Here is a 144179-nt window from a genome sequence, read left to right on the forward strand (position 1 = left end):
TTGGCAGCAATCTGGATAGGGTAAAGTTTTTTTTTTTTTTTATACACCAGTTGCTACTAATGCAGCAGCTGGGTACTAAGGAACAGGATCCTAGAGTAGTAGTCATGGTCTAGATCAGATTACGTTGCCTCTTAAGAAGCGTTTTAAAGCCACAGACTGCCGTTTGTAGTAGGACTCCCTTTGCTGTAGTAGACACCATTGCCCGGTGCCTTGTATTTTATAGGAACTGTGTATTATATGTAGAACCTTGAAGGCTCATACACATAGTTGGGGATGTTTTGTAGGACAGCCCCCTGCACAGGACTGCAGCAATATTTAATGTTTTTATTGTTTTATAAGTGTTTTGTATATAAACCATTTTTTATGGCATGTTGTGTCCTGTGTCTCTTGCTTTATTTTCTATAGGATCTATGGTACCAGTGACTCCCCAGATTATGTAGACAAATAAGGAACTATGTTTTTGCTATTTAAGGGTATGTGCACACTGAGCAATTCTCGAGGGATTGTAGCTGAAAGATTTCTGCTTGAAATTCCTCGCCTATTCTGCTGTGGCAGAATAGGAGCTGAATTTGAGCGGATTTCAAGTAGAATTTCAAGTCCCACTGACTTCTATAGGATTCTTTAGCGGAATCTACCCAAAGAATTGACATGTCAATTCTTTGGGCGGAAACGCGGATTCCGCATGGAATATCGGACGGAAATTTACTCTGTGTGCACAGGCAATCGGAAATCCCATTGTTCTCTATGGAAAGGAATGCATCTTTAACCTCTTAAGGACAGAGCCAATTTCGATTCTTGCGTTTTTGTTTTTTCCTCCTAGTGTTTAAAAGGCCATAGCACTTACATTTTTCCACCTAGAGACCCACATGAGCCCTTATTTTTTGCGTCACTAATTGTACTTTGCAATGACAGGCTGAATTTTTTCATAAAGTACACTGCGAAACCGGAAAAAAATTCAATGTGTGGTGAAATTTTTTGGGGGTATTTGTTTTTACGCCATTCGCCCTGGGGTAAAACTGACTTGTTATATACGTTCCTCAAGTCGTTACGATTACGATATGTAACATGTATAACTTTTCTTGTATCTGATGGCCTCTAAAAAATTCAAACTATTGTTTACAAATATATGTTCCTTAAAATCGCTCCATTCCCATGCTTATAACGCTTTTATCCTTTGGTCTATGGGGCTGTATGAGGTGTCATTTTTTGCGCCATGATGTTTAGTTTCTATCGGTACCTTGATTGCGCATATGCAACTTTTTGATCGCTTTTTATTACAATTTTTCTGGATTTGATGCGACCAAAAATGCGCAATTCTGCACTTTGGATTTTTTTTCGCTTACGCCATTTACAGTGATTAATTGTTTGGGCGATTACGCACGCGGCGATAGCAAACATGTTTATTTATTTTTATAACCTGGGAAAAGGGGGGTGATTCAGACTTTTATTAGGGGAGGGGGCTTTTTACTAACAACAACACTTAATTTTTTTACACATATACTAGAAGCCCCCCTGGGGGACTTCTAGTATATACACTTTGATCTCTCATTGAGATCTTTGCTGTATACTTATACAGCAAAGATCAATGAGATCGGCACTTGTTTGCTTTCGGCTGCTGCAGCCGAAAACAAACGATTGCCGAGCCGGGGTCAGCGCCATCTTGGAGCGGACCACGGCAGGTAATAGATACGGAGATCGCTCCTCCGGGACAACGTCCCGGGGGAGCGATCTCCGCCACTAGACACCAGGGAAGCGATGGATCCGGTAATCGGATGCAGCTGTCAACTTTGACAGCTGCATCTGATTACCTTATTAGCAGGGACGGCGATCGGACCCAGTTCTGAAGCCCCTTACCGTTTTCTATTAAAGTTTTATATAGATGTGTCTATATAATGTATTACCATATCTGTGTGGTTCTGCCACACTGGTAGTTGATTGACAGCCAGGAAGTGAAGAAAAATGGCCTCTGTGCCAATCCACGTTGTCTCCTTCTCCTTCTGCTATCCCTCCTTAAGAGGCAGAGATTCCATGCCTCTGTCTCAAATTGTGTGTGTTTGCTGAGCACAGGCTGATGTAGCAGACAGGGGGCAGGGCGTGATGTCACAGGAGGCTTGGCTGCATCCCCCAATCCCCTGAGTGATTCACCATCTCTAACCAGCCCCTCTAGCCTACACCTGAGTAGGCAAGGGGTGACAGAAGCAGCTGCTGTAACTTCACTGATTGTGCAAAAGTCTGCAGTGACATTAGGGCTGTGCTCACACATGTTGGAGTTTCATTGCAGTACTGCAGCATCTGAACAAAAATGAGCAGCGGCGGGGGTGGCGAACGGGGTGGCGATCAACCCGGCGCAGGGGGCTGCGGATGAGCGGGGGGCCGGACTTTCGCGCAACGACTGTTTACACGGAACGATTGACGAATTTTTTGCGAACTACGATTTAAGAACAAGATAAAAGATCAAAATGAACGATTTCTCGCTCGTCGTTCGATCGTTTGCTGCGTTTACACGTACGATTATCGTTCGAATTCCATCGTTATCGTGCAAATTTGAACGATAATCGTTCCGTGTAAACCCAGCATAACACAATTAAATGATGCTAAATGGCACAGAGGATCAGAGCCGGCACTACCAATCCCACCTGGACAAAAAAAAGGCATAAACAGTATATCCCATGTAAGATAATATCGGATTAAGCTCTTATTGTGGGGCTCAAGGTCAAAGACAAAAAAGATGCCTGGGTGATCGCTAGATCGTCTGGGTAGCCCATAGAGGATAGTGGAGGTCTGATGCCGCCGCTCCTATTCCACGGAGCGATGGCAGCAGATTGCTGCTATCACAGTAGTTTGTTTTTCAACATGCTTAAAAGACAAACGACTGCAACGATCAGCCGACATGAACGAAGTCGGCTGATTCTTGCCCTCTATTCCACGGGACGATTGTCGGCCGAATACGGCCGATAATTGTTCCGTGGAATAGGGCATTAAGCAACCCCAAAGATTTATAATGGAGACACCTAAACAGAGATCACTGTGAGCAAGGGAGGGAAAAACACTACTGTGTACCTCTCCCAGCTTATTTTCCTGATCAGTGGGCGTCTCAGCATTAACATGACAGTGCCCGTTTAAGCATCTACTAACGAAACCCACCCCCTAAAAAGACTAAGATTAGTTAAAAAAAAAAACACTAGTCTCATCCATGTCTGTGGCTGATATTAAAGCTTTAACCTGTGCAATTGGATAGGACTGAAGAACCAAACACAGTTTTTAGCGGGATTGGTTCCGTTTTCAGCACTACAAAAACTCGTTGTTTTTTTTTTGTTTGACATGGTAACTCCAAGATTAGAAGTTATGGTGCTTTTACACAGACAGATTAATCTGGCAGATCTTTAAAGCCAAAGCCAGGAACAGACTATAAACCGAGAACAGGTCATAAAGGAAAGGCTGAGATTTCTCCTCTTTTCAAATCCATTCCTGGCTTTGACTTCAAAAATCTGTCAGATAAATCTCTCTGTGTAAAAGCACCATTAGCCCCTAATAATACAGGATATAAAACCCATCAATCATGATGAATAATGAAGGGAGCCAGGCTTAGGGCAATAGGCAAGTTTAGTGCACACCTATCCTAGAAGATCTTATTAGAGAGTTGTGGCTAAGCACGCATACTACAGCTTCATTCAGGCAGGGGATGAGGGTAAAATAAATGTATGACTGTGAATAATTATTTGGTCCTAGCTGAGTCTAAAGGCCGTGTTACATACGGCCAGGTCAGAGCTCGCTTCCTCCTCGTTCCCCGCCTGCTGTCTGTGCTATTCAGGGCTCCAGACTAAAAAATTTACCTAGGAGCCATTGGCTCCTAACCTGAAAAATTTAGGCGCCAAATAGAATATTTGGTCGCCAACATTTTAAACCATGTAAAATTAATGTTATGTTACATGGGACTTACTGTGTGCAGAGGCCACGGCAGCATCCTCCTCCTTTAGATCCTTTCTTTTCTTAGTTTGAAAACGTTCAACATGGAAACTTGCAACTTGACAACCATATACAGTCTGACAACCATATACAGTCTGACTCAGTACTTCAGCTTCACTTGGCTAGCCTTTTAATGAGGCTTACTCTTCTGAACTTGAACTTAAAGGGAACCTGTCGACCCCCGTGCCGGGGTGACAGGCTCCCAACCCCCCGTTAGAGCCCCCTATATTCACCTCATCGCGCCGGGTCCCGCTTCTGAAGATGGTCGGGTCACGGAGATCTCAGCCGCTGCAACCCGGCGTGCGCTGAGAGATGAGTCCAACGCTCATAGAGAATGATGGGAGAGTCCAGCGCTCCGTCATTCTCTGAGCGTTGGACTCATCTCTCAGTGTGCGCGCCGGGCTGCAGCGGCTGAGATCTCCGTGACCCGACCATCTTCAGAAGCGGGACCCGGCGCGATGAGGTGAGTATAGGGGGTTCTAATGGGGGGTTGGGAGCCTGTCACCCCGTCACGGGGGGTGACAGGTTCCCTTTAAAAGCTTGCAACAGTCTATACATACTGAGCTAGACTTATGACTGCAGCCATAGTGACCCCCCCCACAAGATGAGTATATAGATAGATATATCTCTCACCTAGTGACTAATGCAAGTGACCCCCTACAATACAGACACCTGAGGGGCCCTGATAATAATAATTGTGCATATATCTATCTCCCAGTGTCTGCAGCCAGTCTGCCCTACACTTATAGATGGCCCCCTCCCCTTATAGATGACCCCCTCTACCCCCATTATAGATGCCCCCTCCTCCCCCCCATTATAGATGCCCCCTCCTCCCCCCCATTATAGATGCCCCCTCTTCTCCCCCCCATTATAGATACCCCCTCTTCTCCCCCCCATTATAGATACCCCCTCTTCTCCCCCCCATTATAGATACCCCCTCTTCTCCCCCCCATTATAGATACCCCCTCTTCTCCCCCCCTTATAGATACCCCCTCTTCTCCCCCCCTTATAGATGCCCCCTCTTCTCCCCCCATTATAGATACCCGCTCTCCCCCCCCCCATTATAGATACCCCCTCTTCTCCCCCCCATTATAGATACCCCCTCTTCTCCCCCCATTATAGATGCCCCCTCTTCTCCCCCCATTATAGATACCCCCTCTTCTCCCCCCCATTATAGATGCCCCCTCTTCTCCCCCCCTTATAGATACCCCCTCACCTTATAGATGCCCCCTCTCCCCCCCCCCCATTATAGATGCCCCCTCTTCTCCCCCCCATTATAGATGCCCCCTCTTCTCCCCCCCTTATAGATACCCCCTCACCTTATAGATGCCCCCTCTCCCCCCCCCATTATAGATGCCCCCTCTTCTCCCCCCCTTATAGATACCCCCTCACCTTATAGATGCCCCCTCTCCCCCCCCCCATTATAGATGCCCCCTCTTCTCCCCCCATTATAGATACCCCCTCTCCCCCCCCATTATAGATGCCCCCTCTTCTCCCCCCCTTATTATAGATGCCCCCTCTTCTCCCCCCCTTATAGATGGCCCCCTCTCCCCCCCTTGAAGATGGCCCCTCTTCTCCCCCCATTATAGATGCCCCCCCCCCCTTTCCTCTATGCTAAGCAATATTTAAAAAAAACAAACACACAAACTCACCTGACAACCCGCTCCCCCGGCGATCCTCTTCTTCTTCGGACGCTGTTCCCGGCTGATGCGCGGCTGCCGGGGGTGTCCCGTCCTATCCCCGGCAGCGCGGCGCATCAGTGAGCTCCTGTACGCCGGGGCTGTGACTTCTGACACAGGAAGCGTCTCTGACGTGCGCTTCCTGTGCCGGAAGTCAGGGCCCCAGGCAGCTCACTGATGCGCCGCGCTGCCGGGGATAGGACGGGACACCCCCGGCAGCCGCGCATCAGCCGCGCATCTTAAAGAGACAGCGCGCCGCCGCCGGGGCCAGTCGCAAATGGCGCCCAGATTAATAAATCTGGGCGCCATTTGCAAAAAGTCAGTCGCATTGGCGACCATTTTGGTCGCCATCTGGAGCCCTGCTATTACACGCACAGAGAGCAAGCAGGATGGGCTGCCCGAACAATCCTTAGATTGTTGGGCTGGCCTGTTGAAGAAAGCGGCAGTCTGCTGTCGCTGCTGTTACATGGAGCGACATGCATCAGACCATTGCTGTTGTGATTGTTTTGACTACACATGTTGAAGGACAACGATCAGCCAATATTGTGCATGTCGGGTGATGCTGCGTTTACACGGAGCGATAATTCGCCCAATAGATCGTAAAACGATTTTGAAGCAACGATTTGGTTTTTTATAACGATCAGCGTTTTGGCTAATAAATGGTTAGAAAATTTGTAAGAAAAATCGTTATTGCGATTGTTTTTAAGATCGCTTAAGCCCATTTTTTACATAGGGTAAATCGGTGAAAGACTGTTTACACGAAGCAAATTTTCAGCAAACAACGACTTAAGAACATGTTGAAAGATCAAAATTAACAATTTCTCGCTCGTCGTTTGATCGTTTGCTGTGTTTACATGGTACGATTATTGCTCAAATGCGATGGTTAATGCGAAAATTCGAACGATAATTGTTCCGTGTATACCTAGCATTAACATGACCTATTATACCAAACAATTATTGGCTGGTGATCGGGTGATAATCGCTTGGTGTTATGGGGCCTTTGATGCTAAATGGTTATGTACAAGTAACAGAAAATCTGTAAAATCCATAAATAGGAATGTAAACTGTTCATATTGTAATGAATCGACTACAATGCTCATTATGCCCTGACAGCCTGGGTTATAATGTATATAACTGAAGTGCCCCTTTAAGGAGACCAACAACACCCAAGTATTCCCACTGAGACTAGTGCAGCGTACAGTACTTTTTATGCTGAAATCAAAAACCTGCGAGACCTGATTAAGAGTAAATATAGGAAGCAAGATCCACCAACTGCACCAAAACCAGTTTGTTACGACCATCATCATGGATCCTGTAATAATAGCAGGTCCGACAGCCCAGTGTACAAAGTCTTATATACATATATAACTATAACATAATTTATGATTTTTAACGGTTAACGACTAACGATAAACGATCGCAAACAAGATTGTTTATCGTTAACCTGAAATCATTCACCATATTAGAACGATAATCGTTAGTTACGATCGTTACTATGATCGTTTATTCCTTCTGCTCCCAGAAAAACAATGAACAATGTGCCTTTACACTGAACGATTAGTGAAAAAACGTGGAACTTGAGCGAATGAATGTGGAATTACAGCAAACGATTAACGATAATTTTAGGTTCAGATCTAAATAAACAATCAACGACATACAGACGATTTTTCGATCGTTGCCTCCAATTACAAAAAACGATTATCGTTTCAATTCGAATGATTTAACGATTTTTCGCTAGATAATCTTCTCGTGTAATAGGGCCCTTTCTCTTTTTTTTTTTTTTTTTACTGTGCTGCAAAAAGAAATGGGAAACTTGGCCTTTAACCAAGAGGCAGAGGAGGCAGGTTCTGTGTTGTGTAATCTGAGACACCATCCCCTAGAATCCTGAGTTTCACTTTCTGTTATGGGACAGGCTGGCTCCGGTCTTAAAACGAGGGTCTCCCCAAGATGGTATATCAAGTGGGAGATGGATTATGACTCCACCTGGGAGGAAGAGGAAGATGAAAGATACAGGAATCAGAAAAAGAGAAAACATCAGGTGATTCTGGGGAGTCAATACTGATACTTGAAAAACTGTTGGGGCCGGGTATGAGTTGGGTACACTGTCCTCCAATACTGTCATGTAGCTCCACCATATACTCCATGGAGTTTTTAGATCTAACTTGTAGCTCTCTATCTGCCGCCAAACTACAACTCTCACCATGCTGTAGTTTTGCAATAGGTGTCAAAAACTGGGCTGAACTAATATGCAGTTTATACTATACCTATCCAGGAACAAAGGTCAGGGAGATAGGGCGTTCCCGTGTGTGTGCCGCGTAGTGGAATGAAACCTGTTGTTCCCCATTAGCAGCCGGTTCAGTGCAGAGAACGCCCATCTCCATAGTGATTGTGTTGCACTTCTCCAAACATTGGTGTATCAGATAACGGCCGCCTGCTGCACTATTATAAGAAGGGATATTCTGGATAAGGGACAGAAATCTGGAAAAGGGTGAGTAGTTAAAATATAATCTTCTAATAAAGAATTGGTTGCACCAGTTTGTGGCATAGTTTTATTTGCTGCATATTTTTTTTTCCCTCATTGCCGTATCTGGAAGGTGGGTGTGGCTAAAGATTTGGCTGCCCAGGCATGATGAGGGTTGTAGTTTTGCAACAGCTGGAGAGCTAGGTACTCTTTAACCTGCTTTGAAGCAATGAAAATCTGCACTGTGATTGGTTGCTATGGGCAACAAGCCATAAAACTTTAAAGGGGTTTTCCAACTAACAATCTTACCTCAAGTAATAAGTGTTTATTAGCTAGGGCTTTGCTCCAGCAGACCCATAGACAGTGAATGGAGGGGCAGTGCACTCATGTACTCCGCTATCTCCAGCAGTCTCATAGGCAGTGACTATAGAGGGGGGTGCACACATGTACTGCGCTATCTCTGGCAGTCTCATAGGCAGTGAATGGAGGAGCAGGGCACACATATACTGTACTCCACTTTCTCCAGCAGTCTCATAGACAGGGGCAGTAAACACATATGCTTTGCTATCTCCAGCAGTCCCATAGGTAGTGAAGGGTGCCACCATTTTTGCAGAATTTAAGACCCCATTGAATTCTATAGGATTCCTCCAGAATCCACCCAAGGAAGTGGCATGTCAATTCTTTGGGCGGAAAGCGGATCTGCGGCAGAAAATTCTGCTCAGAAATTCTGCAGTGTGAACAACAGAGCAAATGGGACATTGCTCTTCATATTTTACGGGAGGAATTTCAAGCAGAAATTAAGAGAAGATTCTTCTTCAATTCCTCGCCTAGTTATCAGTGTGAACATGCTCTTACATTGTGATTGTCTTCTGACACTTTTTGTTATGTCATTTTTGTAAATACACAGATGTGGAAAACCCCTTGCATTTTTTTTCCCTTTGTCTCCCATGTAGAATTATTTAAGAGATCCAAGATCCATCGCAGCAAGGGACCTCCAGATGTACAGACGTGGATACCCGCAATATGTAAGAACGCCACCTGCACACTGTCAGTGAAATACATAAAAAAGGGAATCCCACTACAAAGATGAACCCCCTAATGGTAGCCCTGTATACAAATCTAATAAAATGCTGACCCCCACAATGCTTACAATGTACTCTAAAACTCTTTAGACCATTTAAATTTTTTTTACATATTACTATATACCTCCTTGTGACAAAAATAAAAAATCAAGTTTCCCATCATTCTGCCTTCAGTGCCCCATAATGAGGATGTAAAAACAAAAGTTTATACATTTTTGCTACTTTATTAAAAAAGAAAAACTAAAGATTCATATATATATATATATATATATATATATGTATATATATAATTTATTATTATTATTATTATTTATTTATTTTTTTCAATTTACATATTCAGAGCCTTTTCTATTACACAACATTAATCTCTTGCCATTCCTCCTGATCATTCTAAACTTTAAATTCAGCTGATTGGATGGGATCTGAAAAGACTCCGCCCCCATCTATATAAGGTCTCACAACTGACAATGTATCAGAGCAAACACCCAGCCATGAGGAGGAAAGAACTGCCTGTAGAGCTCAGAGACAGGACTGTGTGGAGGAGGTACAGATCTGGAGAAGGGGACAAACACATCTCTGCTGCACTGAAAGATCGCAAGAGCACAATGGCCTTCATAATTCTTACATGGAAGGAGATGGGACAACCAGGACTCTTCCTAGAGCTGCCACTCTACCAAACTAAGCTGCCACTCCACCATCACCTGCCCAATACCATCCCTGCAGTAAAGCATGGTGGGGACAGCATCATACAGAAGAGGGACAGGAAGACTGGTCAGGGTGGAATGGAGAAAAGATATTCATAATGTAAACCTGATACTGAGCGCTCTGGACCTTAGACAAGATGAAGACTTACCTTCCAACAAGGCAATGATCCTAAGCACACAGCCAGTACAACACAGAAGCAGCTTAGCTGAGAGGATCTGCAGAGAACAATGGTCAAACAACCCCAAATCCGAGGGCAAACCTTATGGGATTGTAGCCAAGAAGACTGAAGGCCGGACTCACTGCCAAAGGGGCTTCATATAACTGCTCGAAATACTGATGAGGATGGGTGTTTGAAGACTTTCTGAATGCATTGTATATTTCTGATTATGTGAATGTAACGTGTTTCTTTTTTTCCATCTTAGGCAGGCAGAGCAAAAGACACTTTTCCCTTATCGTCAAAAACCCACTGTTTTGGTGGTGGCAGCCATGGTGAAAGAGATTCCTATTACAGGGTAGGTTATAAACCTTTATATCCATCTGTAAAAAGCTGAATTTCGTTAGGAGACGAAGCTGCTTCAGCACTGTCAGCCATAGGAGGTCTGATAAGACAAACTTCTCTGTCACCCGGTCACCCAGAGACTTCTCTCCTCCCGTATTACATCTTCCTAGCTATTGCCAGCAGGTATCTGTAAAACATGATCAATGAGGAATGATGGGAAATTGTATTCCTTGGTGACATATACTGTATAATTGAGGAAGTAGCTAACTTCTCCTCCTTGGATTTCAGTAGAAATGTATATAGTTCACGTATAAAGTTTTGTTTAGGTGGTACCGGGTTCCTTTGTGAATCCATAGGATTTTTACTGAAGTCTCGCCAATGTGCTGGAGGAATTGTGGGGAGGAGGGCACTCTTATTCACACGTTTTGGAGTTGCCCCAAACTGGTTCCCTTCTGGAAAGAGGTGTGGCGCTTAGCCTCTACCTTTACAGACTACCCGGTACTTTTCACTCCAGCGTTCGTCCTCTTGCATATTTCCGACATCCCCCTCAAGACCTCTGCCACCTTGGTCAACGCAGCAAGAGCTTGCATACCCGCCCTCTGGCCCTGTCCTGACCCTTCTCACATCTCAATGTGGCTGCTCATGGTGGAGGACATTAAGCGTATGGAGGATCTTATGACACAGACCACTTCTTCCGGACATGGTATTATCGGGATTAGTTTACTGACACTTATGAGTTTAAATGGAGTTCTCCTTCCTCTACTCCCCCTCTCTTTATTTTCCCCTCTCCCTGCTTGTCCCTCTTTTTTTTGTCTCTTTTTACACTCTTTTCTATGTTCTCCCCTTGTTTGGGCTTTGACCGTTTTTGGATTCGGCTTGTTTCTGTAATTACATTATATGACACTATTTGTTGTAACAATTTTGGGGCCCTTTTCTCTGTTGTCATGCCTACTCATGTAATGTGATAATTGTCTCTTTGTGCCCTCCTGGCACCTGATATTATTATATTTGGAAAATGTTAATAAAATTTTGAATTAAAAAGAAATTTTTGATTTTCTGCACCAAGATGTATTGCTGCATCATAACCTTGTTACCTTTGTGTTCTCTTTCCTAGGATAAGACTAAGAACCTTACTCCGAATTTAGATTTCTACCAAAACAAGGCAGCTTTCAAGCCAAATGGTCAGTGCGGGTCTCTGGGTCATGTGGGAAAGATTCAATCTTGTCATCTCTTTTAGTTATATATGTTTCCCAGAAAGCTACAGAACCCAGCAATATGGCTGCCGCAACCCGGCTTTTTCAGGACACTGAATGGCAAATCTTCTAAGTTATGCAGTTTATCATCCAAATGCTTTAGTGAGTTTCTCTGCTGCGGCCTCTTTTAGATGGATGTAGGTGTTACCTGATCTCTGTCTCGCAGGGGTAAAGATCGAAGAGCTACTTAAGTGGAAAAATGACAAACTGGAGAGGAATCATTCATATATCCAATGGTAAGTTCATTAAACATCTGCCTAGTGACAGGCACTTATGGTGTGTACACATTATTGAAGCCAAAGCCAGGAATGGATTTAAAAAGGGGAGAAATCTCAGTCTTTCTTTTATGACCTGTTCCCTGTTTATAGTCTGTTCCTGGCTTTGGCTTTAAAAATTTGTCAGATTAATCTCTCTGTGTAAACGCACTGTTAGAAGTCATCACTTAGCTTTTCACTTACCCTCATTAGCATTTAGTTATATTGTTAGGCAGTGTTATTATGCCACCTGATCTCCTAAGTAATTATTCCATATTTTTTCACTTTTAAAATCACAACCTTAAAGGCATTGTTCAGGGTTAAAAAAAAAACATGGCCCCTTTCCTCTGGGGACAGCACCACTCTTGCTTGGACATGGGATTTGCAGCTCAGTTCCACTGAAGCGAATAGAGCAATTAAAAATTAAAATAAAAAAAATAAAAAAAACCTGGTGAGGTGTGGGATGCATTTATATTCAGCCGCTGTATTGTGATACCACCAAATAAAATCCAGTGTGATCAATCACCTTCAGGGGACTCTTTATTAGTCATAGAGTCCCCTGTTATGTCCTCTCACTATAACTGTGAATGATCAATCCAAGGAACACACCAGACAGGTCAGGAACTCACTGTACAGGTGAGGGACACACTGGACAGGTCAGAAACACACTGTACAAGTCAGAGAAACAACAGACAGTTCAGAAACACAGGAACACAGGTATGGAACACACCAGACAGGTGCGAGACACACTGGACAGATTAAGGATCACAGGTCTGGAACACACCAAACAGGTCAGGGATACACCAGACAGGTTAAGGAACACAAATCCGAAACACACCAGAAGGGTCCGGGGTAAGGTTGGTGGAGCAGTGTAAAGCATGGCACAACTGCAAACCCACCAAGACATGGCCATCCACCATCCATCCCGGGCAAAGAGAACACTGATCAGAGGAGCGGAAAAGTGGCAAGAACAATGTCATTCCTTAATGCTAGTCATAAGAAGCTCCACAGGCCATATAGCGGACACAGCAAACATGCTGAAGAAGGTGTCTGGTCAGATGAGAACAAAGGTGAACTTTTTGGCACAAATACAGAGCACTACATGTGGCGGAAAACTAACACTGCACATCACCCCTGAAGACACCATCCCCACTGTGAAACATGGTGGAGGCAGCAACATGCTGTGAAGAGGTTTTTCAGCAGATTTATGGAAGATAGTCAGAACTAAGAGGATGGTGGATGGGGATAATTCCTAGTGGAAAACCTGTTACAGGCTGTAATAGACTTGGAAAGTGGGGCAGAGGTTCATCTTCCAGAAGGACAACCACCCTCAACATCCAGCCAGAGCTGCAATGGCCTGTTTTTTTTTTTTTATTTGTTTCTTTGTTTTTTTGTCATAAAGTAGCTAATAAACCCACCCCCCTCTAAGAAGTAAAAAAGGAGTAGCCGGAGCAAACTGCTTGAAAATAGGCAAAGGCCTTTATAAATCCTGCACAATTTAGCCAACATAGTGCAAACACAATCATGCATGTTCCCTTAAAGGGAACCTGTCCCCGGGACGCAGAGCCCGCCTGACCCCCCAGTGGACCCCAGATACTTACCCTTTCCTACAAGTCCCGCTCCTGGAACCGGTCCCGTCAGAAGCCGTGCGCGCTGCATAGATGAGTCCGATGCCCATAGAGAATGACGGCTCCAGTCATTCTCTATGGGCATTGGACTCATCTCTGCTTATTAGCATACAGCGCACGCTCAGCTTCGGGCGCCGATATCTCCGTCCCGGGTCCGGTTCCAGGAGCGGGACTTGCAGGAAAGGGTAAGTATCCGGGGCTGCAACGGGGAGTCGGGTGGGCTCTGCGCCCATGTCCTGGGTGACAGGTTCGCTTTAAAGTTACAGTAGTGCAGCCTCATATCGTCATATTTTTTCTTTTCTTATTTTAGGCTTTTTCCACTACGGGAACCAGGTAAAAATTCAAGTGCCAGACCACTGACCCAGGATGAGATCCAGGTACCTGACATGGATAGTGACCAATTCCTCACTCTAGCATAGCCTGGGGCCCTATAAACAATCAGGGGGCCACTCCGCTAACACTCATTTGATTTGTTTGTAGTAGGGGGGTCATTGGGACGATACAAAATGCCATCTCTGATCCCAGGGCTGTATCAACAGTTGCTGCTGCCTAGGCACTAAACCTGCAGACGCCCCATCTTCACTCACCAATTACCATCATGATTTTCTAGTTTCTGAACATGATATTGATATCTGATCAGTCTTAGGCCACGTTACCACATTTACTGTACGTCAGCACATGCATCCGAAACCAGACCCTCATGTGGTAACCAATAGCCATATGGCCAATAATCCTGGTAACAGCACATGACTACTGGAGAAGAAATGGGAGCCTGGTTTCGGCCACATGCATATAGAAACATTGTCTGAATCGCGTTTTTCATGGTAAGAAAATGCTTAAAACATAAACAAATTTCCACATTGAATCAATGATTAGAGCCGTCTGCATATTCTCTGACGGAATTCTCACCACAGGATTGGTAGATTGGTAAGTAATAGCTACAGGCGTCACACCACCGCCACACCAGACCTGAACAATACTGCCATAATGTGACTGGATAATACTGCCACAACAGACCTAACCAATACCACCATACTGTGACTGGATAACACTGCCACAACAGACCTAACCAATACCGCCATACTGTGACTGGATAACCCCACCATACCAGACCTGACCAATACCACCATGCCCCGCCTCAAAAAGACCCCAGATTTACCTGCAAGTCTAAGGGGGGTGGGAGAGTAAAAGAAAAATTAAAACAAAAAATATTTGTTTCCTTCCCTCTGCTCCTTGGGGCTGCCACCCTGCAAGATGCTGTCCTAGGCACCCGACCACAGATGCCCTGCCTGATCCCCTCATTACTGCTGCCTTACTTCTCTCAGATATTGCTAAGTTATAAAATGCTTTCTAGATGATGCGGGGAGACACAGACGCCATGAGGAGGCTTCTTGAAGCGTACAAGCTCATGCTGCAATTTTACGGCATTGAACTCCAGGATAGCATAACTGGGAAGGTGAAGAGGGCGAAGAACTGGGAGGAAAGATTTTATAACCTAAACAAGTAAGTGTACGTGCTGTGTATTATGTGATCAGGACAGGAGAGGCTGCAGGTTGTGCTCGATGCAGCAGAACGCATGGCCCAACCCGCTATAGGGAAGAGCTATATGTCCTTTCAGCCATCCTCACCCTCCTTTTCTGTCACCTCCCTATATATACAGACAGTATTTTTCTCTCTTTTTGCAGCCACAGCCACAATAACCTGCGGATCACCCGGATCCTGAAGTGTTTAGGGGAGATGGGCTATGAACGCTTCCAGGCCCCTCTTGTCAGGTTCTTCCTGGAGGAGACCTTGCATAATGACAACCTACCCAATGTAAAAATGAGTGCTCTGGACTATTTCATGTTCACTGTGAAGGACCAGCAGGAGCGCAAGGGGGTGGTGTACTTTGCCTTCTGTGCCTGGACAGAGCGCAATTCCCCAGAATCATTTGTCTGGGGGCCTGTGGAGACGCTTCTAAGTTACAGAAATGGGAACAGGGCTAGGAGTGAGCACAGGCCTACAAGTGGCAACAAAAAGTACAGCACACACCACCAATCCCATCCCAGACGTGAAGACTCTTTACAATTTTAGGTTGACTAGCGACCATTCACTTCCTGTCCGCGTGGCCAATATTAGAGGACGTGTTACTATGTTCCAAAGTAGTCACAGGATTTGTCTGCTGTACAGGTGACTGCCCCTCCACGCCCCCACTTAGGAAACAGGACATGTGAGAAGTTTGTAGAGGTTTGTACTTATTAGTTTGATACAAATAAAGGCGAATTTTAGCCAAATATACTTTGATTACTAAGGCTCCATGACTTGTGTGGCCAGATAGCTGGATAGTTCTTGCTATTATTTAAATGCATTGTTATTGGCCGCACGTCCTTTTATTTAGACAGAGAGCTGTGCGGCCGATAGGGCTGATCCCTGGTTCTCTTACATGGTTCCTAAGACTCTCATTACTGATATTAGTTTAATGTAAAAGGACCATTACATATTGGGAAACCAGGGTTCAAGGGGAACCACTGTTACTGAACTCATCTCTATCATCGGTGCAGAAGAGGTCGGTATGAAACATGCCTTCATCACCCTAGACCACCAGGGATCTTACCATGAATTACCTGCAGTACAGTTATGCTTCCCTAGCTTGTTTCGAAGCGATCTGAGGCAGGTCATTTACTTGGAAATCTTCGCCCAGCCCCGTAAACCACACAGAACCTTTTGGATCGAAAAATCAAGTTCAATTTGGCTGAAATAAGTACTTCGTACGGGACCGCGTGGAAATCCACGGCCGTGAGTTTCAACATTTCCGTCCTCAAACAATGGTCTTGTTCATTTTTCACGGCGCCGTATACGATCCTGCCGTAAGCTCATACGTAGTGTGCATTGTGCGGGTGTATATCGTATACTTTCAAGCGAACGCATCAACCTCAAAACTACGTGCGTATATTCGCGGTTCACACTACGGACTGATTCATACGCAGTGTGAACATAGCCTAAAAGGGTTTGCCTCTTTTGTATCTTCGTTGGATGTACAGGAGGCCAATCCATGCCCTCGCTAGTAGCCATATATAATATAAACAGAGTTATTTACAAGTGCTACTACTTCTTCCAGAGTATAGTACAAAGTTCACCACACCCTTCAAACTTTTATGTAAAATAGGAATTTCTGATAATGACTAATAACAGAGAACAACGGCGTACACACACATATATATATATATATATATATATATATATATATATATATATATATATATAATTTATTTTTTTTCCCCTCTTAATAAAATAATGGCTAATAACAGGGAATAACAGTGTATACACCCTCTAGATACAGTCCTGTAATAATGGCTGATAACAGAAAACAGTGAGCAGGAGCAGTATATAAAAACATAATAAAAACATTCCTTGACATCCAGTGTCCCACATGCCAAATTTTGGATCAAAGGTTGAGATGTTTGGACATAGACATAAAGGACAGACATTTACTTTTATTATATAGATTATAGGCGTTTTCCAGGACTTTCCTATGGCCTGTGCTCAGAATAGGCCACTAATATGTTATCAGTGGGGTCCAACACCCACCACCCTCCATGCTTCATGCTCCATAAAAGCCACATAGGTCCTTAAGGTGCCCCTCATAGTGCCCACCACAGATGTCCCACCATAGTGCCCACCACAGGTGCCCCATAAGTGCCTGAGATGTCCTATATCGTGTCAGCGCTGTAGGCATTTATAAGCAATAGAAAGTGATACCCATGGCTGACATTTGCCAGATTTAAAAATGAAAGGAAAAGTTTTTTTCTTAATATCTGCAGTGAGAAACTCACGAATGTCCCACCATCCAGCATCACAGGTAAGTACATAGCTCTGTGAAGATATAGCAGAGCTGAATTCTGGCATGGGCTGAGAGAAAATTTTACAAACCCACTTGCCGGATCTGCAGCGAGTCTCCTTGCTGCGTTTTTGCAGCGAGACTCGCTGTAGATCCTGGCCCTATACTTTCAATAGCAGAGAAATAGCGATCATGCGGCCGGGGGCTGCGGAGCTGCGGGCGATCGTGCGGCCGGGGGCTGGGGGGCTGCAGGCGATCGTGCGGCCGGGGGCTGCGGGGCTGGGGGCTGCGGGCGATCATGCGGCCGGGGGCTGCGGAGCTGCGGACGATCGTGCGGCCGGGGGCTGGGGGGCTGCAGGCGATCATGCGGCCGGGGGCTGCGGGGCTGGGGGCGATCGTGCGGCCGGGGGCGATTGGGGCTGCAGGGGGGCCGGGGGGTGCAGGGGGCGATCGTGCGGCCGGGGGCTGGGGGCGATCGGGGCTGCAGGGGGGCGGGCAGGATATACATTACCAGGTCCCCGCTCCTGCTTGCTTCGGCGGCTCCCGGCACGTTCCGCCCGGCCAATCAGTGCGCTGCCCCGCCGCAGCGCACTGATTGGCCGGGCGGGCCGTGAAGACACCGGGAGCCCCGAAGCAAGCAGGAACGGGGACCCGGTAATGTATAATGTCCGGCGGCCGGGGGGTTAATGGGGCGGGCTGCAGACAAAATCGCAGCAGGGATGTACATCCCTGCTGCGAGTTTCTCTGCTATTGAAAGTATAGGGCCAGGATCTGCAGCGAGTCTCGCTGCAAAAACGCAGCAAGGAGACTCGCTGCAGATCCGGCAAGTGGGTTTGTAACCTTAACCACATATAACATTGACAGCTATACAAGAAATAAGTACATGGGTGGGGATATCCATAAAACATATTCAAGGACCAGACAGAAAAATGTATACATATACAGTGGTACCTCGGTTCTCAAACTGCTTGGAACTCAAACTGTATTTTCAAAGAAACTTTGCTTTGGTTTGTAAACTTTTGCTCGGTTCTCAAACACTTTTCGGGCCCCCAGTCTTGAAGTAGTCGGTATCTGAACGTTTTTGCGATCGTGGATGGTGGGTTGTACGTGGTGAGTTTATCAGTGGAGAGGCTTCACTTACAGTACAGTGCTGTATAAGACTGCTGGAGTGCATATACAGTACAGTAGTAGTACAGTTAGTGCACCACCATCTCCCATCCTGTACTCTAAAAGACTGCTGGAGTGCATATACAGTACAGTAGTAGTACAGTCAGTGCACCGCCATCTCCCATCCTGTACTGTACTGTATAAGACTGCTGGAGTGCATATACAGTACAGTAATAGTACAGTCAGTGCACCACCATCTCCCATCCTGTACAGTACTGTATAAGACTGCTGGAGTGCATATACAGTACAGTAGTAGTACAGTCAGTGCACCACAATCTCCCATCCTGTACTGTATAAGACTGCTGGAGTGCATGTACTGTACAGTAGTAGTACAGTCAGTGCACCACCATCTCTCATCCGTTACAGTGCTGGGATGGGGGGGCACTATACAGTAAAGGATGAGTGAGAAGTTAGTGACTACTGTACTATAATTGCTGTTTTTTTCTGTTGCTGTTTCTGTTGCTGTTTCTTGTGTATAATGTCCTGTACAGTATATAGAGCTGCTCTGTAATGTACTGCAGGGATTACACTGGGCACTATACAATGTAATATGTGGGTACTGTAGGTAATTATTGGTGGGTGCTGGAACCAATTAAACACATTTACATTATTTACTATGGGAAGACACTGCTCGGTTCTCAAACTGCCTTTATGAACCAATTAAGTTCGAGAACCAAGGTACCACTCTACATTGCTGTATAAGCTATATCTCACTCAAGGAAAGATGTGTGACAGCCAACCCTATAAGTGCCTGAGATCAGGGCCGTATTTGCCACTAGGCACCCGTGGTCCGCAGAGAACAAATAATTTTTTTTATAAAAAAAAAAAAAATTTGACCCCCGCCGCCATAGACACCGGACCACGGGTGCCTTGTCCGGGGGGAGGGGGGGAATTCGGTTGTCGGGTCCGGGGTGCAGCTTCCGTCACAGGCCTCTATCACAGGCCGGAAGCTCACAGCTGCAGCCCCGCGATGCCCGAACAGCTCTCCTGCTCGGCGCAATGTCGTCACGTACGCCGAGCAGGAGAGAGGAGTTCGGGACCGCGGGCTGCAGCTGTGAGCTTCCGGCCTGTGATAGAGGACTGTGACGGAAGCTGCACCCCGGACCCGAACCTGGATTTGGGGGGGGGGCTGCCCCTGCCCCTGCCCCCAGCCTGCCCCTGCCCCCAGCCTGACTCTGCCCCCAGCCTGCCCAAGCACCCAGCCTGCCCCTGCCCCCAGCCTGCCTCTGTCCCCAGCCTGCCTCTGCCCCAGACCCCAGCTTGCCTCTGCCCCCAGCCTGCCTCTGCCCCCAGCCTGCTCCTGCCCCCAGCCTGCCTCTGCCCCCAGCCTGCCCCTGCCCCCAGCCTGCCTCTGCCCCCATCCTGCTCCTGCCCCCAGCCTGCCTCTGCCCCCAGCCTTCCCCAGCCCACAGCCTGCCTCAGCCCCCAGCCTGCCCCTTCCCCCAGCCTGCCTCTGCCCCCAGCCTGCCTCTGCCCCCAGCCTGCCTCTGCCCCCAGCCTGCCTGAGCCCCCAGCATGCCCCTAGCCTGCCTCTGCCCCCAGCCTGCCTCTGCCCCCAGCCTGCCCCTGCCCCCAGCCTGCCCCTGCCCCCTGCCTGCCCAAGCACCCAGCCTGCCTCTGCCCCTGCCCCCAGCCTGCCCCTGCCCCCAGCCTGCCCCTGCCCCCAGCCTGCCCCTGCCCCCAGCCTGCCTCTGCCCCCAGCCTGCCTTTGCCCCCAGCCTGCCTCTGCCCCATCCCCCAGCCTTTCCCAGCCCCCAGCCTGCCCCAGCCCCCAGCCTGCCCTTTCCCCCAGCCTGCCCCTTCCCCCAGCCTGCCTCTGCCCCATCCCCCAGCCAGCCCCAGCCCCCAGCCTGCCTCTTCCCCCAGCCTGCCTCAGCCCCCAGCCTGCCCCTGCCCCCAGCCTGCCTCTGCCCCCAGCCTGCCTCTGCCCCCAGCCTGCCTCTGCCCCCAGCCTGCCCCTAGCCTGCCTCTGCCCCCAGCCTGCCTCTGCCCCCAGCCTGCCTCTGCACCCAGCTTCCTCTGCCCCCAGCCTGCCCAAGCACCCAGCCTGCCTCTGCCCCTGCCCCATCTCCCAGCCTTCCCCAGCCCCCAGCCTTCTCCAGCCCCCAGCCTGCCTCAGCCCCCAGCCTGCCCCTGCCCCCAGCCTGCCCAAGCACCCAGCCTGCCTCTGCCCCTGCCCCCAGCCTGCCTCTGCCCCAGCCTGCCTCTGCCCCAGCCCCCAGCCTGCCCCTGCCCCCAGCCTGCCTCTGGCCCCAGCCTTCCTTTGCCCCCAGCCTGCCTCTGCCCCATCCCCCAGCCTGCCTCTGCCCCCAGCCTGCCTCTGCCCCCAGCCTGCCCCTGCCCCCAGCCTGTCTCTGCCCCCAGACTGCCTCTGCCCCATCCCCCAGCCTTTCCCAGCCCCCAGCCTGCCTCAGCCCCCAGCCTGCCCCTTCCCCCAGCCTGCCTCTGCCCCATCCCACAGCCTTCCCCAGCCCCCAGCCTGCCTCAGCCCCCAGCCTGCCCCTGCCCCCAGCCTGCCTCTGCCCCCAGCCTGCCTCAGCCCCCAGCCTGCCTCTGCCCCCAGCCTGCCTCTGCCCCCAGCCCCCAGCCTGCCTCTGCCCCCAGCCTGCCTCTGCACCCAGCTTCCTTTGCCCCCAGCCTGCCCAAGCACCCAGCCTGCCTCTGCCCCTGCCCCATCTCCCAGCCTTCCCCAGCCCCCAGCCTGCCCCAGCCCCCAGCCCTCCCCTTCCCCCAGCCTGCCTCTGCCCCCAGCCTGCCTCTGCCCCCAGCCCCCAGCCTGCCCCTGCCCCCAGCCTGCCTCTGCCCCCAGCCTGCCTCTGCCCCCAGCCTGCCTCTGCCCCCAGCCTGCCTCTGCCCCCAGTCTGCCTCAGCCCCAGCCTGCCTCAGCCCCCAGCCTGCCCCTGCCCCCAGCCTGCCTCTGCCCCCAGCCTGCCTCTGCCCCCAGTCTGCCTGTGCCTGCCCAAGCCTCCAGCCTGCCCCTGCCCCCAGCCTGCCTCTGCACCCAGCCTGCCTCTGCCCCCAGCCCGCCTCTGCCCCCAGCCTGCCTCTGCCCCCAGCCTTCCTCTGCCCCTGCCCCCAGCCTGCCTCTGCCCCCAGCTTCCTCTGCCCCCAGCCTGCCTCTGCCCCCAGCCTGCCTCTGCCCCTGCCCCCAGCCTGCCTCTGCCCCCAGCCTGCCCCTGCCCCCAGCCTGCCCCCAGCCTGCCTCTGCCCCCAGCCTGCCTCTGCCCCCAGCCTGCCTCTGCCCCCAGCCCCCCTCTGCCCCCAGCCTTCCTCTGCACCCAGCCTGCCCCTGCCCCCAGCCCGCCTCTGTCCCCAGACCCCATCTGCCCCTGCCCCCAGCCCCCCTCTGCCCCTGTCCCCAGCCTGCCTCTGCCCCCAGCTTTCTTAGCCCCCAGCCTACCTCTGCCCCCGGGTACTCCCCAGCTGCCCGCCTGCAGAATAGTTGTGGTCGGAGAAGTCTTCATGATGCTGCGACAGATGGAGAAGAAAGCAAAAAGTGATTGACGGCAATTGGAGAAGACGTCACATGTGAGTCATTAGTAACTGCACTGTAATCACTTCTATAGTGTGCAGAGACTGTGTACCATTGGTGTCTAAATGGGTCAGTGTATTGTTTGTGGTAGTGTACTGACACAGCCTAGCAGTCCCTACAGTACACTAGCGCAAACTTTTAAACTAGGACCCAACTACAACAGCTGCAGGCACTACAACTCCCAGCATATCCTAATGGGCTGCAGACTGTCAGTACATGCTGGGAGTTGTAGTGCCTGCAGCAGTTGTAGTTGGGTCTTAGGTGCATTATGCACTGGATGCTTTGTGGGTGATCAGAATAGATAGATCTGTGGGGGCTCAGTACAGGGAAGTGACCCCAGAACATCACTAATAGGGGATAGAACAAAAACATCTACCCCTATCCCCTATAAGTGCTGTTCTGGGGTCACTTCCCTACATTGAGTGCCCACAGATCTATGTATTCTTATATGCCACAAAGCATCCAGTGTATAATGCACCTAGGACCCAACTACAACAGCTGCAGGCACTACAACTCCCAGCATGTACTGACAGTCTAAAGCCCTCAGGACATGCTGGGAGTTGTAGTACAGTGTAGACAGATGTATTGCTGGACCTTCAGGGCTGATGTTTTCACCCACAGATTGCAGACACCAGGAGACTCTGCACACACTGATTTATTATAGGGTTGTCCTCTCAGAGACTACAACTCCTAGCATACCCTGAGAGCTGTATAAATGGAGGGATTTGTCACAGATACAGATGAATCCAGGAAAGGAGCAGTTCAGCATGTCGTGTCTCACTGGTTCTATATTGGTGGGCCCCAGGTACCCCAGTCCAACACCGGACAGAAGCGGTCCCCAAACTAAGATGTCCCTAGGTCCCTGACCTTCTTCCTTTCTCCATCACGTCTGTTTGATGAGAACAGCGGGCACAGAGCGGCACCCAAGTGCCAGGTTATATACCGTGCATGTAACCAGCCAGTGCCGGGGGGGGGGGGGGGGCGCCTCAGTATGCAAAGTGCCTAGGGCAGCATGAACTCTAAATACAGGCCTGCCCGAGATGACCACCATAGTGCCCACCATAGGAACCCCATAAGTGCCTGAGATGTCCTTCTTAGTACCCACCACAGGTACCCCATAAGGGCCTGAGATGTCCCTCATAGTGCCCACCACAGGTGCCCCATAAGTGCCTGAAATGTCCCTCATAGTGCCCACCACAGGTGCCCCATAAGTGCCTGAGATGTCTCTCATAGTGCCCACCACAGGTGCCGCATAAATGCCTGAGATGTCTCTCATAGTGCCCACCACAGGTGCCGCATAAATGCCTGAGATGTCCCTCATATTGCCCACCACAGGAACCCCATAAGTGCCTGAGATGTCCCTCATGGTGCCTATCACAGGTACTGCATAATTGCCTGAGATGTCACTAATAGTGCCCACCACAGGTACCCCATAATTGCCTGAGATGTCCCTCGTAGTGCCCACCACAGGAACCCCATAAGTGCCTGAGATGTCCATCATAGTGCCCACCACAGGTACTGCATAATTGCCTGAGATGTCCCTAATAGTGCCCACCACAGGTACCCCATAAATTCCTGAGATGTCCCTAATAGTGCCCACCACAGGAACCCCATAAGTGCCTGAAATGTCCATGATAGTGTCCACCACAGGTACCCCATAAGTGCCTGAGATGTCCCTCATAGTGCCCACCACATGTACCCCATAAGTGCCTGAGATGTCCTTCATAGTGCCCACCACAGGTGCCCCATAAGTGCCTGAGATGTCCCTCATAGTGCCCACCACAGGTACCCCATAAGTGCCTGAGATGTCCCTCATAGTGCCCACCACAGATACCCCATAAGTGCCTGAGATGTCCCTCATAGTGCCCACTACACATACCCCATAAGTGCCTGGGATGTCCCTCATAGTGCCCACCACAGATACCCCATAAGTGCCTGGGATGTCCATCATAGTGCCCACCACTGGTACCCCATAAGTGCCTGAGATGTCCATCATAGTGCCCACAACATGTACCCCATAAATGCGTGAGATGTCCATCATAGTACCCACCACAGGAACCCCATAAGTGCCTGAGATGTCCATCATAGTGTCCACCACAGATACCCCATAAGTGCCTGAGATGTCCATCATGGTGCCCACCACAGGTGCCCCATAAGTGCCTGAGATGTCCCTAATAGTGTCAACCACAGGTACTGCATAATTGCCTGAGATGTCTCTAATAGTGCCCACCACAGATGCCGCATAAGTTCCTGAGATGTCCCTAATAGTGTGAACCACACGTACCCCATAATTGCCTGAGATGTCTATTATAGTGCCCACCACAGGTACTGCATAATTGCCTGAGATGTCCCTAATAGTGCCCACCACAGGTACCCCATAAGTCCCTGAGATGTCCTTCATAGTGCCCACCACAGGTGCCCCATAAGTGCCTGAGATGTCCCTCATAGTGCCCACCACAGGAACCCCATAAGTGCCTGAGATGTCCCTCATAGTGCCCACCACAGGTACCCCATTAGTGCCTGAGATGTCCTTCATAGTGCCCACCACAGGTGCCCCATAAGTGCCTGAGATGTCCCTCATAGTGCCCACCACAGGAACCCCATAAGTGCCTGAGATGTCCCTCATAGTGCCCACCACAGGTACTGCATAATTGCCTGAGATGTCCCTAATAGTGCCCACCACAGGTGCCCCATAAGTGCCTGAGATGTCCCTCATAGTGCCCACCACAGATACCCCATAAGTGCCTGGGATGTCCATCATAGTGCCCACCACAGATACCCCATAAGTGTCTGAGATGTCCCTCATAGTGCCCACCACAGATACCCCATAAGTGCCTGGGATGTCCATCATAGTGCCCACCACAGGTGCCCCATAAGTGCCTGAGATGTCCATCATAGTGCCCACCACAGGAACCCCATAAGTGCCTGAGATGTCCCTCATAGTGCCCACCACAGGTGCCCCATAAGTGCCTGGGATGTCCATCATAGTGCCCACCACAGATACCCCATAAGTGCCTGAGATGTCCATCATGGTGCCCACCACAGGTGCCCCATAAGTGCCTGAGATGTCCCTAATAGTGTCAACCACAGGTACCCCATAATTGCCTGAGATGTCTATTATAGTGCCCACCACAGGTACTGCATAATTGCCTGAGATGTCTCTAATAGTGCCCACCACCGATGCCGCATAAGTTCCTGAGATGTCCCTAATAGTGTGAACCACACGTACCCCATAATTGCCTGAGATGTCTATTATAGTGCCCACCACAGGTACTGCATAATTGCCTGAGATGTCCCTAATAGTGCCCACCACAGGTACCCCATAAGTCCCTTAGATGTCCTTCATAGTGCCCACCACAGGTGCCCCATAAGTGCCTGAGATGTCCCTCATAGTGCCCACCACAGGAACCCCATAAGTGCCTGAGATGTCCCTCATAGTGCCCACCACAGGTACCCCATTAGTGCCTGAGATGTCCCTCATAGTGCCCACAACACGTGCCCCATAAGTGCCTGAGATGTCCCTCATAGTGCCCACCACAGGTACCCCATAAGTGCCTGAGATGTCCCTCATAGTGCCCACCACAGGTACCCCATAAGTGCCTGAGATGTCCATCATAGTGCCCACCACAGGTGCCCCATAAGTGCCTGAGATGTCCCTCATAGTGCCCACCACAGGAACCCCATAAGTGCCTGAGATGTCCCTCATAGTGCCCACCACAGGTACTGCATAATTGCCTGAGATGTCCCTAATAGTGCCCACCACAGGTACCCCATAAGTGCCTGAGATGTCCCTCATAGTGCCCACCACAGGTGCCCCATAAGTGCCTGAGATGTCCCTCATAGTGCCCACCACAGATACACCATAAGTGCCTGGGATGTCCATCATAGTGCCCACCACAGATACCCCATAAGTGCCTGAGATGTCCATCATAGTGCCCACCACAGATACCCCATAAGTGCCTGGGATGTCCATCATAGTGCCCACCACAGGTGCCCCATAAGTGCCTGAGATGTCCATCATAGTGCCCACCACAGGTGCCCCATAAGTGCCTGAGATGTCCATCATAGTGCCTGAGTTATTCCCCATCTACACTACAGGTCAATCTGTGTCTGACAGCGCTGTTCCTTTAAGAGGAGGGTGAAATGATTTCTAAGAAATAGAAAGTGAAACTCCAGCTTGAAGTTTGCCTCCCTCTAAGATCAGGTTTAAACAAGTTTTTCGCTGGGTTCGTTTCTATTTTGTACAGTGAGTAACGTGACTGAACCCCAATCCTCCATCATCCTACAACAGGGGTAAGTACATAAATCTGTACAGATGTAGCAGAGCTGAACTGTGACATAAGCTGAGGACTCTCAGGGCAGAGTCACCCGCAGGCCTGTGTAACCCCTCGGATATCACATATATCAAATGACATGAGTTGTGGCGTAATCAGCTCTGCTACATCCAACTTGCTGCTCTGCAGCATCTGACACACTCAGCTCTGCTTCATTTGCTAAAATAGTCAATGACGGTCACATAAAAAATGAGTACTTGAGCTGCTCTGCTTCCCCTGTATCAGCCAGTAGGGCCACCAGTAAAGATGTGTGTTAACCGCTATGGCTTCCATTTAAACACTGATAGGACTGTCATCCAGCTTTTCTTGGCTCCTGATAAATGTGTCCAGACATCAATGGCCATTCCACTTTTTTAATTTTGCGGTTTCAGACAAGAAGAAAGAGTTTTCACTGTCAGTAAAAGCTGAGTGACAACCTAAAATGATTGACAAAACTGTTATAATGTTGTCACCCAACTTTCCCAGACTCTTGAACGGCTATTAACCCCTTCCCTTATTCTGTTTCAAGGTCACCATGCATGTGCCAGGGTGAAGGTCATTTAGGTGGAGTCCACTATAAATGCCAGTCATAAGTGCCATTCCTCAGGATTACCGACCTGGAAGGGAAGACTACTAGTGCCAGCATGTCCTGCACACCCAGTGGCCTAGTGTGTATTCACTGATCACTCTACTACTCCATGATGAAGATTTTATTAAGGGGGCAGTATTATCAGGAAGTGTCAGTTTTAAATATTGCAGTTGTCATAATGACCACTAGATGTCAGCACAGCGGTGTACTCCTCACTGCCAATGTCATCTCATTTTACAGCCTGTTGTAAAACTGAATTACTGGAATTTACTAATATGTATCTGACCTATACGTTTCCCTCCAGGCTGCAGAGCTCTTGCCATCTTCTGACACCCTCATCATGTTTAATCAGGAAGCAGAATGGAATTCAGATTACGACTCCACCTGGGAAGATGAGGATGAGGAGAGCCCCAAGAGGAAAAAGCCAAAATCACAGTATCAGGTATGGACACCAGAAGTGTACAAGTAAAACTCGCTGCAGGTGTGTCACAATGTGGCTATGTAACATGAGAAATGGTTTCTTATTCAGTACCTCTGCTCTCAGTGAGCATGGACGATCTGGTTTACCCCTCCTGACCCATTCTAGGTTTGTTACAATGTATCAGTGTAGTCTGGTTACCTCATACAAACTAGATCACGCCATTGAGAGTGCGTACGTTCCACCTTGCGTTCCACATCCTGCGCGTGCGTACTTATATCGTCTTATTTAGAAATCCAATGATATTAGGGCCTAAGAAGAAGAAGAAGATGCCTATCAAACAAAACCAATCAATCTCCTCTACATTCTTATTATTATGATATAGTTTGGACGCCCAATTATGATTACATCACATGGTCGCAAGTACTGTATATCCAATCCACCGTGCATTCCATAATTGTGTGATGTAATCATGTGTGTGATTTAATGATGATATAAGCTTGATGCAGTGGTATGTGTGTGATGTATTGATGATATAAGTGTGATGTAATGATCTCTGTGTGATTTAATTATGATCTACAAAACACAGCAATCACTGAGCTCAGGGAGATCAGTGAAAAAAATCTAATGAAGTACTCACTCAAGAGTCTCCATTGATACATATTATGGTCTATGTGTGATGTAATGATGTAATGTGTGCGATGTAATGATTTGATATGTGTGATGTAATATGAGTGATGTAACGACAATCAATGTGTGATGTCATGATGATGTCTGATATAATGATGACGTGTTATGTGATGATGATCTATGTGAAATGTAATATGTATGATGTAATAATATATGTGATGTAATGATGACATGTGTGATGTAATGATGACTGCACACGTTTTTCAGCAATCCCGCATTGATGTGCATTATTTTTTTGTGATATGACAGCTTTGCTGCATGTGATGTCAATTCTATTTTTTTTTTTCAGCGCAACTATTGGAACAGAGCAGCCAAGGACATGCAGAACTACAGACATGGATATGGCGAAACTCACCTGTATACTGATACCTACCCGGTAATGCCCCCAGCAGAGGTCGCAGCCAGGACATGCAGCGCATTCCAATACTCCTAAAGAGGCATGCAGGGATGTGTATTATCCTGCATGCAGGGATGTGTAATATCCTGCGTGACTACTCATTTTAGCACCATTAATAATCCATTTGCATTTTTTCACCTAGAAACCCACATGAGCCCTTATTTTTTGCACCACTAATTGTACTTTGCAATGACAGGCTGAATTTATGCTTCCACTGCCTAGCTATAAGTGTTTTGGCTGCAGTTAAAGAGGTACCGCGGGCTAGGGGTATTTTGGAGGGGGTGGATATATACGTCGCTGTCCACTTACCTCCCCAGTTCCAGCGGCGGCTCCAAGATCGATCGGCCCCGTTCTCCCATCCCATTGCCACTTACTGGTCTGAGCTGCGGCTTGATACAGGACCCGATGCTGGAACCAGGGAGGTAAGTGGACGACGACATCTATATCCACCCCCTCCCCGGCCATATGGTAAAAATACCCCTAGCCCGGAGTACCCCTTTAACATTTGTAGCAGCAACCAATAGTGTTATATTGTTAACCCTGCCATGTCCATACCCCTTTAACATTTGTAGTAGCAACCAATAGTGTTATATTGTTAACCCTGCCATGTCCATATCTCTGACTCGTACATTGTCTTTGCAGGTACATCAGAAATACATGCCAAACCTGGAGTTCTATCAGAACAAGAGACCGTTTGAACCTTATGGTCAGTAGAGACAAGTAAAACATTAGCTTTATGTGTTTTACCCTACTTTCCTAGATACCTGAATGGCCACCTTTAATACAGTCACATATCTCCTGCTCCTCTGTACTGCTGTAAAGCTGGGCAAATTTGTTATTTGGGACTTTGAAAAAGCTGAGTGATTAGCCTTCACCTGTCATTTAACTTTTTTAGTAATATCTCAGTATAGGCTATATTCATTATACATTATCTCTGCATGACAAATCTGTATGCGGCAATATATGCCCTGCTGTGCTGCAAAGCAGGTCTGCTGTTCAGGCTTCTGAGAGGCTTAGGTGACTATACTGGTTGTTACCCAGCATTCCCATAAACACAGTTCATGCATGTATTCCAGCTTACATGCATTGCGTATTTGTATTAAAATCCTCTCCATCTCAATAGACTCTACCAGGGGTGTAGCTAGGATTCATGGGGTCCCATAATTAAAAAAAACTGTGCAGCACAAAAAGGGTTAAAAGCAGAAGACAAAAAGATCTCTGCTTCAGCTTGTGCACTGATAACCCCTGACCTCTGCAGGAGCTCAAGAGAACAGAGTGAATGAATAGCGGGTGCAGAAAACGGACATGTCAGTTGTTTGCAGCGCCGTGAGGGATCCCGGCCGGAGTGTATACTATGTATACGAAAATATACGTTGTATGAACATAGCCTTACACTGCATCTACCTTTTCACCATGCTCTACACTGCAGCTCTGTCTGATGATGATATTAATGGTTACCACCCTTCACCAAACACAGGTGTAACAATAGAGGAATTTCATGAGACGTGGAGGGAAGACTATGAAGAGCTTGAAAGTAATCACGGCTTCATCCAGTGGTAAGTGCCACTCGTGGAGGGTGTAGGGGTGGGGGACAGGCCAATGGAACTTTCCAATATACAGTGCATCTCTAATCTCCATCATTTATAAGGTTTCTGCTGAAATGGAGCCTTTACATACAGAAGCTGAATACCTGTACAATCTGTTGCTGAGAGCTGAGGGTTTGTTACAATGTGTCGGTGCAGTGAGAATGTATCAGTTACATAATACAGATTGTTATTACAGGCTGTTTCCGCTGCGAGAGCGTGGTGTGAACCCCAGAGCTACCCCACTGACCCTGGCAGAGCTCATGGTAAGGAAGGATATTAGAGCAAGTATGATGCCATAACATATATGGGCAGTGTTTATATGTGCATTACATGTGTGCATGTAATGTATGGGCCATGTTTTTAATGTATAGGTTGTGTGTATATAGAACTGGAAAGGCCATGTTTATATGGTAGGGACCATATATTGTCTACAAGAAATGTATAAAATATACCCACCTTATTTATTTATAATGTAGGGGCTGTGTATGGTGTACAAGCAATGTATATACTGTACAGGCCATGTATATAATGTATGTATATAATGTGCAGGTCATATAAATAATGTATTGGGCATGTTTATAATGTAGGGGCTGTGTATAGTGTAGGAGATATATATATTTAACTAGAAAATGTACCCGGCGCTGCCCGGGTATAAAGTGTCAGTGTGTTAATTAGATTTGTTCTAAGGTGCCCAGGAGGCCAAGCTAAAAGTATTGTTTCAGTGGAATTAGTGTATACCTGTAGTGCATAGTTGGAGGGGTTCTGTATACCCACAATGTATAGTTTTTAGGGGTCTCGCATATCTGTAGTCCATAGTTGGGGGGGGCTGTATACTTGTAGTGTATAGTTGAGGGAGGTCCTGTATACCTGCAGTGTACAGTTGGTGAAGGTCCTGTATACCTGTACTGTATAGTTTGGGGGTCCTGTATACCTGTAGTTTATAGTTGGTGCTGTATACCTGTAATGTATAGTTGGTGGAGGTCTTGTATACCTGTAGTTTATAGTTTAAGGGTCCTGGATACCTGTAGTGTATAATTGGTGGAGGTCTTGTATACCTGTAGTATATAGTTCGGGGGTCCTGTATACCTGTAGTGAATAGTTTGAGGGTCCTGTATAACTATAGTATAGAGTTGGTGGAGGTCCTGTATACCTGTAGTGTATAGTTTGTATAGTCCTATATACCTGTAGTATATAGCTGGTGGAGTTCCTGTATACCTGTAGTATATTTGGGTTCCTGTATACTTGTAGTATAGAGTTGGTGAAGGTGCTGTATACCCAGGGGCTGGCTGGCAAATTTTAGCCCGGGGGGCAAGCACACAGCACTGGCCCATAAGTAGCAGGCTGGCGGCCCATCCTTTAAGGACTACTCTGGCCCTTACCTATAACATCTTCGTCATTTGTGACCAAATATCCTACTGTGCCCTGTGAAGGGATCAGAAGTCACTTTCCTGAATAAGTCTATGGGGCGGCTCAGCGATGACACGGAACGTACCCATAGACAGATGATAGGAATGCTGGGTGACCTCTATCGTACTGAGTATATGATGCTGGAAAGCTGGTTGACCTTGATCAAACTGAGTATAAGATGCTGGGAAAGCTGGGTGATCTCCATCCTATTGACTATAAGATGCTGGGAAAGCTGGGTGACCTCCATCATACTGAGTATAGGATGGTGAGAAAGCTGGGTGACCTCCATCCTACTGAGTATAAGATGCTGGGAAAGCTGGGTGACCTCCATCATACGCAGTATAAGATGGTGGAAAAGCTGGGTGACCTCCATCATACTGAGTATAAGATGGTGCGAAAGCTGGGTGACCTCCATCCTACTGACTATAAGATGCTGGGAAAGCTGGGTGACCTCCATCATACTGAGTATAAGATGGTGGAAAAGCTGGGTGACCTCCATCATACTGAGTATAAGATGGTGGAAAAGCTGGGTGACCTCCATTATACTGACTACAAATACAAGATGCTGGGAAAGCTGGGGTTTCTGTATTTTTTTTTTACAATAGTTTATATCACTGCTGTGGTCCCTATAGGCATTCCTCTTTTTAGAACACCCCCCTCGTGTGTGCACCCCCCATTAGTAAAAATAATAATAAACAAAACAACAAACACACATACTTATATGTATCCTCTATGTACTCCTGTATATATGTATCCTCTATGTACTCCTGCATATGTCTCCTCCTGTATATATGTCCCCTCTATGTACTGCTGTGTATGTCTACTCCTGTATATATGTATCCTCTATGTACTGCTGTATATATGTATCCTCTATGTACTGCTGTGTAGGTCTCCTCCTGTGTGTGCGTATATACATATATATATATATATATATATATATATATATATATTCACGAGGGAATATGCAATGCAGGAAAATTTGGATCAGTGTAACATATATATACACACACACAAGAGGAGACCTACACAGCAGTACATAGAGGATGCATATATACAGGAGTACATAGAGGAGACATATATACAGCAGTACATAGAGGAGACATATATACAGCAGTACAGAGGAGACATATATACAGCAGTACATAGAGGATGCATATATACAGGAGTACATAGAGGATATATGATGTATCCTCTATGTACTCCTGTATATATGTATCATCTATATACTTCTGTATATATGTCTCCTATGTACTACTGTATATACTGTATGTATCATCTATATACTTCTGTATATATGTCTTCTCTATGTACTCCTGTATATATGCATACCCCCCAACTTTTGCTGGGGGGAAAGAGGGACATAGCCACGCCCATAACTGCGCTCTATGACCCCCAAAGCCACATCATCTATTATCATTATATAAGTAACAAATATTATCACCACTCCTTCACCACATAGTTACTTATACCACCATACCACTGGTGCCTCCATCTAGGTAGGGTGTAGTAGTGGAGGTATAGTGAATAAGGGGTGTAGTAGTACAGGTAAAGATGAGGGGTGAGGTAGTACAGGTATAAATGAGGGGTGTATTAGTAGTACAGATGAGGGGGATTAGTAGTACAGGTAAAGATGAGGGGTGTAGTAGTAATACGGGTATAGCTGAGGGGTCACTGGGGGAAACTGGGGCAGCTGGGGGTGACTGGGAGAGCTGGGGGTGTACGGGGCAAACTGGGGGAGCTGGGGGTGACTGGGGGTGTATGGGGCAAACGGGGGGAGCTGGGGGTGACTGGGAGAGCTGGGGGTGTACGGGGCAAACTGGGGGAGCTGAGGGTGACTGGGAGAGCTGGGGGTGTATGGGGCAAACTGGGGGAGCTGGGGGTGACTGGGAGAGCTGGGGGTGTACGGGGCAAACTGGGGGAGCTGGGGGTGACTGGGAGAGCTGGGGGTGTACGGGGCAAACTGGGGGAGCTGGGGGTGACTGGCAGAGCTGGGGGTGTATGGGGCAAACTGGGGGAGCTGGGGGTGTATGGGGCAAACTGGGGGAGCTGGGGGTGACTGGGAGAGCTGGGGGTGTACGGGGCAAACTGGGGGAGCTGGGGGTGACTGGGAGAGCTGGGGGTGTACGGGGCAAACTGGGGGTGACTGGGAGAGCTGGGGGTGTATGGGGCAAACTGGGGGAGCTGGGGGTGTATGGGGCAAACTGGGGGAGCTGGGGGTGACTGGGAGAGCTGGGGGTGTATGGGGCAAACTGGGGTTGACTGAAGGGGGACTGGGGACAGTTGGAGTTGACTGAAGGGGGACTGGGGGAGACTGGGGATGACGGAGGGGAAATGGGAAAGACTGGGGGTGACTGAGGGAGACTGGGGCAGACTGGGGGTGATTGGGGGGGACTGGGGCAGACTGGGGGTGATTGGGGGGGCTGGGGCAGACTGGGGGTGATTGAGGGGCACTGAGGCAGACTGGGGGTGACTCTAGGGGGACTGGGGCAGCTGGGGGTGATTGGGGCAGGAGTGCACATAGCCCTCCTCCTCTTCCTCTCACCCTGGCACACAAGTTCCCCTCCCGGCCACACATGCAGGTCCCCAGTCTTTGAAGGAGGCCGCAGGGACTGTAGTGGTGATATCACCACTACAGTCCCTGCGGCCTGCTCCAGAGACCGGGGACCTGCACGTGTGGCGGGGAGGGGAGCAGGACGTGATATTTATAGCTCAGGCAGGTCAGTTGCGGCTCTGTTAGGCGGACTGCCCGACCGCCCTGCACCTCACCTCCGGCCCGACACTCCACGCACCGCCATAAGCCCGCCATGCACCTCACCTCCGCGCCGCCCGCTTGACCTGCACCTCTTGCCCGGCCGCCAACCCGACAATCCATGCTGCTCCACCTGCAATGATTTTTTGTGAAAATTTAATTTAAGATTTTTACAAAAATCTAATCGATTCTAACCTTCTGGGCGAATTTATTTGTTTACTCACCCAGCCCTAATTCCTCTGTATGTCTCCTCTTGTATATATGTATCCTCTATGTACCCCTGTATATATGTCTCCTCCTGTATATATGTATCCTCTATATACTCCTCTGTATGTATCCTCCTGTATATATGTATCCTCTATATACTCCTCTGTATGTCTCCTCTTGTATATATGTATCCTCCATGTACCCCTGTATATATGTCTCCTCCTGTATATATGTATCCTCTATATACTCCTCTGTATGTCTCCTCCTGTATATATGTATCCTCCTGTGTAGGTCTCCTGTATATATGTATCCTCCTGTGTAGGTCTCCTGTATATATGTCTCCTCCTGTATATATGTATCCTCTATATACTCCTCTGTATGTCTCCTCCTGTATATATGTATTCTCCTGTGTAGGTCTCCTGTATATATGTATCCTCCTGTGTAGGTCTCCTGTATATATGTATCCTCCTGTGTAGGTCTCCTGTATATATGTATCCTCCTGTGTAGGTCTCCTGTGTATATGTAGCCTCTATGTCAGGGATAGGGAACCTTGGCTCTTCAGCTGTTGCAAAACTACAACTCCCATCATGCATGGACAGCCTATGGTCCCCTCCCCCTGCCCTATGGCCTGCTGTGTAGGTACCTGGCTTCCTGCAGACACCATCTTCTCTGTCTTCAGGCTCTTCTAGCCCAGACACAGGAGAACCAGCTGGGAGGAGAAAGCGGCCTCTGGTGGCCGGAGGAAGATACTGCGTACAGCAGTTTGCTTTTTACCATAAGCCTCATAGGCTTATAGAAAGCATAATGGCCATAAAGGGGGCGGGGCTTACCGTCATGGGGGCGGGGCTTCAGTGGCCGCTTCCAGCACAGACCGGATCCACAGCACAGCCACAGGTAAATATGACTGAAGAGGGCCGGGGCTGTAAGCAGGGGAGGCACTGAGGACTCCAGCCAGCTGTCAGCAGCCATGCGGCCCTGACAACTGGGGGAAGACCAGCCCAGGGGGCATATGCCCCCCTGCCCCCCGGCCCAGCCCGCCCCTGTGTATACCTGTATTATAGAGTTGGTGTAGGTCCTGTATACCTGTAGTGTATAGTTTTGAGGTCCTGTATACCTGTAGTGTATAGTTTGGGGTCCTATATACCTGTAGTATATAGTTGGTGGAGTTCCTGTATACCTGTAGTGTATAGTTTTGGGGTCCTGTATACCTGTAGTGTATAGTTTGGGGTCCTGTATACCTGTAGTATATAGTTGGTGGAGGTCCTGTATACCTGAAGTATATAGTTGGAGGAGGTCCTGTATACCTGTAGTGTATAGTTTTGGGGTCCTTTATACCTGTAGTGTAAAGTTTGGGGTCCTGTATATCTGTAGTATATAGTTTTGTGGAGGTCCCGTGCACCTGTAGTGTATAGTTTTGGGGTCCTGTATACCTGTAGTGTCCTGTATACCTGCAGGGTTGTATTTACCTGTATGGCAGTGTTATTCAGTCACAGTGTGTCGGTATTGGTCATGTCTGGTATGGCGGTGTTATCCAGTCACAGTATGGCGGTATTAGTCAGGTCTGGTGTGGCGGTGTTATCCAGTCACGGTATGGTGGTATTGGTCAGGTCTGGTATAGCGGTGTTATCCAGTCACAGTATGGCAGTATTGGTCAGGTTTGATATGATGGTGTTATCCAGTCACAGTATGGTGGTATTGGTCAGGTCTGGTGTGGCGGTGTTACCCAGTCACAGTTTGCCGATATTGGTCAGGTCTGGTATGGCAGTGTTATCCAGTCACAGTATGGCGGTATTGGTCAGGTCTGGTATGACAGTGTTATCCAGCACAGTATGGCGGTATTGGTCAGGTCTGGTATGGCGGTGTTATGCAGTCACAGTATGGCGGTATTGGTCAGGTCTGATATGACAGTGTTATCCAGTCACAGAATGGCGGTATTTATCAGGTCTGGTTTGACAGTGTTATCCAGCACAGTATAGCGGTATTGGTCAGGTCTGGAGTGGCGGTGTTATCCAGTCACAGTATGGCGGTATTGGTCAGGTCTGGTATGACAGTGTTATCCAGTCACAGTTTAGTATACCTGTAGTGCCCTGTATATACATGTAATGTATAGTTGGAGTAGGGGGCCCTGTATATACATGTACTGTATAGATGGAGTAGGGGGTACTCCAGCCCCCCCATAGTATAGACCCCCTGTGTAGCCCCCCCACACAGTAAAGACCCCCTGTGTAACCCCCCCCCATAGTATAGACCCCCTGTGCAGCCCCCTCCCATAGTATAGACCCCCTGTGTAGCCCCCACATTGCAGCATTTATGTAAAAAAATGAAGAAGAAAAAAACAAAATACACTCACCTCACCTGGATCCTGGATCTCCCTCTGGTCTGGCAGCTTTTCTTGTAAGTTCAGCGAGTTTCCGGGATGACGGCCCCGGCCGGAAGCTCACTGATGCAGTTCCGCGGCGTCCGGACTTCTCCTCTCTACTGCTCGGTGGCTGACATGTGACGTGATGACGTGACATGTCAGCTGCCGAGCAGGAGCTTCTGGCTGGGGTCTGCGTCCCGGAAGCTCACTGATCTTACAAGGGGTCTGGCGGCCGGAATTTGTTTTGATTTCGGGGAATTTTGCATTTACGCCGTTCGCCCTATGGTAAAACTGACTGGTTATGCATGTTCCTCAAGTCGTTATGATTACAACGATATGTAACATGTATAACTTTTATATTATCTGATGGCTTGTAAAAAATTCAAACCATTGTTAACAGATATATGTTCCTTAAAATCGCTCTATTCCCAGGCTTATAGCACTTTTATCCTTTGGTCTATGGGGCTGTGTGAGGTGTCATTTTTTGCGCCATGATGTGTTCTTTCTATCGGTACCTTGATTACGCATATACGACTTTTTGATCACTTTTTATTACATTTTTTCTGGATTTGATGCGACCAAAAATGCGCAATTTTGCACTTTGGAATTTTTTTGCGCTTTTTGGAATTTTTTTGCGCTTACGCCGTTTACCGTGCGAGATCAGGAATGTGATTAATTAATAGTTCGGGCGATTACGCGCACAGCGATACTAAATATGTTTATTTATTTGTTTGTTTATTTATTTATAAAATGGGAAAAGGGGGGTGATTTGGACTTTTAATAGGGGAGGGGATTTTTTATTAATAAAAAAACATTTTTACTTTTTTTTTACATGAACTAGAAGTCCCCCTGTGGGGCTTGTATATAGACAGCAATGATCTCTCATAGAGATCAATGCTGTGTATATACACAGCAAAGATCGATTAGATCGGTCACAGATTGCTATGGCCTGCTGCAGGCCATAGCAATCTATTGCCGAGCCGGGATCAGCGTCATTCCGACGCTGAGGCCCGGCACAGGCAGAAGAACGGATCTCCCCCCCTGCGATCGCATCGCGGGGGGGGGAGATCCGTCCCACTAGACACCAGGGATGTCAGGTTTGACAGCTGCACTTAGAGGCTTAATTAGCCGGCGCGGCAACGGGACCCGCGACGGCTAATAGAGGCACTGCCCGGCTACACATGTCAGCCGGGATCTGCGCCGTTCAGAGCGGGGTCCCGGCGGGACCCCTCTCTGAACACCCCGCGCGGCACAATGACGTATCAGATACGTCATGGGTCGCTAAGGGGTTAAAGGGGTAGTGCGGCGCTAAACAATTATTCACAAAATAACACACATTACAAAGTTATACAACTTTGTAATGTATGTTACTGTATGTATGTGAATGGCCCCCTTCCCCGTGTTTCCCCCTACCCACGCTAGACCCGGAAGTGTGGTGCATTATACTCACCACATCTTGTGTCGACCCCCGTCCGCCATCTTGGGACAATGACGTACTCTTCAGGAGGCCAGCCGAACCGCTCCAGCCATCCCTCATGCCGGCCCCCCTCTGCCGCGTCATCAGCAGCTTAGCCGCGATTGGCTGAGCATAACTGTGCTAAGCCAATCGCGGCTGAGCACAGTTATGACGCGGCAGAGGGGGGGCGGCATGAGGGACGGATGGAGCGGTTCATTCGGCCGGCCTACGGAAGACTACGTCATTGTCCCAAGATGGCGGACGGGGGTCGACACCAATGCGGTAAGTATAATGCACCACACTTCTGGGTCTAGCGTGGGTGGGGGGAAACACGGGTAAGGGGGCCATTCACATACATAGCACACATTACAAAGTTGTATAACTTTGTAATGTGTGTTATTTTGTGAATAATTGTTTAGCGCCGCACTATCTCTTTAACAGCACAGAGGGGATCGGGCCAGGGGGCACATGCCCCCCGGACCAGCCCGCCCCTGCCGCGGCCCCCCCCGGATTGGCAATCGGGCAGCCCAGCGGGCATTTGCCTGGTCTGCCAGATTACCAATCCGGGCCTGGCTATGTGTCATAGAAAGCAAATACTAGTCGCTCATCACTAATGTACAACCGTGTCTGGCAAGTCACACTTGTAGAAGGAAGTGTGAAATATCACCCCAGTGAGGCTAGATGAAGCAATTTTTAATGATTAATGACTAAAGATGAATGATCACAAATAAGATTATTTATCGTTAACCTGAAATCATTCACCATATTACACAGAACGATAGTCGTTAGTTACGATCGTGACAACGATCATTACTACGATCGTTTACTCCATCTGATCCCAGCAAAAGTAGGACCGTGCAATTACACTGAACGATTAGTGAACAAATGTGAAATCACAGCAAACTGTGCGCAAACTGTGATCAACTACACACAAACGATTTTTCGATCGTTGCCTGCAAATACACAGAACTATTATTGTTTAAATTAAAACGATATATCGATTTTCCGCACAATAATCGCCCTGTGTATTATGACCCCAAGCTCATAAGAGAGGATACTCTCTACACATTTCAATATTGATGCTAGACTATATACCCTGCAATGAGAAACTCAAAGAAAAGGGTACATTCTAGATCTTTCAATACTAAACATGCTAGACTGTATAACCTCTGAGAGGAGAGGATACACTCAGTGAAGAGGGTACATTCTAGACATTTCCATACTGAACATGTTAGAATGTGAGAATCTCAGAGAAAAGGAAACATTCTAGGCTCAACTGTAGCTTTAGTCTTCCTCCTCCATAAAGCAGACTGTACAGGACCTGTGGTGACATCATAGTCACATGGTAAGGTCCTTCCTGTGTTCTCTAACAGTTACTGAATTGTCTCCTGGCTGCAGTTTTTCCCTGATTCATGCAAAATTGTGGTAAAAAGCAGTTGTTGTGTTGTTGTTTTTTTTTGCAAACCATGGCATAACTGTAGCCAGGAGACAATACACCACTGAAAGTATAAGTCTGTTTGGACAGCCATGCCCCCCCCCCCCCCTAGGAGCTCAGGGCCCTGGGCTACCCCCTAAAAGAGTCCTATTCCACGGGCCCGATCAATCATGTAAAAGAGCGCCGATCTGCTAGATCGGTGCTCGTTTACTGGGCCTATTCCACAGTCCGATAATCGTTTAGCAAGTGCTGCAGGGACATTGTTACCGATATCCTTGCAGCCCTTGTTGTTAAACACCATACATTACCCCGCCAGGTTGCAGGGTTTCTCCTGCACTTCTTCTCCCCTGGTCCCGTGCTGCAGCTTCGGAGCGGCCTGTCTGAGCTGACAGACCGTTCAGCCAATCACTGGCCAGTGATTAGCTGAGCAGTCTGTCAGCTCAGGAAGGCCGCTCCAAAGCTGCTACTGCGTGCGGGACCCGGGGAGAAGAAGCGCAGGAGAAGCCCTGCAGTCTGGTGAGGTAATGTATGGTTTGTTAAATCGCGTCGCCCGCTGCGCACCGCTATTCCACATAGCGATGCGTGGTCGGTGACGGATGATTTTAGGTTTGCACCTAAAACAGACCAATAAAGATCCGCTACTGAATACATGGCTTGTGTTTATATTGTACAGATCATGTATATAACGTATGCTTTGTGTTTATATAATACAGATTATGTATATAATGTACGGGCTGTGTTTATATTGTACAGATCAGGTATATAATCTATGTGTTGTGTTTATAATGTACAACCTGTCTATATAACATCCGCCTCTATTCTAGGCAATGAAGGGCGATGAAGTTGTCAGACAGCGGCTCCTGGAGTCCTATGAGCTCATGTTGGGGTTTTATGGCATCAAACTCCTGGATAAGGAAACCGGACAAGTGTCTCGATCTGAGAATTGGGAGGAGAGATTTTACAATATGAACACGTGAGTGAGGCTCTCAGATATGGGGGCTGTCATCCAGCTTATCCAGAACCCTAAATGTCAGATCCACAGTTGTGGGATATGTCTATATATGCAGCAAGACAACCCCTATGTGCACTGTAACGGTGGCCATTTATGTTGCCTTAGTTGTACCTGTGTCTGGAAATGCTGGATAATGACAAAAACAGGTTGAATGGCTGTATGACTACATATCTAGGAAACATGTAAAGCTGGGTGGTCACCAATAAAGTAGCCACTATGGCTTGAGCAGGAGGTCAAGAAGCTTTCCCTGACACACATAGCTGTATGGCTAGTTTCCCAGGCATGCTTGCAACTATAGTATTTTCATAATTTTCCCTCATATCCTTCACAGTCACACCCACAACAACCTGCGGATCACCCGGATCCTGAAGTGTTTGGGGGAGATGGGCTATGAGCGCCTCCAGGCCCCTCTGGTGCAGTTCTTCCTGGAGGAGACCTTGTGTCACAACAACCTACCCAGAGTGAAGAGGAGCGTCCTGGACTACTTCATGTTTACGGTGAGAGACAAGCAGAAGCGCAGGGATCTGGTGCACTATGCCTGGGCGAACTACCCCTGGGAGGCATCCGGGGAACCGTTCATCTGGGGGCCGGTGGAAAAGCTCAGAAATCTCACAAATGAGCAGGAAAATGAGAAGGAAGGGACAAGGAATGGAGGAACCTCAGAAGGGAAAAGAAATGGAGGAACCTCAGAAGGGACAAGAAATAGAGGAACTTCAGAAGAACTGGAAGATGAGGAAAGCCTAGAGCAAGAAGCGGATGCGACTGCAGGAGGTGGAGATGTGGCCCCCAAAGACCATACCCCTAATGCTGTTGGAGGGCCCCATCATAATGTTCTGCAGCAACCAGAGACTGGAGAGGGCATGGGGGAGGTGGCTCAAGGAGAGGAGCCTAAGGTGGACCGACTGGGGGCCCAAAATGATGATGTATGTCTTGGAGATGCTTTAGAAGGTGAAGATGTAAAAACCAGCCACAAAAATGAGGCACAGACAATAGAGAACAACAACTCAGGGAATAAGGAGCAGATGGCGGAAAATGAAATCTCTGGGGATGAGGGGCAAATACCACAGAAAAAAAACTCAGAGGATGATTGGCATATGCCAGAGAACAAAAGCTTAGGGGATAAGGGGCAGATAACAGAAAACAAAAGCTCAGAGGACAATTGGCAGATAACACAGGACAAAAGCTCAAGAGATGAGGGGCATATACTAGAGAACAAAAGCTCAGGAGATGAGGGGCATATACTAGAGAACAAAAGCTCAGGGGATGAGGGGCAGATACTAGAGAACAAAAGCTCAGGGGATGAGGGGCAGATACTAGAGAACAAAAGCTCAGGGGATGAGGGGCAGAAACTAGAGAACAAAAGCTCAAGGGTTGAGGGGCAGATAGTAGAGAACAAAAGCTCAGAGGATGAGGGGTATATACTAGAGAACAAAAGCTCAGGGGATGAGAGGCATATACTAAAGAACAAAGGTTTAGAGGATGAGAGGCAGATACCAGAAAACAAAAGCTCAGGGGATGGGGAGGAAATAGAGGACACAGGTTTAGAGGATGAGAAGCTCATAACAGAAGATACAAGCTCAGGGAGTGACAGGCTGACAACGGAGGACAATGGTGTTAAAAATAAGCAGACAAAGGTGGAGAGTAGCTTGGGGAATGAGCAGGCTACAGAGAGCACTAGCTGCATCAACTATAACCACACACTAGCAAATGATAACTCAGGAAATGCAAAGCTGATAACAGAGAGCACTAGCATTGGCAATGAGAGGCTGACAACAGAAGGCAATAGCCTGGGCAATGATGACATGACAACAGGGGTCGCCAGTCCAGAACAGGAGACATTGCTGACACAGACAAGAGAACCTGAAAGCCTCAGAAGTGAGAAGAAGCAGGCACTGTTGTCAGGGTCTGGAAAGGAGGAGGACACCTGCTGTCTAGTAGACAGAATACTTTCATTTAATTTTTGCTGCTTTATCTGCCTCTGCACGCAGCGTAAGTGACTTACACCCATGAATCTACATCTACTTAAAGGGATTGTCTATGATGGACACACACCCACTACTTACCCTGGGATGTGCTAACGATAAAATAATCTTGGGATAGTTTCTGATAATATTGCCCCTAAATGCTCTTTATTTGATATTTTAAGAATGGAAGCTATCGTATGTTGCTAAGGGGGGATGAGGTGGACAACTGACACAAACACCTTGTCACCTCTTTAGCTCCTCCAGTGGTTGATAATTGTACTAACATGACCTAAAGCACAATACACAGCAGATTTGATGCCTATCCACATTGCACATTTTTTTCTGCCGGTGATTGGCGTGTCTGTTGTGGCTTATTAATAAAGTTTTTATATTTTCTTCAAAAGTCGTTTATGTGATTATTACAAGAAGGAAGGATGTGCACAGTCCCAAGAGGGGCCACAGCCTCAGATGCACATACCCCCTGTTTCTAGGAAAGTTGGGCAACGACCCATTTAGTCGGCAGTACAACTGTCACGTTAATGGGCGATAACTCAATAAAGTGATACTGTCACCCCGTTCTCAATGCGGGTGTTCGCAGTATTCACAAGCTTAGTTGCTGCACATTCAATATTTACCTGTATAACACTTGTCTGTGTCTTTTTTCCACTCTAAAATCGCCTAATTTTATTGTTGGACAGTGGCAACTAGGCGGGGCTTTACAGCCGTTGGGCACACAACCCACCCGAGAGATGGAGCCCAAAGGCTGTGAAGCCCCGCCTAGGTGACGCTGTCCACTCTCCAGTGGATTCCGTCCCGACTCCCACTTAAAGATCTGCCCCAGTATAGAGTGATAGATAATATCATTACTAGATATATAGGCCATTCATGACTGTAGGAATTGTGAGTAAAACCAACACTAAAGCTCTACATGGAACTGTTACCCAACTTTGCCACCAGAATCCTGAATGGCACGCATATCTGGCTAGAGATGGAGAGAGACCCCACCTTTCCAACTTTTTGGTCCATTTGAGGTTCGCGATCATAAGAAAGCTGGATGAAAACCAATGTAACCGACACTACAGCTTTTATGGTAACCCAACTTTTCCAGACAAGGAAAAGCAACTAAGAAACTCTCCCTGATTAAGTGGTCCTGCACTTTTTGTAGCAAGTCTATTTGCAATTTAAGACTCCAGGAGTGACCACTACTCAGCTATCCTAGACTCCTGAATGGTAGGTGAGACCAGTTATAGAGTGCGATCACACCCTCACCCACTCTAATATCACTCCATACCTAGGTAAAGGGTGAGAGCTGTAATGTTAACCATTAGTGGTCACCCATCTTTCCTGAAATCATGAACAGCAAAGAGGCTTGTTATAAAAGTTGGGTGACTACTGTGGGTTATAATCCCCCAGCTGTCGGGGAGATCTTACTCCATAAGTAGGGTCCGGATCCCGATCAGGACTCTGGGAAGGTTGGATGATATACATTATATTACAGCTCTCACAGTAGTAGCCATCACCCAATTTTTATATGTATATATATATATATATATATATATTATAATTATATATATATATATATATATATATATATATATATAATCACACATATAATATAATAATATAATCCCCCAGCTGTCGGGGAGATCTTACTCCATAACTAGGGTCCGGATCCCATTCAGGACTCTAGGAATTATGATTATGATATACATCAGTCATGTCAAACTCTGGCCGCGGGTCAAATCTGGCCCGCAGTTCCATTATTTTTAGCCCGCTGAGCTTTTCCATTGCTGCATTAAATCTGACCCGTCTGACGTTGCAGCAGATTATAATATGGGTGGTCTGGACAGCCGCTCAGACTGGCTACTATATAAGAGACTATTTTAGGGACTGACTTCTATATAAGACACTATGAGGTAGGACTGGCTTCTATATAAGACACTATGGGGTAGGACTGGCTTCTATATAAGACACTATTGGGAGGGCTGGCTACTATATAAGACACTATGGGGAGGACTGGCTTCTATATAAGACACTATTGGGAGGGCTGGATTCTATATAAGACACTACTGGGGAGGGCTGGATTCTATATAAGAGACTATTTGGAGGGCTGGCTACTATATAAGACACTACTGGGGAGGGCTGGATTCTATACAAGAGACTATTTGGAGGGCTGGCTACTATATAAGACACTATTTGGAGGGCTGGCTACTATATAAGACACTATTTGGAGGGCTGGCTACTATATAAGACACTACTGGGGAGGGCTGGATTCTATATAAGAGACTATTTGGAGGGCTGGCTACTATATAAGAGACTATTTGGAGGGCTGGCTACTATATAAGACACTACTGGGGAGGGCTGGCTACTGAATAAGAGACTATTTGGAGGGCTGGCTACTATAAAAGACACTATTGGGAGGGCAGGCTACTATATTGGGCACTATTGAAAGGACTGGCTACTATATAAGACACTATTGGAAGGGTTGGCTACAATGTGGGGCTCTAATAGTAGGCCTGGCTAGTATGTGGGGCACTATGGGGGGGGCTACTACATGGGGCACAATTATGGGATTACCCACTGCTTGAGGGATATAATGAGTAACTTTCATGTGGGGACAATTACTTCAGGATAGGCAGTGCCAGGAACACCGCATGCACTCTTCATTAAATGTTAAGGTTCGCCTGCGAATTTTTTTAATTTTGTCCCGCTGTGTATTTGAGTTTGACACCCCTGATATACATTACAGCTCTCACAGTATGAGCCATCACCCAATTTTTGCAGATTCCTGTAATTCACCCTAGCACTTCAATGATACATCCTGCACTTCTTATAACAAACCTATCTGCAGTTCCTGACTCTGGGAAAGCTGGGTGGCAACCAATATGGGTAACATTACAGCTCTCACACTCAGCTTTTCCAGACTTCTGAACAGCAGATGAGCTGGGGGCTCCAGGACAGATGGTTACTGACAACCAATATAACCAACATTAGTAACCCAACTTTTCCTGACTCCTGAAAGGCAATCTGCTTAGTTATTGTGTGATACCCAGATTCCTGAATAGTAAAAGGTGCCTTTATAGAGTAATACCTCATATCATTCCATAACAAAGCACATTTGCTGCTTAGGACTAGGAATGCTGGGTAATATAATTAGGATTATACGGAGCTGTCACCCAACTTTTCCACACTCCTAAAAAGAAACATTTACTGCAAGGACATATATTACATGGGCAGAAGCGTCAGTCAAGGCTTCCAGATGTGGAACTACGACTCCCAGCATCCCCCGCGCCCCACCTCGGTGACGTGCGTAGCCTGCGCCGCCGTTCTAGTGACGTCACAGGCCGGCGCCGGGTTTCAGTTTCGCTTCTCAGCTGTCAGGTAGCGGAGGCTCCAGACTTGTGGCCTCCAGAACGTCAGCCGGCACCGTGCTCCCCTGCCTGGTGCTGCCCGGGCCCTGGCTCCGCGGCCCCGCTACCAGCAGCATGTCCCGGGACGGTGGTGAGGACGGGTGGACGTCCGAGTATGACTCTACCTGGGAGGATGAGGAAGAGGACGGGAGGAAGGAGGAGAGAGCCCGGGAGCGGAGGACGCAGCGCCGGGTACTGAGCCTGGGGGCGCCCCCTGGGGGTATGGTTGGGAATGGAGGGCTGTGGGGGACAGGCTGTAGGGAAGACCCCTAGGCCTTAGTGACAAAGGAGCCATGATGGCTGGGCCAGGGGGGCAGGTGGCTGGGCCAGGGGGGGGGGGGGCTGGTGGCTGGGCCAGGGGGGGGGGGGGGGCTGGTGGCTGGGCCAGGGGGGGGGGGCTGGTGGCAGATGGCTGGGCCAGGGGGGAGGGGGGTGGTTGCAGATGGCTGGGCCAGGGGGGGGGGCGGGGTTGCAGATGGCTGGGCCGGGGGGGGGGCGGGGTTGCAGATGGCTGGGCCAGGGGGGGGGGGCGGGGTTGCAGATGGCTGGGCCAGGGGGGGGGGCGGGGTTGCAGATGGCTGGGCCAGGGGGGGGGGGGTGTTGCAGATGGCTGGGCCAGGGGGGGGGGCGGGGTTGCAGATGGCTGGGCCAGGGGGGGGGGGGGGGGGGGTGCAGATGGCTGGGCCAGGGGGCGGGGGTGGGGGGGGTTGCAGATGGCTGGGCCAGGGGGGGGGGGGGGGGGGGTTGCAGATGGCTGGGCCAGGGGGGGGGGGGGGGGGCGGTTGCAGATGGCTGGGCCAGGGAGGGGGGGGGGGTTGCAGATGGCTGGGCCAGGGAGGGGGGGGGGTTGCAGATGGCTGGGCCAGGGGGGGGGGGGGGGGGGGGTTGCAGATGGCTGGGCCAGGGGGGGGGGGGGGGGGGGGGGGGGTTTGCAGATGGCTGGGCCAGGGGGGGGGGGGGGGGGGTTGCAGATGGCTGGGCCAGGGGGGGGGGGGGGGGGGTTGCAGATGGCTGGGCCAGGGAGGGGGGGGGGGGTTGCAGATGGCTGGGCCAGGGAGGGGGGGGGGGTTGCAGATGGCTGGGCCAGGGGGGGGGGGGGGGGGGGGGGTTTGCAGATGGCTGGGCCAGGGGGGGGGGGGGGGGGTTGCAGATGGCTGGGCCAGGGGAGGGGGGGGGGGTTGCAGATGGCTGGGCCAGGGGGGGGGGGGGGGGGTTGCAGATGGCTGGGCCAGGGGGGGGGGGGGGGGGGTTGCAGATGGCTGGGCCAGGGGGGCAGTTCCCTGGGCTCTTCTATAAGGGGAAGAGTCCAAATGTTACACATACTAGGTCAGGTGTCTGGTTTTGTAGATGTTTCTTCTGGAATAGGTGACCATTAAGGGTTAAAAAAAATATATAATATAATAAAATAGCTGCACTTATTGTAACCCTACCATAGCCCCTGGATCTGGCAGCGCCTGAATGTGTGTGAACTGCAACTACACAGAGTCTCCATACACTTGCCTCCCCCCTGCAGCAATGCAGCTGTACAACACGTCCTGACGGCTGGAGGGATCCTCTTTCCCAGGGTTTCTAAACCTGTACCCTCCAGCTGTAAGGGCATGATGGGAGTTGTAGTTTTTGAGAACCACAGGATAGGAAACACAGCTGCAGATCCAGAGAAACCAAAGCCGTCACCCCCTATAGGTTCTGTAAGGTTTTACTGATGCATCACTGATGGGGTACTTCTGCCCAGGGGTAAGATGGCTGCTGTGCTAGGGATGGGGTGTATGGCAGATTTGTATCACAAGGATTTCTTATGACGCGGTTACCTGCCAGGATTCAATGAAGAGGCCCTTATCAATTTTACTGCTTATACAACTTTGTGTGTATTGCACTTATTCCCAATATCAGGGACCCAGAAGATCACAATGTAGGGGCTACAGCGCCCCATCTACTTTGTGTACACAGGAGCAGCATAAAATTAGTGACGGCACTGAACGCGTGTCCGCCCCACATCACTAGCTGCTGGACTGCACCATTACAGTCACTATAACAGATTGTCTTTTTATTTCTTGCAGTCTACTTACCCCCGACGGTGGAGGAACAGAGCGGCCAGAGACCTGCAGTGCTACAGACATGGCTACAGGGAGGAACACGCCAACGATCAGTCTTGCACGGTAATCCAGCTATTCAGTGGTTAAAGGGGGTATTTAAACTTGGCAAAAACATCCAGAAAACTAGCAGCTGTGTTTTTTTGTACAACGTTGTCACTGAGCTCGGCCCATAGCCAAAAGCTGCATACTGGGGATTGTTTGGACCACTTGTCAGTCCCACTATATTATCCAGATAAACCGAGGTATGGATATCCTGGTCCACGCTACTGCCAATCTATGCTATGTATATGCTTCTCTACTATCCCAGTGCTGTAGGGAAAATACGTGATAGCGCCATTAACCTGGAGTAAAGCAGAGATCATGTGATCCAAGCGGGAGATCCCACCGGGGGTTCCAAGGTTCTCCTACCGATGCTGTGTGTCTGTTATAAGCGTTATCCTTCGGGTCTGCGTTCCTATTAGAATGCGATGCGCTCTGGCCAGCAGCACACATGTAATCTTGCACTATAGTTCCCGTTTTAGCTGAGTTGTGATGTCACGAACTGCAGGAAGGAAGCCGTGATCTTCCAAAACATGTTGAGGCTGCATGTCCCTTCTACTAACCTGTAGTTTGTGACGTCACAGCTTATCCCAAACCTGGAACTATAGTGCAGGTGGATGCATGCTGCCGGCCGGAGCGTGTCCCTTGCAAGTGTGTCTGCAAAACAGCACTGCCCTAATTCTAACAGGAATACAGATCAGCAGGATAACTCCTATAACAGACACATAGCATCGGTAGGAAAACCTCGGAACCAGTGGTGTAATCTCCCGCTTGGATCACATCATCTCTGTATTTTTTTTTTCTAATCCTGGATAACCCCTTCAAAATAAATTACTACAGTCCGGGGAGAACAGCCTGTGACCTCTTCCTTGGAAACAGGAGCTGATCTGAAGAAGCAGAACTGCAGTGTTTGTATTACATTAAAGGGGTTATCCAGTGCTACAAAAACATGGCCACTTTTAGAGACAACACGACTCTTGTCTCCAGTTCAGGTGCGGTTTGCAATTAAGCTCCATACACTTCAATGGAACTGAGCAGCAAAACCCCGCCCAAGCTGGAGACAAGTGTGGGGCTGTCTCTAGAAGAAAGTGGCCGTGTTTTTGTAGCGCTAGATAACCACTTTAATGTTGCTTATCCTTTCCTTAACCCCCAGGGAGAAACCTCTAAAGCAATGCCTAACCTGGAATTCTACCAGAACAAGAAGTGTTTTGAGCCAAACGGTGAGTAGCGGCTTCCTGGCTGTATGACATTCACCTCTCTTATTGTTTGTGACTCTTTATGAATTATCTTGAGAGTTAAACTTACAGCATCTGATCAGGGGGGTCTTCCCACTAGGACATATCACAAGTAATGGAGGTGCATTGTCTCCTGAATAAATAAAGCTGTGACACACCTGCTTGACCACCTCTGCTCTATTTATTCTCTATAGTAATGCTGAATAGAGTGAGAACAGCGCTGTTTTTAAAGGAGTTCTCCATAAACTTCTATGTACTATCGGCTAAATATCCATAAAAGTCTCATCAGTGGTGGTCTGAGCACTAGAGAACCTGATCTTAAAATGAGGGGTGCCTAGTCACTGTTTTTGGTAGTGCAGTAAAGCACACTGTATCTTCCCTATATTTCAGTAGTAATGGAGGCCAGTTATCAGTCGTGATTAGAGGTATAGCACCCCTGTTGTTAGGATTGGCTTCAGTGGTCAGGTTAAAAACTGCTTTGCAGCTATTGCAAAACTACAACTCCCATCATGCCTAAACAGCCAAAGGGTTGGCAGCCCTGGCATGGGAATTGTAGTTCTGCAACAGCTGGAGGGTCCCCATCCCTGATCTTGAGGATCAGTATGCAACTGTTCCAAAACTACAATTCCCAGCATGCCCTCACAGCCTTGAGGATCATTGATTGCTGTGTTCTTTACACTGTGGCAAAACATTAACTCCCAACGTGCCCCGAGTTATGGGTGCAAATACCAGGCGACCACAGACGGTTCCATGTCTGCTGCAGGCAATACAGGGTAGAATCCAACATTATCTGTGACTTATACAATGTATGTAATGACTTGTGTGCATTTGCAAAGTGCAGTATGTTGGTTGCACTGCTGAAGACGCACCTCTTTGACCTCTCTGTAAAAACACTGATGTCACTAATCCATCAGAAATCTCCCAAGTATTTTGTACCGTGGAGGTTGATGAACGCATTCAGCAGTTCCCAGATAAGCAACAGACATAGACCCTGAAGCGTTTCAGATATTTACGCTGAACACGAGGGCTCCAGCCACCTGATCACAAGTGCAATCTTATTTATCAGTGCTAAACACTGGCCACGTGTATGTGTAATCTAGACAAAAAAAAAAGCAATGTGATGCTTGTACGTGATTTTAACCAGTGTGTGGTTGATAGTATTGGATTGTGCAATGAATGTGCAGACACCAGCTGCCTGGTGAGTGATGGGCTTTGAGTGGGATGCATCTTATCCCTCATTGGGCTGTGGACACAAGTCTTAAGCTGGCTTTTGACTAGTTGGCTTGGATACATGTTAATTGTAGTGAGCAGAGATGAGCAGCTGTCTGCTTGCTAAAGGTGGCCATACACCTTCAATGGCTGATGACTGAATGATCATTTTGCCTCAGTTATGTCTATTCTGCACAGCAAAGCATTGCTGTGTTCTCTATGGGGAAGGGAGGAGTAAGGTGCTCTTGCTGCGGCTTATCTGTCTCTAAACAAAGGGGGCAGTGATTTTTCAATTGCGACCAACCTCTACTGCCACCTACATTGTGTGTTGGTGGTTGTTCTACAACGCCCCATACACCTTACATTGACAGCTAATTTAGGCCTAAAGTGTATGGGGACCTTAAGGAAGAGAGAGTGAACCAGCAACTGACACCCTCATCAAGATCAGAGTGTCTCTTCAAGTTAAAGAAAAAGTCCCAGAAATTTTAAAGGCAGGCAGGGGGGTACTAGAAAATAAGTAAACCCACCCGTCCTTGTGCCTCTGTTGTGCCGACCCCATTGGCTGTCATCTTCGGCTACAATCCAGGGGCATCATCTACCCGGCTCCCCCAGCTGCACTGTCACATGCCTGCTCAGCCAGTCAGTGACTAAGGGGGTGGTCTTTTTTCAAATTCAAGTCTCATGGCAACAGAGCTTTGATTTGGTTTGGAAATATGTTGTATTGCACTGGTTACTGACTGCTTAAGTCCCTCGCCTACAGGAGTACTCATTGAAGAACTGCTCAAGGAATGGGAGAAGGATTACCCCACACTGGAGCGGAACCATTCTTACATCCAGTGGTGAGTGCTTCAACTATTGCAGCCTGTAATGTCTCCCTGTAAACCTTTCATGGCCAGGACACTGTTCACATTTTTCTTTACAAATGCAAATAATATCTAAATAACAAATCTATAAAAAAAAAAAAAAACAAATAGGCACCTCCATGTAACTTAAGGCCCTATTCCACGGAACGATTATCGTTCATAAACTCGCTCAAACGACCGCTCGTTAACGATAATCGTTCCGTTGAATTGATGAAAACGATCGAACGACTCGAGCAAAATGGTCGTTGAATCGTTCTCAAAAGTTTTTCAACATGTCGAAAAAAAATCGTTTGTCTTCCAACGATAATTCGCTAATCTTTTTGTTGAATTAGAAATCGTTAAATCGTTCGTAAAATGTGTCTAAAAAGTAGGTGTGTTGTATTCAAATTAACAATTAGCGAACGTTTTAACGATCATGTAACGACCGCAAAATAATCGTTATCGTTCACATTACCACTAGATTGAATGTGTAATCGTTCGCAAAAAATAGTCGTTTATTGATCGTTAACGAGCGGTCGTTTGAGCGAGTTTCTGAACGATAATCGTTCCGTGGAATAGGGCCATTAGTATTAAAGCAAAAGGTTGGCAAAAAGAGAAAGGATAAGAATTAATGTTTGTGCCTAAGTCGCTCATGTCTAAATGTACAGAACATGACAGAGGGGAGATAAAGTGTAGCTGTCATCTTAAAAATATTTTGATATGTCATAGAGACATGTCAAAAGTTTTGATTGGTCCGGGTCTGAGTGTTTAGACTCATACCGATCTTGAGAACGAGTCTGTAGAAGACCGCGATAAGGTCCTCTCCCGGCTCTGTGTCACATGATCAATTTGGCTCCTAATGTAAGTCTATGTAGCCCGACTTGTTTACTAACACAGAGCGGGGAGTGGACAGTCCTCTCCCTGCTCCTTCTTGCGATCGGAACAGGTCTGAACACTCAGACCTGGACCAGTCAAAACTTTTGACATGTCAAAAGTTTTTTACGATGACAGCTACACTTGAACATACGTGATAGCATGGAAGAAATGCTTAACCCCTTAGTGACCGCCGATACGGCTTTCTACGGCGGTCACTAATGGGCCTTATTCTGCTGCCATCAGCTTTTTACGGCGATGGCAGAGAATAAGGCTGCGGGGCCGGGACGGCCCCCACCCCATCCCCCCGGCTACCGGAGGTAGCTGAGGGGTTGGGGCCGTGTGTGAGGTCCGTCCCGGCCCCCCCCCCTGACCGACGATCGCCGCTATAACGTTAATAGCGGCGATCGTCGGTAAATGAGAGTACCGGTGCCGCCGCCACCTTTCATCTCCCCCCGCCGTGAATCTACGGCGGGGGGAGATGAAATAAGTATCCCCCAGACCTCAGATCAGCCCCCCCTAGTGCCCCGATAACTAACCCCCCTCCCCCGGCTGCCATCATTTCCAAGATGGCCGCCGCTATCGCTGTGAACCGACTAACGTCGGTTCACAGCGATTAAAAGGTTAAAATGAATGAAAGCCCCATGCTCTCCGCCACCGGAGGTAGCGGAGAGCATGGGGCAGTCATCGGGGACCCCCCTGTGGGGTCCCTGTACAAGCGATCAGCGGTATATACTATATACCGCTGATCGCTTGTGCCATGTGCTCCCGGCACTTTTTATCCCCTGTCACCATGAATGATTGGTGACAGGGGATAAAAAGTGATGTCCCCCCACCCCCCAAGTCGCCCCCCACCCCCCCTGTCACCCCCGTCCCCCAGTCACCCCCCCCTTCCCCATATACTCACCGGATCGACGGAGCTCCTTCCTCCTCGACGTCCTGGCTGGTTATGAAGTGCGCATGCGCTTCACAACCAGCCAACTCTGAAAATTTAAAGTGACAGAGACCAATTTGGTCTCTGTCACTGAACTATGATTACTGAGATAGAAAATATCACAGTAATCATAGTAATACAGTGAAAATGAATGTATAAAGTACAAAAAGTGACAAACATACAAAAAAATAAAACACACACTTTTTATTATAGTAATAATTGCAGTTTACTCCCAAATTACCCCTAACCCCTCCCCAGATTACCCGTAACCACCGCACGTTGCCCGTAACCACCGCACGTTGCCCGTAACCACCGCACGTTGCCCGTAACCACCGCACGTTGCCCGTAACCACCGCACGTTGCCCGTAACCACCGCACGTTGCCCGTAACCACCGCACGTTGCCCGTAACCACCCCAAATTGCCAGTGACCCCCTCCAGATTGCCCGTAACCACCCCAAATTACATGTACCCACCCCAGATTACCTATAAGCACTTCAGTTTATCAGTAACAATCCCAGATTGTCTGTAACCCTTCCAGGTTGCACATAACCCCCCCAGGTTCCCCGTAATCATGCCAGATTACATGTAACCCCCCCAGATTGCACGTAACCACTGCGCGTTGCCTCTGACCACGCCACAATGCCTCTGACCACGCCACGATGCCTCTGACCACGCCACGATGCCTCTGACCACGCCACAATGCCTCTGACCACGCCACAATGCCTCTGACCACCGCACGTCGCCTCTGACCACCGCACGTCGCCTCTGACCACCGCACCTTGCCTCTGACCACCCCAAATTGCCAATGACCCCCTCCAGATTGCGGTGCCCATGTCAGATTACAGGTACCCACCCCAGATTGCCTATAAGAACTTCAGTTTATCCGTAACCACCCCACATTGCCCGTAACCACCCCACGTTGCCCGTAACCACCCCAGATTGTCAGTAAGCACTGCAGGTTGCGCGTAACCACCCCACGTTGCCCGTATCCACCTCAGATTGTCTGTAAGCACTGCAGGTTGCCCGTAACCAGCCAACGTTGCCTGTAACCACCCCAGATTGTCTGTAAGCATTGCAGGTTGCCCGTAACCACCCCACGTTGCCCGTATCCACCCCAGATTGTCTGTAAGCACTGCAGGTTGCCCGTAACCACCCCACGTTTCCCGTAACCATCCCAGATTGTCTGTAAGCACAGCAGGTTGCCCGTAACCAGCCCACGTTGCCTGTAACCAGCCCACGTTGCCTGTAACCAGCCCACGTTGCCTGTAACCAGCCCACGTTGCCTGTAACCACCCCACGTTGCCTGTAACCACCCCACGTTGCCGTAACCACAGCAGGTTGCCCGTGACCACCACACGTTGCCCATAACCACCACACATTGCCCGTAACCACCCCGCGTTGCCTGTAACCACCCCACGTTGCCTGTAACCACCCCAGGTTGCCGTAATCACAGCAGGTGTCCCGTGACCACCCCATGTTGTCCGTAACCACCCCAGATTACCTGTAACCACCTCAGGTTGCCCATAACCACCCCTGGTTGCCCGTAACCACCCCACATTACCTGTAATCTAATTTTTTTTATCTTATTTTAGTAACTGCGCTATTCTAATAACCATTACTAGCTGCGGTTTTGCTCCTGTAAATCGGCGCTCCTTCCCTTCTGAGCCCTGCTGTGTGCCCATACAGTGGTTTATGCCCACATATGGGGTACCGTTGTACTCAGGAGAACCTGCGTTACAGATTTTGGGGTACGTTTTCTCTCCTGTTCCTCGTCAAATTGAGAAATTTCAAACTAAACCAACATATTATTGGAAAAATTCGAGTTTTTCATTTTTACTGGCCAATTTTGAATACTTTCCTCTAATACCTGTGGGGTAAAAAATGGTCACCACACCCCAAGATGAATTCTTTGAGGGGTGCTCTTTCCAAGATGTGGTGACTTTTGGGGGGAATCTATTCTGCTGACACTACAGGGGCTCAGCAAACGCACCTGGCGCTCAGAAACTTCTTCAGAAAAATCTGCACTGAAAATGCTAATTGGCGCTCCTTCCCTTCTGAGCCCGGCTGTGTGCCCATGCAGTGGTTTATGCCCACATATGGGGTACCGTTCTACTCAGGAGAACCTGTGTTACATATATTGGGGTGACATTTCTCTCCTGTTCCTCGTGAAATTGAGAAATTTCAAACTAAAGGAACATATTATTGGAAAAATTCGAGTTTTTCATTTTTACTGTCTACTTTTGAATACTTTCCTCAAATACCTGTGGGGTCAAAATGCTCACCACACCCCAAAATAAATTCTGTGAGGGGTGCACTTTCCAAAATGGAGTGACTTATGGCGAGATTTTACTCCGCTAGCACTACAGGGGCGCTGCAAACGCACCTGGCGCTCAGAAACTTCTTCAGCAAAATCTGCATTGAAAAAGCTAATTGGCGCTCCTTCCATTTTGAGCCCTCCTGTGTGCCCATGCAGTGGTTTACGCCCACATATGGGGTACCATTGTACTCAGGAGAACCTGCGTTACAAATTTTGTGGTACTTTTTTCCTCTTGTTCCTCGTGAAATTGAGAAATTTCAAACTAAAAGAACATAATATTGGAAAAATTTGAGTTTTTCATTTTTACTGTCTACTTTTGAATACTTTCCTCTAATACCTGTGGGGTCAAAATGGTCACCACACACCAAGATGAATACTTTGAGGGGTGCACTTTCCAAAATGGAGTGACTTTTGGGGGGGTTCTATTCTGCAGACATTACAGGGGCTCTGCAAACGCACCTGGCGCTCGGAAACTTCTGCAGCAAAATCTGCATTGAAAAAGCTAATTGGCGCTCCTTCCCTTCTGAGCCCTCCTGTGTGCCCATACAGTGGTTTATGCCCACATATGGGGTACCATTGTACTCAGGAGAACCTGCGTTACAAATTTTGGGGTACTTTTTTCCTCTTGTTCCTCGTGAAATTGAGAAATTTCAAACTAAACGAACATATTATTGGAAGAATTCAAGTTTTTCATTTTTACTGTCTTCTTTTGAATACTTTCCTGTAATACCTGTGGGGTCAAAATGGTCACCACACACCAAGATGAATTCTTTGAGGGGTTGTACTTTCCAAAATGGGGTGACTTATGGGGGGTTTTCTCTCTGCTGACACTACAGGGGCTCTGCAAACGCACCTGGCGCTCAGAAACTTCTTCAGCAAAATCTGCATTGGAAAAGCTAATTGGCGCTCCCTTCCTTCTGAGCCCTGCTGTGTGCCCATACAGTGGTTTACGCCCACATATGGGGTACCGTTGTACTCAAGAGAACCTGCATTACAAATTTTGGGGTGCTTTTTGTCTCATATTCCTTTTGAAAATGAGAAACTTTAATCTAAACGTATATATTATTGGAAAATTTAAATTTTCAATTTTTTTACTGCCTAATTGTGAATACTTTCCTCCAGCCCCTGTAGGGTTAAAATGCTCATTATACCCCTAGATTAATTCTTTAAGGTGTGTAGTTTCCAAAATGGGGTCACTTATGGGGGTTTTCAGGATACCAGACTTCTAAATCCATTTAAAAAAAGAACTGGTCCCTAAAAAAATCAGTTTCACGAAAATGTGATAATTTGCTGATAAATTTCTAAGCCCCATAACACCCTAAAAAAGTAAAATATGTTTACCAAATTATGCCAGAATAAAGAAGACATATTGGTAATGTGACTTAGTAACTAATTTATGTGCTACGACTTTCTTTTTTTAGAAGCAGAGAATTTCAAAGTTCATAAAATGCAAATTTTTTAAATTTTTCATGATATTTTGATGTTTTTCACAAAAAACACACAAAGTAGTGACCAAATTTTGCCACTAACATAAAGTGCCATATGTCACGAAAAAACAATCTCAGAATCGCTAGCATACGTTACAGCATCACTGAGCTATGAGAGCATAAAGTGAGACAGGTCAGATTTTGAAAAATTAGCCTGGTCATTAAGGCCCAAACTAGCTGCAGCACAAAGGGGTTAAGGGTGGGTTCAGACTACGCAATACACGCGGATAAATTCCGGTGGATTCTGTCGCTCGTACCCGTGACATGTCAATTCTTTTGGCGGAATGCGGATTTCTCCCTCCCATAAAATTGAGTCTATGGGGCGGGCCGACATGAGCACCGGAATCTGCCGGAACTTACCTGTGCGGATTCCGTAGTCTGAACACACCCATAGTATGTATTTCCTGCCCTGGTACGCTGCAATGATGACTAATCCCTCTGGTCTAAATGAATTCCATAAACTCTTAAAGAGTGCAAGTCATTAAAAATAACTTTTGACATGTCATCAGGCATGTATAACGTTATTAGCAGGAGATATAGCCAGAGAGAGCGTGCAGCAGCTTCATAATCCATTTCTCAGCTGGTTCTCCTGATTGGCTAATTCTGACAATGTAAGTCTATATAAGGCTTCATTATGGGACAGTGATTAGCTGAGTGGCCTGTCACTTCAGAGACAGATGTAGAAGCTTCAGTGGCGGTTCCGGTCAGAGGAGGACAGACGGGGAAGTCTGTGAGATTACATTGTTGGAATTAGTGAGCGACCAGGGAGTGGGTTGCGCTGCTGTTGCGCGCTCTCTTTCTCCAGTTATATCTCCTGGTTGCAGCGGGTCTGATGGCAGGTCCAAATCTATTTTTAACCCCTTAAAGACAGCCCTTTGATGTCCAGGTCCCCGCCTTCTAAGAGCCATAGCGCTTTTATTTTTCCACCTAAAGGGCTGGTTGGGGTGTCATTTTTTTTGCGCCATGATCTCTAGTTTTTATTTATAATATATTGGTGTAGCAGAAAAATGTTAATTGCTTTTTATAAATTTTTTTCTGATATATTATTTAATAAAATCATTAATCCTGGTGTGTGTTTTTTTTTTTCTTCTGTTTACACCGTTCACCGTGCGGGAACAATAATGTTATATTTTAATAGAACTGACAATTCCGCACGCTATAATATGTAATTTGTTTATTATAATTTTTATTTTTTTAATATCTTTATTTTTATAATGGGCAAGGGGGTGTTTTAAAGTTTTATTGGGAGGGGAAGGGGTTTTTAATACTTTTAAAAACTTTTATTTATGAAGCTTACCCCCGCTTGTCGGCACAAGTGATCGGGACATGCGGGGGTCCCGATCACTCAGTGACAGATGCTTGTTCTGTCACTGAGTACAAGGGGTTAAGGGGTTAATGAGACACAGCTGCCTTTCATTACCTCCGGCCCCAGACACACTGATGTGTGCGGTGCCACTCTCACTGCAGCAGTCCCGCACACGTCAGATGCCCCTGAAGTCAGGAACGTATATTTACATTCCTACTGCACGGGGTATGTGCATTAGGAACGTATATATACAGATTGCTGACGGGAAGGGGTTAATGACAGTGGCTCTTTGAAAGGCTTGGAGTAAGGTGCAGACAGTAAAAATATGGCACAGGTAGCAACACAACAAACATCCTATGGATGGGGGGTGTTGGCTCCTGACTGGTCAGGAGTGGCCAAACTTCCTTTGACCTGTCATTATTGAAACTGATTAAATCTTCTTTTCTAGGCTGTTTCCATTACGAGAATATGGGATGAACTCATATGCCAAACCCCTGACGCTGAATGAAATTGAGGTAACAGGAACTTCTTATATAATATACAAATATGCACACACGGTATATTTGTTAGCTGACTGCTAATCAGCCTCCTGTATTTTACCTCTGTTACTTCTTTGGCTCTCCTAGATGATGATGAAGGATAAGGTCGTCATGGACCGGTTCCTTAGAGCGTACAAACTCATGCTGCAGTTCTACGGCATTGAACTTATAAGTGATGAGACTGGAGCAGTGCAGCGGGCAGAGAAGTGGGAGGAGAGATTTAAAAACCTAAATTAGTAAGTAATTTATTTATCAATAAGAAATAATTGACATATCAGAAGTTTTTATTGTTTTGGGGTCTGAGTGGTTAGAACCCTTACCAATGAGTAGTACGAGCAAGGAGAGCAGCACTTCTGTCATGATACAGCCCCATAGAATTACATTATGAGATCACCTCAGTCATGTAACAAAAAGCTGGGAGAGAACAAGCAAAGTACAGATTTCTCCTGGTGTGTAATTGGTCAGTCTATGACATATTATTTTGACAGCATCCCTGGGAGTTGTATATGAAACTCCAGGCTTTCAGACGTGGCTGTCACAAAGCTTGTAGGCTAGATACATGCCTCTTCATAGGGCAGATCCACCATAGCCCATACTGTGGCTCATCTGATCATTTGTGAGTGCATTCTATTACCTCCCATTGCTTTAATAGGGGCTCTAGATAGGCATTGTCCACAGAGGAAGGCCCCATATTCGGATGGATCACTTTTTACAGGACAGATGTGTCATTCCAAAGTCCCTGGTGGCCGTATTTGTGACATTGACCTGTAATAATGGACCATTTAGAAAACCTTCCCCCTGGTCCCCACAGATGGTTTTTAATAATTCTTCTTATTTGTATAGCACCAACTGATTCCGCAGCACTTTACATAATTGGTCTACTTAGGTCCCTGTCCCCATTAGGGCTCACAATCTAAATTTACCTAATTTATCTGTATGTTTTTTAGGTGTGTGAGGAAACCCACACCAACAGGAAGAGCTCATACAAACTCTTTGCAAATGTTGCCCTCGGTCAAGGCCCATGGCAAAGTCCACATACAGACATATGGTTCTGGTTGCCAGGGTCAGACCTTAGCCCCTTTCTTAGGTGGAAATCATAAACCAGCCCCCTCTAATCTATGGTTCTGTCTTCCTTACAGTCACAGCCACAACAACCTGCGGATCACCCGGATCCTGAAGTGTTTGGGGGAGATGGGCTACATTCATTTCCAGGCCCCTCTGGTCAAGTTTTTCCTGGAGGAGACCTTAATTAGAGACAAATTACCCAATGTGAAAAGAAGCGTATTAGACTATTTCATGTTCGCCGTGAAGGACAAGCACGAGCGCAGGAAGCTGGTGCACTACGCCTGGAAGAACTACAAACCAAATAATCACCAAGACAGGTTTATCTGGGGACCGGTGGAGAAGATCAAACAATTCCAACACTGGGAGAATGATGTGAATGTGGGCTCTGAGGAGCCGCAATGTGACATCAAAAAGAATAGAGAATCCAAAGTTTATAAGAACGACAATAAGGGGCAACCGATTCTCAGCATCCATGGTGGCAGAGCCAGAGACGACACTGTCACAGTGAATCACCATGGCCCCAAGGTAGAAAAAGCCATCAGCAGGGTGTTGATCCCTATGGAAGAGAGAGGCGGCTTATCAGAAAACAGTCCAGACCAAAATCTGGAGGTCAAAAATGACCGAAGCACCCCACTTTTTACAGATGCCAACTCCTCGAATGCAAAAAAAGAGAAGTTTGATGGTGAGGATGCCAAAGAGGATTCCAGTAAGGAAGAAGTCATCAAGAAGAGCGAGTTTGACCAAGAGTCAGAGGTCAATGGTCTCCCCAGCCAAAATGCAGAGAAGAAGCAAATCCAAGGAGATCATCGGAAAAGAAAGATGCCAGACAGTAGTTCCATAAGCTCTGCGGCTGATGGCTGTACTGCTGGAGATGCCACCGGATCCTGTCACAGTGCCAGTCTGCGCCAGGAAGAAGGAGGTCAAGTGGATGGTGTAGAAGACAAGGTGAAGAAGCTAAAACTGGGGGAAAAACAAAACCCATATCATTCTAATGGGTTGGAAGAGGACAACCCCCCAGATGACACCACTCCCAAAGAAATGGACGAGAATCCGGCTTCACCGAACTTAGAATGTAACTCAACAGAACATTCCCAGGATCTCCATACTGATGAGTAGTGAGGTGGTATCTTGTAGGTTCTAAATTAGAATTGATCCAGTTCAGGGCTGGGCGGTGGCACAGAAGCGGATGAGCCTCTGCTAGGGGTGCAGCCGACATTACCAACCCCTCATATAGACCAGCAATTGTCCAGGGTCTTGGAAGATCTTCAGGTTCAACTGCAATGTTATCCATAGTTCCATCCTGTCACCTGACAGAGGAGTGCTAAGAGAGTCGGACTCCTGTCTGTCTTCTCTGCCGCCTTAATAGCACATCCCGGCAGGATGGCGCCAACAAATGTGATATTTTTTTTTCCAGTATGATCTATAATTCTTGGCTGAGGAGTGAGCTCCTTTTCTGACCTGCTCGCTCCTAGCTTTCCTGACAGCAGAGACAATGTGGAACCGTTTTATTTCTCTATCGGTGCTAGTAGGTATTTTGCAGTCTTTTTTCAGTGACTTGCTAAACATTGAAATGTTTCACTTATCGAGGGGGGGGGGGGGGGAAGAAAAATTTCTGTCTAGATATCTATATAATATTGTGACAGCGGATGGGCCTAAAGTGGGGCAGTCCCTGGCTCACTTGTCCGAGGGCGGCCATAGTACTTTTGTCTCAAAAACAGGTACAAGATGTCATTGTTAAATTCAATCCTGGCAAAGTTGGTAGACAACCAATATGGCCTCATTGGAGTTGTCACTACAGATGAGCGAACCTCGATCATGCTCGAGTCAATCCGAACCCGAACGTTCGGCATTTGATTAGCCGTGGCTCCTGAAGTTGGATAAAGCCCTAAGGCTATGTGGAAAACATGGATACAGCCAATGACTATATCCATGTTTTCCAGACAACCTTAGAGCTTTATCCAAGTTCAGCAGCCCCCGCTAATCAAATACTGAACGTTCGGGTTCGGGTGGACTCGAACCTGAACCCGGTTCTCTCATCTCTAGTTGTCACTCATCTTTATTGCCAGATTTGCTGTATAGAAATCTGGGAGGAGGTCTTAGGGGTCACCCAGCTGTCCCAGAAACGATGACTGTCGTATCTAGATCTGAAGTTCTGTTCTGATTTGATTTATAATGTGTATATATATTTATATTATGTTTTCCTGATACACAGCACCAAGTCCTCTGCAAAGCCAATTACATGATACATTCTGGCTGCCTACTGCCACTAGTGGTGGCTGCAGGTAACTGCATGTTATCTTTTACCTCTATGCCTATGCAGGGTATTTGGAGCAACATATCGGAGACACAGGGCTCCGACCACCTAGGAAAATTAGGAAACAAATCTGCACCGAAGGGTGGATCAGAATAGGTGGACGTTCCCTTTTTAGGAGGCATTTTCTGCTTTGCCATGGATCCCACCGATAGACTTAGTAGCCACAGGGGCTTGGACTTTCAGGTATTGCCTGGTATATAAGTGGGTGGGGGGAGGGGTGGCAGCTTTTTAATGATTTGTATGATATCTTTCTGTGGACGGGATTCTGTTCGGCTTTTGTTTATTGTTTGTAAATTGAAGAAGAAAAAAATCAAAAATGAGAATTTGGGGTCTGTGTCATTTGTTCCTGCGGAATGTATCAGGGGGCCGTGGAATTTTCACTGTATACTAAGGGAGGGAGGGTGGTAGTGCGACATCATCGGCACATGGTGGCCATATGTGTTAACCATAGAGCTGGGGCAGGTTATAGGGTCTTTGTGAGGTCAGCAAATGTGACCCTACAGATGAAGACTGCAGTGATGTGTCCCTCAAATCTGACATAGCTGTGCCAATGATGATGTCAAGACCTTAGAGATCAATGGGCCCATACCAGCCGGATCTTCTGTTATGGCTTTGTAGGCTCGGAAAAGCGTAGTGGCAACTAATATGACTGCCATTGCAGCGCCTGGAATCCTGGAAAGCACATTGGTCTAGGCATGCAGTGACATAGCAGCCATGGCCACATATTCCTACCTGGCATGACAACTCGTAATGGCAGCCATATTGGTTGGCGCTCACTAAACACTCTGCAAGGACCGTACTCTCCTAGGCTTGGATAGAGTGCATCCAGCAGGTCATAGCAGTGCCATAAAACATAATTGGCAGCTGAGTTGATCATCAGCAGTATCCCTTAAGCCTAATACTTCTCACAGCTGAGGCTTTGTTACAGTTGCATCCAATCTAGACCTCCTGATACATTGTAACAACCAGAGAACAGCTGTGTGATGCTGTGTTTAACTCTAATGCTGCGTTTACATGAAACGATAATTGGCCCGATCGTACGATTAACGTTGTCAGAGTAACGATTTTTTTTTCATACCGATCAGCGTTTAGACGGTAAGATATATCGTACGGAAAATTTGTTTTGCTATCATTTTGCGATCGCGCGCCCGCAGCCTGGTCCCCTGCTCATCCGCAGGCCCGGAGTGGCGGGCGGCCAGACTATCGCTCGACGACTGTTTACACGGAACGATCGGCGAATTTTTTGCGAACGACGATTTGATAACATGTTGAAAGATCAAAATTAACGATTTCTCGTTCGCCGTTTGATCGTTCGCTGCGTTAACAGGTACGATTATCGTTCGAATTTGATCATTATCGTGCAAATTTGCACAATAATCGTTACGTGTAAACGCAGCATAAGGGTATAAACCCACACACCGTATACGCAGCGTATTTACTGCTGCGATACGCAGCAAATACGCAGCAGATTAGATCTAAATAACTGAACACAGCATCAAATCTAAACCATCAAATCTGCTGCGTATTTGTTGCATATCTGCTGTGTATACGGTGTGTGGGTTTGTACCCTATTAGGCTGCGGTTACACAGAGAGATTTATCTGGCAGATCTTCAAAGCCAAATCCAGGAACAGACTATAAACAGAGAACAGGTCATAAAGGAAAGACAGGGATCTATCCTCTTTTCAAATCCTTTCCTGGCTTTGGCTTCAAAAATCTGTCAGATAAATCTCTCATGTAAACACACCATTATTGATTTGCCTGGAAAAGAAACAAACCCTCAGCTGTGAGATGGCTCAGTAGAGATCTTGTTGGATTTTAAAGAACATTGCCATTCACTGACAGCAAGCTGCGATCTCCGTGTACATTATTCCATAAGGAGTTTTTCTTTTTGTAAGAGACGAACATTGGGAAGCACTTTATTACTTCTTTGTACAGCAGTGGATTATAGCAGCTGAAGTAGTCTCTTCATTAGCAGCGTGCTGTCACATTCCTCACTGCTCAGCCACAAAGCAAATTGCTGCAAACCACAAGATCACCCTATATGCTCCATATCACTATATACAGGTTATATCAGCTGTATATAAATAATTATATACCAGCATGCTGATACATTGTAATGATGACAGGAGCACTGTTTTTTTACTGGTGTATTTTGCTCACAGAGGATTTTCTACACTTGATATAACTGTAATAAGACACATTACATCTGTACGGGTTTTCAGCCTCTAAAAATAAAGTTGTGTTTCCATTTACAGAGAAGAAGCTGAAATCTTGAAATGAGCTGGAAGTATATCAGGAAAGTTCATCATGACGTGATGAAAGCTTCTATCCATAGTGATGCGGAGACACAGCTACAGGGGTCGCAGTTATGAATGAGCACAAAGCTGTACACTAGCACTGACGCCACTCTAATGATATAGCCGGATGCTCTGAAACTGTTCTGCCTGATCACCTAGAGAACTGTGTGGCTGTACAATTACAACAGCACGGTCCTCCCTTTAGGAAAGAGTGAAAAGAGAACATTACCATCGGGATATTGCTGGAGCCTGGAGAGGTGAGTAATGCGGAGTATGCCGAAGTAATCTGCAGCCTTCAACCAGGAATCTTAAAGGGGATATCTGGAGAGCAGGAAAGCTTTCCCCCTCTGTCTGTTGTGGCCACTTTAGGCATTATTTGCCCGTTAAACTATGTCTGCACGTAATGTCCAATAGCTGAGGTATCAGCACAGACAGGCAGACGGAGGAAGTGGAGCACTGGAGAGCAGACAAGGTAGGACCAATAGCTCTCCAGAAAGAGAAACTAACAGCAGCTTCTGTATCTAACCTGCTGATATGTCCCTATAGCACACAACGTGCTAAGTATCAAGGTAAGTTTCTTAACTTGATGCCAGTTTATGGATTTTGTAGTTTAGTGCATATGTTAATTGGGTGGTTTAGTGGAAACGAGGGGTGGGATGGCCCATCCCTTCCAATGAATATTGGGGCAGTGGTCTGCATTGACGTCACTTCAGCATTTATCACTGCAGAATGAGCATTCATTAAAGGGGGGTGGTCTGGCTGGCATGGATCAGTGCCCTGAGGGTGGTAGTCCCGCCCCCAGTGTGCCAAACCACCTTATTTGCATATGGATTAAACTGCAAGGTACACAAAAACGGCAAAGAGGATCAAGGTAACAAAATCACTTTCATCCTCAGCTCCTTGTGTGCTATAGGGACATAACAGCAGGTTAGATGCTTCTAACCTACTGATTTTAAAATTTCAGTTTTAAAATGTCACGACGGCTCAATGCAGGGTCAGCAGGGAGCTCCTCTGTTGTCTGGAAATTTGACTCTCCATTGATACTGACATGCAATAAGGCCAGAAAGTGCGCAGTCCTCATTGGATCCAGTAGGGGTCACATGCATTATGGGCTCATAGTGTGTCTGCACTTCCAGAATAAGCGGAACTCACTGCTAATCTGTCAGTGGGACGTAGAGACAGGTAGACTTTGAGATTAACCATGTCATCGGAACTAACCCCTCGTTTCCCCAGACCACCAGAGATATTGGTGTTAACCTCTCATTGCCATAGATACCTAGGCATACCAACGATATTGGAATTAATCCTCCCATTGCCCTAGACCACCAGAGGTGTTGGAAGTAAACCCTCATCATCCTAAACCACCAGGGATATTGAAATTAACCACTCGTTACACTACACCTCCTGGTAAACTAATGTTACCCAATTCACTAACCTAGACCACCAAGAATGTTGGAAGTTACCCCTCATTGCTCTAGCCCACTATGGATGTTGGAAATTACCTCTCATTGTCCTAGACCACCAGGCATGTTGGTATTAAACCCTCATTGCTCTAGGCTACCAGGTATACTGAGGTTACCCCATTCATTACCCTAGACCACCAGGGATGTTGGTATTAAACCCTCATTGCTCTAGGCTACCAGGTATACTGATGTTACCCCATTCATTACCCTAGACCACCAGGGATGTTGGAACCATAACCTTTATCGCCCCAGACTATTTGTTTCTGGGTGTTTTTGGCTCTGTACATTTGGTTGCTTTATAGGTACACAAGGTTTAGAGGGAATATTGCCAGTAATGTTGGTGAAAGTTCTGGTTGGTATAAAGAGTAGCTGCCTGCCTGGAGAAGGGGAGAGCTGAAGATGAATGTCTGCACCTTAAAGGGGTACTCCAGCGAAAATCTTTTCTTTCAAATTAATATCAGAAAGTTATATAGGTTTGTAAATTACTTCTATTAAAAAATCAAGTCTTTCCATACTTATTAGCTGCTGTATGTCCTGCAGGAAATGTTTTATTTTCACTCTGGCGCACTGCTCTCTGCTGACATCTCTTGCCGAGACAGGAAAAATGTCTCTGTTTTCTATGAATCCCCATAGAAAACCGCTCCTGTTCTAGACAGTTCCTGTGTCAGCAGAGAGCACTGTGTCAGACTCAAAATAAAGCACCACTTCCTGCAGTACATACAGTAGCTGATAAGTATGGGAAGACTTGAGATTTTTTAATAAAAGTAAATTACAAATCTATGTAACTTTCTGACATCAGTTGATTTGAAAGAAAAATATTTTCGCTGGATAACGCCTTTAAGATACGCCTGGGCTATGAGGCATCACAACAATGGCAACAAGTAATGTAATCCTGGGTACCAACTCTTCAGAGCCCCCGAAGCATGGGAATGTGATTTGCATGTTCCTCCATATAGAATGTTTTCTATTTTAGGATTTTGGGTGGAGTTTTGGAATGAGGTTCTTGGGGTCCCATATGTGTGTGATCAGGGGGAGGTGGGCTCTGCATCCTTCCAGTTTCCCACCTCTCTCCCTTTCTCCGGTTATTCCAGGCATTCCAGGGAATGCAGCTGCCAATCATCCATGCCCCCATTCATAGGTGGGTTTCAGGTTTTCCTCCTCCCTTTGCCCGCACTCTCTCCACCTCCAGCACTCTGAAGCCCCCTGGCTCCGCACTTCTCTGGGACCAGCAGAACGAACTCTATCTGGAGTCAGACACCCCTCACTCAGGGGCTCCAAACCAGCGCAGAGGGGGACACGTGAGGACGCTGTAGAGCCTACGGTGGGGCGAAGGTTCTTGGGTGACCATGGCAAGGTTCCCAGCTATTGGGTTCCTTTTAATAATCCACCTAGTGGCATCACAAGGGCAGGTAAGCTGAACTCCATTTGCCGGAGCCCCACAAGTCACAAGGCTTATGGGATTGGGGGGGACTCCTATGAATACTGGGTGGTACTGTGCCATTGTGTCCGGTTACCCAGACATGGCAGCGACCTACAACGTGTCGGTTTTTACCTACTGTGTGATATATGTGGCAGAGGGATGTGATTTCTGCACCTTGGTGTCATTACCCCCTACATCAACTGGCTGCAAACAGACGCTCTCTAGCTGCTACGACACTACAACTCCCATCAGGTCAAAGCTTGTTGGGTGTTGTAGTATCAATGGAACTTGTAGACGTATACTAATTGCAAAGCTGCATGAAAACCACTGCAGAGTTGTGTGGCTCCTAAGTTGTGTAGCAGAGCTAAGTTAGTTATATAGTACGTTTGCCCTGATATCACAGTTATGCGCAGTTGAGTCACAAACATAGTAGCCATGAGTTTGTCGTTTAGTACAACGCGCCTAGACATCAGCATTTATAGGTGTAGATCTACTACATACAGATGAAGCAGAAGTGAATTTGTCATTTTAAAGTTTCAGTTTTGTGGACAGATTAAATTATATAAAAAACCAAGTGATATTACTGAATATTGTGCTACATAACAAGCTCAGCTGTGCTACATAACAAGCTCAGCTCTGCTACATCTACATCAATGCGGCCTCAAAAATGGAAAATTCATCTAGTAAATGGGCCTCTGTCTAAAGTGTAACTTTTCAATTAACTTTCCCCTACATATGGAGATGTTTCAATGCCTTGATGCATGATTTGTTATACCGATGTAGCAGAGCTGAGTGTGTCAATTGCATTTTTAAGGTTGTAATGTTTGTCCACTACAAAATGAAATAGCCCAGTAGGTTGAAATTACCATAGCAAATGCTATTAAATGACAAAGTCAACTCTGCTACATCTCTACCTTTGATCCATAGCTCATGTCAGTTCCTGGAATGTCAGAAGTGGGGGCCTAGTCCCAGATAACAAAGCCCCCCTTGTATTCCTGCCTATAGGCTGCTCCTCAGTAGCGGTGGCGGCAGCTCTGCTGTGTAAATATGTCCTACACATGGTGCCCTGCGCCTTCCTGTCTGTGCACACACTGCGCCATTTGTCTCCTCCACACTCTCCTTAGTGTATTCTGGAATTTCTAATTCCCCCCTGACATCGTCTAGAATACACAAGACGTGTGTATTTGTATGGAGCTTACTCACTCTGGAGTAGATTATCAGCTCTGAGGACAAGGATTGTGATTACATTTGATATATTATTGGAATGGATCTGGAGAGAAGAGAAGCCTTAGTGTTTCCTCCATATAGGATCTAGATATGGCTGTATTCAGTAATTACAATAAAAAAAAAACCTGAATGTGTGAACACAGCCTGATATTATTAGGTTATGTTATGCTGCGTTTACACGAAACGATTAACGATGTTGGAGTAACGATTTTTTTTCATAACGATCAGCGTTTAGCCGATACTATATATCGTACGGAAATTCGTTTTGCGATCGCTTTAGCCTATCTCACTCATTGGTTAAATCGGCGAAAGACTGTTTACACTGAACGATCTGCGAATTTTTTGCGACCGACGAATTTAGAACATATTGTAAGATCAAAATGAACGATTTCTCGTTCGTTGTTTGATCGTTCGCCGCATTTACACGTACGATTCGAATTCGATCGTTATCGTGCGAATTTGCATGATAATCGTTCCGTGTAAACGCAGCATTATTTCGTATTATTTGGCCCAGGACTCGGCTTTCCTGGGATCTGATCCACTATTATTACATTCATGAGATGCTCTTTTTGGTCTCATAGGGCTCAGAAATACACAATGGCCTCCATTATATGAGCATCTGCATAGGAGACTCACAGATGGGAGACAGCGGCTTACTGGATGATAAGTGTCTGGTGCTGCCTGTATACTAAGGGATGACTGTATACCTGGTGTCCTGACTGCATATTCAGTGCTCACTGTATATTAGATACTGAGTACATAGACATACATCACTGACTATATACCTGGTGCTGCCTGTATACTAAGGGATGACTGTATACCTGATGTTAGCCATACACCTTGTGCCATCTGTATTTACAGTCCTGACTGTATGTTTAGTGCTCACTGTATATTAGATACTGAGTACATAGACATACATCACTGACTATATACCTGGTGCTGACTGTACACCTGAGACATTTTTTTTTGTGCAGAGCACTGACTATACACTCAGTCTTATCTGTATGCACAGTGCTGATAGTCTACTCAGTGCTTGGTGTATACCTGGTGTCATCATTATGTACCATGCTGGCTGTATACCCCCATCCCATCTGTATACTCAGTGCTCAGTGCATACCCGGTGTCATCTTTATGTGCAGTGTTGGCTCTGTACCCTGTCCCATCTGTATACACAGTGCTGCATGTAAACTCAGTGCTGGGTATATACCCAGTGTCACCTGTATGTATAGTGCTGACAGTATACTTCATACCGGCAATATACCAGTTCCCATCTGTATGTACTGTGATGACAGTATACTTTGTCCAATCAATATGTACAGTGCTGACAGTATATTCGGTCCAATCAGTATGTACAGTGCTGACAGTATACTCGGTCCTATCTCTATGTACAGTGTGGACAGTATACTCAGTCTAGTAGATATATACAGTGCTGACAGTATACTTGCTACAGGTAGATGGGGGAGGGGGTTAATAAATGGGCAGTGGTCACATGTATGGGGAATGTCACACTGAGACCGCTTCATACATGTGGATGCCATATTGTACCCACGGCATCCCATAGATTTACATTCCTGTAACCCAAGAGCTTGCATTCTATTCTACATTAGTGTACTGCCCCCACCCATGTGTGACCCCAGCTGACCGTCCCCCTACCCCTCTCTATATTCCACTGACTGCTTGTCTATTTTCTTTACAGAGAGTTGGACTACCAGGACCCCCAGGTCCCCCAGGACCACCTGGAACACCGGGCAAGGATGGAATAGATGTAAGTAATAGGGCTGATGGGAAGCTGGACGACTGTGCACAGAGGCAATGGTGGGATTAACCCTATCCTGGCTGCAGGGAGTTAGCATATGGATGGCTTTCATTGTGAGCTGGTGGGCTGCGACAGAGAAGAGGTTAATGGCATTCCTGTGCTGAGAGAGCGGAGTGTTTATCCAGAGGAGTATAAAGAAGGCTCTGTGCACCCCCCACCTCCTGCCAGGAGGGTCCGGTCCTCACAGAGCCTCCAGTGTCCTGCCCCTACCTCTCCGCTCACTGCCCTCTGCTACACCACTCTTTCATTGTAGGAAGCTGGATCCAAGAATCGCACAACTGGTTGCTCCATAGCAAACCTGATGAAGACACCACTCAAAATGTGTTGTAATAAAGAACTACTGCAACTGATGTTCACACCGTGCTCCTGTAACCTGGTTACTTTCCTGTCTCTCTTCACTATTCCGTAGTGTTGTCCGATCTCTTTGAGGGCCCCAAAACATGTCACTTGCCGCCGGGCCCCCAGTAACACAACTAGGGCCCTGATTTAGCTATCCCTCCTACTACGTCACACTCCTACCCCCAAATTTCACCCATATTAATGGTGGGCACCCCAATTGAACATGGAACAAAAAAATTGTACAGCAACTCATTCCTCAGGAAGCATTGTAGTCACAGGTCCTCCAATAAATGGTGCAGCCAGGTCCCCTCCCCCATGAATGGCATGGCCACATCCAAAAAAATGGGCCTGTCCTACACTGTTTGTATCTGCGGATTGGTTGCCTGACTCTTCCTGGCAGCCATGTTGGAAAGCGCTTTTTTTTTTGTGGATCCACAAATACAGAGCATTGCAGATAGTTTTCTGTGGGCAGCGGATCGGTTGTTTTGTGGTCCGCAAACACAGTGCATCCCTGTGCACATAGAGCAGCTAACTTGCCCCCCCCCCCCCCAATGTAGGACCACCTCATGCCCCGCAACATATAGTGCAGTCACATGTCTTCCACCCAAATGTAGGACCACCTCGTGCCCCCCCAACATGTAGTGCAGTCACATATCGCCTTCTCCAGTTCTACTCCCCATCCAGCGCCTGTGTCCTACTGCTGAAGCCTGGCCTGAGCAGTAAGCAGCTATAGCCTGTGATACTGCCACCTGATGTTTGTTCGGTTATACCACCTATTAGGGTATATTCTAATGTAGCAGCCATGTTGCATTTGATATCTGATATATCTAATACCTATATACTCTATGATGTGGGCTTTACTACTATCTATAATTGCCAACCACTTCACACTAGACCATGGATGGGGAACCTGTGGCCCTTTACCTGTTGCAAAACTACGATTCCCATCTTGCCAGGACAGCCTCTGGCTGAAAACCTTGGGGGGGATTTATCAAGACCAGCATACTCCTACACCGTTCTTAAATTAGGCCCCACCCCCTTTTCTTAGGGAATATTTACTAAGCCTGTATTCACACGTTCCGTCCGGAACGCAGACGTGAAATGCCTGTAACGGAGGTTTGTGGGGCTGCTTCATTACAGTGCGGCGCATATTCATACAGTTCCCCTGCTCCCAGCATCACGTGAGAGATGCTGCCTGTGCAGGTGGTGGGGGGACTCCGTTTCAGGCATGCCATGTCTGTGTTCTGTGTAGAACATGGAACGTGTGAATGCGGCCTAATGCGCCTCTTAGTGAATCCGGCTGGCCAGGCACCACCTGAACCTGCGCCCGCCGTATCAGATCTACACCTGCTTCCAGCCTGCGGAAATCATGATAAATGAGGCGTCGGAGGCCACACCTCCTTCCTGTCTTGCCATGCCCTGCCCACCCATGAGGTGAGCGGGGGATATGGCAGGCATACATCGGGGAGAATCTGCACCTTCTCCCTGGCGTACGCCCCTACCGTAACTTTCATAAATATACCCCCCTGTGTCCTGGCATCATTTCTGTTACTGTGACAAGTACCACCTACCTAACCATTGTACTCACCAAGTCCCCTCCTTCATGGCAGCAGGAACCCCCAATGGCAGTATTAAAACTTTCTATGCGCAAACCTTTGAATGCACCAGATTTATCACCATGATGTGGGCTATATAAGTAGTTGTTGTCCCACGGTGGCACACTTTAGGCCACAAGCCCTAAAACCTCTGTCATTAGTAACTCTAGCCCCTACATTAGTAACTCTAGGCCAGTGACTCCACCCGCAGAACTGTGAATGTAGCTCTGGAGTATAACACTTGAAGAATTCAGCAGTTTACTATGAAGTCAATAAATTTAAAGGAAATGTATCACATAGATTTTTTACTTATCAGAGCCGGGTACTGAAACACTTTTTTATCTATTTCTAGTGTCTGATTGTAATTTTTTTATTTGATTTTTTTTATATTCATATGAGGGCAGGCATCTTGCCTGATCTGTATTTATAACATTTGGGGATATCACAGTTAGGCCCCTGGACCATAGGTGACAATGAACAGGACATGTCCCATTCAAATAAATGAGAAAGGCTTCTGGGCATGCTCAGTGACTTTTATAGAGGTGATTCTACAAGGAGGGGGTTGCTAAGTTGTAATTAGCAGCTATTGTGTGCACCTCTATTATCTATATACTGCTGTCACCTCTGTCCTCCTTTCTGTGTTATCTATATACTGCTCTTATTTGTCAATGTTCTCCGTTATGCATTATCTATATACTGGTTGTACCTGTCACTGTACTACTGTCTGTGTATATATACTGGTGTCACCTGTAACTGTACTACTGTCTGTGTTATCTATGTACTGGTGTCACCTGTCACTGCACTCGTTTCTGTATTATCTATACCCTCACCGGCCACTTTATTAGGTACACCATGCTAGTAACGGGTTGGACCCCCTTTTGCCTTCAGACTTGCCTCAATTCTTCGTGGCATAGATACAACAAGGTGCTGGAAGCATTCCTACCATCCGAATGCCGCAGCAGAAATTGAGACTCATCAGACCAGGCAACATTTTTCCAATCTTCTACTGTCCAATTTCGATGAGCTTGTGCAAATTGTAGCCTCAGTTTCCTGTTCTTAGCTGAAAGGAGTGGCACCCGGTGTGGTCTTCTGCTGCTGTAGCCCATCTGCCTCAAAGTTCGACGTACTGTGCGTTCAGAGATGCTCTTCTGCCTACCTTGGTTGTAACGGTTGGCTATTTGAGTCACTGTTGCCTTTCTATCAGCTCGAACCAGTCTGCCCATTCTCCTCTGACCTCTGGCATCAACAAGGCATTTCCGCCCACAGAACTGCCGCTCACTGGATGTTTTTTCTTTTTCGGACTATTCTCTGTAAACCCTAGAGATGGTTGTGCGTGAAAATCCTAGTAGATCAGCAGTTTCTGAAATACTCAGACCAGCCCTTCTGGCACCAACAACCATGCCACGTTCAAAGGCACTCAAATCACCTTTCTTCCCCATACTGATGCTCGGTTTGAACTGCAGGAGATTGTCTTAACCATGTCTACATGCCTAAATGCACTGAGTTGCCGCCATGTGATTGGCTGATTAGAAATTAAGTGGTAACGTGCAGTTGGACAGGTGTACCTAATAAAGTGGCCGGTGAGTGTATACTGGTGTCATTGTGCTCCTGTCTGTATTATCTATATACTGGTGTCACCTGTCACTGTACTCCTGTCTGTGTTATCTATATACTGGTGTCACCTGTCACTGTACTCCTGTCTGTGTTAGCTATATACTGCTGTCACTGTACTCCAGTATTTGTTATTTATATACTGACGTCATATATATATATATATATATATATATATATATATATATATATATATATATATATATATATATATATATATATACTGTTGTCTCCTGTCACTGGTTACTGTCCTATCTGGATTATCTAGATAATGTTATCACCTGTTACTGTGCTCCAGTCTGTGTTATCTATATACTGGTGTAACCTTTCACTGTTCTCCTGCCATTGTTATCTATATACTGGTGTCCAACAAAACACAACAATCACTGAACTCAGGGAGAACAGTGAAAAATTCCAATGGAGTACTCATTTACGAGTCTCCATTGATTGTCCCATACAAAATTTAAATATGCAAAAAAGGGGTCCGTGGAGCCTCAGTTACGAGTCTCAAAACACGGGAATAGCCAGATATCCCTCTCTCCAGAGAAGGAAGCCCATTGCCAAGGGGTGCCTCCTAGTGGGGAGAGCACCAAACCACCCTGATACGTAGTCCCTCAGGTCCTCACTCTGTTGCGAGCTTTAGGACCCAAATAGGGAAACACCAGGGTGGCCCCTGTGAGTCAATACTGGTATATACTGGTGTCACCGATCTTTGTAGTCCTGTCTCAGTTATCTATATACTGGTGTCTCTTGTGACTGCACTCCTTTCTCTGTTATCTGTATACTGGTATCACCTGTCACTGTACTCCTGTCTTTGTTATCTATATACTGCTTCGACCTGTCACTGAATTCCTGTATTATCTACTGTACATACCGGTGTCACCTGTCACTTTGCTCCTGTCTGTGTTATCTATATACTGCTGTCACTGTACTCCTGTCCGTGTCATCTACATACTGGTGTCACCTTTCACTGTACTACTGCCCGTGTATATATACTGGTGTTACCCATCACTGTACTCCTATCTGTGTTATCTATACACTGCTCTCACCTATGACTGTACTCCTTTCTGTGTTATCACCTGTTACTGTCCTCTTGTGTTATCTATATACAGATATCCCCTGTACTACTGTCTGTGTTGTCTATATACTGGTGTCACATGTCACTGTTCTGCTGTCTGTTATCTATATACTGGAGTCAGGGCCGATTCTAGCTTTTCTGCCGCCTGAGGCGAAAACTGACAAAGCGCCCCCCCCCCCTCAGAGCAATAGTCAGAGAGAGAAGATCCAGGACAGGCACAGTGCATTACCGCAGTGTGTATGGGACACCACGATAGATAACAGTGTGCTCTGTGCGGTGACCAGATTTTTTAACAGTTTGAGCCACTATGGGCCCCCTGGGAGCTTCAAAACAAACAACAATCTACAACTGCTGACCTCTGACCTCAGGAGCCAGAGAAGAGCCATAAAACGGGCTGCTCTGTTAACTCTTTCAGTACTGCAGAATGTAGAGTATTACTGTGCATCACTTACATTCTGCTATACAGAAAGAGTTAACAGCAGAGCAGAACATGACTTTTATGCCTCTTCTCCTGCTCTTGCACTATGCTGAGGTCAGCTCGGAGGTCGGCAGTGCAGAGAAGACATAATATAGCGTCCCCGCTGCTGGTAACTTTTTCTTTTCTACAGTGTGTAAGTGATGCAGAGTATAATAACTCTGCATTATTGAAAGGGTTAACAGCAGGAGACACTATATCTATGTCTTATGTGATGTGAATACCTGTGAATACGAGGCTTCCAGTGCCTCCTCAGCGCTTCTCATGAGGCAACTGACAGGAAACACGGCTGGGCACTGAGCCGTAACTAGTTGTAACGATAAGGACACAGGAGGCTGATGCCGCCCCCCTCAAGGGCTGTGTTATCTGCCGCCTGAGGCAAACACTTCACCTCGCCTCATGGCAGATACGGGCCTGACTGGAGTCAACAATCTTTATACTCTAAAATATGTGTTATCTATGTACTGGTGTCACCAGTCACTGTCCTCCTGTCTGGATTATCTATATACCTTTGTCCCCTGTTACTGTGCTCCTGTCTCCATTATCTGTATACTGTTGTCACCTGTGCCTGTACTCCTATCTCTGTTATCTATATATTAGTGTAACCTGTCACTGTTCTCCAAGCTGCGTTATCTATATACTGGTGTAACCTGTCACTGTACTTTGGTATGTGTTATCTTTATACTGGTGTCACTTGTCACTCTTCTCCTTCCCGTGTCATATATATACTGGTGTCACCTGTCACTGTGCTCCTGCTTGCGTTATCTATATACTGCTCTTACCTGTCACTGTACCCCTGTCTGTGTTATCCTTGTACTCCTGTCACCTATCTTTGTTATCTATATACTAGTGTAACCTGTCACTGTTCTCCAGGCTGCATTATCTATATACTGTCACCTCTCTGTATTCCTGTCTGTGTTACCAGCAAACTACTGTAACATGTCACTGTACTCCTTTCCATGTTATCTATATACCGGTCACTGTCCTTCTGTCTGGATTATCTATACACCGTTGCCCCCTGTTACTGTGCTCCTTTCTGTGTTATCTCTTTACTGGTGTAACCTGTCACTGTTCACCTGTCTGTGTTATCTATATACTGTTGTCACCTCTCTGTATTCCTGTCTGTGTTATCAGCATACTGCTGTAACCTGTCACTGTACTTAGGTGACAACGGTATATAGATAGCTAAGTACAGTGACAGGTTACAGCAGTATGCTGATAACACAGACAGGAATACAGAGAGGTGACAACAGTATACAGAGAACACAGACAGAAGTACAGAGGCAGATAACAGCAGTGTATAGATGGAACAGACAGTGACAACTGACCCTATTATATAGAGGCAGAAATAAAGTGACAGGTGACAACGGTATATAGATAGCTGTCACTTTATTTCTGCCTCTATATAATAGGGTCAGTTGTCACTGTCTGTTCCATCTATACACTGCTGTTATCTGCCTCTGTACTTCTGTCTGTGTTCTCTGTATACTGGTGTCACCTGTCACTGTACTCCTGTCAGGGTTATTTGTATACCGTGTACACCTGTTAGGGTGTGTATACACAGACAGATTTATCTGACAGATATCTTACGAATTGTAGCCAAAGCCAGGAAGACTATAAGCAGAGAACAGGTCATAAAGGAAAGACTGAGAATTTTCATCTTTTCAAATCCATTCCTGGCTTTGGCTTCAATAATCTGTCAGATAAATCTGTCTGTGTAAAGCCACCTTTACTGTACTCCTGTCTGTGTTATTTATATGCTGGTTTTACCTGTCACTGCACACCTATCTGTGTTATCTATATACTGGTGTCACTTGATCAATGTACTCCTGTCAGTGTTATCTGTATACTGGTGTCACATGTAGCTTTACTCCTGTGTGTGTTATCTATGTATTGGTGTCACCTGTCACTGTAATCCTGTCTGTGTTATCTATATACTGGTGTCATCTGTCACAGTACTCCTTTCTGAGTTATCCATACTACTGCTGTAACTTGTCACTGTATTCCTATCTGTGTTATGTATATACTGGTGTCATCTGTCACTGTACTCCTGTCTGTGTTATCTATATACTGGTGTCACCTGTGCCTTTCAGGTGTAACCTGTCACTGTTTTCCCATATGTGTTATCTAAATACTTTTGTTCCCTGTCATTTTACTCCTGTGTCTATATATTGGTGTCACCTATTACCATACTCCTGTCTGTGTTATCTATATACTGGTGTAACCTGTCACTGTAGTACTTTTCATGTTATCTATATAATGGTGTCATCTGTCATTGTATCCCTTTCTGTGTCATCTATGTACTGGTGTCACCTGTCATTGTAATCCTGTCTGTGTTATCTATATACTGGTGTCATCTGTCCCACTATAAACTTATGTCACCTCCCACTGGTCTTCTGTCTGGGTTATCTATATACTGGTGTAACCTGTCACTGTACTTTGGTATGTGTTATCTTTATACTGGTGTCACTCTTCTCCTTACCGTGTTATTTATATACTGGTGTCACCTATCACTGTGCTCCTGTCTGCGCTATCTATGTACTGCTCTTCACCTGTCACTGTACCCCTGTCTGTGTTATCTTTGTACTGTTTAGTATGCCAAACTAGAGAGTATAGTGGGCACCACCCTATAGCCTGAGTGCTAAACCAATGCATATAAGAAACACAGAAGGACTATGAAGAAAAAGCATATGCACAAAAAGGTAGCACATCAAGAAAAAAATCTTTATTTAAAAAGCCTTACAATACACAATATATATACAAAACAGGAGCAGTAAACCTAGGGAGACAAGCCCTAAATGCCACTCAACATTAAAAAACACTAAAATGTCATCCTTGGTCCAGCTGGCGTCCCAGCCCGGACTCAACACCCTACCTGACCCCGGACACAACACCCTACCTGACCCCGGACACAACACCCTACCTGACCCCGGACACAACACCCTACCTGACCCCGGACACAACACCCTACCTGACCCCGGACACAACACCCTACCTGACCCCGGACACAGCACATGAGTACAATGCAAGAAGAAAATCTCCAAAACTATTACAACAATAAAGGGTAATGCAGTGAGGAAGCCGGGTATGGCGGAACACGTGGGGTATTTTTGCTGCTTCCACCTGACCCATCCTTTTATCTACTGGCCCGCACATGGTAATATTGTTTTCAGTACACTTTTCATTTTCATTATTAGTCACTGCATTACCCATTATTTTTGTAATAGTTTGGGGGATTTTTTTTTCTTGCATTGTACTCATGTGCTGTGTCCGGGGTCAGGTAGCGTGTTGTGTCCAGAGTCAGGTAGGGTGTTGTGTCCAGAGTCAGGTAGGGTGTTGTGTCCAGAGTCAGGTAGGGTGTTGAGTCCGGGCTGGGACGCCAACTGGACCAAGGATGACGTTTTAGTGTTTTTTAATGTTGAGTGGCATTTAGGGCTTGTCTCCCTAGTGTCTACTGCTCCTGTTTTGTATATATATTGTGTATTGTAAGGCTATTTAAATAAAGATTTTTTTTCTGGATGTGCTACCTTTTTGTGCATATGCTTTTACTTCATAGTTCTTCTTTGTACTGCTGTCACCTGTCACTGTACTCTGGTTTGTGTTATCTATATACTGGTGTCATCGGTCATTGTAATTCTATCTGTGTTATCTATGTACTGGTGTCACCTGCGCCTTTCCTCCTATCTCTGTTATCTATATACTGGTGTCATCCATGCCTGTACTTTTTATCTATATGCTGTTTTCACCTGTCACTGTTCTTCTGTCTGCATTATCTCTATGCGGTATGTGTTATCTATATTCCTGGGTCACCTGTCACTGTACTCCTGTCTGTGTTATCTATATACTGGTGTCACTGTACTGCTGTCTGTGTTACCTATATACTGGTGTGACCTTTTAGGGTTCTTCTACTTGTGTTATCCATATACTGCTGTCTCCAAACTGCAAGTGTCAAGACAAATGCTATATACCCCCCCCCCCCCCCAACGTGTACACATGATAAAAACCTGTTGTCCCAAAAAAAATTTTTTATAATAAAATTGTGGTTCTTGGCAAGCAATGTGATTAAATATAAAGTATCAACAGGTTACCTTAATGTGGTGAGTTGGTTCATTCTATTTGATCAAATTGTTTGCTAGAAAATAAATAGGTTTTTATTGTGTGTGTACTCTGGGGGGAGTATATACTATGGATCCTGTCATTGTACTCCTGTCTGTGTTAACTATGTACTGGTGTCAGCTGGTGTCTTCTGTTTGTGTTATCTATATATTGCTGTCATCTGTTACTGTATTCCTGTCTGTGTTATCTATATACTGGTGCCATCTGTCACTGTACTCTTTTCTGTGTTATCTGTATAGTGGTGTCACCTGTTACTGTACTCCTGTGTGTTATCTATATACTGCTGTTACCTGTCACTGTACTCCTTTGTGTTATCCATATACTGCTGTCACTGTACTCTTGTCTGTGTTATCTATATACTGCTGTCACCTGTCACTGTATTCCTGTTTGTGTTATCTATATATTGGTGTCCTCTGTCACTGTGCTCCTATCTGTGTTATCTGTATAGTGGTGTCACCTGTTACTGTACTCCTGTGTGTTATCTATATACTGCTGGCACCTGTCATGTTCATAATTTGGGGGCGTGTTTTTTGGACCCTCAACGTCCCAATTTACTCCCAATTTGCTACAGCCGCAAATACGGCCAAAAAAGTAACTGAGCAAAAAGTGTTATGTAAACACAGCCTAAAGCCCGGACAAGCTGTTGTAATTAAATTACTGTAGATCCAGCAGATGAATTGTACGTGATGAGCTGGGGAGGCTGCACGTTTTTCCTGCAGTGGCCACTACAGGAGAAATGTGGTATTACACTGCACCCATTTCAGTGAATGGGTGACTATGTAATATATAGTGGTGCTGGGTCCTCAAGAGTAGACGTTCCAGCTAAATGAGATCGGACCCCTGGATATCCTGTACAAGACGTTGGATAGGGGTTATAACTACTGATGATGCATTTGTTGGAATCTTTATTAGACTTTTTTTTTCACTAACATCTTTTAATTTTCATCTTGCAGGGTGAACTCGGCCCCCCTGGTTTACCTGGACCCCTAGTAAGTACTAAGTCACAATCCATACAATAGTTAGGGGCTTGTGCTAGTAGACAGTAGCCAATCAGAAGTAATAGAGCTGCAATGTCAGGAGGGGACAGGAAGGGGAATTTAGACATTGCTGCTTAGCTGTAGTCACTGATCCCTGCTGCGGTAAATGTGGTGAACACCGGCACATGCCATGGTATGGCGCTACTCCATATGTGAGTTACCAGTGCACGGTATAAAACTCCCATAACCACAAGTCCCAGAATAGCTTCCTGGCCATAGGTAACCAGTTCTGGACGGCATACAGAACAACACATCAGAATTGTCTAATAGATCTTTGTCTTCTAATTTAAAAGGGTCCAAAAGGAGCCCCTGGAAAACCAGGAGAAGCTGGGAAAGCCGGACTGTCTGGACTGCCAGGTATAGATGTAAGTAATTCATTCTTCTCTTTAGGATATTACATGATGTAAATATGACAAAGCCAGGAGCTTAAAGTGGTTTTCCCGATTAAAACCTACTTGTCCCCTAGCAGAAGGTCCAATCACCGTGCCCTTGGCGATCTTCAGATCAACCCCCAGCCATGGCCGTATCAACAGCTGCTGCTGCCCTAGGCACTAAACCTAAAGACGCCCCATCTTGGGGAGCTTGGGGGAGCGTGGTTTCGGAATCACATTTTTAATGGTTTTTAACTACTTAAAACATAAACAAATTTCCACATTGAACCAGTGATTAGAGCCGTCTGCATATTGTCTGACGTAATTCTCCCACAGGATTGGTAAATTGGTAGATAATCGCTCCAGGTGTCACATTTACCACCGCCACACCACACCTGACCAATACCACCATACTGTGACTGAATAACACTGCCACACCATACCTAAACAATACTGACATACTGTGACTGGATACCACCCCCACACCAGACCTGACTAATACCAACATACTGTGACTGGATAACACCACCATACCACACCCGACCAATACTGTGACTGAATAACACCACCACACCAGACCTGACCAATACCGCCATTCTGTGACTGGATAACACCGCCATACCAGACCTAAACAAAACCGCCATACTGTGACTGGATAACACCGCCACACCAGACCTAAACAATACCAACATACTGTGACGGGATAACACCACCACACCAGACCTGACCAATACCGCCACAGCAAACCTAAACAAAACAGACATACTGTGACTGGATAAGACCGCCACACCAGACCTAAACAATACCGACATACTGTGACTGGATAACACCACCACACCAGACTTGACCAATACCGCCACACCAGACCTAAACAATACCGACATACTGTGACTGGATAACATCACCAAACCAGACTTGACCAATACCGCCACACCAGACCTAAACAAAACCGACATACTGTGACTGAATAAAACCGCCACACCAGACCTAAACAATAACGACATACCGTGACTGGATAACACCACCAGACCTGACCAATACCGCCATACTGTGACTGGATAACATCGCCACACCAGACCTAAACAAAACCGACATGCTGTGACTGGATAAGACCGCCACACCAGACCTAAACAAAACTGACATACTGTGACTGGATAAGACCGCCACACCAGACCTAAACAAAACCGACATACTGTGACTGGATAATACCGCCACACCAGACCTAAACAAAACCGACATGCTGTGACTGGATAAGACCGCCACACCAGACCTAAACAAAACTGACATACTGTGACTGGATAAGACCGCCACACCAGACCTAAACAATACCGACATACTGTGACCACACCAGACCTGACCATTAGCACCATATTGTGACTGGATAACACTGCCACACGAGACCTGACCAATACCACCTTACTGTGGCTGGATAATACCACCATACTGTGACTGGATAACACCGCCACACCAGACCTAAACAATACCACCTTACGGTGACTGGATAATACTACCATACTGTGACTGGATAAAATTGCCACACCAGAACTAAACAATACCGACATGACTGGTGGAAGATTGCTGCACGGATCCCCCAAAGTGCAGCCCCCCTGCCGCCCGGAAGCAGAGATGACAGGATTGTAGAAGACAACTACTCGCCTACTCCCTCTGTACCGGCAGGCTCACATGTTCACCGGCACGGGGGGAGTAGTTGTCTTCTGCCCTCCTGTCATCTCTGCTGCTGGGGCGGGCGGATCCATGTCCTATTTTTTTTGCAGTGCGAGTGCGGCACGGATCGTGTGAATGGCTGCATTCACTTGAATGGTTCCGTGACCACAGACAATTTTATGGGTCGTGTGAATGCAGCCTAAGAAGCCACTGGCTCCATAGAGAATGAATAGAGCTGCGGGTCACATAAGAAGTCACTGGCTCCATAGAGAATGAATAGAGCTGCGGGTCACATAAGAAGTCACTGGCTCCATAGAGAATGAATAGAGCTGCGGGTCACATAAGGAGCCGCTGGCTCCATAGAGAATGAATAGAGCTGCGGGTCACATAAGGAGCTGCTGGTTCCATAGAGAATGAATAGAGCTGCGGGTCACATAAGGAGCCGCTGGCTTCATAGAGAATGAATAGAGCTGCAGGTCACATAAGGAGCTGCTGGTTCCATAGAGAATGAATAGAGCTGCGGGTCACATGAGGAGCTGCTGGCTCCATAGAGAATGAATAGAGCTGTGGGTCACATAAGAAGCCGCTGGCTCCATAGAGAATGAATAGAGCTGCGGGTCACATGCTGACCTGCGGCTCTATTCAAACCAAAGGGGCTGATCTGGTAAACGCTGTTGAGGTATAGGGGTTAGACCCCCTGCAATCTTTTACCTGTTCCGTGTATAAGGGACAAGTAGGTTTTAATCAGGCAACCCCTTTTAACAGGTTGGTATCTCCCAGTGGGGCACTGCCTGGTACTAATAGTGCAGTAACATGCATCCCATCATAGGATTACCCAGTGTGTATCTGCTCCAATGCAATATGCTAGCTATTGTGCTTCTATGGGACCCCTCAGTCTGGGTACAGCCTCTGCTCTTATCCCCCCTCTAGCTGTGCCTCGGTTTATTACATTGATCTAATTTATTTTTTATTTTCAAGGGACTAACTGGACCTGATGGGAAACCCGGCCCTGATGGACCACCAGGAGAACGGGTAGGTGGATTGTGGAAGGTTGAATCTGGCATCAGGAATAAAGGGGACCTCTACCAAAAGAAGATCTAAATTATCTGGCATGTTACTGAAATACAGTGATTAATAAAAAAATGGCTGCTTTCTTCCTAAACGGCGCCACACCTGTCCCCAGGCTGTGTGTGGTATTACAACTCTGCTTCATTCACTTTAATAGAACTGAGCGGCAAACCCCCACCCAACCTGAGGACTAGAGTGGTGCAGTATATGGAAGCAGCCGTGTTTTTCTAATCCTTTTTCTATTCCCTTCAATGGGCTGAGGTTCAATATCAGACACAACCTGTGCACCAGTATGGCCCAGTTACTGAAAATATTTTCACCACACTGGTCTTATCCCAGACAACCCTCTTTTATCATCCATATCTTCTCACCTCTTTTCCTTTATCTTCTTTTTATCTTAATCCATTTCCATTCATTGCATTTTTTTAATCCTCATTCCTGTATTTTCTCCCATCATAACCATTTTCATCAACGTCCATCGTCCACGTCCTTACTCTTATGATCATCCATGCTCTGTCAGTACCAGGTCTATGACCACCATCAACAACATCACCCATATCATCATCATCATCATCACCACCACCACCACCACAATCATCATCATCATCCACTTCCATAAATCCAAATCCACTTATCCTTACCATCATACTCATCATACACCTGTCACCTACAATCCTCTATCATCATCCATTCTCCTTAGTTATCTATGTCACAGCCGTCCACTACTCCTATCATCTTGTTCTCCTTTCTGCCTCATCTCTTACCATCATGTTTCTTCTTTTGTTATGTGCATACAATTTTCCATTACTCTTCATCCATCATAAACCACTTTTCCCTAAAGAAAATACTCTGAACATTATCATCATCCAGACCGCCATTATCATCCAGTCTCCTCATTCTCTGTCATTTCTATTTTCATACATTGGGGGGGTTATCATCCTCATCGCCTTACGTTATTCCCTATACCATCTGCCATCATCACTTCATCATTATCTTCATCACACCACAATATCATCATGCATCATATTTAACATTATCATCACCATCATTAATGCATTTCCATTTACCATCATCCCAACTCAAAGTCATGATTCATCATAATATAGATTAGCATCGCCATCTTCACCTCATTTCCATTTATCACCATCCACCTCCCTCTATTATCCATCATAATCAACATCTACTATCTACAACCCTTTTCATCATTCATCATTATCAACCTCAAGATTATTATCAACAACTCATTCCCATCTATCATCATCCACATCCTGCTATTATCCATCATAATCAACATCATCATTATCATCAACAATTCATTTCAATCTATTATCTACGACCCTTTTCATCATTCATCATTATCAAGATTACCATCAACAAGCCATTCCCATCTAACATCATCCACATCCCCATCATCAACCATCATCAACATCTAGAATATTATAATAATAGTCATCCTATTTGCCCATCATCCACACACTCCTATGACACTCAGTCATCATCTATCATATTCAACAAAAAGATTTCCATCATCAATCAGTCCATTTCCATTTAACACAATTCACATTTCCCTTTCACCCGGCATCATAATCAAAATTATCATCATTCCCCCACTTTTAACTCCCATCCATGATCATCCTCTTCCTCTAACATCATCCAATTTTTTTTCTCTTACCACCTGTCTCCCATCTGATACTATAATTCCCCTATATCATCATGTTTTATCAACATCCTGTAGTTCCCTCTTTCATACGTCAATTCAGTAATCTCCTTTCTTTATTTGATGATGCATCACCCATCAATTTGTCATCATCCGATTTAATCAATTAACATCATTCAGCTCCACAATAGTAAAAGAACAAACATTGTGTATTTGGCAGGAGAACTGCATACAACAGGAAGTGACATCACCAGTATTAATGAATGTGTAGATGGATGACCACATGTACACCACAAGCCATATTGGCTTGTGTTGGACTGCCTGTTTGGTATATTGTATGATTATTAGAGATGAGCGAAGCGGGTTCGGGTTTGAGTCCATCCGAACCCGAACGATCATCATTTGATTAGCAGTGGCTGCTGAACTTGGATAAAGCTTTAAGGTTGTCTGGAAAACATGGATACAGCCAATGACTATATCCATGTTTTCCACATAGCCTTAGGGTATTATCCAACTTCAGCAGCCACCGCTAATCAAATGCTGAAAGTTCGGGTTCGGATGGACTCGAGCATGCTCCAGGTTCGCTCATCTCTAATGATTATCCATAGATAAGAAAGGTGCATATCTTCTAAGGACAACAGTCATGTTCCATTAGTTTACGGCATGTCTTATTTCAGGGAGACATTGGACCACCTGGACCTGATGGAGCTCCAGTGAGTATCAACCTACACCTGAGATGCTGACGTTCTAGACCTACTCCCAAGATACTAACATGCTAGACATATGCCCAAGATACTAACTTTCTAGACCAGGGGTGTCAAACTGGGTTTCTAGACCAGGGGTGCCCTCCAGCAGTTGCAATACCACAATTCCCATCATGCACAGACAGTCAAAGCTTTAGCTGGACAACAGCTGAAGGATCTGAGTTTGACACCAGTGTTCTATACCAACTACCATTTTAGCTCGTATTCTCCATATATATATGTGGTCAGGACTTGACCAGGACTTTAAAATACTGACGGCCAGGTTGGTTGATTAAGCATCTTTCTTGGTTCCAATACATATAGAGGCTTCTTAGGCTTGGTGATCCATTCCCCATCAATACTCGTCATGGATTCCAACTCAGAAAAGATTTACCAAGATCCACTAAGAAGTTGCTTATCCTGCCTTTCTCTATAGAAATTTACAGGAATATATGGCTTGGGGGGGGGGGGGCAATTTACATTGTCTTTTATAGTGCAGACACATAACAAGGCCCTCAGCCTTCTGAGCCAAGCACAAGAGGGCCCAGAGCTTGTTGCCCCCTCATTAACCTTTGGCCATCTCCTGAGCTGGCCCCCATTCTCTTGGCACCTCTATGGGCATATGCCTTGTCTATGAAAAACTGAAACACTTTTGTAAAACTGCTCATTGTTGGTACTTGTTAGTTATCTTATTTTTGCTTTTCTTTGTAGGGGAGAGGACCACCCGGACCTCCTGTAAGTGTGATACCTGACTCTATGCTGTTAAGTAGACTGAATATTACCTATATAGAATCATTATATAACTCACACAGTCTACTTGCTGGACCTACATGGTGTGCTTCATCTTTCATCTGAGCTTCTCTTCTGTCTGGACTCTTTGACCTCCTCAGCTTTTCCATTTTATGACCAGCCTGTGTCCTTTCTTGGTCACCTCCTTGAGCTAAACCCTGCTACTCTTACTGGTGTTTCTTATGCTCTTCCAGGGTCTTGCTGGACCAAGTGGTTTACCAGGTGGTAAAGGGCCCCAAGGTCCCGAGGTAAGTCCTTCAGCCATATCTATGATATTCAGGAAACAAGAACATTGGACACTGCTCAGATGCAAAGATGACCAAGATGGCGAATGCAGAATGTGAACATTTGGATAGTAGAAGTTGTTTATGTTGCTTAATATGTGCTGGGTATTAAGAATTCCTTTCTTGACTTTAATTGATATTTATTGCATTTTACAGGGACCCGCTGGCCAACCTGGACTTCCTGGGCCCGCAGGACCACCAGGCCCCCCAGTAAGTAATGCTAATAAAAAAAAATCTTGTATTCTGTACTATTAATAGAATGGATGGGACTAATGCTTACAGACACAGTAACTGCAACAGTAGCTGCATACGTGTGCACATTTAGTTCAGCTAAGTGCATATGTGTTGCCAATGGGAAGTAAGCCACTTCCAGAAACCTTGTGCACCATGTTATGTCCTTTAGGCAACAAAAGGTCAGACATGAGTGAAGACCAACACATACACATTAGATATCTGGGCAATCTCACCAAACTCTACAGGTTTGGCTGACATTAAATCCGTATGCTGCCTAACATGTAGGATTACATTACCTTTGGTTGGTGACGCTTCATCAGTTCATCATACAGTCTTTGTCCTTTACTACAGGGTCTTCCTGGAGTCGCTCCAGATCGCAATGGAGACCTGCAGGTAAGTAGTCCCCAGACCTTTTGGTTGTTTCTATAGTTTTCTTTATGCAATGGTCAATATCCATTTGGCAGTTCTAAAATGTTGCACCATGATTTTTCACACTGGATATGCTGCAAATACCAATTACTAATACTAATTACCAGACCCTATCAATGACTAGATACAAAGACTAAACTTTATCATTGACTTGAACTGATGACCAGACACTATCAAGAAGAAAAAAATTCACAATAACTAGTTCCTATCAATAACTATAACCAGTGTTAGAACCTATGAACGTCTAGATCCAATGACTAGTCCCAAAAATACTAGAACTAGTAACCAGAACCTATGAACGACTAGATGTAAAAGCCTAGACTCTATGAATTACTTTGACTGATGACCAGACCCCATCAAGGACTAGATACAATAACTATTCCCTATTAATAACTAGAATTAAAGAGAAGTCCAGCAACAATTTTTATTGTCACTTCCTGGATAAAATTGTGATGTCACGACCTGACTCCCAGAGCTGTGCGGGCTGTGGCTGCTGGAGAGGATGATGGCAGAGGGATGCTCAGTATCCCTCCAGTGCCCTGTGTCCCTAAGTGTCCCCCTGCCATCATCCTCTCCAGCAGCCACAGCCTGCACGGCTCTGGGAGTCGGGTCGTGACATCACCATTTTATCCAGGAAGTGACATCACCATGTTATCTAGGTAGTGAAGCCTTGATGCAGTAGTAAGTGCAAGGAAAAAAGCACTTAATAAGCATTTTAATAATAATAATAATAATAATAATAATAATAATAATTTATTATTATTTTTATTATTATTATTATTAAGTGTATATAGGTGATTTGTATAACTTTTGGAGGGCAATACAATACTTCAATAAAAAAAAAAATTCTGGACTTCTCCTTTAATGACCAGAACCTCTGAACTACTACATCCAATGACTAGACCCTATCAATGACTATGTTTAATAACCAGTTATTGTATCAAGTCAGCAGTATTGTTAAAAATATTTTGTTTGTGTCATCAGGCGGCAACCCAGTAAAGCTTAGATGTAAAGAAGGATGACAGCACTCACCAATTGCAGAAATCTTCGTTTATTTCAGTTAGGCATGTAACATTACATCACATATCACCTATGGGAAAGGCCGCTTAGAGGAGTCGAAATGTTTTAATACAAAGACACTTTGTGAGCTACATGCCTATCTGAAATGAAAAACTCCTGTAACTAGTGAGTACTGGTCATTCTTCTTACATCTGTCTCTACTATTCAGACTCTATTAATGACCAAACAATATCAATGACTTGATCCAATGACTAGACCCTATTGATGATATTGATGACTGGATCCAATGGCTAGACCATATAGATGACTGGATTCAAGGACTAGACCCTATTGATGACTAGAACCAATGACTAGACCGTATTGATGACTGGAACCAATGACTAGACCGTATAGATGACTGAATCCAATGACTAGACCCTATAGATGACTAGATCCAATGGCTAGACCCTATTAATGACTGGGTCCAATGGCTAGACCCTATCAATGATTGGAACCAATGACTAGACCCTTCAGATGACTGGATCCAATGACTAGACCCTTCAGATGACTGGATCTAATGGCTAGACCATATTGATGACTGGATCCAATTACTTTTTTCATTCATTTTTTTTTGCATAATTTTCCTGGATAGTGGAGTGCTCAGAATTTTTTGCATTATCCTAGACCCTATCAATGACTAAATGCAATGAATAGATCCTATCCTGTCAAAGACTTGGTCTAATTACCAGACCCTTTCTATGACTAAACTCATTGACTGAATAAACACAGGAGACAGCACTTTCAGTAGAAAAAAAAGTGTGGTGTGAAGTAAAGACACATTTTTCTACTGAATGTGCTGTCTCCTGCGTTTATTTGGATTGATGCCGGAGGGTGGCCCAGTCCAAGTAACTGATGTCTAGGTGCTGCCTTCCACGTGGCTCTAAATGCAATGACTGGACTCATTGACTAGTACTAATGACCAAACCATATTAATGATTAGATTCAATGACTAGACCCAATAAACGACTGGCTGCAATGACTAGACCCTATCAATGACTGGATCTAATGAGTAAAGACTAGATCTAATAACCAGACCCAATATATGCCTAGCTCCATTGACTAAACCCCATTGATGACTAGAACTAATGACCAGACTCTATTAATGACAAGAGCTAATGACAAGAGCTGATGACTAATACAAGAGTCCAACACATCCACAAAAACACCATATGAATGACTGTATCTAATTACTCTAGGTACCCTATTAATAAATAAGTCTTAGAACCAGATCATGTTAATAAGCAGATCTAATCAATTATTACTTTATCAATGAGCTGATCTCTGTCTACACCCTGTCAATGACCAAGTCATTTATTAACTAGATGTTATCGATTACTAAACTCCAAGTCTAGAGTTTATCAAAAACTGAATCCAATGACTGGTTTTAGTCATTGACTACATTCTGATAATGACCAGATCTGAACAGTAATTAGATTCTATGTCCAGATACTGTCAACAACTAGATTCAATGGCGGGACGATATTAATGACTGGGTCCAATGACTTGATCTTGTCAGTGACTGGACTCAGGATTCATTGGTTAGATCTCATCAATGTCAATGGTTAGATCAAGAGTAGCCCATGATTTTAACCAATTCTGTTTCTTTCCTAGTGTCCAGCTGTTTGCCCACCAGGACCCCCAGGCCCTCCTGGAATGCCAGGATTTAAGGTAATTTCCATAAGTGAGCGGAACCCCACAAAGTCCTATAGTTGAATTTCATCCCAGTATATGACCTCCCGAATTCAATCTTAAAGAGCCAGTCTGCCATACAGATCACTTTCTTGCAAGGCATTCTTAGCTTTTGGAGGTCCACTACTTGAGACTCCCTTCTATAAGGGCTGTATTAGACATCCTGATCCCCAAACAGGCACCAAGCTAGCCTATTACACGGCTCAATTATCACGCAGTAAGGGCTGCACGGAGATCGTTAGCGATGTTATTACATGGAACGATGATCTGCCAAATCAGCCTTATTCAGCAGATTATCGCTTCGTGTAATAGGGCCCAGCCAAGTCAACTAAAGCATGGCAGACCCCTGGTGCAAAGCATGTCATGCTCATTCATTTGTTTTTGAGATTCCTTGTCCTGATGATTCATGGTGTGATTCTAGATCCACTGAACACTTCACGGTTCAGATATTTGATATTCTGGATCCAATGGACTCCACCATGTTGCATTCCTTACTGATTGGTTACCAATATGGTTTGGATGAATTGATCATGCCCAGGTATCAACCATCTTATTCTGTTCTTTACAGGGACACACAGGACACAAGGGAGAACGAGGAGAAGTTGGAAAGGATGGTCAAAAGGTAATGCCTAGAGTTTCTCTTTCTGGAATAAGGAATACACATTGCAGGGTTTTTCCCTATTTTGAGTTTTATCAGATGTTAGCAATGGTTACTTGTTACACCTCATAGTATACATTGTGCGCATCAGTACGAGATGATACATGAAGCAGGTCGGATCTCCTCAGACAATGCGAATAGAGATCTAAACTTGGCCAAGTGAACTGGTGGTAAAACGTAGAAGTCCTTAACACCAATGAAAAAGCTGGACCTGCAATGTCTTGGGGACTAGTTGCCATCCGGACATTCTATATAGCTCTGCCACAGCCACTAACAGAGGACATGTGATAAGTTTTTTTCAACATTTTGTCTACTACCCTATGGAAATATGTGCCCAGCCCTTGTAGTCTACGTCTTTTATGGTTCTTGCAGTGAAACTGGTTTGATAAAGTGACACCAGTTTATACGAGGCACCAAACCAATAATGAGTCGATTGATCAATAGAGCAAAATGTAATTGCTCAACCAGGGGTTCATCTGAATTCATCTGCATGTGGTTTCACTGGACTTTTTAAAGTCCTGGGCCATTGTGAACCGTAGTTGCTTGTGTTGAATGATAGTTCTCGAGATTTCTTCCCCGTCACTCAGTCCTACCCAGTGTTGATCCTGTGTTAGCCATTTGATGACCACATGTGGAGCCAGCGGCAGCATAAACCCATTAAGCAGGTCATTAAGCCTCTAATTACAGGAAAGTCTTGTTTGTTTCTTCCCTAGTCCTTTGTGTTTAAATTACAACTAATCTTCATTGAATCTGACTCTGTTATCTAATCCACAGGGTGAAGCGGGTCCTCCTGGGTCCCCAGGAATCCCTGGAAGTGTGGGCCTACAGGTGAATAACACTTCATTGTAAACAGGGGAACAAGTCTCAGCCTCGGGTCTAATCATTGTCATATCATGGAATCAGTTCTTCATCTGACATGTGTTTTGTCTTTGCAGGGTCCAAGAGGTGCCAGGGGCCTAGTAGGACCCCAGGGAGCAGCAGGAGACAGGGTGAGTTTTTCATATGGTTGAGAGACTACATCCTCACCATGCCTTAACAGCTCACTGGGAGTTGCACCTTACTTATTTCTTACTTTCTTACATTAAGAATCCAATGTTTCTTTCCTTTTTTTTAGGGACCCACTGGATTTAGAGGACCCCCTGGTCCCCCAGGACCTCCTGGGAAAGCTGTACGTATGAACTTGAGGCATGTTCCCCATCCTCTGACAGCTTTTTCTTTCCTTAAGATCTGTCACCTTATAAGATGAAGCTCTGCTTAGGGAAATCGTACAACTAGTGTTTCCCTATTTGTATCAATTCTGCAGGACACCATAACATTTCTGACCTCCGTGTTCCCTAGGAACCATGAATGATCCACCTATCTGTCATTTCAGGGGGATCAAGGAGCGAGAGGATCTCAGGGATATTTTGGACCCAAAGGTGACACTGTAAGTGATCGACATCGATACACCTCTTATGGTGTACATATCTTTAGCTTTGTTCAGTTCTCAACCCCCCCATAGACACGTCCTGTATATACTGTACATAGTGATAAGACCCTAAAACTAGTGACAACCATAAAGTGGATCCAAGACGGAGCCAAATTTACCTGGTCGTTTTTGTCGCCCTGTAAGGTTGGGGGCATCATATACAATTTTCGTGGCCAACAATCTTTGTTTTCAGGGTGTCTTGTGTCCTGTATGTGAAAATGTGTGGTCTCTCTCTTTTTCAGGGCAAAGCTGGTCCCAAGGGCATGCCAGGTGGTCCAGGTCCCATAGGAGAGCCGGTGAGTGACCTTTTGGATTATTGCTGCTTTTGCATCATAGATGTGTGAGATATGCAATGGATTAAGGTTGGTTCTGGTCAATGTGGTGGACTGCACACCCAGGGACAATCCTATCATATTATGACCTTCGGCTCTGGTTACAGGGAGGAACGTTCAACTGTTAAGCTGGGTGGGTAAACTATTGTCTGTTTAGCGGCTTAACCACTTCCTCTGGCCCGAGGAAGCAGTTAACCTGCAAAACAGACTGTAGCCCACCCACACTGCTTAATGGCTGTCTGTTCATCCTGTAACCAGTGCTGAAAACATGGAAATTAAAGCTTTGTATCTGGTTGAGTGTTGTATATGCATTATTTTTCTTTCTTTTTAACCATATTTTTTCTGAAGCTTACAGAGCAGCACAATTTTTGTTTTACAAGGAACATCTTGTTATAGACGTTGTAAAATACTGACCTGGACATTGGACTATAGAGCAGTGCCTGTTTTAAATTCCTATGACCTTTAGTGACTATCATAACCTTCGTATATAAATATGCCTTTAAAGGATTATTGAGCTTGACAATTTGTCCATTTATAGGGAATGCCAGGAAAGGACGGACGTGACGGGACCAATGGCCTGGATGGTGAGAAGGTTTGTACTGATGGGGAAGACGTAGATTAAGCCACATGAAGGGAAATCTAATTTACGCAGAATTAATCTTGATATGTAGCCATAAGTTCTTGTGTCTTGTGTCTTCAGGGAGATCGTGGAAGACCAGGAGTTCCTGGTGAGAAAGGACCAAATGGACTTCCGGTAGGTACTTTAGGTTCCTATGACTCTTTGTAGGTTAGTAGAAGTAAAAATGATACTTGACGTTTGGCACCCAGTATTGATGTGTCTACAGGATTCATCAGGGTCGATGAGGCCTTAAAAGAACCTTTAGCAAATAAAACTCCATTAGTCCAGAATTCTTGTATGCAGTAACAAATGATCCGCCATGCCTAAAGGTGAAAGCAGAAGTTAAAGTACACTATGCCAAAGGAATTGGTGAATGGACAAGCTTAAAATGAGTTGGACACCAATTATGATGAGGAACACAGTGTATGACTAAGATGTCACAAATTATTTTGTACCTGTCTCTGATTTTCTATCTTTCTGTCCCATTAGGGACTTCCTGGCAAAGCTGGGACTAAGGGAGAAAAGGGTCAACTGGTAAGTTACTATACATACTCTCTACGGTCATGTCATGTATTGCATTGGACTGGATTGGTTATTTCTAGACATAAGATTCTTGACCACTTTTCCTGTTTCAGGGCAGCCATGGAGAACTAGGAGAAGCCGGACCCTCTGGAGAGCCAGGTATTCCCGTATGTATCCACCAACACCCAATGTAAATGCATCTGTTCACACTCCCTGACAGTATATAGATCCAGTAGGATAACCCCCATCATTCTAACCATCTGTATGTAGGCCCTATAACCAATACAAGGGTTTTTTTGGGAGTCAAGGAGGACCCAAGTAATACAGTTGAAGTCCTATGCCGTTTGGTTGTATTCCTCCCAGCTAAGTCATGAGGTTTGTCTTATGTTCCAGGGTGAAGCTGGACCTCCAGGAGAGAGAGGAGAGGCTGGACCCAGAGGAGGAGCTGTAAGTGCACACCATGGTTTCTGATGGTCTGTAACCTAATGTTGATCCATCTGCTGCACTGCCATGTAGAGGAGCAGCTGTGGATGCCTCAGAATGGAGCTTGGAGTAGACCATATATATGGATATGATACGGCTAGGTGGCTGGATGGGGAGGATGGTCAACAGGGATGCTTAATGACATTACTTAAGGCGAGACATCCAACCAATGGCTAGGGTTCAGCGTAGTGATAAGTGGGTACCACTTAAAACTCTATACAAGGATCCAACATTGGTTCCTATAGGGTGAAGACAGGAACCATGAAGAGCCTTAGCTTCAAGGACTTCAAATCCAGCTCTCATGGTCATTTTATTTGGTCATGATGACATAATACACCAGATTTACAGTATTTTAGTAGTTCACTAGCCGAAGCTGAAGGACCTCAATAGACCCATAGGTTATTTGGTCATAAACTCGATCAAGATCCCGGAAATGTTTTTCTGGCCTTCACAGATGGAGATGAAAATTCATGAAACTTAAAGTGTCCTCGGTTTCCTCCAATTTGACACCATCACTCCATGGTGGGGCAGGAAAACCCATAGCTACTTTGGCCCTTCATGCCATTCATATCTTGAGTGGCCATTGTCTCCAACCTATTATAAAAGCATTTTTCCCATGTTGCCATGACATTTAAAGGCTTCATGTTGGGGACTACTGCTATATCAGCCCATACGGAAAACAATTAGGGGCACATCTACTAAATATGCGCCCCTGATGGGTAGGCAGGTGTGGAGCGGGAAAGAGGGGTGGCCTCCTCCCATGCCTTATTTTTCAAGGTTTACATCAGATATAAACTAACATCAGATGTAACAAAAATTGACACCTGCTCCGGGGCTTTATATAAGACTGGCGTATACATACGCCAGTCTTAATAAATCTTCCTTTCTGTGTCAACTACAGCTTCGGGCTCCAAGACCCAATGGGGCCTCATAAATGCTGTGTGTGTTTCTTGTATGACTCATAGGCCAAACAGGGCAGTTTACTGTTTATTAAGTTTAGTCGACCTCAGTGGTCAAAGCTGTGTATCCGCTGCGGTGGGACCAAGTAATATATAATGTATTTGTCTCTGCAGGGTGTTGTTGGTCTGCAAGGACCTATTGGAGCTGCCGGTGTTCGTGGTTTCCAGGTCAGTGACCACAATACTGATTTCCTATAGAATTGACCCTGGAGTAGACAGCCAGGATGTGTACTGTGCATTGTATGTGCCGAAGATACCATCACAACTAGGGCTATATGATGACATGGATGCATCACTATGTAACCTCAGCCTGAGCCACATTACCACAGTACTGGGGTAACCATATTATGAATGGACATTCAACCGAAAAAAATAAAAAAATAGAAAGATGAAAGACCCTATTACACAGGCCGATCAGGAGGTGCAATCGAGCGCCGACCTGTCAGATCAGCAATTGCTCCTTATTCCCCCCATTTGCTGCTAGCGCTATTACATGTGGGGAGCTGTGGAAGGGGAGATAGCAGTAGTGTGCTGACGCTGCTCCTGTGGCATGGTGCAGACCATCTTTATCATTGAAGTTTTTCTTCAACATGTTGAAAGACAAGGATCAGCTGACAACGTACATGTCAGCTGATCGTTCCTTTTTAACACTAGCTATTACACCTAGCAATTATCCGCTGTAACTGTCAAGTGTAAAGAAAATAGATAATGCTATTTAAATACTATAATGCTATTAAAAAATACATAAAAACAAACAATCTACAAAACTGATAGCAGCGGAGCCTGGTAACACCAGAAAAAATACATAAAAGTGGGGAACCCCCAATCTGAAGAGATGTAACACCATGGAGCGGAGGAAGAAATATTCCAAAGTTGGTGGGCTAGTAGGCACCACCAACTATCCCACCAACTAGCCCACCAACATTGGAATATTTCTTCCACCGATCCATGGTGTTATTCCTACATGTCATCTTTCTCTTTTCTCTTCTTCTGTTCATTAGACGTGGGACTTTGCAGTTTTTGGGCTTTATAGTTCTTATTATGATGGGACATTGAAGCAGGTCTACAGTAGGGATGAAACAGGGGTGATTTTTTTTTACATAGACTGTATTTTTTCTTAATTTTTCCATATTTTGCTCAGGGTCCAAAGGGCAACATGGGTGACCCCGGCTTACCTGGGCCTACTGGAATCCGTGGTGGATTTGGAGAACGGGTAAGAGAATTCCTGGATTATAGGGTTTTTTAATCAATAATATGTATGTATTTTACTTTATAGAATGATGTCTGCTATGGAGATGCCCCATCTGATGGTCTGGATCCTGGTCATGAGTCCCTTGTGGTGCTGTATACTCCCGGATTCAGTGACTTGGGGCTAAGTCCCACGTTTTATGAAATATGGAACCTACAGATGGGGAAGCCCTGTAGTGGAGTCTTTCCCTGCTGGGCATGATGTATCAGTATGATGCCGGGAGCGGGGAAAGTGTTTGATTGTTCGCAGCAATGTAATGAAGCAGCCGCACGACTGTGTCATTACAGTGCCACGAAGATTGATACATGATGCCAGGCGGGGAAAGAGTCCACTACAGGGTTTCCCCATCCGTAGGTTCCATGTTTCCCGGAATACAGTAAGTCTTTATTGTATCCTGGTCAAGTATGCACCTCTCAAACCGACCACAACAAGTCACTGATGATGTTATAATTCCCCTCCCGACTGCAGCACCTCCTGCTACATTTGCTTTGCTTTTTGCAATTACTCCTGAACTAAACTTAAAAGGAAGAGGCGAACTAAGACCACATAGGAGACCGAAAAAAACATCGGAGGGTACAGGGGTTACATATGAATATGGCTACATGTCATACGTGAGATGAGGCCCTTTTACATAGGCCGATTATTGGCCAAATGAACGTTTATAGGAATAAGCATTCCCAATCTTGGTCGCAATCTGTATGGACATTTACCAGTTCTGTGTCACAGGAGCCAATTTGTGAACTACAGTATATCCTAATCCAACCATCCAGAATGATCACCCCTGACACCTAGTGAGGGGTCTGGACTCTAATCCTTCATTAACCCTCCATTACTCAGTGACACACACTGTGAAGGAATGTCTGACGGAAGCCTCGGATTAACCTCATTATGTTCTCTTCCCTAGGGTCCTGTTGGAGCTGCCGGCCCCAAAGGCAACCAGGTGAGCTAGACTAGAGGCCACAGTGTTACTGAGGAACCTTAAGAAACCCTATTCGCTCTACACTGTCCCATCCTACAAAACAATAAAAGGTGAAGCTAAGTGACAACCAATATGGCCACCATACATAGAGGCATGCCTTGTGAGCCATTCTAAAATCAGAACATGCTGATGAATATATACATAGGCCCCACCCTAAATACAGACCACACTCAAATCAGTATGCAGAGTAATGCATAGTAAGCATAGTGCCCTCCGTAACTGTATCAGGGTGCTCCAACACAATAACACGTGGATTGCTCTATAACCATGCCAGTCAGAAAGTCTACAAATAGTTACTGCCGATAGACCCACCTGAATAGCAGCAGCCAGACAGTCCCTATAACGCTCCCAAACAGCATCAGAGCGCTCCAAAACAGTGCCAGGGAAGTAAATAGCATACCAGTGCCAAACACTGCCGCCATAACAGTCCCGCTATATCAGCATATGAATGATCAGCTGACCAGTGGAAATTTGTCTCCTTTAAGCCTAATTTTTTCATTTATTTTCAGGGCATTGCTGGATCTGATGGACTTCCAGGAGACAAGGGAGAGATGGTAAGTATTTTAGAGTCCAGCGTAAACTCCACCGGGGAACTTGTCCTCCCATAGAGGTGGCAGGAGAGATTGATCGACAATCGCTGAAAAAACAAAACAAAACAGAACACAACACCCAGTTGTTGAATTAAATTTTCTATGTGTGATGTAATGATTTATATTGTGAGGAGGCTATAGTACCCTGTTTGGCACCTTTAGCCTAGATACATGATGAGATACAGTTGGCAGATGAGATACAGTTAGGCACTTCTAGCCTGGATAAAAGATAAGATATGGTTGGGCACCTCTCGCCTGGATACAAGATTTGATACAGTGGTACATAGAGGATACAGGATCTGTTTGGCATCCTGCAGCACATACACCACAGATGTTACAGCCTATAGATCCTTCACACTTGTAGGTTGCTGGTGTCACAGCTGGTGCCATAAATGCCGATCTGTGATAACTCTGGTGACCGGGCAAACAGAGGAGACATTCCTGGAAACCCTTGTGTGTGGGGAGCATTATCCTGCACATATCACTGAGCTGTTAGTATCCTGGTATCACTACTAGGAATGACCACTGTTGTATGCGATGGATCCTACATCATCACACCAGCATAGGGCAATGTGTCCTCCCCACATCATCACACCAGCAAGGGGAAGTGTGTCCTCCTCACATCATCACACCAGCAAGGGGAAGTGTGTCCTCCCCACATCATCACACCAGCAAGGGGAAGTGTGTCCTCCTCACATCATCACACCAGCAAGGGGAAGTGTGTCCTCCTCACATCATCACACCAGCAAGGGGAAGTGTGTCCTCCCCACATCATCACACCAGCAAGGGACAGTGTTTCTTCCATAACATCACAACAGCAGGGGGAAGTGTGTCCTCTTTGCAATTACAACTGCTAAAGCCGTCCCTTAGTGTGGTGCAAAACTGGGAGCTTGTCAATCCCAACTTCAGGGCTGAGATGACGCTGCTAGTGTGCAAAACTACAAACTGGCAGTATCATCTCAATTCTGACACCCCAGATGGGACAGCCACATGTGGAGCTCAGCTTGAGCTAAAAAAGACTGTGCTTACCTTGGATTGCATCCTTGATCTTGTACTTTGAGCACTTTGGGTGACTATACCTGTGCATATGCCTTTTTCTTATCCAGTACATTGTTAAGAAGCTGAAAAACGTGGTGTGGTAGTGTGTCCTGCACATCACCAAACCAGCAGGGGGCAGTGTGTCCTCCACATCCTCATACCAGGAGAGGGCTCATCACACCAGCAGGGGGCAGTGTGTCCTCTACATCATCACACCAGCAGGGGGCAGTGTGTCACTCCATAATACAGGCAGCATTGAGGGTCTCACCATGTGGCTCCATAGTCCAACCTGTCATTTGATCCCAAACAGAACCTGGGTTGGTCACTGAAGACAATATGGCTTAGGTCCATAGCTGTCCAGGTTCCTCGTTCCCAATAACACTGCAGACAGAGGTGATGGTGGCTGCTGTCAATGGCTGGACATGTAATGGACACATTAATGCTTATTTTCTTCTTATGTTAAATGTCTGGAGATGGTCCTGGAAGAGACAGTGGGTGTAATGGAAGGGCCATCTATGTCTGAATGGTGGACAAGGATACTGTAGGAGCTGCTTGTACTTATCGGGAATTCAAACAGTCATCTACTGATGTCTGTCTAAGGCCTCTAGAGCCTGTCCATAAAGTGTGCCCTCATTTAACCAATACTCCCTACATCTACTACTCACTACATCTCCTAACAGCTCGGTGGTCTAGATGGCACAGTTCATTGAAATGATGTCCAGTTATGTCCCCCTCTCAAAGCCTGTCAACTAGGTAAAATACTTTTGAGTGTGTCACAGAGCCATATATAGTAGTCACCAGTCTCTTACTGGGATGTACACTACCCAGAAGTAGCCTCTGAGAGCCTTTAGATGAGCTAGCAGGGGAAGTCCTTTTCCGCCCTCTTTTGGCAGAAGCTGATGCCTACACCTGTAATCATTACATCTGCAGCAATCCAATGTCTGTCTGGGTATAGTATTATTTTGTTTGTTACTGTACATGATATAACACATGTATGATCACTGTTATCACTAAAGAGACCATGGAGGCATGAGGCATCCTGTACCTCTTACCTGGAATTTCAATGGTTCCTACTGAAATGATGAATACAGACAATGGCTGCCTCCATGTTGTGTAGTCATCTCTATCATCTAAGAAATTAAAGACGTTGCTCATTTCCTCTTTTTGTGTTTTATAGGGACCATTTGGTCCAGTTGGACAGAAGGGAGAGGTAAGAAAGTTTTACGAATGAATTACCCTTAGGGTGAGAAAGTGACAGGAGCCCTTTCAGACTTTACCATTCAATGCCAGCGTCTCTAATAGCGCTCCCTATTAAGTTAGGACACATGAGAGATGCCTGGTGGGGTCTACAGTTAAGCATGCTACATATTCTAAGGAACATATGGGGCAGATTCCTCCTCTTTAGTATCCTCCCTTGCAGTATGGCAATCAGCAGTGCCAGCATAGTAATAACAATAGTAGAAGCCACAATATGTGACAATCAGTATAATACCAGACATGTACAAATCTATTGAAATGACTTATAACATATTCCCCCACCTCATCTCAATGTCATTCAGCAGTGTACAGCTGGCCATAGCACTGGGCTTTGGGTGGTGCATAGTTGTCCCTTTTTTTTGCTTCTTACTCTCATGGCGTTCCTTGTCTTCCTATCAGTCAGGAGTGAGAGGTGAACCCGGCCCTAAAGGTATCTCTGGACCCAATGGCACCTCTGGCGTACCAGGAGTCCCCGGCCCACCAGGTCCAATGGGTTTCCAAGGAGAACAAGGAGTCCCTGGCATCACCGGAAAAACTGGCGTCCCTGTAAGTAACTTCCTGTAGACATCTTTGTTACCAGGACTGCTGGAGAAGCCACCAATATGGTTGTCTAGTTACTCCAGACTAGTCTATGTAATATGTCCTTATAGCAAATGAAATGTCGTCCACCACTTCCCCTGCCTCCCAAACCATGCAACTAACACCCCCACCAGAGAAAGTAAAAGTCTCTTGTAGTGTGAATGTCTCATGTAAGAACAGAACACATCATTTGCCATAAAGTGCCAATACTTCTGCATGAGACTCCTTTTGAAATAGCCCTCTAAAATTTTAGGAGGTATTCCCATCTTGTAAAGACTAGAGATGATCGAACATCGGGAAATGTTAGGTTTGAACGAACTCGAACCTTCTCGAACCTTCATCATTTGATTCCTGATGCCTTTCCGTTCCGTGGGGAAGGTGGAGCAAGCCCGAGTACCGCCTGGAAAACAGGGATACAGCCTAGGGAATGACAAAGGTTCGAGTTCTATCGAACCTAACAATTCCCGATGTTCGATCATCTCTAGTAAAGACTGCTTCCCCTCTGGCCTTTTTCCGGTGGTCGGGTAGCCGAAAACAGCCAAAGTGAGGAGTTACACAGTTTTTACACAAGCATTTCTGTTTATGTAGCTTATGAAAATGGTCAGGAAGCCATCTTTATGAGATCGGAATGACCCTTTAAAGCAAGGAAATTTATATATTGTACATCTGTCTTGGTAATCAAAGTGGAATTTGCCAAACCTATTAACACAATAGGTAATAAGCATCTGATTGGTGGGGGTGTGATCACTAGGACCACCACGGATCAAGAGAACAGGGGTTCCCTGTCTGCTCCTTTTGCTGCCAATTCAAACCCTATAAACTTACCAGAGATATCCAAGTGTTTTCACCGCCATCAATGACACCACTGTCACCTTTGAATAGAGCAACATGCGTTCTTGACCTCCACTAATTCCATTTGATCGAACACAGGACCCTCCTTATTGGGGGGTCCCAGCGGTCAAACCCCACTCACCAAACACTTTATACCTATCCTGTGGACAACTAATAAAATGATTGGCATTGGTTATAAAAGTATTCATAGCCCTTGTCCACAAAAAGACCAAGACTAGAATAAATCTTACTTGGATCAGGGTCCCATTAATCTGGCCTGTTCAGCTTACTCTTTTACCAGTCATGCTTTACAGTAGATGTTTTTTGTGTTTTAGGGCAAGCTGGCAAGTGAGCAGCATATCCGGGAGTTGTGTGGTGGAATGATCAATGGTAAGTGATTCGGCTCAGGAGCTTGCGCTAAATGTCTGGTTGCAGTGTCTAAAGCTGGATGTGGCTGGGTCCATGATTTGGAACTCAAGTGTCTACTTCTTGGGCACCACCATGGGCAGTACAGACAAGTCTTTCTTGGCCCCTCTTCATCATCAGGAGTTCCAAGGTTTTTTTTGGAATATATCTATGTCTTAGCATACCTGGAGATATTGTTAGGTGGTCCTTGTTGAGCACCATGGTTGACTACATATAAATAAGACACTAAAGGATACCTGTAGAGGGGCTACCTCCTACCTAGGAGGATACCTATAGAGGGGGCTAGCTACACATGTGTCCCCATCTAAAGATGATGTATTCCATCCTTCTTTACTCCATGTCCTTGCAGATCAAATTGCACAGCTAGCAGCTAATCTAAGAAGACCCTTGGCTCCAGGTATGGTTGGTCGACCAGGCCCTGCTGGACCACCCGGAACACAAGGTTCTCCTGGACTTGTAGGGCATCAAGGTGGTCGTGGACCCCCAGGATACAGAGGGCCGACTGGGGATTTAGGGGCTCCAGGTCCAAGAGGTAAGGGCCGGCAGCATTCTTCAAGATCATCATGGTCTTTGGTTTCCATAATATCTGATATTAATAGAGGCAGAAAACTGTAAGGGGGGAGATGATATTTCTATGAAGACAAAATCTTCTTAAGGGGGCGCTTCCATGAAACTATTATATATAATAAAAAATTATCTGTCTTTATGATATCGCTTTTTAAAGTAACTCCACACATGCTGTCCTACATGCTGCCCCAACTTTGGGGAGGTCCCTGGCCACTTCATTTTCCTCACCAGCCTTGATTGATAAATATCTCCCTGATTGGGTGTAGGGAGAGATCTATTAATCAGAACTTATATTTTGTCAATTGATAAAATCAACTAACCTGCTAGTGCTAGCACGCCAGTGCATATCGCCAGTATGCCAAACCCAGTTTATCTTATGCAACTTCTTTATTGCCGTAAGTTTCTCTTCTCACAGGACCAGCCATATATGCTGGTCACACTGTTCTTACACAGAACCTGGAAAGCCACACACTGTTCTCACACAGCTCCAGGAACGCCACACTCTGCCCTCACACAGCGCCAGGAACACCACACACTGTTCTCACACAGCGCCAGGAACGCCACACACTGTTCTCACACAGCGCCAGGAATGCCACACACTGCCCTCACACAGCGCCAGGAACGCCACACTCTGCCCTCACACAGCGCCAGGAACACCACACACTGTTCTCACACAGCGCCAGGAACGCCACACTCTGCCCTCACACAGCGCCAGGAACACCACACACTGTTCTCATACAGCACCAGGAACGCCACACACTACTCTCACACAGCACCAGGAACGCCACACTCTGCCCTCACACAGCGCCAGGAACACCACACACTGTTCTCACACAGCGCCAGGAACGCCACACACTGTTCTCACACAGCGCCAGGAACGCCACACTCTGCCCTCACACAGCGCCAAGAACACCACACTCTGCCCTCACACAGCGCCAGGAACGCCACACTCTGCCCTCACACAGCGCCAGGAACACCACACACTGTTCTCACACAGCACCTGGAAAGCCACACACTGTTCTCACACAGCGCCAGGAACGCCACACTCTGCCCTCACACAGCGCCAGGAACACCACACACTGTTCTCACACAGCGCCAGGAACGCCACACTCTGCCCTCACACAGCGCCAAGAACACCACACTCTGCCCTCACACAGCGCCAGGAACGCCACACTCTGCCCTCACACAGCACCTGGAAAAACACACACTGCCCTCACACAGCACCAGGAATGCCACACACTACTCTCGCACAGCGCCAGGAACGTCACACACTGCTCTCACACAGCGCCAGGAACGCCACACACTTCTCTCACACAGCACCAGGAATGCCACACACAGCCTCACACAACACCAGGAATGTCACACACTGCTCTCACACAGCACCAGGAACACCACACACTGCCCTCACACAGCGCCAGGAACACCACACACTGCCCTCACACAGCGCCAGGAACACCACACACTGCCCTCACACAGCGCCAGGAACACCACACACTGCCCTCACACAGCACCTGGAAAAACACACACTGCCCTCACGCAGCACCAGGAATGCCACACACTACTCTCACACAGCACCAGGAATGCCACACACTGCCCTCACACAGCGCCAGGAACGCCACACACTTCTCACACAGCGCCAGGAATGCCACACACTGCCCTCACACAGCGCCAGGAACGTCACACACTGCTCTCACACAGCATCAGGAACACCACACACTGCTCTCACACAGCACCTGGAAAAACACACACTGCTCTCACACAGCACTAGGAACGTCACACACTGCTCTCACACAGCGCCAGGAACGCCACACACTTCTCTCACACAGCGCCAGGAATGCCACACACTGCCCTGACACAACACCAGGAACGTCACCCACTGCTCTCACACAGCGCCAGGAACACCACACACTGCTCTCACACAGCACCAGGAACGTCACACACTACTCTCACACAGCACTAGGAATGCCAAACACTGCTCTCACACAGCACCAGGAACACCACACACTGCTCTCACACAGTGCCAGGAACCTCACACACTACTCTCACACAGTGCCAGGAACGTCACACACTACTCTCACACAACACTGGGAATGACACCCACTGCTCTCACACAGCGCCAGGAACACCACACACTGTTCTCACACAGCGCCAGGAACACCACACACTACCCTCACACAGCACCAGGAACGTCACACACTACTCTCACACAGTGCCAGGAACACCATACACTACCCTCACACAGCGCCAGGAACACCACACACTGCTCTCACACAGCACCAGGAACACCACACACTGTTCTCACACAGCACTAGGAACGTCACACACTGCCCTCACACAGCACCAGGAACACCACACACTGTTCTCATACAGCACTAGGAACGTCACACACTGCCCTCACACAGCACCAGGAACACCACAAACTGCTCTCACACAGTGCCAGGAACCTCACACACTACTCTCACACAGTGCCAGGAACGTCACACACTGCTCTCACACAGCGCCAGGAACACCACACACTGTTCTCACACAGCGCCAGGAATGCCACACACTGTTCTCATACAGCACCAGGAACGCCACACACTGTTCTCACACAGCACCAGGAACACCACAAACTGCTCTCACACAGCACCAGGAATGCCACACACTGTTCTCACACAGCGCCAGGAATGCCACACACTGTTCTCATACAGTGCCAGGAACGTCACACACTACTCTCACACAACACTAGGAATGACACCCACTGCTCTCACACAGCGCCAGGAACACCACACACTACTCTCACACAGCGCCAGGAACACCACACACTGTTCTCACACAGCGCCAGGAACACCACACACTACTCTCACACAGTGCCAGGAACCTCACACACTACTCTCACACAGCATCAGGAACGTCACACACTACTCTCACACAACACTAGGAATGACACCCACTGCTCTCACACAGCGCCAGGAACACCACACACTGTTCTCACACAGCGCCAGGAACACCACACACTACCCTCACACAGCGCCAGGAACGTCACACACTGCTCTCACACAGTGCCAGGAACACCACACACTGTTCTCACACAGCACCAGGAACACGACACACTGTTCTCACACAGCACCAGGAACACCACACACTACCCTCACACAGCACCAGAAACACCACACACTGCCCTCACACAGCGCCAGGAACGCCACACACTGCTCTCACACAGCGCCAGGAACGCCACACACTGCTCTCACACAGCGCCAGGAACACCACACACTGTTCTCATACAGCACCAGGAATGCCACACACTGCTCTCACACAGCACCAGGAACACCACACACTGCTCTCACACAGCACCAGGAACACCACACACTGCTCTCACACAGCACTAGGAACGTCACACACTGTTCTCACACAGCACCAGGAACACCACACACTGCTCTCACACAGCACCAGGAACACCACACACTGCTCTCACACAGCACTAGGAACGTCACACACTGTTCTCACACAGCACCAGGAATGCCACACACTGCTCTCACACAGCGCCAGGAACACCACACACTGCCCTCACACAGCACCAGGAACGTCACACACTGTTCTCACACAGTGACAGGAACACCACACACTACTCTCACACAGTGTCCCGGGATCACTTCATCTCCCTACTGCTGGTAAGCATTGCCTCTTAGGGTATGTTCACATCTCGTTTTTGGCCCCACATCAGGCTACACATCAGGAATCATTAAAAAGAGGATGCTGAAGTGCAGCCCGACGTGGGTCCGACAGCCACATGACGGCCACACTGACTTGAAAGAGCAGGATGGAGTCATTATGTGATTATGTTCTGCTCATATGCCGAATGTACACTGCTTTTGTGCAGGGCTCAAAAGCTTCAGACAGATTTATCTGACAGATTACTGAAGCCAAAGTCAGAAACCATTAGCCTTTTTCTTCAACCTGCCCTCTACCTACCTACACTTGTGAAGCCATAGCAATTGTGTGCTAAGAACCCCATTGTTTTGCTTCTACGCCATTTGTCTGCTAAGAGTAATAATAAGGTTGTTTATGCCCTTCCTGTCCAATATTTGAGGGTCCTAGAGCCACTAAGCATGATTAATGTTATTTCCCGACGGCTACTTTCTTTTAAAAATAGCACAAGCCCTCTCCTGTGTGTGATATTACACATCATTTAGCACTATTTACATGAATAAGGGCCCTATCACACTGGACGATTCTTGTGCAAATTATCATTATATTGTTGGAATTCAAACAATAATTGTCTAGTGTAAGGGTCTTATTACACGAGCCAATGGGGTTTGATAAATAATGTAAACAAAGCACCAATCTGCTAGATTGGCATTCGTTTACTGAGCCTACTACATGGCTCGATGATTGTTTAGCAAGGGCTGCACAGACATCGTTAGAGATGTCTGTGCAGCCCTTGGCCTAAACTGTTCTACATTACCTCTCCACGCTCCTGGTCTTCTCCTTGCACTCTGCTTTCACTATCAACGCGTGGCTGCATGCTACTTTCAGAGACTGCAGCTATCACCACTATCCATATAAGCCCTGTTTATGAAAAGAACAGAACTGCCATTTATTCAAATCCTTCATTTACTGTTATAGTAAGATTATTTTGCAGTACATTGTAAAGTGACAGTGGTTTTCTTTTACTGACTGATTTATTTTCTTGTTCTAGGTAATCAAGGTGATAAAGGAGACAAAGGACAAGTTGGAAGAGGCATTGATGGACCACCTGGTGATCAAGGAGAGCAAGGTATGTACATACCATTGGTGGAGAATAACGATGCATACTCTTCTCTAAATGGTCACTGTCATTTAAACAATTTTCCTCCATCTTATATCTGATTCCTCAAATATTTGTATATCTCTTTACTTACCAAAAACGATTCCTTACTAGAGATGAGCACAACTCGAGCATGTTCATGTCCATCCAAACCCAGGTGTACAGCATTTGATTAGCAGTGACTGCAGAAGTTGGATGTAGCACTAAAGCCCCTGTTACACGGGGCAACTATGAGGAGCAAACGAGTGCTGTCAGCGCTAGTTTGCTCCTCGTTCCCTGCTCTGTGCTGCCACGGGGAGCTGCGGGGGGGGGGGGGGGGTTCTGGGGGCTGCCAGGGTGATCGCTTAATGGGGGGGCTGCCCGGGTGATCGATTGATCACCTGATCACCTATTCCATGGAGCGACGACAACAGATCGTTGCTATACGAGTCGTTTGACTACAACGATCAGCTGACATCGTTCATGTCGGCTGATCGTTGTGTTCTATTACACAGGATGATTATCGGCCGTAACGGCTGATAATCGTTCCATGTAATGGGGCCTTAAGGCTGCCTGGAAAATATGGATATAGCCATAGGCTGTATTTATGTTTTCTAGGACTCCCCAGGGCTGCATCTTACTTCTGCAGCCACCCCTAATCAAATGTTGCACACTTGGATTCGAACGGACTTGAGCATGCTCGATTTGCACTCATCTATATTCTTTACTACAGAAAAACAGCTCTATAGTAATTACCACTAGGTATCTTACTTCTCTGAAATCTGCCATCCACTGTCTATTGTCATTGAAAAAATGTCTTTAGTAACAGCTAGATCAGGACACTTTTTAAGAAGTAGGGGTGGGGCTTAGCATTTGCTATGTACAGGAGAGGGGAAGAGCGTGATTCAGATGATCTGCACTGTTCCTGAAAGGTAAAATAAGGCTTCCTTCTCATCTCCTACCACCTGTCAAGCTTAGAGCAGCTGTCTATTTTACAAATACCAGTGTATCTCTTGCTGGATGACTACAGTTATGCAGTATGATCTCCCTCTCCCCCTCATTTTATCTTGTGCATAAGCTCAAAAAGTAGAGGTCAGAGAAGTGAAATCTAATGCCTGTGATTATATAACTGGTTAACAGCCCAGCTCTGGAGAGAATGAGATAAAGCTGTGTGCTATGGGGGGGGGGGGGGGCAGCGTTAAAATCACCTTCTTCAAAGGTACACTTTAATCCATATCTCTAAGCTTTACGTAGTGGGATGATTTCTACAAGGCCCTTTGCTATATTTTCAGGTCCACAAGGAGTACCAGGAACAAGCAGAGACGGCCGGGATGGTGCCCATGGTGAGCCTGGTTACCCTGGTGAGCCTGGAAGAGCTGGTACAGTGGGAGCTCAAGGAACTCCTGGAATATGTGACACATCCGCTTGCCAAGGTGCAGTCTCTGCAGCAAAATCTGGTTCCAAAAAGTCGTAAAGACCACAATGAACATAGAGAAGGAACTGTCTATTTAATATAGCGCTCTATTGTATGAAAGCCCTCCCCCTACAAGACCTTCAGGGAGGTGGACCTTCAAGAAAAAAAATAAGAACGGAGTTGTGTACCAGCTCCACCAAAACTGGAGAACATCTGAATTAAAGTATTCTAAACAATTTTTTTTTTTTTTTTTAAGTTCACTATTACCCTTTCTTACCTCTCTGGACCCACCCCCACCCCCCATTTCCTCAACCCTCCTTTCAGCCAGAATTTTGGCACGTAGCTCGCCCTTTATGTCAGGTTCCAACATCCCAAGACCAAGGAAACCCATCCCTCTTGCAGTCTAGCCTTGCTAGAGGTAAGTGTACATAGATAGAAAATTCCATGGAAGACCAATGGGTTTCATCTTTCCATTCTGAGAACCCTACTCCACCACTTGCAGTGTGGCTGAAACATGTTGTAATCTACCCATCTCCAAGACCTAGACAAGTACTGTATGATGTGTTGTAAAAATAAAGAGTCCGTTTTTTAAGTCATGTGCATATGATGTCCTATTTTGGCGCACTGCCCTCACGTACTGGACAAAATAAAATGGCTGCAAACCTTGTGAATATCAGCGATTCGAAGACTATTAGTATTTATTTTGGTGACTTGTATGTACAATAAAGCCTGTTGCTTCATCTGATGTAATGACTGAATAAAGCCACTTTCACCACCCAGAAAAGACCTGGTCAAGACATTCACAATTTATTAACAGCACAATGGTGGATACACAGGGGCAGGTTAGTGTTTATATGGAGGTATTACTACTATAGCTACTACTACTACAACGTTACACTTGTACAACCTTAACTTTTCTTTGTAACAGTATTCCTGGTAGAACCTTTAAATGTGGACTAATGTAAATTAATGTTATGGGTAGAGATGAGCAAATTTACAGTAATAATGAGGCAAAACAATTCATTATCTCTGCAATCCGCTTATCAGCCTGATGCTGTTTAATTTACTGCCACTCCTCCCGGGTGCTGGTTACTTCTCCCAGTTTCCCAGGACTGGCTCTAGCTTTTCCCAGCACCCTGGGAGGAGCGGCAAGGATCGACAGTGAATTAAACGGCAGTCGGCTGATGAGTGGATTGCAGAGATAATGAAGCGATTTGCCTCGTTATTACTGTAAATTCACTCATCTCTAGTTATGGGTAGTGGTGACTGATCTGCCTAGTATAGGGGTATGTATTGTACCCATGGCACTCCTTTTTTCACCTGAGGTTGGAAACTACTATCCCAGAGAATAAAAAGTGGCCCAAAAATCGATATCTTCTATAGATGGGTAACATGAGAGCTCCTATTTCATCCCAGGTTAGAGAGTATCCTAGAGAATTGAAAGTGTTAGAACTTCTATAGATAAGAACTGCCATGGGTACCTTTTCTATTCCATTTCACATCAGGTTTGAGACCACTACCCTATACTGCTATGCTTATCAGTGACCATAGGTATGAAACGGAAGCATATCAGTTCTTATTTCATCTTAGGGTGGGTACCCATCCTACAGAATTACAGCTGCCCTAAACTTCTATAAGCATCATTTTTTATTAGACTTGAGCAAACCTTGAGTGAAACCCAAGCATGCGGCATTTCATTACTGGTGGCTAAAGAAGTTGGATGCAGCCCTAGAGCGTCCTGGAAAACATGGATACAGCCTATGGCCTATGGCTGTATCCTTATTTTCTAGACAGGGTTAGAGCTGCATCCAACTTCGGGCAAACCCAAGTGAACTTGAGGTTTGTTCATCTCTTGCTTTGACAGATTAGGGTGTCAAAGGTATCCAGGGCAGTTCCTATTTCACCTCATGTTATAGACTACTACCCCAGAGGATCCTGCTGTTCAGCTTCTATGGACACCTAGCGAACCAGGAGCAACAAATGCTGTCCTCCCTGTAAACCTCCAATACATTTCTGTGAAATAAATCAAGTTCTATTCAGGAATCTGTCTGCTTTATGGGACAACATTTCCTTAGTAACACTTTTCAAGAATTAACCTTGTGGTGTATAGCTATGTATATTCTTCTACCTTAGGATGTATAACTTTGGTTATTTCTCTCTCGCAGAGGGAGTGCTTATTACAGATGTATACATATCTTGTTTTGTATGACCTGTTTATTGTTCTCTTTACACTGTTCAATAACAGTTTTTTTCCTTTTCCTCTCTTTTAGGGTGCGTTCACACCTACAGGATCCGCAGCAGATCTGCAGCAGATCCGCAGCAGATTGGATGGTGCAGATTTGATGCTGTGTTCAGTTATTTTAAATGAAATACGCTGCGGATCCGGTAAGTGTGAACGCACCCTTAGGGTACAAACACACACACCGTATACGCAGCGTATTACGCAGATACGCAGCATATCTGGAGCAGATTTGATGGTGCAGATTTGATGCTGTGTTCAGTTACTTAGATCTAATCTGCTGCGTATCTGCTGCGTATACAGTGTGTGTGTTTGTACCCTTAAAGTGGTTCTTGTTAAACTACAACTCCTAGCATCCAGTTTACAGTCAGTGCTGGGAGTTGTGGTTTCCCAACAGCCTGAGGTTTTACTAATTTAGTTTTAAATTAAATATTATATAAACAAAAACTTACACTACATCTACATTTCTTCCTAAAATAAGATAATAACCTGAAGATGTCAGACTGCCATGTAAAATCTTAAAGAGAAACTATCAGCAGGTATGTGCAAACAAACCTGTTGATATCTCTCTGCAGCCTCCTACCTCAGTTTCCCTTCAAGATTTTACATAACTCAGAGTGTGTGCTCTCATACAACCACTACTTCCAACATCTCCTAACAGCTTGGTGGCCTAGATGGCATAATTTATTGAAATGATGCCCAATAATGTCCCCCTCTCAGTCTGTTAATTAGGTAAAATATCTTTGAGTGTGTCACAGAGCCGTGTCTGGTAGTTACTAGAGATGAGCGAACCTCGAGCATGCTCGAGTCCATCCAAACCTGAACGTTCGGTATTTGATTAGCTGGGGCTGCTGAACTTGGATAAAGCTCTAAGGTTGTCTGGAAAACATGGATATAGTCATTGACTATATGCCTGATTTCCACATAGCCTTAGGGCTTTATTCAACTTCAGCAGCCCCAGCTAATCAAATGCCGAACGTTCAGGTTTGGATGGACTCGAGCATGCTCGAGGTTCGCTCATCTCTAGTAGTTACCCATCTCTCAGCAGAATGAACACTACCCAGAAGTAGCCTCTAAGAGCCTTTATATAGGGCAGCAGAGAAGTACTGGCTCCTACCGAAATGATGAATTCAGAAAATGGCAATGACAGTCATTTCTATCATCTATGGGAATCACAGATGTTGCTTCTTTTTGTGTTTAATAGAGACCAGTTGGACAGAAGGAAGAGGTAAGAGAGTTTTATGAATGTTTCAATACTTAAAGAAGCAGTCTACACAGCACAGTTATGCTCAGCCAATCGCGGCTGAGTAGCTGATGACGCGGCAGAGGGCGGCCGGCACTAGGTACGGTCGGAGTGGTTCGGCCGTCCGTCCGAAGATGACATCATTGGCACAAGATGGCGGACGGGGGTTGGCAAGAAGCAGGTATGTATAGTGCACTACACTTCCGGGTCTGGTGTGGGTGGGGGGAAACACGGGGAAGGGGGCGATTCACTAACATAACATACATTACAAAGTTGTATAACTTTGTAATGTGTGTTATTTAGTGAATAATTGTTTAGCGCCGCACTACCCCTTTAACACTTCACAGCGCACTGTATTCGCTACCTGTAACACCACACAGCACGCTGTATTCTCTACCTGTAACACCACACAGCACGCTGTATTCTCTACCTGTAACACCACACAGCACACTGTATTCTCCTCCTGTAACACTGATATTGTAATAAAGTAAAGAACTTTTTTAATATTTTTTTTTTTCTTTTCATTTACATGCACATATTATGATCAAGCATCTTTTATCTTTGAAGTTCAGCCCCACAATAAGGAGTTTATCCGATATTATCTTATATGGGATATACTGTTTATGCCTCGTTTTTGCTCCAGGTGGGATTGGCAGTGCCGTTTAGCATAGTTTACTTGTGTTACTGCATCATCGGTACTGCAATGAAACTCCAACATGTGTGAACACAGCCCTAATTTCACTGCAGTGCAGCAGCTTCTTCTGGTTGGTCAGAGATGGTGAATCACTCAAGGGATTGGGGGATCCAGCCAAGCCTCCTGTGACATCACCCCCTGCCCCTGTCTGTATCATCAGCCTGATCCCAGCAAACACACACAATGACAGAGGCATGGAAGATTTGTCTCCTTAGGTGGGAGAGCAGTGGGAGCAGAAGACAATGTGAATTGGCACAGATGCCATTTTTCTTCACTTCCTGGATTTCAAACAGCTACCAGTGTGGCAGAACCGCACAGATATGGTAATACATTGTATAGACACATCTATATAACTTTTAATATAGTTTTAATAGAAAAAAAAAGTTTTCCTTATGTGGAGTTCCCTTTTAAGCCATACCCATTTGTAGGAAGCACTGCGCTTTTAAACAAAAAATACTCTGATTATCACCCCTGAGGAGGTGGGACCTGAGGGGATTTAGGGCTCGTTCAGACAACGAAATCTGCGCAGAGGACATTCCGTGGATTCCGCCATTCGCTCCTGCTTGTCCCTCCACCCATGCCATAGACTCCATTCTAGGCTCAGGCAGTCCACCAAATAAAATCAACTCAAACCAACTCAAACCAAGTCCAGGTATCCATCAACAAGCATCTGTTTCAGGGTACTACTGCTCATCAGTATGGATTAGGCTGCATTCCCACGTTCCGTGATCCTGTCCCTGCACCCGGACAGCATCTGTAATTAACACCTATAAACCCATCCGGTGTGAATGTAAAAGAAATATTGAGAATTCACTGATATATACAAAAGACTTTATTGAAAATCATCATCGCAACAATAAAAAGGAAAAGGGAAAAAAGGAAAATAAAAACAAAGACCTGGGAGGTGGGAGGCCATACAGAAGGACAGGTATATGTTACAATTAAAGTGCAAGTGCAGATATTAGGTACAGATAACATAGCTCATTACAGCCAGGTTGTAAACAGTAATATAAAGTGCAAGTACTAAAATATATACCAAACCACAGGCTGCATAGCTAAATCTAACCAAAATGTTAGCAAGTGCACATAAACAAAATTACCTGGGAATACAATTCCCAAAGCCTCAGGCCTCCCACCTCACACTCCTCCAACGTCGTTTCGCTATTGGCTTCTTCAGGGAGTCTGTAATTAGATGCTGTGAGCGGGGGAGACTGTATTCATAAGCGCCGCGCTGTAATGAATAAGCCGCGCGGTGCTGTTACTACAGAGCGGCGCTTATGAATACAGTCTCCCCCGCTCCCAGCATCTAATTACAGTTGCTGTCTGCTGGATTTCCGCGATTCATTGAGCCAGAATTGGGCAGGACCACTATAGGATTGCTCTATATGGAGATAACCTGCTTCTATAGCGCTCCTCTTTAAATGTCCCTCCAATAAATTTTCAAGGAAGAGATTTGGTGATCCTAGCGGTTTTAAGGTTATTCTAACCAAGACTGAGGGCCTCAACATTACTATACCACAAAATAAATATAGCTCTGTTCCATTTAGACCTAAGACACTCTTTTCTTTCAACTATACACCCCCCCCCCCCCCCAATACTTCTTAAAACGAACTTTGTGATTTGGAAGTAAGGGCATTGTAAAAATGGACATTCTAACCAGGTTCCTTTTTTTTTTTTTTTTTTTTTTTTTTTAATAGTCCCCATTATTGTTGCCTACCTTCTTCAAGACCCTGCGGAGAGCAATACTGAAATCTATTTGAGGCAGAAGTAAGCCTAGAATACTCTACTTTAACTGAATAAAAACCTCTCAGATGGTGTGCACTTATACCATTGAGCAGCCATCCTCTGCAGTGTCTTGGAGTGGGTAGATCAAAAAGGCAAAAAGAAGTGCATGGACTTGGAGATGTCTCTAACTTTCTTGAATCTATCCCTACTGCCCTGGATATCCCTTCAGGATTGACAGACCCTACCTCTCCCTGCCCTTTCTTTCTTGGTGACTCAGACTCTTTATGTATAAGACAAATGGGTATCTACACTTGCACATCACAATGGCCCAGACCATTGACTCCTATGCTACAAAACCCATCCTTCCACCCAGGATGGAAGGCTACGAGGTTTCTTATTTGGGACCGTGTGCCCTACCCTCGCGATAAGAGTGCATAACTAATAATAAAATATCCCCTCTTCCAGCCCTACAGACACAGCTGAAAGGTTGTTGCTTGTTATCCTGTCTGGAACATGACAAACTAGTCTCGTTTATAAAATCTGTCTTAACTAGGGACCCATATTGACCTGTGACAACAGATTTCGACACCCTGGTGACTGTCACATCTCTCATTGTTTGTCACCGCTCTACCGTGTCCTAACCCAACACATGCCTTGTTTTTTGATAAATGGGAGTCAGATATTGTCTGTCCAGAAAATGAGCGAACTTAAGGCCAAAGAGAGAAAATACTAAATTTCTAGTTTGACAAGTTCTGGATTCCGTGGAGGCTCTTCATGGACATGAAGAATTCCTAACACTAACCCACTGAGTTTCTAACCCCCATGTGCAGTGCCCCCCTCCCCCATCCCTCCAACCTATTCGGGATTCTCCTCCATCTTTCCCCCTGCTCTTCTCCCATTTTATTTTACCTTGTCTCTCCCCATCCCTCTCTATTTCTCTTTCTTCTTTTTCCTCCTCCCATACCCAGATAAATAATTACACAAATATGCATGCTCCCAGATTCTGTAGATAGTATTTACAAATTAACACAAGACACTGTAACTTGCTTTAAAGTAACATGACTTTTTATTGTCTGAACTTTTACATATGTTTGAAATATCTTGACATCATATTTTCTCAAAATTATTTATTGTTGCTCAGCTGATTTGTTTTATGCTGAAATGTATCATTGTTTTGTCACTGCAATGTCATAAAGGCAGATTACACATATATAGGCAGGAACTGCTGTGGGTATCTTTCCAATTCCACTTTGGGTTTGAGACAGCTACCCTACACTGCCATACTGATCCCTGACTATAGGTATGCATATCATTTTACCTCAGGATGGCTATCCATATTCTACAGGATTACAGCTACCCTAAACTTCTATAATGATCAGTTTTTATAGGTTAAGGTGTTACAGGTACCCATGGCAGTTCCTATTTCACCTCAGGTTGGATACCTTTACAATTGATGATTATAACTGGCCTAAGGATGTATACTCTTCAGCTTCTATGGACTGAGGTGTGAAAACCATGTATAGTAGTTCCTATTTCACCTCAGGTTATAAACTACTCCCCCAGAGGATTAAAACTCCCTTTTAGGGTGCCTTCACACCTACCGGATCCACAGCGGATCTCACTTCTGCGGATTCGAAGCGAGAACCTCTGCGGATCCGGTACCATTCACCCCTATTATAGCACATATTCGCAGCGGGATTAACATCCCGCTGTGAATATGTGCTTTAACCCCTCGCTGTCCGCAGCCCTGCCGCCGCATTAGCCCATCCTCAGCCGCATCCCCCCATCCCCCGCCGCATCCAGCAGCCCGCATCCCCGGCCGCATCCTGCAGCCCGCCGGCGAGAGCATAAAGTACCTGCTCGGCGGAGAGGCTGCAGTGAGGCTCCCGGCTCCGGTCCCGCTCATTAGCGGATTAGCCGGGAGCCTCACTGCAGCCGCGCCGCCGAGCAGGTACTTTATGCTCTCGCCGGCGGGCTGCAGGATGCGGCCGGGGATAGGGGATGCGGGCTGCTGGATGCGGCAGGGGATGGGGGGATGCGGCCGAGGATGGGCTAATGTGGCGGTGGGGCTGTGGACAGTGAGGGGTTAAAGCACATATTCACAGCGGGATGTTAATCCCGCTGCGAATATGTGCTATCATAGGGGTGAATGGTACCGGATCCGCAGAGGTTCTCGCTTTGAATCCGCAGAAGTGAGATCCGCTGTGGATCCGGTAGGTGTGAAGGCACCCTAAGGGTATATTCACACGAACGGGAGGTCCAGCAGGTCCTGGCAGTTCCCACACACTATATACTCGCTGCGGTCTGAACGACCGCAGCGAGTGTGTAATTCTACCACCCTTAACCCCTTCTGCTCCCGCCCGGCTCCCCCACCGTAAGCATACATTACCTGTCCTCGCTGCACGGGTCCGGCGTCCTGCTCTCCCGTCCGGCCAATCAGTGTGTTGCCCAGCCGCAGCCACTGATTGGCCGGACGGGAGAGCAGGACGCCGGACCCCTGCAGCGAGGAGAGGTAATGTATGCTTACAGTGGGGGAGCCGGGCGGGAGCAGAAGGGGTTAAGGGCGGTAGAATTACATACTCGCTGCAGTCGTTCAGACCGCAGCGAGTATATAGTGTGTGGGAACTGCCAGGACCTCCCGGACTCGCAGCGAGAATCTCGCTGCGAGTCCGTTTGTGTGAATATACCCTAATGCTTATATTTATCAGCTTTTATAACAATCTAACCAACCAAGAGCAGCACATGCTGTCCTCCTTGTAAACCTACAACACATTTCTGTCAGATAGGGAAAGTTACGTTAAGGAATCCGTCTGCTTTGTGGATAGAACATTTCCTTAACAACACTTTTCAAGAATAAGCCTTGTAGTTGTCTTGTAAGCTCGGCTCATAGGTAAGATGTCAAACCACCCACAAGAAGGGGACATTGAGCCCCTGTTGATGAAGCTGCATTAGCACATTTGGGCTAAAATATACACTGACTGACTCCACTGTAATGCCACAGATTTATATGACTTATCAACAGGACATAAAGTCTGTATTGAGTGGTTCTGGTTAAAATACAACTCCTAGCATCCAGTTTACTCTCAGTACTAGGAGATGTAGTTTACCGACAGCCTGAGGTTTTACTATTTATATATAAATGTATACAAACAAAATTTATAACTATAACTTACACTACATTTACATTTCTTCCTAAAATAACATAAAAACCTGTCATGTCATGCCATGAGTCATGTAAAATTATGGGGTATTCCCAGCTCAAGTAGCATAGTTAAACTTGTAGGACTCGTCAAGTTGAGTATTTCTGCAAATACATTCAATTAGCAAATTTGCCTCCTGCTCCTGACATGCCGCTCTCTCCTTCCCATTGTTAATAGCACATTGTCCAGCTTGCCGACCATCTATCTGCTCTAAAAGCAGTGGTCTGGCTGGTGTATATATAGCTAAAATATACCTATTTATTTATACAATATGTTTACACTATATCTCTATAAATCTACATTCTAGCTATAGATCCACCAGCCAGACCACTGCTTTTAGAGCAGAGTGGTGGTCAGTAACCTAGACAATAAGATGTCAACAATAAAAGGGAAAGAGCAGCAGCAGAAGGGGGTAAAACTACTAAATGAATGTATTGGCAAAAATATATAACTTGACGAGTCCTACAAGAATAATTATGTTAGTTGAGATGAAAATAACACTTTAATATTCCTCTTAGGTACTGTTAAATTATTTTGGTATCCTAAATAGGTGATGGATAATAAGTGACAAACAATACTAGGAACCACTGCTGTACCCTTAGTGGTTATCATCCTGCTTTGTACAGAATCATTTAGGCTGGGTTCACACTACGTATATTTCAGTCAGTATTGTGGTCCTCATATTGCAACCAAAACCAGGAGGGGATTAAAAACACAGAAAGGATCTGTTCACACAATGTTGAAATTGAGTGGATGGCCGCCATTTAATGGCAAATATTTGCTGTTATTTTAAAACAACGGCTGTTATATTGAAATAATGGCCGTTATTTACTATTATATGGCGGCCATCCACTCAATTTCAACATTGTGTAAACAGAGCCTTTCTGTGTTTTCAATCCACTCCTGGTTTTGCTTGCAATATGAGGACCACAATACTGACTGAAATATACGTAGTGTGAACCCAGCCTTATACATCTATGTTATGGGGAGGTAAATACTCTACTAATATAGTTACAAATGCCTCACAGGGGAAAGCAGGTGACCACCTGGGTGCTCCAATGGGATCCATTAAAGCAGGGATGGGAAACCTGCATTATAGGGTTACCCAAATAGGAGACCAGAGTAAGGCTGGGTTCACACTGCGTTTTTGCAATCCGTCAGTTTTTTTGCATTTGTGTGCATCTGTTTTGATCTGTTTTTCCATTGACTTCCACTTAAAAAAAAGGGGGGGGGGGGAAACTGTTTAGTTTTTTTTTAGTGGACACAAAAATGAGGTTGATTACGTTTTTGTGTATGTTAAAAAAAGAGATCCGTTTTGATCCTTTTTTCTTTATAATGGATAAACGGATCAAAACGGATGAACACAAATGCATCCGTCTTTTGCAAAAAAAACGGATGAAAAAATGGACTGCAAAAACGCAGTGTGAACCCAGCCTAACCCAGAAATGGGCTGTAATAAAGTGTTCCAGGTTTGTTTGTTTTTTTAATGAAAATATCTATAAAATGTGTAACAGATCACAAACCAAGGTAAACAGGTACAGTATTTTTTTTATAGTGACCTCTGCCCTCCTGACATGGCAGATACGGTGTCCTCACAGCACCAAGCTCCAGTGATACACGCCGTACCCTGTTACTTGACATCCTGGTGTGAGCTGCTGCCTGCCGCAGCCGCCTCTGGGACTGAACCACTTCTTGTGCTGACTTTCATTCTCCTTCCTGTTCTTGCACAGAAAGCTGCTTCAAACTCCTGAAATGGAGAATGAAGTGTAATTATAAGAATGTCATGCAGGCAATTCTATAAGAGAATACTGCCTCTTGGAGCAAGAATTTCTCCAAAACTCTAATTTTTGCCCTTAAAAGTTAGAGGGGGAAAAAAATCTTCAGATAAATCTCAAGGGCTAAACATGCTGCAGTGATGTAAGAACTATTTCATGTAAGACTGGTGCCCAGTATACAATCACCTATACACATGTACCTATTTATAGGTTGGGTACGAAAATCACAGCCACAGAGCGACTTAAAGGGGTTGGCCACTTTCTAGTAAAATAGTTCAGTGTACAGTATTAGTAAGTGTACTCACTGTATATACTGACAGCAGTTCCCTGTGTACCTCATAGAGCTAATATCAGACTCCCCTCCTCCAGGCTGGGCTGCCCTGCTCTGTGGTGAGTCTGTCAGGATGGCTGACATGGAGGAGCATGTGACCATGCCCAACCCCCAGTATCCTCCATAGGCATATACAGGCTCAGTGTTAGACATTTGGGGGAGGAGCATGGTCACATGCTCCTTCATCTCAGCGATCGTATAGACGGACTCACCACAGAGCAGGACAGCACAGCCTAAGCAGAGTCTGATTTAACTCTATAAGGTACACAGGGAGCTGCTGTCAGTAAGTATAATGAGTACAGTTACTAATACTGTATACTGAACAATTTTACTTTAAAGTGACCAATCCATTTAAGTTATAGGAGTCAAACAAGCTTAGAAAAACATAGTTGATTTCTTCTAAAAGCAGCACCATGCTTGTCCTTAGGTTGTGTGTGGTATTACAGCTCTTCCCCATTAACTTCAATAGAACTGAGCTACAACACCACATGCAAACTGAAAACAAGAGTAGTGCTTTTTCTGGAGTAAAGCCGCTACGTTTTTTAATCAGACAAACAAACTTAATTTCCAGATAGTTGGTTGAATGTTGCTTGCAACTTTTACACCCACAGGGAATAGTTAAAGGGAACCAATCACGCCGAAAAGCGCCCTAATGATAAGTAAACGTGCTGGCACATCACCCAACATACTTCCCAAATATCCCCCTGTACCCTCCGTGCCCCCCTCTATTAGACCATATTCTTACTTTTATGAAGTCCAGCGCTGTATGTAAATTGCGGGCAAGTAGTCTAGGTGGGCGTATCTGGTCACGGTCCTGGGCAGTTGGAATCATTGTCATCACACCCAGAGGGGCGTGAATAAAAGACCTGAGTTCCGCTGACGTCACCCGGGGCCTGCGTTCCACGTCGGTGGCGCCCCGACGTCTTCAGGACGCCGCGCTTGTGCAGCACGTCAGCGTCTCCTCCCGCCGTACAGCACATGCGCGGTGTGCTAAAGACGTCGCTGCGCCACCGAAGTGGAACGCAGGCCCCGGCAGACGTCAGCGGAACGCAGGTCTTTCAATCAAGCCCCTCTGGGCGTGATTACAGCGATTCCAACCACCCAGGACTGTGACTAAATACGCCTACCGTGACTACTTGCCGTGACTAATTTACTTACAGTGCGGTACTTCATAAAAGTAAAAAACAGGTCTAATAGAGGGGAGCACAGAGGGTACAGGGGGATGTTTGGGAAGCGTGCTGGGTGATGTGCCAGCACGTTTCCTTATCATTAGGGCGATTTCCGGCGTGATTGGTTCCCTTTAAAGTTGCAGTGTGATGCAATTAGACTCACAGCTTTAACAGTTACAGATTAACACCTAAAATAAACACCTGCTATGCAGCTTAGGGTAGCCCCCTACACCCATAACATTGGTCTAGAGCTGTCTCATGACCACTATGGATGTCTGACCTTTCTCAGATGTTCTCCGTGTGTCTTCTGGATGTATCTTAGGTAGGTCACGGTCCACTTTAACGTGGTTGCCTTATCTGTCTCTACTGAACATAATGGAACTAAGCTTTTTAACTCATCACAGCAAATCCGAATTCTGCGCCTACAGAGAGAGGAAGAAAATTATCAGGCAGAGAAGCCTTTGGGTCCTTTTAGATATCAGGACCCAGATAGCATTGCTAATTCTTTACCTCTACAGCTAGGTCCTGTTAGGGGTTGTCTTATAGTTTAGGGGGAATTCTGTATCAGTTTAAATCTCCACGCTACTGTACTGAATCATGATGCCGGAAGTTCAGTGATTCTGGTACACAGCACATCTTCCATGCACGGACTGTGATTAGGATCTTGTGAACGTCCTCATATAGTTGAGAGTCCAAATGAAACCAATCTGCACAATCCGCAACTGGAATTGGCAGCAGTGAAGATTTCATGGGTCGTCTAATCATATGTGATCCGGGAAGGAAGCTCATTGTGAGGGGAAAAATATTCATATTAATTACAATAGTGTAAAATGTGAAGGTAAACCAGTTATACCTGCGCTCTCTCTCCATGCGGTTGTGTTTCTCCCTGCGTTGGGACAAGACTGTCTCCTTGTTACCAGCTCCTCTCTCCACAGCATTACTCTGCATAGGTTCCCCCTTGTGATTGTTGCTAATGTCACCCAGGACTCTCCCCTCCATGTCAGCGGATGCATGATGCACGTGACTTCTCTTTCTCATTGACTGACTACACAACGTGTCTGTAAGACAGTCATAAAGGTGTCTTTTGTTGAGAAAAAAAAATATTACAGCAAGAAAATCTGAGCTTCAAGGGCAAAAACTCTTTCTTCCAAAAACAGCACCACCCCTGTCCTCAGGCTCAGTGTGGTATTATAAGTCAGCTCTAATCACTTCAATGGAACTGAGCTGCACCCAAGGCAAATAGTGGTGCTGTGTCAGGAACAGAGTAGCCATGGTTTATTATAAAGGCATACATATCATACTGAGAGACCACCTGAATGTTACGGGCTGGTTGATTCTCTCCACCCATGTGGGATTCATAGTTATAATGGTTAAAAAAAAGTCACATGTCCATCAAGGTCAACCAAGGAGGGGATGGATAGAAGGGGGATGGATGATGTTATTTTGTCTCTCCGGTTTTGAAGCCCTCTACTGTTTTCGCTGTGACCAGATCCTGTGGTAGACTGTTCCACAGATCACTGCTCTCATGGTAAAGAAGGCTTGTCGCCTCCGGAGATTGAACCTTTTCTTCTCCAGGTGGAAATAGTGCCCCCTTGTCCTTTGAGGGGTTTTTTACCTGGAACATCTTTTACCCATATTTATTGTAGGGGCCATGTATATATTTATATAAATTAATTAATTATATCTCTCCTTAAAACGGCGGCCCAGAGAACCTGCTGATATGCCCTAGAAGCTGCTTACCTTAGCAGCAGATGACCGTTGTCCTCCTCCCCCGCATTCTTCCGAAATCCCCTAATTGCCCCTATGCAAATAAGGTGCTTAGGAGCATTTGGGGCGTTTCCCTCCTGCTCCGAGCACAACCTTGTGCCACCCAGCTAGCCCCCTCCTGTGCCGCCCAGCCCACCCACTTCACTGCCCACTATGCATATTCACATATGCATAGTGGACTCGTCACAGCGCAAGTGACAGGAAGATGTCCCGTCGGAGACGGCCATCATCCTGCGCATGTGCAAATCGGCCGTCTGTCTAACGCTGGAAGAAGAATTCTCCTCTGCGGCCAAGCTGTTTTCGTTGCCAAGGTCACTGACATCAGTAAGTATACGTTTATGTTCATCTTGTCAGTGTGTCCATATTGTTTATGCTGTGGATGATGGGAGAGGATGAGGGGAGTGTGGATGATGGGAGTTTGGATGCATGTAGTGAATTATGGGAGTGTGCATGCATGGAGTGGATGACGCTCCCATTATGCACACTCCCATCATCCACTGCATGCAAGCACACTCCCATCATACACTACATGCATCCACACTCCCATCGTCCACACTCTCCTCATCCACAGCATAGATAATCTCTCAACAGGGACACAATAACAAGACAAACATAAACGTATACTTACTGATGTCAGTGACCTCGGCAATGAAAACAGCTTGGCCGCAGAGGAGGATTTTTCTTCCAGCGTCACATGCGCAGGAAGATGGCCGTCTCCGACGGCACATCTTCTTGGCACTGTGACGAGTCCACTATGCATATATGAATATGCATAGTGGGCGGTGAAATGGGCGCGCTGGGTGGCACAGGAGGGGGCGGGCTGGGTGGCACACAGTGGTGCTCGGAGCAGGGGGGAGACGCCACAAATGCTCCTAAGCACCTTATTTGCATTGGGGCAATTAGGGGATTCCGGAATCTCTCCTCATAACTAAGATGCTCTATTCCCCTTATTAGTTCAGTTGCCCTCTTTGTACCCTCTCCAGCTCTAGGACGTCCTTTCTATGAATCAGGTTCCAAAACTGGACGGCATACTCCAGATGAGGCCGCACCAAAGCTTTATAAAGCGGTAATATTATGTCCCTGTCCCCAGCAGTCCAGGCCTGTTTTAATGCATGACAATATCCTGCTGGCCTTAGAAGCCACTGACTGACACTGCATGAAGACTCCGGTAATAAAAGGGGCGGAGAATTGTCCCGACATAAGAAAAGGGTGGGGAACTTTCCCAAAGTAATGAGTTAACGAGTAGGACCGTAAAAAGGGCATAAAGGGGGAAATTAGAAGCCTGTATAGCACAAGGTACTATGATAAGGGTCTCTCACATAGGGCCTCTTTTTTCTATATATGTTAGTGCCCCCAAAGTGAACTCCACCATTCAGGGAGATCACTTACTTTTCACATCCAGACAACATGTAATAGCACAGATAGCAAGCAAGGAAAGGGGAGGAAGTGAGCGCTGTGTTGTGGCCAGCACAGGCATCAGATTGCAGATGATCTGCAGTATCACTTGGATAGGCGACTAGTCTGAAATCTTACCCTTCACTTTAACCAAGATCTCCTCAGGAAGTAATTTATTTTCAAGTCCAAAGTTCTCCTTTACCGATTCAATGTGTTGAGAGCAGAAGGAAATTCCTCGGGATAGTGAGATCTCCTTGTTCTTTGCTGCCTCCAGCAGGGGGCAGGACGCTCCACAGTTCATAGAGAAACTAGTCTGGAAAATACCAAGAACATGAGGTCAGTGCATGAATAGGTATCTTCAGTATCATGTACAACTTACTACAGGGACTGAGGATCACCTGTGCGAGGGAGCGATCAGCGTTTCCATCTGCAGACGTGTTCTGTAGGTTGATGACAGAATATACAAACTGCAATGGAGACTGGGCAGTGTTGTTTTTTACTATGGGGGTGCACTTGCCCAGTGGTTGGGCTCCTATGAGCTGTGATGGGTGGTGGATATTGGTCATCAAACTGTAATGTACAAATAAAGAAGCATAAGTAGCTGCTACCTAGCTGCCAGAGAAATACATTCTTTACAAATCTTGATACTTAGACCATCTCTGACTACTATTAGACCGGAGTCTCAAATTGGCTGCATAAATGGGCTGCATAAAGAAAAAATGTGATGCCGATGGAACAAATTCAATACAATACAAAATTAATGTTAATCAGTTAAAAAAATGGCAGCTGTGCCAAAAAAGTAATAATAACCCCTGTGCCCGAGATATTAAAGGGAACCTGTCACCCCCCGTGCCGGGGTGACAGGCTCCCGACCCCCCCGCTACAGCCCCCTATACTCACCTGATCCCGCCGGGTCCCACTTCTGGATCCGGTCGGGTCACGGAAATCTCAGTCGCTGCAGCCCGGCGCGCGCGCTGAGAGGTGAGTCCAACGCTCGAGGTCTCCGTGACCCGACCGGATCCAGAAGCGGGACCTGGCGGGATGAGGTGAGTGTAGGGTGCTGTAGTGGGGGGTCGGGAGCCTGTCACCCCGACTTGGGGGGGTGACAGGTTCCCTTTAATAATACCCATAAGGCCCATATAGTAATAATGCCTCCTGTGCCCGAAACAGTAATAATGCCCCTTATTCCCCATTTAATAAAGCCTCATGTGCCCAAAACAGTAATAATACCCCCTATGCCCCATTTAATAATGCCTCATGTGCCCAAAACAGTAATAATGACCCCTAATCCCCATACAGTAATAATGCCTCTTGTGCTCAAAACAGTTATTCCACCTATGCCCCATATAATAATGCCCCATGTGCCCAAAACAATATTAATGTCCTGTGTGCCACAACAGTAATAACACCCGCTATGCCCCATATAATAATAATGACCCATGTGCCCAAAACATTAATAATACCCCACACAGTAATAATGCTCCCCTGTGCTACATATAGTAATATTACCATCCCAGTGCCTCATATAGTTAGAATGCCCCCTGTGCCCCATGCAGTAATTATTATTCCCCCTTTGCCCCATACAGTAATAATTATTCCCCCTTTGCCCCATACAGTAATAATTATTCCCACTGTGCCCCATATAGTAATAATGCCCCCTGTGCCTTATATAGTAGTAATGCCCCCATGTGCCCTCTAAAGTAATAATGTACCCTGTGTCCAATACAGTATTAATACCCTATGTCTCCACACAGAATTATTGCTACCTGTGCCCAAAACAGTAATAATACCCCTTTTTCCCCATATAGTAATAATACCCCCTGTGCCCTAAACAATAAGGGCCTTATTACACCATCAGCTATCTCACTTTGACAGATTTTTGCAGCCAAAGCCAGGAACAGACAATAAACAGAGGAAAAGGGAAGGAAGGACTGGGATTTCTCAAATCCATTCAAAAAATCTGTCAGATATCTGTTGGTCAAAAGACTACCAAAATGTCCAATGACTTGCGTTTCGGTTGAGATATCTGTTGGTGTAATAGGGCCCTAATAACCCCCCCCCCCCCCCCCCCCCCCCGTACCCATAACAGTAATAATGCCCCCTCTGCCTCTATACAGTAACAATGCCCATTTGCCCTATATAGTAATAATGCCCCCTGTGCCTTATACAGTAATAATGCCCCCACGTGCCACATAAAGTAATAATGTCCCCTGTGTCCCATACAGTATTAATGTCTCCACACAGCATTATTGCTCCCTGTGCCCCGATACAGTAACAAAACCATTTAGATCAACCACATTACATGAAACTAAAAAAATGAAATTATAAAATACAAACCTGTTGGTGACATCGGCCTCCGCCACCTCCGTACACCTAGGTACATCTGTCAGTAAACTGGTAAATCTGTCCTCCAAACAAACACAGACCTTAGACTTCGTTCTGGGTTCACACATGTGACCTAAATTCTCATTTTCCTTATTAAGCCCAGCGATGTCACTAGTTGGTCTTAACTGCATTGGAACCTCCCGCGAGGAGTCACCACTAGTGAAACATGGCTGAAAACCATCCCATTTACAACTAGTGGAAGGGAAGATGGACTGAAAGTCAGCGTGTCCTACAGTCTGGTTAGCGTGCACTATGCTAGCGTCTGACTGGCATTTGACCTGGCAGAGGTTGTGTCCCTCAGTGGTGAGGCTGGTGGACTGATACTGAGGAGCACTGGCTGGAACGATGGCGCCCATTCTAGTCTCCGCACCCCCCTCATTGCCCTGGGGGTCTATGTATGCACAGAAGAGCTGATGCAGTTGGGTGTATTCGATATCAGCCAACTCGATAACGGTTACGTTTGTGGTGACTTGTTCATTAACCACACCCTCACCGACACAGGCGGAAGAGCGTGAAGACCCCGCGGGACAGGTATCAGGTGCTGGAGATGGCCGGAACATAATGAAGTCACATTGAATAAAGATTATTAACCCTTGTCTGCAATTCACAATGTCCGAGGAGGAACAGGAGCCACTTGTGGCTATGATGTCCTCCTAATAATAATATAAGCTATAGAGGGCGAGGCTGCAGTCTTACAGGAGCTGTATATTATATAGGAGAGGTGCGGAGCCACTGCGCACAACCACCAGGGACAGCGCGGAGGCGGGGCGACTGATCCGTCCTTAACCGCCTCCCTGTGACGTCATCGATCTGTGGGCGGAAACCCTGGCGCAAACCCCACCCACACCTAGGCGCTCGCTCTCCCAGCTCCGGTGACCGGTGTACGGGAGCTAGAGATGAAGCCGGTGTCTCGTAGATTCACTGCTCTCGATACTATAGGGGCGTGCGCAATCATGGAGAAGCAACGGGAGAGGCAACGTCCGCTCAAAAACTCACCTGACGTGCGTGACGTCAGCTCACGTGACTCATGGACGTACGTCGCTTGTGAAGGAGGGGAGGCGCCATGTTGGTAGGGGAGAAGGCTCGCTCAGCTTATGCTTCTCTCGCTACTAGGAATAGCAGTGCCAGCAGTTTTTACCCAAGCACTGTAGGGGGCGCTGTCTAATACACCTGTGCACAGGCAGGCGCGGTATTGTAGCTCAGGCAGTTCTTTGCAGCTGCAATGCCACATGAAACCTGTGAGCACTTGCACTTGTTTTTGGAAGGTGTAAGCCATAATAATGGTAGAAATATATGAGATTCAGAATCTGTGTGAACTCTGCTTCCCATTTGTTCCAGTCAGAATTTTTTTTAATATGGAGTCACTTCCACAACAACTCTCTCCAGGTGTCATTTTTTTAGCATAAAGAAAAGTCTAGTACAAATCCAAAAGATAAAAGCAGCAGCAAGTCTGCAGCTGGTCCTCCACATGGGGAGTGGGCGGCTGTGGTATAAACATACCACATAGGAAAATGTCAGTCCACAGAACTTAGGGTAACACTCTGCCCCAAAATGTAGTCTTCCCAAATAGGTATTATTCCGTGGACGTGTAACTGGATTCAATCTCTTTGGTCTGAGGTGACACAGTTGTTCCCCCATTTATGGTCAGCACATATAGAAGCACTACCCCTCGCTTGTGTTTCATTCCACCCCATCAGACGGTGAGAGATCCATTAAGGCCAGTTTTACACATAACAGATCCGCAGCGGATCCCTTGCTGGCCATTTTCAATGAGAAGACATACTCGCAGCGGGATTGACATCCTGCTGCGAGTATGTGACAGCCCCCTTAACCCCCGCTGGCCGGAGCATACATTACCGGTTCCACACTCCAGCTTGCTTTGGAGGTTCCCGTCTGGCCGTCCCCCTCAGCCAATCAGTGCCCTGCACCGCCGCAGCGCACTGATTGGCTGAACAGGACATCCAGACACTAGGAGCCCCCCGAAGCAAGCCGTAGCCAGTAATGTATGTACCGTCCAGCAGGAGGTTAAGAGGCCTGTCACATACTCGCAGCAGGATATCAATCCCGCTGCGAGTATGTCTTCTCATTGAAAATGGCCAGCAAGGGATCCACTGCGAATCAGTTACATCTGTAGCTGAAATTGTATCATCAACTAAACAGGTGATACATTAAGGCTGCATTCCCATGTACCGGAGTCCCCCCGCGCCCGGACAGCATCTGTGATTAGATGCTGGGAGCGGGGGAGACTGTATTCATAAGCGCCGCGCTGTAATGAATCAGCCGCGCGGTGCTGTTACTACAGCGTGAAGCTTATGAATAAAGTCTCCCCCGCTCCCAGCATCTCCGGGCACGGGGGTCTCCGGTACATGCATTCCACATCCGTGATCCGTCAGGATGACGGAACGTGGAAATGCAGCCTTAGAGTCCATTTACAAAGAAAGAATATCTGACAGATTATCTGCCAAAGATTTGAAGCCAAAGCCAGGAACAGACTATAAACAGAGAACAGGTCATAAAGGAAAGCCTGAGAGTTCTCCTCTTTTCAATTCCATTCCTGGCTTTGGCTTCCAATCTTTGGCAGATAATCTGTCAGTGTAAATGGACCCTTAAAGAAACTTGACACGTTATGAAACAAAGAAAAACCTAAACAATTTATTTTATAAATGGAAATTTTTTTTGGATGATATGGAAAGAACAGAGTTAATGAAGCACTACTGTTAGACCACATGGCATTGTGAGTCTGACCTTAAAGGGGTTATCCAGCGCTACAAAAACATGGCCACTTTCCCCCTACTGTTGTCTCCAGCTTGGGTGGGGTTTTGAAACTCAGTTCCATTGAAGTAAATGGAGCTTAATTGCAAACCACACCTGAACTGGAGACAAGAGTAGGGGGAAAAGTGGCCATGTTTTTGTAGCGCTGCATAACCCCTTTAAAGGCTCCCTGGGTAACCTTAAAGGGAATATGTCAATGAGTTTAGCAGCATAAGCTAGTGACAGAAATGCTGAACAGATCATTGTATGACTTGCATCATTCTGTTCAGCCGTTCTCCTAATAGGCAGGAGAATAGGATTCTTGATTCTTTTTAGTTGCATAATTGCTAGGGATTTTTTTTTTTAACACTTTTTTTTTTTCTGCACCCACTCAAAATCAACATTTTGTGAAGAGGCATAGAACGACTGGCCACATGACTAGAAGTTTATCATGAGGGGTCATGATGTGCCAGTACATCATGGTGGGGGTAATCCCATCAGACACAGTTATCCCCTTAATAGGGCATAGCTAGCTGATCGCAGGGTCTCAGCTGCTTGGTCCTCCTGTGATCTTGATAACAAAGACCAAAGTCTCCTGTTCGAACAGAGTGCCCCACTTTATTTATTCTTTATGGGAGCTGCCGAACTCTACTTTGGAATCTCAGTTCTCAAAATCGCAGGGAGCCCCAGTGGTCAGCCCCCCACAATCAGCTAGCTATCCCCTATACTAGATAACATTTTTTAGATGGATTGTAAGGAGGTGTTATGTTTTTATTTTATTTTGTAGGTTAGGATGATTATGGCGATACCCAATTAGTTGATTTGTGGTGTTACTCTTTTTTTTTTTTTTAATAAAAAACTATATACAGCTGTTTTCGGTTTTTTTTTTTCCAAATTACATACACATTCTCCTGGGGGACAAAATTCACAACACGGATGTGATTTACAATTCACAATCCACAAGTGGCAATAGATCTAGAGATGATTAGAGATGAGCACAACTTGAGCATGCACAAGTGTGATTGTTCAGCATTTGAATACAGATGGCTGAAGAAGTTGGATGCAGCATGCTCAAGTTGCTCTCATCTCTAGAGATGATGTTCTTGGACTGACACCAAGAAGCTCTGTGTCCATCCCATTTACAGTAGAGGGTATAGAACGGGGCTCCTATTCAGCCTCCAACTGGGTTTTAACTGGAACAGAAATCCACCGTTGACATGGAAGAACCAATTTGTCCATGTGAATCCCTCAATCACATGTACATAGGGGTCCTGCTATGTATCCTGGTAATGGCTGGGCATCAATTATAACCACAACTCATGAACTGTGTGTGCCTTTTTTCCACTGGTGGGGGTGACTGCACAAAGGCTGTCCTCATGCAAAGTCACCTGTCTTTGGTTAAAGAGTTTTTCCCATTAAAACTTACTTAAAACAGGATAGGGCACAATGGAAAGTGTGTGTGTGTGTGGGGGGGGGGGGGGTCCAACCTTTTTGCCCCCCTGGTGATCTCTAGATAGCCCCCTGGCACAAAGGTTGGACCCTGCGCAATCTCTTACTTTTCCCCTATCCTGTGGATAGGGGAGATGTAAGTTTTAATCTGAAAACCCCTTTAAGATTGAGTTATTATTTATTTTTAAGGCAGCCTTGATTCCATAGCGCTATACAAGCGATAGGGGTTAACAAACATGGACATTACATGAATAAGGTAAATGGCAGACGGATACACGGGGAAAGAGAACCCTGCCAGTGAAGGCTTATAATCTATGAGGTAAAGTGAGAGAGACAGAAGGTATAGGGCAGGCAGTCAAAGTTGGTGCAGAATTATTACAGGTTATAGCCTAGCTTAACAAGATAGGTTTTCAGGTTACTTTTAAAGGTGAAGGAGAAAGAGCACAGTGTATTGGCATAAGGCTTTGGCAGTTAGCAGGTCATTGTCCACTTTGGTGAGGGCAGGTTCTGTGGAGTGGTGTGGGCGGAAGACAGATTGCAGGGGGTGAAAGAGCAAGTTGGATGAAAAGTGGGAGCAAAGTTCATGGTAGACATGTTGTTCCAGGAGTTTCAAGGCAAAGGGGACAAGTGAGATGGGATGGTAGCTGGATAAGGAGGTAGGGTCAAGGGATGGCTTTTTAAGGATAGGTGTGATGGTTTTTATATAAAAGATGCCAGTCGTTAGTAAAAGGTTGATGAGATGAGTTTGTTCTGGGACAACTGCTGAGGTAAGGTTGGGGAGAAGGTGGAATGAGATTGGGTCAAGTGCACAGGTGGTGAGGTGTGGTGCAAGTAGTTTGGAGAGGCATATTTCAGTGATGGTGGAGAGGTGAGTTAGTAGGGAAGAACACTGAACAGGCATAGGGGAAGCAGAGGGAACTGTAAGGTGAAACTTTCTAAGATGTCATCAATTTTCTGTTTGAAGAATGTCTCAAAGTCCTTGGCAGGGATAAGAGATTTCCCCTTTAAAACAAACTTGATATTATTGCGCAGCAGTTCACTTTGTGGTTCAATTTCACATATTTTAAAGAAGTAAAACCTGAAATCTCTCTCATGCAGTAGAATACATAAAGTCAGAAAAAGCACATACTATTACTGAAAATTAACCATAGTAGATATTTATTCTACTTACAAAAATGAACATTTACATGTGTAATGTACATTGATATTCTCCCATAAAAAAGGCTAATTTACACAAACACAAATTGCTTATTATTTAACCCCAGATGCATGAATTGAAAAAATATCTATGTAATAGATATATAGTTAATAGGATACTTGCCAGGGGTAGGGGCATTTTAACCAATTAACCAGATTTGAGCGCATCTAGAGACTAAAAACTTAAAGGAGATGTCCATAATAATAAGAAAAATGGCTACTGTATTCCAAAAACAGCACCATGATATTGCATGATGAACGTGAGCCACAATACCAGACATAACCCATGGGCAAGGGCCGTGCTGTTTTTGGAAACAAGCGGACATGTTTATCTAATATTGGGTAACCCCTTTAAATTACATGTCTTTATCACTTTCCAAGTTAAGGTAATGATGAAAAATTGGCCTCCAAGCTTATTGTCAACTTTCCGGGGACACTTCATGTACAATCCTTGCATTTAATCTTCTATATAGCAGCATTTTGTATATAATGAGAGAACCGTAGAGCATTTAATAATGCACGTTAGACATCTAAACTCAGTCTTTTTTTTTAACAAACTATTCCATTGTGTATGAACAAATAAATTTTCCTGGTGTTTCCTTACAGGATGCTATGAATCTTACATGTAATGCAGTTACATGTATCTACCGGTACATGCCTATACTCAGTGCAGGGCTCCCTTCCTTAAAGCCACTTAATTCTTAAAACAAAACTACAAATGTGTTATGAAACTGCTGGAGAACAGAAGTAGAAACTATCCGCTGATAGAATTACTTCGCAAATTGTCCAGCTGAAGGGGTAGAAGACAAACACATAAAAAAGTTGTGGTTATAAGAAGAGAGTGATACGAGACATGATGTGGTTCTTCCGGTAGCTATAGACCAGTGTGTGTGACAGAAGCTCTCCCCCCTCTAAATGGGGGGGGGGGGGGGGGGGGGGTTATATAATATATATATAAAACAAAGCTATGTATATACATATGTACATGAATAGTCCCATGTCTCGCCCTTTAAAAAAGTCCATCATGTGTGGCTTGAGGGCGTGGGCTCATTTGTCGTGCTTTTGGAAGAGTCTTTTGATCTATCAGATTTAGAGTCTTTGTTGTCGTTGCTTTTGCTGCGGACAGAGCGATCTCGTCCTCGGTCTCTGTCCCGCTCTTTTGTTCTGTCCCGCTCTCTCTCTCGCTCACGGTCTCGGTCCTTCTCCCGGTCTCTATCACGATCCCTACTTCGAGACCTGTTCCTGTCCCTACTCCTTGATCGATCTCTTCGTCTATATAAATCTCTCTCTCTGTCTCTGTACCTGTCCCTATCTCGATCTCTGTCCCTCTCCCGTTCCCTCTCTCTGTCTTTATCTCTGTCACTGTCTCTATCCCGATCTCGTTCTCTGTCTCGCTCACGCTCTCTAACTCTGTCTCTTCCTCTGTCCCGTTCTCTATTTCTGTCTCTTTCCCTGTTTCTATCCCATTCCCTCTTCTCGGAGTCCTTGTCTCCATCCCTATTTTTCTCCCAATCTCGATCTGACTCTCTTATTCGTGGTTGATCAAAATCACGGTTTCTTTCAAAATTTCTGTCTCTGTTCCAGTTTCTACTGCGGTCTCTGTCCCGTTGTGCGTCATTTTCTCTTTCTCTTCGTCTCTCGTCAAACCCCTGATTTAATGCATTATCAGATGGTTCTGATTCATTAGGTCCCTCAAAATGACGAGGCCTTCCCTCAAAACTGCGGTGATCTTTATTCTGTCTGAAGCTGTTAGATCCCCAGTGATCTGGATCTTGCCTATGCTCAGTAAAATCTTGATGGGAATCTGGGCCTGGCTTGTCCCAGTTTTCACTTCTGGATGGAGGATGTAGGTTCGGGAGTTCAAGCAGAGGACGGGGTCTCATTTGTTGGGGTTGCTCTGCAAATCTGGAAGGTGCTGGTCCCCGTTGTCCACTATATGGGCCGGGAACAGAAACTCTCTGATTGGAAAATGAGGTTGGTGAGCTGTTATTGGGATCATCCAACAGATGAGGTGAATGGACTCTGGGCCCAGAATAACTACTTGAGCCACACAAGTCTTCAAATTCATTGGGATATTGTCCTCGTGGGGGGAGCAGTGAGGATGTAGGCTCTCCAAAGGATGGCTGAATCTGTGTCCCTCTTGGAGGTCTAGATGGACCATCAAATTGTACTCGTCCTCCTATGAATGGAGGTGGTGCAGGTCCTCTAGGACCATCAAATCTTAGAGGCCCGTCATATCTAGGCGGTCCATCACACCTCAGAGGTGCATTATCTGTACCACCAAATTGAGAATTTTCAAATTCTAAGTGTGGACTGTTTGATCTGCCAAAACTAGGAGGGGAATGTACTTTTTGAATGGGAAAAGGATTAAGGGGTACTCTATCTCTAAAGGGATGGGGGAGTGGATGACTGAAGTGTTCAGGCATAGCAGACCCAAGTCCTTTTTGCTCAAGGCTTTGTTCTGATGAAATGCCACCATATTCTTCTAAATTAGCTGGAAAATTGTCTTGTTCACCAAACCGTGGTGGGATGTCATGTTGTGGTGGCCCTATTAATGGATTATTAGCAAGAGGCAGATGTCTAATATCTCCCTCCTCTCGAAAGGAAGCTGGTTGGCTGTGTGCAAAAATTATTTCCCTTGAAGCCTCAAAGTGGTCAGGCAGATTTCCTTGAGATTTCATAGCCCAATTTGGTTCTTGTGTTGAAGTAAATGACATGTTCTGAATTAATGGCGGAACACCTTCAGGTGTTGGTAGTAGGACTTTACGTGGGGGTTTAGGTATACCTATAAAACTTTCATGTCTAATATCTGCATTGTGTACGGTATGCCAAGGTTCATCATCTCGCATAAAGTCTTTCTGAACACTATCAGGGATGATTTCACTTGTTTGCTTAGTGATGTCCATACTAAGTAAAGGCTTTACATCTTCCTCCATGCTGGAAAATGACTTTACCACAGGGATAGACATACTATGGTCAGATGAAAACTGTTCAATTTCCTTCTCACTTGACAGCTGTTTGCCAGGAACATCTCCAATCTCTGAATGCACAAGTTTTGTTGCCGCTTGTCGAGGATCCCTCGCTTGCCTAGGATCTCTGCCAGTAGCAATGAGCAGTTCTGAAGTCACACTCAAGGTAGACTTAGTTGTACCCAATTCCCGCTGGAAGAATTCATTCTTTGCTATAGAAGATTTTGGGGGAGGTGACATCAATGCATCAGAGACTGAGAAATGAGCCATAGATACACCTACAGCCGCTCTTTGCTGCCTAAGCGCTTCTTCCTGTTCTTCAAGTTGTCTTTTTTGCTCCTCTATCTGCTTGTTCAGTTCCTCCAACATTTTTTGCTGTTCTAAGAGTGTGGAAGAATCAGGAACATTGCTTAAAAACTCTTCTCCTACCTCCTCAGGCTTGAGTTTACTTGCTGCATTCATCCTATTGGGTAAATCTTCAACTGGAACTTTGGCTTCTTCTAAGATTGTTTCATCCTCTGGATCATATGCCTCGTCATCATATAAGTTTTCACAAGGCTGTTCTGGTTCGTAGGGCATTTCATTAGTGTCATCAGTTACTGAAGTATTAAATGCCTTTTCTGGATCATACTCCTCTTCTGGATCATAGGGCCTCTCATTATCTTCTTCTTCTAAAGCTTTTTCCTTTATTATCTGACCAAACTGCTGCACAATGGGGTCCACAAACCCTCTCTCCACTTCAGGTTCTACAGTAGAGGTGGTAGAAGTAACAGCAGTAGAACTTGATGTTTCAGGGTTCTTATCAGATGCTTTTCCAAAGAGTGTCTTTAAAATGTGTTCCAGTGGGGTGGCAGTCTTGGACATAGACACAGATGATTCAGCTGCTGGTGGTGGAGAGTTGCGGGCAGTGTTGGCTGCAGAGATGGTTTCGGATTTAGAAGCTGGCAGTGGAAGGGAAGAAGGAGCCACCTTAGCAACAGATTCTGCAAGAGGTGGTGGAGATCCTGGTGGTGTAGTACTCTGAATGACATCACTTGGGTATGGCTGGTATTTCTGAGGCTTCTTTTCTGTTTGAGATAGGATTGGAGTTTTTGCAAAATTTAAGATATCCATTTCTTCCTGGGTAGGAGCTTTTATTCGCTTTTCTTCTGCTTTATCTGGTTCACCCAGAACTGGACGCTTGTTTCTCTGACAAATGACCAATCCCAGGATTAAGTTTGGGCGTGTTGATTCAAGGCCTACAAACCAAAGACAAGAGAAGAAATTACATAAAAGAAGTATTTTTCCAAGGTGCTTGTTGTATTATGCACAAAAACACGGTCTTCTGCACACATTTTGCATCATCACTAGTCTAGGTAGTGTCTACAGTTGTCCAAGGCATCCCCTTGGGGTAATCTTCGTAAAGGAAAAAAAAGGTCTGTGGAGCAATACTAAAACAGCTGTTCTAATGTCATCATATCATTTTCAGGTGCTCATTCTCAGCTACACAACATTTTGCTGGAGACTCAGATGTTCCATGCTTCTCAGAAATGGGACTGGATTATGGGTACAGAAGTTAGTGAAATGTGACAATGAAAAAGAAAGATTTGTTGTATATATTACTGCAACTAAAAATCTGTTCCATACATGTAAATTGGCTTGTTTTGGCATCTATTTCATGTATTTCTCCAAGCCGCATATTGATGAGTGGAAGAGTCGCAGGAATTTTTGCAAATATGCCGTGTGTGCATGTACTCTTACAAGAGCTGTGGTAAGAATATATGAAGTATATGATACATAGGGTTATAGGAATGGTTTGGGTTTCATTGGCATCCATAGTGAATGTAAAGAAGGCTACACTGACTACATGTGGCTAGCTAGTGGAAACCTGCTATGGGTATACAGTGCTCCTGTGTATATATAAAAAAAAAAAAAAAAGGCCTTCAATATATATTATATACATAGAATTTTTTTCCCTAATGATCCTGTTTGTTCCAGCTTATCTCATAGTACAAAAAGCCCTGTGGTAATGGCATGGCAATATATTGTTCCTTTAATTCTTTAGGTTTGTTGAATATGTATATTTAGCTTTCTAGGCAATGATTGTGGTATTCTCAGATTTGTGGTTCTATAGGCTGATTTGACCTTTAGAATCTAGTGCAAGTTGAATCTTCTAAGTCGTTTCTGTTGAGGAACTAATCCTAACATTGGCATTGTAAGCAGGCTCTTTAATAGGACCCACATAATAAGGATCCTTTTATGCTTGTTTATTGGCTGATCGTATCTTTTGTAAAGCACACCGCTAGTTTGCCTCACATGTGAACAGGAACGTACAGCTGACTATAATGAATCAGCCACATGAACAATCCAGAGATCATTCCTGTGGCCCGGCTGTTTGATTGATCGAGTCTTAGCAAACGAAAGCCAATCACGGTGACCGATGCTCACAAGCTGCTTTCATTAGGTTGTCGATTTAGACTTGTGTGTCTGCAAGTGTATTGAATGTTTTGAGGTTAACCAGACAATGACCACATTTTACAAAAATTGTTTATTTTTTATTTATTTTTTTAACAAGACAAGAGACTTCAAAAAGCAGCACATTCCTGGTCACACGTATTAACAGCAAAACCGGTTCAATACTTACCTCAACTTTTCATCTAAATGACATCACACTGGTAAAAGTGATTTAAGCACAAGCTTCTTACCTGGTCCCTCAAAGGGCAAGAGTTTTGATGGAATTGGGTCCTTTGCACTTAGTGGAATGAGATAAAGGTCCTTGACGTGTCTGTTGTTGTTGGCGACGACCCCGAAACGACCGCGGCTGCTAAAGTATGAGTAGAGAGATATGTATGCCACCTCTTCCTCTTCTGTGGCAGGGTGGAAACGGATCAAGGACAGTTCCTGGAAACCAAGAATACAATACTTGTAAGATAGTGGTAAGAAAAACTCCTTTGACTGACAAAAATTGAATGGGATGATGCCAGGTTATTGGATATATTGAATTGATCAATAGTCACAAAAACATAAGGGCGTGTAATTCCCACATTACATTGGAGTTTTGTACGGTAAACAAATGTTCGATTATCAGATTTTTGGATGATTCTATTAAAGGAATTTTTTAACACAAATTTTTATAACAGCAAGCTTACCTTTGACAAAGACGACTTAAGTTTGCCCACATAATCCCACACAGTCTTTGGAGAGATTCTACCACCAATATGGATGGTGTCTGGCAAGTCCTACATGACACACAGATATATAAGCATCAAATACCAATACACAAAAGGTTTACTAAAAGACCATTTTAAAGAGAAAGGAGACTGGACACAAACCTCATTCAGATACTCGACTGAGCCGGAGACTGGATATGCCTTGGTGACAAATTTGGCCACAGACTGCATGTTTATAAATCCTTTCCATATTGGACTCAGACGCGAGAGGAAAAGGGACGTATCTCCATCCTTAGATGACCGGATATCTGGAAAACTGTAAAGATGTAACCATAAAAAGAGGTTAGCAAGCAGATTCACATATACTTATATTACAATATTATATTAACAGTGATAGGCCAATAGGGATTAAATATGGTCACAATTTCACATACATTTTGGCCACAAGAAGGTATTTTAAAAAGCAATGAGGGCAGCTGAATAGCTCCCAGAATCTGTTCATGTTATATATAACCTTGCAATGTTTCCTATAAATGTGTGCATCTTCTTTCCAACCACCAATCATTTATTCCTAAACATCTAATCTTGAAGAGCTGCTATGCATATATTACTGTCCAACCACTGACTATGTGTAATGTTGTTATATAACAGACTTAGGTTGCAATATGATGTTGTAAGTCTTCTTGTTAAGTAGCAATAGTATTGCATCACATTATCTAAACACCAGAAAGAGGCAAAGCAATCCGAGTTAATGTGGAAAAATGCAGATCCCTTCAATCATGGGGGGTAATATAAAGATTCATAAGGGTGTGTTGTAGCATGGTGCAATATAGAGTGAAATTAGATGGATGATCAGTCCAAGTTAAAGGGGTTATCCAGCGCTACAAAAACATGGCCACTTATCCCCCTACTGTTGTCTCCAGTTCAGGTGCGGTTTGCAATTAAGCTCCATTTACTTCAATGGAACAGAGTTTCAAAACCCCACCCAAACTGGAGACAACAGTAGGGGGAAAGTGGCCATGTTTTTGTAGCGCTGGATAACCCCTTTGAAGGGGTTATCCAGTGCTACAAAAACATGGCTACATTCTTTCAGAGACAACATGACTCTTGTCTCCAGTTCAGGTGCGATTTGCAATTAAGTTCCATTCACTTCAATGGAACTGAGCAGCAAAACCCCACCCAAGCTGGAGACAAGAGTGGGGCTGTCTCTGGAAGAAAGTGGCCATATTTTTGTAGCGCTGGATAACCCCTTTAAACACTTCATATGTGCACTGTAGTCACCAATGTGTTTCCTATCCTTTACTCCTCAGGCTGTAGGGTTTCATCCTTTCACTTCAATGTAGGTTAGCTTTTATGTAGAAGTGGTTTTCTCATGAAGGACATGGGTGATGTGCATGACATGGACTTATATCTTGCCAGAGGACATATGCTCTTGAGAATAGGTGATCATGGTTGATCCACTGCGGTTTGATAAGGAATGTACAGACCAGTTTTTGGCAGGAAATTTTCACATCCTGCATGGACTAAATCTACAGACGTTTTTGGAAGCAGCTTAAGGCGGACACCACATTGCAACTTAACGTCACCGACTGGCATACTGCAGCCGTATACACTCTGTGGTTCTATTAAATGGATGTTTGGCTCAGTAACACCACAGGAGGTCCAGGTGCTGCAGCTATCAGCTTTTAGGCTGCACCTGAAGCCATGTGGCTGTTTTCCACGTGTTCATAATTTTAGGTCTGTACTTTTCCTATTAAGCATGGGAAAGGGTTCCAGGGAAGAAGGACATATTTGCAATAAAGTCTGTGTAAAATAACAACACTCTTCTGGGCACATCAATGGCAGATTTGGTGTTGGCTGTGCCATGCCACAGCACTGAAGTACACACATAGATGTTTACCCTATGTACACCTTATGTAAAATACCACTGTATGTGTTATATGTGATACTCTATTGCCTAATAAGGAGTATGCCAGCTGAAGACATGCACTGTATATGTTCCATAAGCGTTTCTGGACTACGCACTTGACGTTTGGAGAAGAGGATAAATATCTGATGTCGGATGTTGTCGGCTTCATCAGAATTGACTTGGGAGCGGTGATGACAGGAGGAGGTTGAGGCTGTGCTGGCAGGTCCTCGTCTCGAATAGATTTGGAGTTTTCGTTCAGGGCAGCAGCCACTGCAGAAGGAGGGGGCCGGTTGATTGCTCTTCTGGGGTCTCTACCTGATAAAGTGACTGTGGTTGTAGGGATAGAGGGGGGCGGTGGATTAGGTAATATTGGCTCAGGGTGTGTGGGGGAAGGGATTTTCTCTGGGACAGGTTCAGGGACAGTATCATCTTCAGTAGTATCCATGGGTGTCTCAGGTTCTTCATCTGGGGGTGGAGGTGGCTCATCTACAATCGCTGGTTCTGGTTTTATTTCAACTTTCTTCACCACAGTTGAGGAAGTGGTTTTCGGACGCTTATTAGGAGGCTCATCATCTGCCGACATCTGACCTGTAGAGCAAGAAAGAAGGTAATCAAGTCTCCTCCTAAACCACAATACCGACCTCTGCTGTATGATCTTACAAAATCAGCTTTCTGTATTTGTACTTCTTTGTTAGGGCTAGAGATTAAAGAGAAAAAGCTTTTTACCTGTACATATTTTACAATTCAGATCAAACAGATGGGCACGGTGCTGGCTCGTAGTGTCATTGAGCATGCTAGTAAATACGTCTGGCAGAGCCGAGCTACTCTTCTCTGGAACTCGAACAGATTCTTGCTGTTCCTAAAACAAACAAGATACATTACAACTAAGGACATTCATTTTGTGACTATTCTGGGTTAAGCTATTGTCACAGGAAAGGTTTTATTACCCATCCTATAAAATCTACATGCCCTAAATAGCTAGTGAGGCTTAATAAATTTCATTTAAATCTATTACCCACCGTATCGGTATCTGACATAGGAGGAGATTCCTCCATATCAATAGTATTCCTGGGAGATAGTTTATTTTGCCCAAGAGACTTCAGAATCACATTCTTTCGGAAAGAAAGTGGGGGAAAAAAAAAAAAAGAGAATTAGACATGGCAGAGCAAAAACTAAAAACAACCCCCCGCCCAAAAAGCAAAAAAAAAAAAACAACCCAAAAACTATACTATCACTAGCTATACAGGGTTGCCATTTAGAAAACCATATATTTTTTTTTTAAATATAATCCATCTTATTATTCCCATCTTTCCAAGAATACACACATTTCTAGGCATATTAACACGTAAAAAATAATTTACACCTCAGTTATGTGCAACTTGCAGGCCCTCCAGATGTTGCAAAACTTCAATTACCCTCATGCTTGGACAGTCAAATGGTGTACAGGCATGGTGGGAACAGCTTTGGAACAGCTAAAGGGCCACAGGTCATGCACCACTGTTCTGTACTAAACAAAGAGCGTCATCTTTAAACTTGAAAGCAGGTAGGCTCTATTGTATTAACATAATGCACTAACATTTTGAGGTTAAAAATGCTAATATACGTACAGATTTAGAGCCAGCTTCTTTCCAGGAAGAGATCTTCTTTGATACGAGGTCTTCAGGCTTTAGACGCACCAATTTAGTCAATGGGATTTGCTCACGAAGGACTCTGCGGAACAGTCCCTGGAAATAAAGCATGTTCTCTAGTTAATAACACAAATGCAAGACATTTACATGAAGACTACACATCAGGCATCCTACACATTATAGTATTCTGACATTTTTCGACTAATCTGCATAATTAGCATATTTGACCAGATGACAGCATGCTTATAGTGATAACTGAAAACAATACATATAGAAAACATGATATAAAATGACTGATGTTTTACCTGATTTTTGGGATCTTTGAGGCTTAACATCAGGTTTCGGTACTTGCTTTTATAGCGGTTATCCGTATCCTTAAAGAGGTTAAATATCTCCTTCTCAATGCTTATTGCAATCCTAGCAACTTCATTTTCTGACATCACCAAGTCATCGCTGTCATTCATCCTGTGTAGGGGGAAAATAAAATTGTGTTTCTTGTGATGTTTATGCTGCATTATTATAGTAGGCCTCTAACAGATGAGGGTATAACAACATATAGGCTCAGGCTGAAAAGGAATTACATATACTGCAATTGCGTAATTCACTTATTGCTGCAATGGCTCACCTAATGAGATGAGGAAAATTCATCAAATAAGTATTCAAAGAAGAATGTCGTGTGTGCATTTTTGTGTCACCATTATGGGTGCAGGTTCTAGCCTGATTCTGGGTCTCACTACCTAAACTGACAGCTATCAATCTGGTTCCTGAGAAATCTAGTCAGGCCAGGTCTTTTGCATTGAATACACTTGCATGAAACCAGCCCTGTAGGGAACAGGCCTGTATAGGATGCATCTGATTTTGGACTGAAAGGCCAAGTGGGTAACTTACCCTATACCTGTCCTGCTACCACTTGTACAGCTAAGTTTAGACATTGCACACAATTTCTGTGTGTAAAAATTAATTCTATTCATCCCTATAAGAATGGTTTTGTGGCCCCATTTAGCCAAAATAAAAAAGTTGCAGAAATCTGCTAGTGTGAACATACTCTACAAGGAAAGCAAATCAGATAGATCTGCTGTGCTATGCTATTTGCTAATGTTGGTTCACTTGCAAATAATGACATGGAAATTCTTCATCCAAAAGGGTTATCAAACAGGGAAGAAACAATGTCCTCCCCATTTTTAAACATAGGGGTTGTCTCCATATAACTATACAATACAGATTCTGTTACAAAAAATTACACTATAATCCTTGCCATCATTGTTTGGATCTATCCTTTATCATTTTCCTTGAAGAGGTGGTTCATATAAGCCTGAAGGCTATATATGTCTACAGCCAATTATCAACCATCTACTGTGTATGGGGCCTCCCTAATCTATTTCCTGAAATATGACATTTGAGAAGGGTTGTGCGAGAGAAGTGAGAGACGCTGCTGCCAGGACTCTTTCGATCTTCCCCCATTTCAGAACAAGCACTAAATGTATATATGAGGCAGTGTCTCAGCTGACAGCATAAGACTGGTGAAGAAATCCTCCCACACCTTTTCGAGAGAATCTCCCTCAGCGACCTTCGAATGTTCTGCCGCATCTGAACATTAGGACCCTTTTGTGATGAGTTGGATGTCATCTTGGCAGAGACGTTTGATGCTGGTGCAGAGTTTGCAGTGGATACGGAAGTGGAAGTTGCATTTGAAGGAGAGGCAGATGGCTTCTTGG

At 45.8% G+C, this 144179-nt stretch overlaps 6 protein-coding genes across 11 annotated transcripts in view; 4 read left to right on the forward strand and 2 right to left on the reverse strand.

The window, feature by feature from the left end:
• Positions 1-8039: 8039 nt before the first annotated feature.
• LOC138772997 (opioid growth factor receptor-like) lies at positions 8040-15810 on the forward strand. The gene is made up of 8 exons (XM_069953853.1): positions 8040-8133; positions 9060-9131; positions 10316-10405; positions 11507-11573; positions 11812-11881; positions 13838-13904; positions 14882-15030; positions 15213-15810. The coding sequence occupies exons 2-8, from the start codon at positions 9105-9107 to the stop codon at positions 15598-15600; spliced, it is 858 nt and encodes a 285-aa protein (XP_069809954.1). The 5' UTR covers positions 8040-8133; positions 9060-9104; the 3' UTR covers positions 15601-15810.
• A 10400-nt stretch (positions 15811-26210) lies between these two features.
• LOC138772995 (opioid growth factor receptor-like protein 1) lies at positions 26211-43007 on the forward strand. The gene is made up of 8 exons (XM_069953850.1): positions 26211-26336; positions 27250-27387; positions 28343-28429; positions 29093-29156; positions 29928-30006; positions 30233-30299; positions 40474-40622; positions 40993-43007. Exons 2-8 carry the CDS (start codon positions 27286-27288, stop codon positions 42656-42658), a joined length of 2214 nt encoding a protein of 737 aa, XP_069809951.1. The 5' UTR covers positions 26211-26336; positions 27250-27285; the 3' UTR covers positions 42659-43007.
• Positions 43008-45971: 2964 nt separating this feature from the next.
• On the forward strand, positions 45972-61569 carry LOC138772040 (opioid growth factor receptor-like). The gene is made up of 7 exons (XM_069952126.1): positions 45972-46227; positions 48093-48191; positions 49321-49387; positions 51372-51450; positions 58820-58886; positions 58998-59146; positions 60050-61569. Exons 1-7 carry the CDS (start codon positions 46111-46113, stop codon positions 61089-61091), a joined length of 1620 nt encoding a protein of 539 aa, XP_069808227.1. The 5' UTR covers positions 45972-46110; the 3' UTR covers positions 61092-61569.
• COL9A3 (collagen type IX alpha 3 chain) lies at positions 61413-110256 on the forward strand. Of its 2 annotated transcripts, XM_069952124.1 has the most exons (34): positions 61413-61500; positions 64547-64845; positions 67143-67460; positions 70395-70463; positions 80682-80717; positions 81059-81130; positions 83780-83833; positions 86204-86239; positions 86981-87004; positions 87253-87306; positions 87499-87552; positions 87928-87969; positions 90676-90732; positions 91322-91375; positions 92186-92239; positions 92347-92400; positions 92526-92579; positions 92784-92837; positions 93122-93175; positions 93750-93803; positions 93912-93965; positions 94320-94364; positions 94466-94519; positions 94746-94799; positions 95909-95962; positions 96936-97007; positions 97948-97983; positions 98532-98576; positions 100828-100860; positions 101307-101453; positions 102653-102707; positions 103093-103275; positions 107989-108066; positions 109368-110256. In XM_069952124.1, exons 3-34 carry the CDS (start codon positions 67398-67400, stop codon positions 109547-109549), a joined length of 2031 nt encoding a protein of 676 aa, XP_069808225.1. In that variant the 5' UTR covers positions 61413-61500; positions 64547-64845; positions 67143-67397; the 3' UTR covers positions 109550-110256. The 2 variants fall into 2 exon arrangements, with proteins under 2 accessions (XP_069808225.1, XP_069808226.1); XM_069952125.1 differs by lacking the exons at positions 64547-64845; positions 67143-67460 and having other exon boundaries at positions 61468-61500.
• A 9862-nt stretch (positions 110257-120118) lies between these two features.
• Positions 120119-128402, reverse strand: TCFL5 (transcription factor like 5). The gene is made up of 6 exons (XM_069952088.1): positions 127365-128402; positions 125426-125597; positions 125166-125340; positions 122719-122923; positions 122146-122287; positions 120119-120337 (listed from the first exon to the last, which is right to left on the reverse strand). Exons 1-6 carry the CDS (start codon positions 127970-127972, stop codon positions 120221-120223), a joined length of 1419 nt encoding a protein of 472 aa, XP_069808189.1. The 5' UTR covers positions 127973-128402; the 3' UTR covers positions 120119-120220.
• Positions 128403-132747: 4345 nt separating this feature from the next.
• The window catches only part of DIDO1 (death inducer-obliterator 1), a 55145-nt gene continuing 43713 nt past the window's right edge, over positions 132748-144179 (reverse strand). For all 5 annotated transcript variants that reach the window (XM_069953659.1, XM_069953660.1, XM_069953657.1 and 2 more), the window contains 10 exons: positions 144005-144179; positions 142770-142929; positions 142444-142560; positions 141856-141948; positions 141563-141695; positions 140953-141424; positions 139090-139243; positions 138907-138996; positions 138463-138658; positions 132748-137016 (listed from right to left, as the gene is read on the reverse strand). The exon at positions 144005-144179 is cut by the window's right edge and continues 333 nt beyond it. In XM_069953659.1, coding sequence (XP_069809760.1) covers positions 133832-137016; positions 138463-138658; positions 138907-138996; positions 139090-139243; positions 140953-141424; positions 141563-141695; positions 141856-141948; positions 142444-142560; positions 142770-142929; positions 144005-144179 — 4775 coding nt within the window. In that variant the 3' untranslated portion in view covers positions 132748-133831. The remainder of the gene's footprint in view (positions 137017-138462; positions 138659-138906; positions 138997-139089; positions 139244-140952; positions 141425-141562; positions 141696-141855; positions 141949-142443; positions 142561-142769; positions 142930-144004) is intronic.

This window comes from Dendropsophus ebraccatus, chromosome 14, assembly GCF_027789765.1.
Source record: "Dendropsophus ebraccatus isolate aDenEbr1 chromosome 14, aDenEbr1.pat, whole genome shotgun sequence".
Taxonomy (NCBI): domain Eukaryota; kingdom Metazoa; phylum Chordata; class Amphibia; order Anura; family Hylidae; genus Dendropsophus; species Dendropsophus ebraccatus.

What these genes read in the sequence shown, in the direction of transcription:
- LOC138772997 (XM_069953853.1), top strand. Translation starts at nt 9,105, where the DNA reads ATGTACAGACGTGGATACCCGCAATAT. An exon ending in AAAGAGATTCCTATTACAGG is followed by an intron (nt 10,406 to 11,506) that starts GTAGGTTATAAA and finishes TCTCTTTCCTAG; the next exon opens with GATAAGACTAAGAACCTTAC. An exon ending in AATCATTCATATATCCAATG is followed by an intron (nt 11,882 to 13,837) that starts GTAAGTTCATTA and finishes TTCTTATTTTAG; the next exon opens with GCTTTTTCCACTACGGGAAC.
- LOC138772995 (XM_069953850.1), top strand. Translation starts at nt 27,286, where the DNA reads ATGTTTAATCAGGAAGCAGAATGGAATTCAGATTACGACTCCACCTGG. An exon ending in TGACCCTGGCAGAGCTCATG is followed by an intron (nt 30,300 to 40,473) that starts GTAAGGAAGGAT and finishes CCTCTATTCTAG; the next exon opens with GCAATGAAGGGCGATGAAGT. An exon ending in AGATTTTACAATATGAACAC is followed by an intron (nt 40,623 to 40,992) that starts GTGAGTGAGGCT and finishes TATCCTTCACAG; the next exon opens with TCACACCCACAACAACCTGC.
- LOC138772040 (XM_069952126.1), top strand. Translation starts at nt 46,111, where the DNA reads ATGTCCCGGGACGGTGGTGAGGACGGGTGGACGTCCGAGTATGACTCT. An exon ending in AACCATTCTTACATCCAGTG is followed by an intron (nt 51,451 to 58,819) that starts GTGAGTGCTTCA and finishes CTTCTTTTCTAG; the next exon opens with GCTGTTTCCATTACGAGAAT. An exon ending in TGACGCTGAATGAAATTGAG is followed by an intron (nt 58,887 to 58,997) that starts GTAACAGGAACT and finishes TGGCTCTCCTAG; the next exon opens with ATGATGATGAAGGATAAGGT.
- COL9A3 (XM_069952124.1), top strand. Translation starts at nt 67,398, where the DNA reads ATGGCAAGGTTCCCAGCTATTGGGTTCCTTTTAATAATCCACCTAGTG. An exon ending in GAGGACCACCCGGACCTCCT is followed by an intron (nt 87,005 to 87,252) that starts GTAAGTGTGATA and finishes ATGCTCTTCCAG; the next exon opens with GGTCTTGCTGGACCAAGTGG. An exon ending in CCGGCCCCAAAGGCAACCAG is followed by an intron (nt 97,984 to 98,531) that starts GTGAGCTAGACT and finishes ATTTATTTTCAG; the next exon opens with GGCATTGCTGGATCTGATGG.
- TCFL5 (XM_069952088.1), bottom strand. Translation starts at nt 127,972, where the DNA reads ATGTTCCGGCCATCTCCAGCACCTGATACCTGTCCCGCGGGGTCTTCA. An exon ending in GAGGCCGATGTCACCAACAG is followed by an intron (nt 125,598 to 127,364) that starts GTTTGTATTTTA and finishes TGTACATTACAG; the next exon opens with TTTGATGACCAATATCCACC. An exon ending in CGCATGGAGAGAGAGCGCAG is followed by an intron (nt 122,288 to 122,718) that starts GTATAACTGGTT and finishes CTCTCTCTGTAG; the next exon opens with GCGCAGAATTCGGATTTGCT.